The sequence below is a fragment of the Zingiber officinale genome, chromosome 4A (assembly GCF_018446385.1).
Source record: "Zingiber officinale cultivar Zhangliang chromosome 4A, Zo_v1.1, whole genome shotgun sequence".
NCBI lineage: Eukaryota > Viridiplantae > Streptophyta > Magnoliopsida > Zingiberales > Zingiberaceae > Zingiber > Zingiber officinale.
The window spans coordinates 162,305,547-162,433,226 of record NC_055992.1 but is presented as its reverse complement, the minus strand read 5'-3'; the positions used below and the strand labels follow the sequence as shown (position 1 = coordinate 162,433,226).

Below are 127,680 nucleotides of genomic sequence, written 5' to 3'. Positions count from 1 at the left end.
GGCTCTGGACATCTCTTTGTTACTTCAGTTAAAAGTTAATTCTTCTAAAGTTATCTTCCTTTGATACCATTTGTAGGTTTCGTGTAGACCGATTAGAGAAAAGAGGTGAATAACCTACAATTGAAATTATAAGTCTTTTCTTGTTATTGTCTTAGCAAGGACATACTAATTAAATAATAAAAGTAATTAGGATAAAAGAAAAGTTAAAGGCAGAAGTTTTATTTGATTTGCAATCTGAATGGTTGCTAATTCAAGGTAGAATTAAACTGATTAAAGATTTTTTTTTTTTTTTTTGAAGGCGAAGAAGCTCCTCACAGTGTTGAAAGCACAAGCGACTAAATGGAATATTACATACGTTAAAATGAGTATGTTATATATAACTTCGAGAATCAGGGTTTTATTTATAGTCTACCCGTCGAAACTAGTTGCTTACTGATGTGGCGTATTTCGAGCGCCTGGACCCGATCCGAGCACTTAGCCGTGGTTGTTTCGATCCACTCTGCAACAGCTCTTCTTCAACAAAGTTATCGCTTTCCGGGCGCTTGGACCTGGTCCAGGCACTTGGAGTTGGCTAACATGGATTCCATCACTGATTCTTTTCACAATGGGTCGTTGATGTGGCCAGGACATCCCAAATGTCTAGACCTTGTCCGGGCGTCTAGAGTCCGGGCACCTGGAGTCCAAGCGCCTGGACCTGGTCCAGGTGCCTGGACACAGTTAACTCATGTTGACTTGTCTAGTCGCTTAGGTGATCTTCTGACCTTCCAGAATTAAGCTCACCCAAACCCAACTTCGATCGGCCTTCTCCTCGAGCAATCTTCCTCACCAACTTCTCGCCCCTTGGAAGCGTTGCGCATGTCCTTCTTGTCCGCCGGTGTACTCTTCCATAGCTCCTCATCGAGCCCGTCAACTCACTTCACGTGTCATCATTTTCTCTCGCTGCGTCTTCCACTCAACTTCTTGTGTTCCAAAGTCTCTGCACACTTAGATACAAGATATCAAAATCGCAGAGCCTAACTTAACTCGATTGATCATATCGAAACTCACCTGGGGTACTTAAAAGATTTACGATCGAGAATGGAGGGGTGGGAGCAGCAGCGTCGGCTGTGTTTGCAACGACAGTTTGGGGAGCTTTCGACCTGTTCGAGAAGAAGCTCACACAGCTTTGCTTTGCTTGCGGCGGACGAGAAGAAAGAGCGTTGCTAGTAAGAGCAAGAGCGTCTGAGCGAGGAAGCGATTGAGAGAGGGAAATTAGATTTGGAAAAGTGTTTTGAAAGTTTTGAGCGGAAGATGGGCGGAGAGATTAAAAAAAATTAAGCTGGTGACATCATGTCAACACATCATTCACGATCACGCACGAGCAGTCAAGGAGGACATCATTTTTTTAATCTCTCTCCGCCCATCCTCCGCTCAAAACTTTCAATATATATATATATATATATATATATATATATATATATATATATATATATATATATATATATATATATATATATATATATATATATATATATATATATATATATCTTCTAGAAGTTTGGGTCCACGACTTACCTCAAACTAACTGTGAACCCCGAACTAAGGGCATCTTCAACGTAAGCTTTGTGAAAAGGTTTGTAAAATTGAAAAATCTAAAAAAAAAAAAAACTTGTGTAGGTGAGATTTGGGATTTTTAGTTAAAAACACACTTGATTTTTCAAACTTATTTTTTTTATTGGAAGTGGAGCCAATAATTAATAATAAGATAATATTATATATGTAATCTTTTAAAATAATAAAAAATTAAATATTTTATGAAACATTTAATTAAATGTTTTATTTCATAAATTGACGATGCGGTGATGAAGGGGTGGCCCACTAAAGAGTCAAAGTAGAAGAGAACGACTATTGTAGAAGTTAAAATCAAAACAATCAAAAGGTTGGGCCCATGAAGCATACGAAGTAGGTTGGACAACCCAAACGACGTCTGACCAGCCGGTCTTCAGGAGCTTACAACTTAGGCGGAAAGACAAGCAAACTGAACCACCATCCTTGCAGATCGGATGTCATATTTGGTTGGACAAAATGCAACCCTCCGATAACAATAAATCTAAAGGAGAAGTAGGACGACATCTCTGCATCCGAATGAGGACCACTCGGACGAGTCACTACCAGTCGCCTAATTATGGGACCCGTATACTATCTCATCATATCTTTTTGGGAGTTTGTACACTGACAACAGAGCATGTTCCATAGTGAAATTGTACTTTAGAAACTTCTCTGTCACATCAAGGATTTGCGTGCTCTATTAAGGAAAAGTGTCATGGACATTTTTTGATCTGTCTTTTCATATGACACTTGGGAAAATGAGTACATGCTTTGAGATGCGTGCATCAGTTCTACAGTGACACTATAAAAAGGGTTCCCATCTACAGAAGGTATGCGCAACTTCGTTTTCTACAAGCTTTTGTTACGATCCTCTCTTATTTGTTTCTCGACGAAAACTGACTTGAACGTTGAAGGACCAACGATGAGAACCCTTCCTGGCCCTACACTAACGACTCTGTGCAGTGTAGGATCGCGTGGAGTCTTCATTTCGTCAACCTTCCAGCCACATCCCTAACTTACCACCGTCTTCATTTTCGGACAAGATCAATCGTAATAATTAAAGCGATATATATATATATATATTCGGGACAAGTTAAAAAAATATACAATTGACTATAATTAAATTAAAATTTATAAGTTAATTAAATATTAAAAGAAAATTATAAATTTAATTTAAATAAAAATTATATATTAATTAATTTGTTAATTATAAATTATAAATAAATTAAATTAAAGATTATAATTATATAGAAATATTAAATAAAAATTATATAGAAATAATAAATAATAAATAATAAATAAAGATACGTGAGTCACGATAAAAAAAAAAATTATATAGAGAATTTTTAGATTTTTTGATTGGGTACTGGTCGGTAAAGAGTAGGTTGACGCAAACTATAAAAAGCAGCTCATGCCCTAACTGTTAACCCACTAACCAACGATAAAAGAATGGATCTGTAGCCAGGCCATCGCCGTGATTCTTGGCTCGACGAAGTCCGACCCCTTCGAGAATTTGATCGGTCAGTTGAAATATTATTAATAAAGTATGTTACTACTTACTAGATAAGTTTTATATTGTCTCACATACAGTTGCCATGTCACTTGCCATCTATTTTTTAGATAAGGAATATTTTTCTCTAAAACTGATGTGTTAAACCTGATACTCATTGCTCTATAACTTGATACCTATGTATATTGTCCATTAATCACACCCTCATACTCCTATTCAAGACTAGTTGACTAATAAGTAATTTGGGAATCCAACGCACTTTTTCCAACGTCGGTTAGCTATTTATCATGACAGTTTGTTTTACTTTAGAAAATTGTACCTCTAAAGAGGTTTTATGATGTTTCTGCAATATATTTATATTTTATTTTTTGATACATTTCTCAAATTGAAAATTCCGTGGGAATATAAAATTTGCAAAGGTAGAAGATTTTTGATATGAGATTAGGATGAGAAGAACGAGAAGAGAGTGAAAAGGTAGGGAAACATAAAGTTTAAGAATTTGTTCCATTGAAACAGAAAAGGGAGCAAATGTTGTAAGAAAGACAAAAGACCAATGTTTCAGCTTCTATTTCATTAAAAGTAATGCTGACTGATGTAAATTTATAGCCATATAAATTAAACCAAGACAACATAGCAACTGATTGCCTAAGTTTCATGAATCGTTCACTATTCCAAAGGTTAGTAGCCGTCTGTAATTTACCTCCTCTGTGTTGGTCCTGGGACGGATTGACGGGGGCGCTAAGCACGAGCGTATTCGCCTTTTGTAATCATGAATAGTGATTAATGGTTTATCCAGCTACTTGGCTCCTTTCAAATACAATTTAACAAATTTGTAAAAATCTAGTTCATCTCAAATTATTATCTTTTGTATAAGTGACAAGGTATGCCAACTACATTTAATTTGTCATGAGACGTAAAAAAATATTCAAAGGTCATGGGGCTTAAAGCGCAAAGTGAAGAGAGATAAAATTGTAATTAACAAAAGGACTGTTATATCTATTAAAAATATTTGAAAATGTCATACTATTATATTAATTTATATGAATTAATAAGAATTATAGATTTTTTATTTTAAATATATTTTATATATATTTAAATCTCATTTATATGAATTAATAAATTTTATTAGATTTTTTACTTTAAATATTATATATATATATATATATATTCAATTTTTTTATATATTTAAATTTAATTTTAATAAATTAATAAATTTTATTAATTTTTTATTTTAATTGTATTTTTATATATTTTATTAGAATAATTTAATTAGGTTTTCTGAATTAATTAAACCTAAGTGATCGTGATCGATGACTTGCCTCGTGACCGTGATGCCTCAGATGATGTCGAAAACGTTCCACGATGCCTCAAATGATCAAAGAAGAAACAAAGAAATTAATAGGAAAGAGAAGAATAACTTACCTCGAATGATTGAAGAGGTGAAGTAGAATCCGTGGCAGTGAGAGGTAGACGAGAAGAAGATTTAAAAAGGGTTTAATTAGGAATCTAGGACTCTAAACTTAAAAAATAAATAAAAAAGTTTTTGCGCTGCTCACTTCTGAGCTAAGCACGCGCTTCTGAGGTCCGGAAGCATAAAGCTTGTGCCTTGCTACACTTCCCACTTAAGAGAGCCAAGCGAGTGCTTTTGACAACTATGATCAAATGGGTAAAAAATAAGTTCAAAATCAAAATGACAAATTTCATTAATTTTATAAAATCTCTAAGGTTTAGAAAGCTCTTAACTTTACACCCCATCATTCATGTTTCGCCCCCTTAATAATTTAATACAAAAGCTTCAAATTTAATACTTTGGTTAATTCAATTAACTTACTCTCAAATTCATATTTATCTCAATAAAGCCCTATTTTAATTTGATGTACTTGCATGTCCAAGCACCCTCCTTGATCTCTGTTGAATTATACAGTAGTTGGCGCTTTAGAACATTTGCTCAGGCGGTATGCGATGTCACTGCGGTAACAATAACTGTGTCGGATGAATGTCTTTCAGACACGGCTCCTAGATTCGTGTTGGTGGTGAATACAACAGTAAAGAACTTCGTGATTCTGAAGACGCTATCGGAGAGAGTTCCAGCATGGGAGAGTTCATCATCAAGGATTAATGAGCCCTTAGAGCATTTGGAAAGGATCTCGGTGAATATCAAGAGTGAAACAATTCAATCCGCGTTTCTGAAGATGCTATCAGAGACACTTTCAACATGGGATCGAGTAGCAATCACCTACTAAATTTTGATATGTTAATACGGATTAGGTTAACTTTGGGTCAATGCAATAATCCAATGTATATATGTTGAAATTATCACTAATTCATCTAGATTCTAAGTATAGATGAATGATTAAGAAAATCTTATAGACTTGTAATCGATGAAAAACATTCTTAAATGTAAAATAACAATAATAAAATTCTAAGTTCTCAGCCATCAGCTAAAATTCTTATCAATTCTCCAATGGGACTCAGGTTCAGAGCATTTCAGGAATGTGCAAAGGGCTTAACCTGAAGAAGATATGCATTTTTGAAAGGAAGGATGAAGGTTAAAGGTAGTAAAAGATAAAATTGGCAGCCTCACGTCCCACTATTTAGAAGAAAGATAAATCATGAAAAACGAAGAATATCATAATGAATTATTAATCGAAGTTAGAGGAGATTTTATTCTCTCCTTCCATGGACGCACGAGTTCGGCAGCAGCCCGCGCTGCATGCTGTCGGATGAGGAAGATTACCTCAGCGATCTCTCCGACGAGCTTCTCCACCACATTGTCCCCTTGTCCCCTTCCTCCCTCCTTGCTCGCCTGTGGCGCCCAGGGTTGTAGCTGAGTAGCCGTAGGCCTGAGTCGAAGTTTTAAAATTAGGCTACCTCACATTGTGTGATTAATTTTTCTTAATCAAAAGTCTTCTTCATTAATACCTATAAAATACAAAGCAAAATACTAATTGATTGGAAATTATTATGACCTTTTGACGTTCTGTCCTTCGCTGTCCGAGTCCGACGGTCATCCACAATTTGCAAAACATAATCGCATTCATTGATTGTAAATTTGCAATGTTTGGAGACCGAGAGGCGAGAGGTAAGATGGTTGAAAGTTGAAATGTTTAATTTAAGACTAGCTGAAAAGAATTTTATATTTTAATTTGTTAATTACATTGACAGAATATTACATATATGGGCTGACTAAGAAAATATATTGAAGGACTGAATACTTTTTTTCTAGGCCACTTAACAAAAAAGTTCAAGATAAAATATATGTATATATAATAGACTATATTTTTTGGGGCCCCTTGAAATAATGGGCCCTGAGACAGATGTCTCTCGAGACTATGCTCAAGTTTGGCTCTGGTGATGTCGCGTCTGGGCCTCCGTCCCCGTAACTTGCTCGACTACGCCAAATCCCACGGCACTCAAGACACGACCCTCTACTGCTTCTTCTCCGCTCTGCTCCATTGGCAATCACTCACGTCGCCAAATCTGAAAGCTCTCGGATGCAAGAGCTGCACATTAGCGTTCAATTCCATCGCCTTTGCAACAGAAAGATGGACAGTTTGTAAAAGAAGGTGAGCATCAATGAAAATGACTCGTTCCTTTTTGTGAAATGGATGAATTATTATTTTATGGTCAAATATATTACTCATTTTTTTCTTCGTTTATTTAATTTCTATCAAGTATAATATTAACCATTGTCATTTTTAAATGTAAATAAAGGTAATAGGATGGAATGTGTTGAATGAATTGAATGTGCTAATTAGATAGAGAGATTAGGCAGGTTGAACTGATATATAGTGAACTAAATTAATATCAATAAATAAGTTTACGGATTTAAATCGGGGAAATAATCTATTGTAAAATACAAAATAAAATTACGTACAATGTGATCCGATATTTCATCGAGATCCTACGCTAGCTGATGAAAACTTTGTGCATCTAATTATCCTTTTATTATTTGAAAACCAAAAGGTTAGAATATAAGTGTTATAGTAAACTTGTATGCTCTCTAGACTTTGCTTTTAAAAAAATGGCTGAATTTTTTTTCTCCAAATACATTTATATTTTAATTTTTTTAGAGAAAAATAGTTTGAAACCGTTCAGGACATTTGGTAAATTTTTTTGGGTTCAAAAAAGAAAGTATGACGTGTAAAGTGGTAATTTCTTTTACAATATTTATTGAACGAAATCTTATCTCATTGAATTCGAAAAAATAACCAAAAATATCTCTTTCAAGCACTGAGACACAGAATATAAAGTTATAGCAAATACAACTTCAGAAATTATTAGTATTTGGATTATTCTAATAATTCTGTTATAATTATTAGAATTATTCTGATAATTTTTTTAATTTAGAATAATTCTGTTATTTATTAATTGGTAAGTACTTTTTAAACATTATATATTGTATTGTCCTCAGGACAAATATCAATGAACAATAGATTTTATTGCTCTCATATTTTTTTATTACTCTCTTCATATTTTTTTTCTTACAACCACCACCCGGATGCCCTCGCCCTGAAGCTCGTTGCCATCCACCACGCCTCCCCCGCCCTTGACTTCCGCACCATGTCCGCCGTCCTTCTCTGCATTCTCCTCACCCCTCGCGAATCTGATGCTCCATTTTGTCCCCGCCTCCCAGACCTCGCTCAAGTCCTTCCTCCTCACCGTCCTCTAGTAGGAGCCCGACCGCTCCACTACCAAGAAGGTCGCCGACACCATCTCCGCCCTTGCAGTCTACCTCCTCCCACTACAAAAAAATAATCTTTTAGGGATGAATGTTTGCGACGAATTTATTTTTCGTCCCAAAGTTTCCAACAAAATTTACGAGAAAACAATAAATTGTTGCAAATTAACAACGAATTTAGCAACGAAAATAATTTGTTGCAAATTAGCAACGAAAAATATGTTGTCGCTAATTTTATTACAAGTTAGCGACAAGAAATAAAATTTGTTGCAAATTTTGCAACGAATAATATTTTTGTCGCAAATTTTGCAACGAAAATATTATTAGTTGGAATTTCCCAACGAATCCATAATTTGTTGTAATTTTGCAACAAATAATAAATTCGTTCCAGAGAGTTTTTGCATGTAAGAATTTGCAAGGAATCCATAAATTCATTGAAAATTTGCGATTCGTTGGAAAGTATGCAGAGAAGTATGCAATTTCCTAATAAATCCGTGATTCGTTGGAAAGTATGCAATTTCCTAAAAACCCGGTTGATGGACCTAGAGATCTCGGAATCGGATGAAACAAGTTTTTATGTGCTCCTCTTGGTCTACTAGATTCTATAAATGAGATCAAATATTTTTTTTACATAGAATGATTTTTTTCACATCTAGGTCAATAAAATGAATTTTAATGTTCGTTGAAAGTGTTAGATTTTTAAATCAAATTGATCTAGTTGAACTTGTAAGATTTACAAAATAATGTTCGAGTGCTCAGAATGAGACAAAATCAGATTGTATGCATTCATAAAGTTTCGTGATTATATCCATGAATTAAAAATAATTTAAGAGCCAATGTAATTTTATTTGTGAATTTTAAACCCGAATTAAATTTTTCAGACACATTGGTGTTTGAAAAATTACTGAGAAAAATGTATTAGGTAAAAAAAATATTTGATGACATATATGAAATCAGGATAAATAGAGGAGCACATAGTAATTGGTTTCATCCAATTCCGAGGTCTCTAGGTCCATCAACCGTGTTATTACAATGAATTCACAGATTCGTTGATAATTTCCTATGAATTCGAGATTCGTTGGAAAGTTTACAATTTCCTAAAAACACAGTTGATGGACTTAGAGATCTCAGAATTGGATGAAATCAATTACTATATGCTCCTCTTGGTCTCCTGATTCTATAAATGAGCTCAAATATTTTTTTTGTCATAGGATGATTTTTTTCACATCTAGGTTAATTAGATGAATGTTAATGTTCGTTGAAAGTATTAGAGTTTTAAATCAAATTGATCTAGTTGAATTTGTAAGATTTATAAAATAATGTTCGAGTGCTCAGAACCAGACAAAATCAGATTGTATATGTTCGCAAAGTTTTCATGATTATATCCATGAATTAAAAATAATTTTAGAGCCAATGTAATTTTATTTGTGAATTTTTAAAACCGAATTAAAATTTTCGGATACATTGGTATTTGAAAAATTACTGAGAAAAATATATTAGGTAAAAAAATATTTGATGACATATATAAAATCAAGATAAATAGAAGAGCACATAGTAATTGGTTTTATCCAATTCCGAGATCTCTAGGTCGCTCAACCGTGTTTTTAGGAAATTGAAAACTTTCCAACGAATCTCGAATTCGTTGGAAATTACCAACAAATTCTGCTAGAGCTAGAGCTGGAGCTGAAGCGTAGTTGGTTACAAGTTCTACTAGAGGGAACTTGAAATTAATCCCCTCTCCATTTGTGGTGGTGGATGCTATAAAGCATGTAAGTAAAGAAGTGTGAGTATTGGCATATAGCTTGGAGCTTTAAGTTCTTGGAACTAAGGGTGAGCATTCGATTAATTCGGTCCATAAATTAATTGAATTAATCGAAAACAGATTTAATATTGACTAACCGAATCAAATCAAAATTTTACTAAAACTGAATTAACCGAATTAGTTATTTTAGTTAATACCAAATTAACTAAATTTGTTAAAAATAATAATAAAAAGAATTTATACAAAATTAATATCAAATTAATCGAATTAACCGAATGTTCACCCCTACTTGAAATTGAGGATTTTATATGTTACGAGTGTTCAAAATTCAGTATTCATTTATAATTTAGTTTTTAAGAAGGTATAAAACCAATATATTTAAGATTATTTAGAATTTTGAAATGTACAAGATTGTAATTATTTAGGGTTATATAATCTCAAATTCACAGTTAAGGGTTTATCCTTTTAAAAATCTGAGTAACCTTAAACTTTTATAATATCATCAATCATTTTCACCATGCATTATTTTATCTTTAACTCACATAGAAGAAGGATTTGTAATAAGTTACACAATTTCAATTGTAGGTTAAAAAAAACATTCTCAATGGCAAGTGACCGTACACACACGTGTTGCCGAACATGATTATATATTTCTAAATACCAATATGAAAAAAATGTCAAACTTATTGTTGTAGATGATAACACATTCATATGAGAAATTTAAAAACTTGATTTGAATTGTTGTAGGGAACTACCTGTATTAATAATTTAAGATTTAGGAAAGAATAAGAAACATGGTATGCCAAAAGACTGAAGCACTATATTAATCTTAGGATATATTTGGTTCAAATTATTATGTATAATTTTGATTATGTGATTACTTGTTAATCACATAATTAAGATTATGAGAAATAAAACATAACCAAATATTGTTTGATTTAACCTAGTTAATGTAACAAAAACTTATTTGTTTGAAGGTTTTAATGAATAACCTATTTTAATATTTTACTATATTAACCTCAGTTACAAAATCGACTATACATAATAATAATAATAATAATAATAATAATAATAATAATAATAATAATAATAATAATATTATTATTATTATTATTATTATTATTATTATTTAAACTCTATATTTTTTTTATTTTTTATTTTTTATGTTTTTCTTTATTTTTATGTATTTTTTTCATTTTTATTTTTTTAACTTTTTATGTTTTTTTTACGGTTTTTTTGTTTTAAAACTTTTTTATGCTTTTTACAATTTTTTTCTATTTTTTTAAAACTTTTTTTATTGTTTTTTATTTTTTAAACTTTTTTTAGTTTTTATGTTTTTTTATTTTTTCCCAATTTTTATGCTTTTTTCTATTTTTAATGTTTTTACCTTTTTTTTATTTTTTTATTAATTTTTATGATTTTTTATTTTTTCCTTAAGTTTTTTTTAATTTTTTTTAAGAGGAGTCTTGGTGCAACGGTAAAATTATTTCCATGTGATCAAAAGATCACGAGTTCGAATCCTAAAAATAACCTCTTACAAAAAGCAGGGTAAGACTGCGTATAATGGATCCTTCCCTGGGACCCCGCATGACGGGAGCTTCATGCACCGAACTGCGTTTAAGTTTTTTTTGTCACATTTTTCTCTTATCCGACGATATTTTGGGTAAAAAAATGTGTTAACCTCGGAATCAAGAAAAACCTCAATTTTTCGAGGTTTTCCAATTCCTGATTGCATATCCTTTTGCTGACGTGTCGGGCATCGAACATTACTCGGGAATCATCGATTACCTAAATCAAACAAGATTTTCATTGATAACTTTAGATCGATAACTAAGATTATCAAGAATAATTCTCAACCAAACGTATCCTTAAGGGGAGGAGTAAGGAGATAAGAAAGGTTTATGCTTATTCTCTTAGATTTAAATACCAATAATTATATATATATATATATATATATATATATATATATATATATATATATATATATATATAAACTAAGGCCTGAGCATTCTTACTTCCTGTCTTGTGCTTGTCTAGGGACAGGGATTCGAAGTTTCACATTACTTCCTCCTAAACCAGCCTGTATAAAAGATGTATTCTGGCTTTCAGTACTAGATGAGCACAAATATAAGAAATCAGGCTTCCCCTAAAAGCATCAAACCATGAAAAGGGAAACATACAAAAGCAATAGTAATCTGGATAAAAGCTTACTAGAGAGAATATAAAATTAATAATATTCATATCAATTTTCCTATCACTATATTTAAAATTTAAAATAAATAACTCATAATCACTTTTCACTACACACTATATCAACTATCCTATAATTTTTATTATCCTTAATTTTTTATTATTTTCTTCTCTTTCTTCTATTCTTTATTATTATATTTATGGAATGAGTAGAAGGAGAGAAATTGAAAAGGATGAGTGAAAGAAGAGAGATTAAAAAGAAATATTATTTTATTTTTAGGATAGATATTTAATTCTCTAAATTTAGAGGATCATTATTCATCAAATCTAAATTTAGTAAATGGACAGAATAATTGATGCGAAAATTTTTAGCTACTCTATCTAAAATTTAAAATAAAATATTTAGATAAGATAATTGATTTGGATGCTCTAATCACCTCAATTTGTTGAATAAGCTGAACACTTCTAGAAATAACAAAAAAGAGACAAACATATGTTCATTAAAGCATTCATGGCAAATGATGCATGGAGGAAATATCATTTAGTTAGCAAACCCAAAAAACGTCCCTACTGTCATCTAAGAATCATTTCATTGCTCGCATCTAGTAGTTGAAATCTTCTTAATTGTATGATGATAGTTCATGGATGTTTCGTCCTTCTTGATGAAATATTGATATAATTATAAGAGATATAGATAAGAAATAATTTCTAAGACTTTGTCTTAGAATTAGTAGTGTCCACGGGAGAATAAATGTTATTTTTTACTAAAAACAATATATATATTTTCTTCAAAAAAGAAATGAACTACTCTTACGGTAGTTTCACTAATTTAGAACGACTCTGCTCTGATACCACTTATGGGGGGGGGTCGGGTGAATCACGTGCATTTTAAAATCTTTCCTTTTCGATTTTTAGAAATACGAGTGTGTAGTGGAATAAATAAACAAAAATATAAGCAGAAGAACACAAGAGTTTTTACTTGGTTTGGATCCTTCGACAACTCCTACTCCAAGACCCATGCTCTCTTGGACCTTTCTGATGGATAATCACTAAATCTCTCTACCGGTAAACTCTCGTTAGAGTAGTCGAGTACAAAAATAAGAAAAATATAACATCCTACACTTTCCTCTTGCAAGTATAAAAGATATACAATAAATGAAATCATTACCAATACTTAGAAGAATGAAATTTGATTGAGTTCGTGTATTGGTGTTGGTCTACTGGCTGTGGTCAGGCATAGTAGAGTTGCAATAGTTGGAGAACAAAGCATCAGAATGATCAGAATAGTTCTTCTAGTAGTTGTGTTTGATAGCATAGATGAATAACCCTTATAAAGGCTATCAAGGGTGCCTTAGTTCCAAACTAAGGTCCCTCACTTCGCAGCTCTAATCTGATATGCAAATTGCGCAGGTTATCCTCTCAAAGGCGCCCTCAGTCCCATCTAAGACGCCTCAAGTCCGAACTGAGGCGCCTTGGTTCTCAGCTGAGCCGCCTCCAACGTTGAATTATGATCTTCGCTTATCAGTGCGGAGGAGCCCTCAGCCATCTAGGGTGCCTCCAGTGTGAACTAAGACACTTCAGACATTGTTCATTTAAGCTTCAATTTTGCATTTTAATCCTGCAAAAAGCATTAATCCATAATATAAAACCTGCAAAACAGAGTTAGCACAGTTAAAATAAAATAATTATTAATTAGATTATATTTTTCTAATACCGGGATTTAATTATAGTCTCAGTTTAAACATCCGAAATAGCTTTGAGTTAGATTGTGCCTATAGTCCCACCGGGACTTGTCCTCACCGGATTTCTCTCCTCCAGTGACTTACCTTCACTTACAATTGCAGACTTTACTTGACTTCTTTGACCCACCAGGTCATTGTACCAGATGCTCTATTTAGACTTCAGTCAGCTGTCATGTCTCGAGGACCCAGGTAGGCTTCCTGCCAGATATCAATTTACCTAGGCTTCAGCCAGTCGTTAAGCCCCGCGGACCCAACTGGGCTTCCTGCCGGGTATCAATCTACCTAGACTTCAGTCTAGTGTCAGGTCCTAAGCCTTTTAATCCTATACACTTAGTAAAAAGGTTAGATAAACATATCACCTAACTTTAACATTTTGTCATTTATCAAAACCTGAGTTTGATCATTGCTACCTAATTGCACCAATAATTTTCACTCTAAATCATGATTTCATCTCATTCTGAATGTTTATCGGTCTATAATCTTCTAATGCCATAAAATGATTTTCAATCAGATGCTATAAATGAATATGTGAATGCAGGATGATCAACTGTTACTATGCTAACACTGCACTGGTGACACTCTAAGTATTTTATAACCATGAACTCAATATCCCTTTATAATTATTGTTTATGTGTAATTTTCTCCATCGCATATTGCTTGAACTTTGTTTGTCCTAGCGTCTTTTACAATGTATGTGAACACTTTTTCATAGCACACTTAGTAAGTACATTTAAAAAAATACTTTTGCGTTGTGTACACCTATAACAATAATTGATATAAATTTATGGCAGTACTATTGAAATTGAGTTGGTCATTATTTGACCAATACAAAATTCTTCAACGTAGTCATCTAGTTCTTCAATTTGAATTGGAAGAAGTCTGTGTTCATTACATATACATCTTCAGCTAATGGAAACTATTCTTTAAGGTCGCTATATTTGTTAAAGTTAATTGACTCATCTAATAAATATTACATATCATTTGTTAAGAATTTATCTTCAGAGACATCTTTTTCAATTTCCTCTTCCATTCTATTATCATTATATTCTTGTTCAGTCCATGTATTTTTAAAAAGTTCTTCTAATACTATATTCGTATGTACTGGGTCATCCTCAACACTAGGAACTTGTTGATTCAAATTAAAATTATATTTAATAATCTTTCCAATATTAATCACAACGCTAGAAGAAATTGAATGTGTCATATTATCAGTACTCATATTTATATTTGGAGTAGTAACGCTTACGTTTGAATTCTTTGATTGTGATTCCATAGTTGCATCAATATTGAGAGTGCTTCGTCAAAAATTAGATGTCTCTGTATTAATATAATAAAAAATTAATCATATTGTGAAAAAAAATATATTAAGATTATGAATTTTTAAAAAACACAATTATCGGGAGGAAATGGAAATATCATAATATAAGTTTTATTATACTACCTTTACAGATTTTTCCTTTTAGAAATAATTAAATATTAGATAAAAAAAACACTATATTAGTTACATAAGATAAAATGCTAACACGGATAGAAAAAACATCTATAAAATTTACAATGTTAATCTTTGTATAACTTTATAGAAAGATTTGAGCACTTATCGACAAAAGAACATAGTTGAGTTTCAGCCCACTAGTAGACTTGAAACTAACACAGACCGGTAGAAACATAGACATAGCTGTGTTTCCCCGGTTAAGACTTCAATGGTCAGGAGGGGATGACCGTTTATCTTCATTGAGTTGCTGTTGAAAACAGTAGGAAACACACCATACACGGTCGGAAAAAGGTTTAGATTTAGATTTCATTTCCGCTCGGAAAAAGGTTATCGGGAGATGATTTTGGTTCATGGTGGTAAAAGATAAATATGTTCATCTTCAGCGTCTCTGTCAATCCGGTCCAGGATCAGTACGGAAAAGATAAATCACGAATGACTATTAACTTTTAGAATAATAACTAACACATAAAAAAAATATTTATCTTAATTTTATCGAGATTTGAATCTCAGAGTCATAATCACAATACCTCATGCGAGAGATGATTTTTGTTCAGATATGCCATTTGGTTTAGGGGTGATCACGGATCGAGTTGGTTCGGTTATTGGGGTAAAAAATTCTCCAGCCATATTAGATCAGATAATGTAAAATCGAGACCTACATTCGACCCTACATCTGGCGGTTCTTATGTTTCAGATATCCGACGGGTTGTCAGTTATTTGGATATCTGATCCTATATTCAATGAAATATAAAATATAAATATAAATATAAATATAACAAAAATAAATAAATTTTTTAAAAATGATAATAGACATTACTCATTACACGTTATAGCAGCTAATCGGAAATAACTATTACAACGTGTAACAGCTTATCGATAGTAGTTACTACAACGTGTAACAACTTATCAACATTAGTTGCTACAAGTAGGGGTGATCGGATCGAGTTGGTTCGGTTATTGGGATAAAAAACTATCCGACCCTACTAGATCAGATAATGTAATATTAAGACCCTATATCCAGCAGATTATTTTTTTTTCGATTCAATTCGTATTGATATAAATGAGTTGATCGATTTGATGGATGGACTGTTCACTCCTAATTTGGTTCAGTATCCTAAGTGATTTGATAATTGCCATCTTACTGGTTCGATAAAAAGGCGATAAATAAATTTGACATTAGATAATGATAATGATTTTTTTTTAAGTCGATACAAGAAGCATAGCCAAACCCTAAACACAAGGCTACTCCCGGCCGTTTGTATCTCCGCCGTCGAAGTCGATGTTTTGCTCCGGCGACGTCGCCTCGAGCCTTCTTCACTCGTGCATTGCTCTCTGAGGAATCGCGCCACACCGCCTCTCTTCCTCTCCGATTTCTGCATCGATGATGGAGATGGCTGAAGAAGCGGAGGGAAGCGCTTCCAGGGAAGAACCACAGGAGACACGCGAAGAGATGCTCTCGAGGCACCGGTAGTGGCACTCAAAGCTCAGTTTTTTTTTTCTTTCTTTGTCATCTACAAAATGCGTTTTTTATTCGCTGTTTGTTTAACTTTTCCCACCTTTTTGTTGTATTCGGATTTCCTGCATCGCGAGATCAGATATAGAATTTTGAAGGAAGACGATCTTCCTTTATACTGATTATCACTTGGTTGAGTTTGGCTATTTATTGGACGAAACCCCCAAATCTATATTTTATCCTGTTATGAAGGCTTGTGTGTTGTTTACTGTGCAATATTAATTATTCAATCAAATCCATCGAAGTTCCTCGCCAATTCAAAAGGTCTTGGATTGATCTCTACTGTCTTAATCTTGTACAGACTGGACATTGGTCTCAGTCCATTACATTCTCTGTCTTGGCGATTGAACAGTGCTCCTTGATGATACCATGCGATTCACTTAGAAATAGTTGCTAACCATCCATTTCCAATTTTTAAAATCAATTTGCAAGGACAAAATTTGCATCGCCAACTTCTTGGATTTTATTTAGGAGGCATTTGATTGTCACTTGGTCATTTTTTGAAAGATTAGTGGAACTTAACATCTGATAATAGGCATCTTGTTATGTAGTTACAATCATAACAGATGATATATTATCTTGGAAAAGATGCATGCAATGGGGTTAACGTCTCCGCTATGCACTTTCCACCTGTGTACCTGCATTTACCTCCCTCCATATCCGTGGGACCGGCTCTAGGGGGGCCGCTGATGTGGCGGTTCCACAATTTTTTTTTTTTTTTTTACATCTGTTTATTTGGAACGGTAAAAATTGGAAGGAACTGGATGTAAGTCAATAAATAGGTACAAACGATATCCCATCTAACTTGAGGGCAGATGATTAACCTCCCTTTCGATATAAGGATCATCATCATTATCGACTCGTGTTTGTTCCAACCATTTGGGGACTAAGTTCTATGCAAGGATATATCAAAACCCATTCTATATCATAGTTTACATAGGATGTGAGTGGAAAAGGAAACTAATTTAGTTTCTTCCATAACTAGAGGTGAATTGTGAATATCTTTACATGGAAAAAGATTATTAACATCTCATAACTTGCTTTTTTTTGTTGAACCTGGATATGATTTAAGCATTTAGATCTCAAAACTAGTTCTTCTGAGTGGTTACAAACTGTGAAACTGGTAGATCTAGAGTGGAAAATCTAGATGAATATGAAAAATAATGCCGTGGCTTTATAATATCATGATCAGGTTAGGGTGTTTAGGTTTCCAGACAATATTTGCAGTTTCCATGGATTATTTTTTATGGTATCTATCAAACTTGATTATACTCGCACCATTTGAGTGCAAATTCGAATCCATGATTGTTTCTTGAGTTCCATTGTTTCACTGATTCTATTAGTGCATCTTCTTCAGCTTGCTGTCTTTTTGTTACATTTGTTAAATGTATCAGTTTCTATGGCGATGTATGTCTTTCGCACTGAAATTGACAAGGGAGATTTAGTAATCCAACACTTGGTTTTGTTCAATTCTTTTCCTCGGCTCCACTTTTTCCATTTCTTCAACATATCAACATTTTGTGTCTGTATTTACAGGCAAGAGATTGCCAAGCTCCATAACAAGGAAATGAATCTTAAAAAGGCTGCTGCTAAAGGAAGTAAAGCCGAGCAGAAAGCTAAAAGGAAGCAAGTGGAAGAAGAGATATCTCAACTTCAAACTCAATTAAAAGCTAAACATGTGCGAGAACTTACATTGCTGGGCTATACGACAAGTGAAAGCGCTGAGAAATCTAATGTAGATAATTTGGCCAAGGCCATTGCTGGATTTAATGTTGTTCGCCATGGTGACCCGGCAAAACCCAACAAAGGAACAAGGAGAAGAGAAAAAAGAGCGCAAGAAGAAGCTGCAAGAGAGCAGAGGATACAGGAAGAGCAGAGCAACATGCTTAGCGATCGCATGATTGAAAACGAGAAGCTGGAGAGGAAGTTGGAGCCACTGGGTCTGACAATCAATGAGATAAAACCAGATGGCCACTGTCTCTATAGAGCTGTCGAAAACCAGCTCTCACTTTGCTCTAATGGTGTATCACCCTACAGTTTCCAGGAGCTTCGCAAAATGACTGCTAAGTACATGAGAAACCACACGCCAGATTTTCTACCGTTTTTCCTATCAGAGAGTAAGATCGAGGTAGAATCAGACAGCTCACCCTTGGAAAGATTCGACAAGTACTGTGTAGAAGTAGAGTCAACAGCAGCCTGGGGAGGACAACTTGAGCTCAGTGCTCTTGTACATTGCCTCAAGAAACATATCGTCATATACTCAGGTTCTTTTCCAGATGTGGAAATGGGGAAAGAATACAAGTCTGAGATTGGAAGTGAAGTAGGCAACCCTAGCATAATGTTATCATATCATCGACACGCTTATGGCCTCGGCGAGCATTACAATTCGGTAGTTCCCAACACAACAATGTAACTTGGGCTCCTTTGTGCAATGTACCTATAATTAGCGATCTGTCCCTGATGTACAAAGACCTATAAAACCAGAGAATCACTCGCCCCTCTTGTGTTGTTAAACTTGAGAGGGTGATCTTTTGTGAGAGTTGTTTCCTTTAAATAACATGGTAATTTTGAAGAAACATGGTCATATCATATAATGTTTATCTATGTTCAGTTTAAGACTTTAAGTGCATGTTCTTACTTTGATCTTTGGTTTGGTATAAAAATTGTTAAAGCACCCTCAAGCTATGTGTTATACAAACACTATTATGTATTGTAATTTTATTAAACTCATATTTGATTGTAATATGATTTTTTATGGACTATAAACTCAAATAAGTAAATTGAGAGCATAATAATATTCTCTTTATAATGGTAAAATTATTGTAATGTGATTTTGAGGTCATGTATTTCAGTTGGGCCCTTTTTATACTTTTAAAGAGATAATTAGGAAACAAAATTAAATTTAGCAATTAGGGGTGCAAAAGAATAAAATTTAGTTGAATATATTGAAAATATTGATATTTGAGTTTAGGATTTAATAAATATATGTGAAATTCAATTTGAAATTTGAAAATATAAATAATTTTGCTCAACTCGGTTTGAAATGAAATTCGAGTTCAAATTTTGGTACGAGTGGTTTTGAATCTTGATTCAAACAAAAGCAAATTATAATTTAAAATGATTTAAATTTGAATATTTTAAAATTAAAATTGTATATTTGTATAAATATAAATAAAATTCCATTAGAGTTTGACTTGTGAATAATCGAATTAAACGATTAAACAAATATGCACATATAATAATTTTTTTCTTCCTTTTTTCAAATAAAAAAAACAAAATTAACGAGAACAACCGATCTGCTGTTACAAATTCCTCCCCACGAATAATTTTGTTTTTTGATTTCCATTTTTTTATCGCCTTCTACGCCGAAGCACTCCGCGACGGGAACGACGCTTCGTATCGTCTCCCTTCTCTGCCACCTTCGCTTCCTTCTCCGAGCTCCTCTCCAATCCGATCCCATTCTCTCCTCCTTCGTATTGATTTATCCGTTCACTTTAGGTCCTCTGGCAGAGCAGTTTGGCGGCGTTGAGATCGAGGAATTCGGGTTGTGTTTTTTTTTCTTTATAAAAAAAGGCTTGCTTGTGGTTTCTCCGTGATCCGGGAGCGAATTGGTAGAAACGGGGCTGGGTATTGGGAACCCTAGATCTGGAAGTCTGGGCGTCGGATTGCTATCGGGATCTTTCCGTTGGGAGCCGTCAAGATGTTCTGGCGCATGAGCACATTTAGCCATTCATCGCCGGTAGGTTTTGGTCTTCTCATATACGTTTTTTTTTTTGTGCGTGTTATTACCATTTTGTTCTGCCCATTGGGCCAGCTATTTGAAATAAGGGATTTGCATTTTGTTTCTTAGAAATTACGAATCTGAGAATTTGATGAAATGAAGCCAACAACTGATATAATTCGTTATCTACAAGTTAGTTTTGAAGGTTGTTTGAAAGAAATAAAAAAATTGATCACACTAGAGAGTAGAAATTTACTTATTCATTTTTTGAAGTGAATAACTGGATTGCCCTGTTGGCTCTGTAATTATGTGCCTATTTGTTAATATGTTTCCTGAAGTGAATGACTGGATTGCTGAGTTCGCTCCTGTAATAGTGTACTTATTCAAACACTAGAGACATACAAGAACGCCAGAGAGGGTGAACTGGTGAAAGTGGGGAGGATGATTGTATTTCCACGTTTCATGCAAATTTAAATTTCCCCTTTGCAGTGCTAGAGAGTCTAGATTTCTAATCTAATTGATTTAAGCTGGTAATATCCATTCACCTGCTTGAAATAGGAATTACAAGACATTGGTTTTTGTTTTGTTAGAAATTGTTTCTGTCAATTTAAACAACCATTCACCTATTTGAATTAGGAAGTACAAAACATCACTTTCCTTGTTTTGTTTTGGTGGAAACTGCTTCTGTCAATTTAAACAACCATTCACCTGTTCGAATTAGGGAGTACAAGGCATCACTTTTCTTGTTTTGTTTTGGCGGAAACTGTTTCTTTCAATGTAAACATTCATTCACCTGCTCGAATTAGGGAGTACAAGACATTGGTTTTTGCTTTGCTGGAAACTGTTTCTTTCAATGTAAACATTCATTCACCTGCTCGAGTTAGGGAGCACAAGACTTTGGTTTTTGTTTTGGCGGAAATTGTTCCTGTCAATATAACAAAAAACATCATATCACAGGATGAAAAGATGATGAAGGGATAAAAAATGATCTTGTTTCTTAGTGGTTAATAGGGATTTTCCTCCAACATTTTTATCCACATATATCTGACGTAGACCAACTTGTCTTTAAATTTTTGGCTTTGATGTATTTGTTTGTCTCTGATCTAGTCAACTGGATTTATTCTATTTACATATATATGAGATTACCTTGAGAAATTCTTGTTCATTGACTTGCTTGCTCATAACTTTCCCTTGATATTTTTTTTACCAACAGTGGTGGTTTTGTGTCTTTAGTTGCAAGCCATATTCATTCCAAATGAACTAGAATTTCTTGAACAAGCTTGGTAGTTGGTTTGCTAAATGGTCATTTATGTTTGTCTCAAATGATGAACCACCTTAAATCTTTTCCAATTACTAAATTTGACATACATAAACATAATTTGCTTAATTTCTTAGAATCCATGAGTATCTGAGCAATCATGGCACTATTTGTCAACAAAGCTTGGACATAATGTTTAATCTCCAATTAGATATAACTTGACTTCCTCAAGTTTGAGAATAAGCAATCTGAAAATATCAGTTTGACTTTTTTATAACCCTATCATTAACTTCTTATTTACTTGATAATGAACATGCTTTTAAATGTTTAAGTTCAGCTTTTTGCACCATATGCATAACTTTTTGTTTCATTGTATATACTTGTTTTCCCTCTTTTTCTAATGCTTTTTTTTTTTCATGTGTATTCATTAATCAACTAGTGTACAGGTTCAAATTGTTGTTAATTCTAGTTTGATGACAATTTGTTTTTTATTCTTTCCAAGAATATCACACATCTACTTGCAAACATTACATGCCTTCCTTCAGTAATTTCTTAAATTATTTCAGGTGGATTCCATTTTGGAGAAGGAAAATTTTACTCTAGATGAACTTCTTGATGAGGATGAGATAATCCAAGAGTGCAAAGCACTGAATACCCGCCTTATAAATTTGTAATAGTTACACTCTTTAGTTGATTTCTTGATGTATGATCAACTTGGAAGATTTACTCCTGTCTCCTTTGTTCATAATTTGTAATAATTAGATGCAGAGGAACTTCAAAGTTTTTATTATCTTATATCACCAAAGTGAACTCTATGTGATATCTTCTGAGGAAGTAAATGTTCACAAAAATTAACAGAACTTTCATTATGCTTGTGTATTTCAGCCCATTAGATAGTTTCATAGTAGAGTTGACTAGCTGTATATTATTACACTGAAAATTGGCACATGGATAATAATTTGAATGTTAAAAATAAACCTAATAAGAAAAGTTAAAAATTAAAATTTTGCATGTAGGAAAAGTTAAAAAAAATGGACTAGGTATTTTCTTATTTAAGGATTATAAGGATACGCCTTTCAAAGTAAAAAGATATGGAGATTGGTTTGTTGTGCTAAAGTTGATTTTAAGACATGAGATACTAAATATTTTAAATGTTCATGCCCCTTAAGTAGATGAGTGATCAAATCACACGGGTTATTTTAGAAGAACCTAGTTGAAATTTTTTTTGGTATACCTTTTAAGTTTTAACTGAAAAAATATCCTTGGAGTAGATTTAAAAGGCATATGTTTAATTATTCTTCCTATGATGTTGAGCACATAATTATTCTTCCTATGACTCTATTCTCTGTGTAACAATCACTTTGTCCCGACACTTAGTCAATTAGTCCCATACATCGAGCACCAAATTACTCTATTTTATTCATATTTCTTTGTTACTAAATCTGTAATGTGTGATCTCTTTTATTTTTTTGGTTTCCTCATGCTAGTTTTTTTTCTAATATATTTATGTTTTCAGTTTGCGAGAGAAGGCCCAAGTGGAGAAGTTGCTCCTTTATATTGTAGAGGAGCCTTCTATGGATGCTGATAAGAAACACATTCTCAAGTGAGACATTTGTTTGTCTTTAGTGACTGTTAAATGTTTCTACCTCTTACATATTTTGTTGAGTTTTGTCTTTATTGCAGGCTTCCTTTTATTGCAAGTGAGATATTCACTTGTGAGGTTGATATAATTTTGAGATCTTTAGTTGAGGATGTAGAGGTGAAGTACTTCCATTGATTGCTTTTCTTCTTCTCTCTCTTTTTTTTGATAACATTACTATCATTATTTATCTTTATCATCGCATATATTGGCCTTTTCTGTTCTCTTTTGCAGCTGATGGATTTGTTGTTCTCCTTCATCAAGCCAGATCATGTGCACAATACGTTGCTTGCTGGTTATTTCAGTAAGGTAAAATTCAGCTTTCTTTTTGATTGAGTCAGTTGGCATATTATGACATAACTCTTTGCATTATTTTGTTTTCTCTCTCTTTTTTTTCCTCTGTCTACCATCTGTTAAATGCTAATATCTCTGTTGCTTGGCAAGGTCGTAATATGCCTGATGATTAGGAAGACAGCTCCATTCATCAAATATATTCAGGTCTGTGAATCATCATCAATTATAAAAATTCTGTTACACTATTGTTAATTTATTACTCTGTTTTATGGTTATATTGAAATTATATGGAAAAATAGTTATCATCATCAAGTTGCATTAGGTCTGACTATTCTTGGTTCAGTTATGTAGATCTTGTCTTCCTTTGAACTCTAAATGTTATATCGCTTGAACATTCAACTCTTAAATAACTTTTTATTATATTAACTTGTTTCCCTGTGTCTCTCTCTTACATCATTAATCTTATGAATTCAATTTCTCTAACTGTGCAAACACTCCCATGTTCTGATCCACAAAGTTTGATGGCTTGTACCACCACAGTTTTATATTAATTTTCTATTAGCTTAAAGGCCACACTATGATCATACAAGATTGCAAAAATCCCTCTTAATTTCAACAACCTATTCCATTAATAACTGTTTTTCAATATCTAAAGCTCCTATTGGAATTTCATATCCATTCATTTTAACTATTTTCTCATTTCTTTTGTTAGTATTCAAACTATGTCTCTTTTATTTCATTTTTGTTGCAAGTACCTTTGATTTCTCTAATAATTCAAATTTTACCTTTTTGATCTTATTGATTAGTACAATATCATTTGCGAATAATATATATCAAGGACATTTTATACGTCTGTCTCGTGCAAGTGCAAAAGACGCCTTAGAGTTGAGTATGATGTAAGTTGACAACGTAGAAAAATCATTTTTACACTCTTGGTAATTCATCATCATCAATCACAACTATCTAGAGTTATATGTTTAGACAAACTTTATTTGCCTATGCCTAGCACAACCTTCAACCTTTTTTATATAGGCTTGGGATCAACATCTACAGTTGTTTAGTAACTATTGAGAACCATGAAGTGAATGTTGATTGACATGTTGTAGTTCATTCTTTTTCCCAAAACTTTCACCCCATTACTTATGAGTGCGTTCTTTCTGTCAACACTTGCATATGTGGCTGCATATTAATGAATTTTTTTCTATTGTATAGAACCATATAGAGATAATTGGTCAACTTGTTGACCTCATTGGTATCACATCAATAATGGAGGTCAGTGGTTCTTGGTTTTATTAACTCTACAGAAAACTCTTTGCTTTTCTATATTCTTTTAGCTAGTTCTGATGTGGCCATGTGAAGCAGGTACTAGTTCGATTAACTGGAGCTGATGAAAATATGCATTCCAACTATATGGATTCAATGCAATGGTTGGAACATGTCGATGTTCTTGACATGATTTTGGATAAATTTAGCTCATCGGTATGTCTCTATTGTGCCTACTTAGTAGAAGTAACTAAAGGGTTTTGATCATGCCTTTGAAGGCTCTGAAAATAATCAGTGTTAAGGGCTGCAAATGGCCATTTATTGTAGGGCATTACACTAAAAACGAAAAATAATTAACTTGACGACAAGTTTGGATTATGTTTGAATGATTATACTTTAGTGGGCAGTCTCTCCTTAAAATGCCTATATACATATGAAATTTCAAGTTCATAAAAGGATGGTATTATTATTTCTTAGATATTTCACTAATGTAGTAGTGTTGGATATACGCCTCAAACATAGTATCAATAGAAAGAAAATATATACGACTTCAAGAATTAAGTTGTGAAAGTTAAAAGATGGGAAGTAAAATATATTTAAGGAAAAGGTAGGAGTACAAGCATTAGGTGAAATATACGGTGACTTTAATACGACATGGGATAAGATGGTATCAAAGTGTACTCGGTGAGTCAAAGGTACATGCACCACTAAGTAAGGAATCTTGGTAGTGGAATGAGAAAGTACAAGAGAAAGTGAAGGAAAAACAAATAGCTTATAAGGAATTATATATTTGTAAAAATGAGGAAATACAATAGTTAAAAAATAAGCTAAGAAAGTAGTGAATGAAGCAATAAATGAAACTTTTGAATGATTATATCAAAAATTGGATACAAAAGAAGAGGAAAGAGACATTTATAAAATAGCTAAAGTGAGAGAAAGGAAGATAAAAGATCTTATCCAAATAAGATGTATTAAAGATGAATGCAATAGAGAGTACTAGTAAATGATGGAGAAATAAAAGAGGGTTAGAAGAGGTATTTTCATCAATTTTTTAATGAAGGTTTATGTGACTAATTTAACTTAGGTAATTTAACTAGGTCAAAAGAGTATAGAAATTTAAATTTTTATCGTAGAATTCAAATTTCAGAAGTAGAACAAGTTTTAAAGGGATGCAAAATGGAAAAGCCGTTGGACTAGATGATATTCTGATTGAGGTATGGAAGTGTATAAGGAAATAAGGTATTGAATAACTTATAAAATTATTTAATATGATATCGAAAACAAAAAAAATACCTGATCAATGGAGGGTAAGTACTCTAGTTCCCTTATATAAAAACAAGAGAGACGTACAAAATTGTACAAATTATAAGGGTATTAAACTAATGAGTTATACCATGAAACTTTGGGAAAGAGTAATAGAAAAAATATTAAGGAAACCACAGTGATTGAAAATCAATTTGGGTTCATGCTTGGAAGGTCGACAACTGAAGTTATACATCTTCTCATGTAACTAATTGAAAAATGTAGGAAGTAAAAACAAGATCTACACATAGTATTCATTGACTTAGAAAAAGCTTATGATAGAGTTCCAAGAGAAATTATATAGAAAATTTTAGAAAAGAGAGGTGTTAGTGTAGCATATATTGAACTGATTAAGGATATGTATGAGGATGTAACGACCAGGGTGAAAACTTCAGCAAGTTTAACTGAAGTATTTCCAATAAAGATAGAGTTATATCAAGGATCAACTTGTCCCTATCTTTTTTCACTAATCATCGACGAACTTACTAGATACATTCAAAACATAGTACCGTGGTACATGTTGTTTGCAGATGATATTGTTTTGATAGAAGAGACGTGTGAAGAAGTAAATGCTAAACTAGAATCTCGGCGGGAAACACTAGAAGTGAAAGGTTTTGAGCTTAGTAAAGTAAAGACGGAATATATGGAATTAAAGTTTAGTAATATTAAATGTAATGAGACAATTGTTAAAATAAGAGATTACAAATTGTCTAGAAATGAGAGCTTTCAGTATTTAGGATCATTTTTTAAAATGATGAAGGAATTGAGAGAGATGTCTTATATAGAATATAAACAACACATTTGAAATGGAGGAAAGTATCGGGTATTTTATGTGATCGTAAAGTACTTTTAAAACTTAAAGAGAAGTTCTATAAAATGGTCGTTTGACTTGCTATGTTATATGGTGCTGAATGTTGGATTATGACTCGAGCACATAAGCAGAAGATGAGAGTTGCAGAGATAAGGATGTTAAGGTAGATGCGTGGATATACGATGATGGAAAGAATAAGAAATGAGAGCATTAGAGAGAAAGACAGCGTTGCATCTATTGTGGGAAAACTCCGAGAGACACGTTTAAGATGGTACGAACATGTACTTAGACGACTAAAAAATGCTCCAGTTAGATGTGAAATTATGACAAATACACATATCAAATAGGAAAACCAAAAAAGACTTGGTTAGCAATAATAAAACAAGATAAAATTTATTTAAATATATATGATGATATAGTAGGGTATATAGCTCAATGACGTAGAAGGATCCATATAGCCGACCCCACTTAGTGGGATAAGACTTTGTTGTTGTTGTAGTATAGACATAGAGGACTTTTTTTCATACTTATTAGACATGGGTGATGGCGTCTTCATTTTCATTGTATCTGAGATTGAGTTGATTATATCTCTGATATTGCAATATGTTTATATAGGACTCTCCTGAAGTCCATGCCAATGCAACAGAAATTCTTTGTGCCATTATTCGATGTGCCCCCCCTGTTCTTGCAGCCAAAATCTGCAGCCCAAGGTAATCATGACCTATGATTTCTATGCACATGAGCTTCTCATGGCAATGACGTTATATTTGGAGTTATTTTTGTGATATAATTTTGCTGTCAAAATGCAGTTATGTGGGGAGATTGTTTTCTCATGCATTGGAAGCTTCCAGACCTAAATCCGTGTTATTTTATGCCCTGTCTTTCTGCATATGTTTGTTAGATCCTAAACGGATGGTAGCATCTTCCTATCAGGCATTTAGAAGCCAATCAAGTCATGGGACAGTTGTTACTGTAAGTCAAGATACAGTGGAAGGAATGTTGGGGAGACTAGGTATTTGTTACTACTGTTGGTAATTTATGAGTCTGTACTAAATATTCTTTCAATAAAATAAGGTCTACAATTTTCTTTTTCTCAATAACTTATAGCTGGCTTAATGTGCTATGGTTTTACTAGATTTTCTTCTGTTTGCTCTTTTAGTTTATTTTAAGTGCCTAAATCAAGAGCAAAGTGATTATATGGTTACTGAATCTGGATTTGTTTAGGTTCAACTCAGCTGGACTGATTTGTTTGCAATTCATGTTCTATTAAAATTTCTCTTGGTCCCAACGTTTGTCCTTACCTTTGGAGGCAGTGGTGGGACCTTTGTGCAGATTAGTTTGTGTCAGCCAGTTTTCTAACATGTCCCATTCTAGATTCAAGATCACCATGCTGATTGTGGATCAGTGATGGCATGAAGTGGTTTGTTGATTGGCAGAAAATGATTTTGTACAAAAATTATCTTCTGTAAATTAATGTGAACATTTGAAGTTAATCTTCCACTGCAGTTTAGTGATTTTTGATGCTATCTCATTTTTGAGGACCTTGCAAGTTTTTAAGTAGCGAACCATTTAAACTCATTCATAAACTCTTAAGGTTGAGACTTATCTATTTACTTAGTGCAAGCCTCAAAAAACCATTTATAAATTTTTTGCTCTTCTCAAGTTTCTAAGGGCAACCATAAGCATCTGTGACTTTTGGTTTCTCAAATTCATCTGTGTTTTCCTTTTTTTAACATATTAGAACATGAACAGGTGATTTACTGAGATTACTGGAAATTTCTTCATCTGATGTTATCTTGCTTACCACATATGGGAAACTACAACCTCCTCTTGGGAAACAAAGACTGAAGGTATCGTAAAGACCTTATTATGAATTCTATGTTTTTATTTTATAATAAATGTATTGGATGAGCCCAGGAGCAGCAGAAAAGACTTGAGTATATCTCTTTGTATTTGATTGCCATGTACTAGTTCCTATTTATCTAGTTTTGGATATTAGGATATTGCCTACTAGTCATTGCCATCTGTTATTGCAAAAACATATGAACAAATGAAAGGATATAGATCATTCGAAGGTATCACATTACCACAAGTTTTCTAGTTATGTTTCTGAAATTGGTTTTACTTTCATTTTTTGCTGGTGATGTAGATATTTCAATGTCATAATAAGTGGATATCTTTGAATAATTATTTAAAAGATAAGTTTGCATACATTTAACTATCACTATTTGTTATCTTAATCTGTGAAAACAAACTAACTAATTTGTGCCTCTTAATGCTGATGTTCTATTAGTTGTGGTACAAACATTTTCTTTCAAGTTTCTATCTCCTGTCACTGATTATCTTGTGAATTAAAGGACTAGATATTATGTTGAATAATTAAAATTGGTTGTTCCACACTATCTCGATGACAAAAATTTTCAGACATGGTGTACCTTTTCTTCCAGATTGTGGAGTTCATTTCTGTGTTGTTAACAATCGGGAGTGAAGCTGTTGAAAAAGAACTGGTCCAATTGGGTGCAATCAAGCGTGTGACAGATTTGTTTTTTGAGTGAGTATAATAACTCCCATTTTTTATCTGATGACTTTGTCAACTCTAGATCTAATTTTTAGAATTTTATGGAACTTCAGGTACCCTTTCAATAACTTTCTGCATCATCACGCCGAGAATATTATTGGATCATGTCTAGAAAGTAGGAGGATTCCATTAATTGAACATATGTTGCATGACTGTGACATTGTTGGCAAAATTCTTGCCGCTGAAAAGCAGTCTTCCTTGTCAACTGATTCTGGGAAGGTATGTTTTAAAGGAACTTAGCTTATGAATTTTCTTCCTTATGTATTCTATGTCCCATTACACCAAACTGTGTTTGCTTTATGCATTATTGTTAAAAGATACTAATGCAAGCGCAAAAATACTCAGCATAGCCAAGGTGTTACTCAAGTTCCTTGAATCTATTCTCACAAGACAACTCATTTAAAAGCTCTATTGCAAAAACATATGAACAAATGAAAGGATATAGATCATTCGAAGGTATCACATTACCACAAGTTTTCTAGTTATGTTTCTGAAATTGGTTTTACTGTCATTTTTTGCTGGCGATGTAGATATTTCAATGTCATAATAAGTGGATATCTTTGAATAATTATTTAAAAGATAAGTTTGCATACATTTAACTATCACTATTTGTTATCTTAATCTGTGAAAACAAACTAACTAATTTGTGCCTCTTAATGCTGATGTTCTATTAGTTGTGGTACAAACATTTTCTTTCAAGTTTCTATCTCCTGTCACTGATTATCTTGTGAATTAAAGGACTAGATATTATGTTGAATAATTAAAATTGGTTGTCCCACACTATCTCGATGACAATAATTTTCAGACATGGTGTACCTTTTCTTCCAGATTGTGGAGTTCATTTCTGTGTTGTTAACAATCGGGAGTGAAGCTGTTGAAAAAGAACTGGTCCAATTGGGTGCAATCAAGCGCGTGATAGATTTGTTTTTTGAGTGAGTATAATAACTCCCATTTTTATCTGATGACTTTGTCAACTCTAGATCTAGTTTTTAGAATTTTATGGAACTTCAGGTACCCTTTCAATAACTTTCTGCATCATCACGCCGAGAATATTATTGGATCATGTCTAGAAAGTAGGAGGATTCCATTAATTGAACATATGTTGCATGACTGTGACATTGTTGGCAAAATTCTTGCCGCTGAAAAGCAGTCTTCCTTGTCAACTGATTCTGGGAAGGTATGTTTTAAAGGAACTTAGCTTATGAATTTTCTTATGTATTCTATGCCCCATTACACCAAACTGTGCTTGCTTTATGCATTATTGTTAAAAGATACTAATGCAAGCGCAAAAATACTCAGCATAGCCAAGGTGTTACTCAAGTTCCTTGAATCTATTCTCACAAGACAACTCATTTAAAAGCTCTATTCACGTCTTTAAAAAAGGTCACCTAGGTGACTGTCTATCTAAGTCTTTTACTTTTTACTAATTTAGTGTTTTTTTCCTCTCATCTCCTCTTTCAAACCATGTAACATTTATATAAGAGATCTTTTATTTTGTGTTCAAAGAACATATTTTCTCTTCACTTGTTTTTTATAGTTCATTTGTTTCCTATTGTTTATACTGTAAAAATATTAATTTTTCAGCAAACAATATTCATGGGGCTACAGATAGTAATTTAATCCCACTGTTGAGCTTGATGCAACAAAATTGAAGTTCTACAGTGTGAAAGATAATGCATGCAAACCACACCAATATTAAATTTAAGCCATGAGTCCAACTATGTGAGTCTGCTACATAGATAATGAATGTAGGAACCTCAAATGTATAATGTACAAACTTAAATATAAAGCCCTTTTCTCAGGTTGGTTGAGGTGACAGCTTGTAATGACCTTAGTGATTGGGCACTTTGAAACCTTAGAAACACTTCTGCTTTTGACAACATGGTTTTATGTGCCATGTTCCTTTCTTATAGATATCCATGAGGATTATCAATATTCTTATGATATTAAAGCTTTTTTTGCAGGCTACAGTATTTATAGGAAAACGGTTGCCTCCAAAAATAGGGAATTTGGGTCATATTACTCGCATTGGGAACAAACTTAATCAGTTAGCAAACAACAACGGCACAATCAAGGCATACTTGCAGGTTCCTAAGGCTTTTCTTTTTCTTCAAAAGGAATATTACTTTTTTTATTTTGGATGTAATTAGTGACCCTATTATTGTTGAATTTGGATTTCAAATCCTAAATTTGGAAATGAACTTTTTCCGGTAAATTCTTTCAATTGCAGTGTTTTAGTTGAATTAGACGTGAAGTCAGTATTCTTTGATTCAAATACTATGTTTTTTTTAAATAACAAAAATGATACATTTTTTGTTGTCTATGCACTCAAAATCATTTCATGCTTGATGATTTTGTTATCCCGCACTTAGTTTTCCTCCTGCAGGCTGTGCTCTATCCTTGGTAACTGTGTTTGTTACTTAGATTTACAGCAGTTGTCTAATTTATTCTGTTAACTGTGCTTCAGTTATAAAGGAAAAATTATAATTTAACTTGAGTTGCGATTCAGCTTTGTGTAATTTATTTCTCTTTTATTTTGCTTTACTTGCAGGAGAACAATGATTGGGATGAGTGGCACAAATTTGTCTTGTGCAAGAGGAATTGCATCGAAAATGTTTACCAATGGGTTTGTGGGTAGGTTTCTTTGGAAAAAATTTATTGCCCTGTGATTCTTAATCTTTATCACCCTTTTTAGTTCTTTTTTTCATATCCAATTTCAATTGAATACATCCTACACTATTAGATCTTTCTGATTTTTTCTTGATAAGTAAATTTGTATTTTCACATCATTTTCAGGCGTCCTGCAACACTACAGGATCGAGTTAGAGACAGTGATGATGACGATTTCCGAGATAGGGATATTGACGTGACAACACTGGATAATCAGCATTTTCAGCCTAGGATTTATCGTTATGATCATATTGAAGAGGTAACATCAGAATGCTTTGTAATTCATTAATTTTTTTTCAATCCTGGCTTTAAGATTTATCTATGGAACTATTAACTGTTGCAGTATGGTCTGATTGGTTTCTAAAAAAATGGTGTGTTCGAGTTCCAGATTCTTTTTCTGGATGGGCCTGTTGAGAGAAATAACATGTGCAAGAGGAGAGAAATTTCACACAGGAACTATAGGTAAATGAGAAATGAATCCATTGCAGATGTTACTATGTTACAGGGGTTGCTCAAATAAAAGATGGTTTTATCACAGTCCATCCCAATGCCAATCTCATCGGATGCATTTATACTGTTTGTTTGACAAACATTGTACACCTAGGAAAGGGTCTTCTCAATGACATCAGTGGTCCATAGCTGTTAATACATGTTATAGATCTTACCTCCCATATGTTGCCAAATCATTTTTGAAGAGAGGTGGCTAGTACCAGACATTCATAGAAAAACCCTGGCGCGTACTTGGTGTTACAGGATAATCCATATGCATATCTTGCATCACAGAGGCTAATAGATGTGTGCACTGGGAGCACCAGACACTTCAGCTCATTATAAGAGTACATGGCAGTGTGATACAGGAAGATGCCACTATTTGGAGAAACCATTCAACCAATCTGATTAGGCATTTCTCAATGAAGCGTCATTTGTTTAGCCATGGACAGGAGATAGATCTAGGACCTGACAGTGAAGGAGAGTGGTCATGTGGGCATGACTTTTTTAAGTTTTTGCATGACCTCTTTAGTAAGACATCCCTATGCAATGAGATCTCAAATAAAATAGGAATTTTCATCATACCATTTTTTATATGGTTACCGCTAGCAAAAGTGCGGTGCCAAGCTAAATGTATCATTCTGGTTATAGATCAAACATGAAATCAGTTGGAATGGGAAGACTTTACATGTTTCCCCATGCTGCCTTATACTAACCAATGCATCACACTTATCGGGTGATGCAATCTCTCATTTCAGCTTTTTTCATGGCACACTTCCTGAAAAATTTCTGCATGAGCACTGTGGTCATGAATTATTCTCTACCACTACTCTGTATACTATAGATTGACACCATAACCTTGTTTTGTGTCATGACCAGAATTATAGCGCTATCAAACTGCTAAAGAATTTTCTCTTTCCAACATTTTTCCTTATTTAATCCTTCCCCTTGATTCCAGTTCATACCTCTAAAGTAAAATTATTACTAAGAAGTGCTCAACTTCTTTCCTCTTCTACACACTACTGCCTAGACAATCTTGTTAGGATTTTGCATATCTTAGTAACTCATTTGTGCGAATTCTGTTCCAAACTAATTTCCACAAAAAATTACTACTCTAGTACATTTAATGCCCTTGTACCCTTCCAGTTGTTTCCTCAAATGGCAGAGATCCCCATTCTCCTTGATATTATGGTAGGCTGCCTTCGAAGTTAGTGTACAAGTTGGAGAGTCATTTCATACTTGTCCTCATTGGATCTTTCTGAGATATTTAAAATTATTGTGTCGATTAGCCCATCTCCAAAGATGTATACTAGCTTTTAGCAGTCTTATGGTTAGCCTTCTAGTCGCTCACAAACTTCTGAAATATGAAGTGAGTTTTTGATGCTTTGAAATAGGTTGGCCATAGGTTGGCCACTTTGACAAAAATATGCTACTTCCAAGGGTCCTTCTCGAAATCTGTTGTAGTTCCATTTCCTATGCTGACTTCTGGCCATCCCTTAATTGGAGGATAGAGCTTTGAAGGCTCCTGCAAGGATTTGATGTGTTACCCTTCATGCACATGTTTCCAAGGAATGTAGTTTCGTAATCAGGCACCATCAAGTTACTAGACTCCATTTCTCTCCTGTGCATCTCATTCCGCATCTCATTGACACTATTGCTATTAGGTGAGGATCAAATAGCAGTTTCTTTCCTATGAAATTCTCTCATGTCAAGGCAGCATATCACTTGGTCTTTCATGCAAGTTGGCCGGCCACGTGAGCACTGATACTCATGCTTGCTATGGAATGTGAATGCATCAGATTTTATTGTTCTAATGCAATCCATATATGCGGCTAGGTTTTTCTTCTGCCGCATATATGATAATTGCCAGCATATGGTCCTGTAGCAGGCCTGTTTACTGCATGTGTGTGGATTAATTGCATGTGCCTGAAAATTTTCCAGTAGTTGCACAATACAATGATGTAACAATTTGTTTATGGATTGTGTTAGTGGGGTTAATGTGTCTTACTGTTGTATTCATAGTAGCCTATAAAGAGATCAAGTGTGTTGATATTCCAAATACAATTTCTGGATTATTTATTTGAAAACGTTCTCTTTCTATTTTGTTCTTGTGTTGTTGTCTTGGAATATAAGCTATAGGACTAAGCCATATAATGTGTTTACTTTGTTTTGCTTTCTCATGTTATATTTACTAATATCTCTGGTTGCTGTATACAGACAGAAGGATCTTTTGAACAAGACGATGAGGTATGGTCCCATGGCCACACAGTCTCCTAGCATTTTGGTCTTTTTTATGGATTTGTAATGGGCTATCTACTAGTTCTTCCTTGTAATATGCAATCAATATTGTGTCAATTGACAATAATGGAATTTGAATAAACTGGAAGAATTATAGAGAGAGACTTTAGAAAATCAAGTTTTAAGTAAAGCTAAACTAAATATACGAAATGTTGTCCACAATAAGGGAGGACGCCACATACCGGCTTGAGAGGATAGATTGAAAATTTTTCAAGAGCTAAAGATATTTTGGATCTATTATAACAAGGAGATGTGAATGAATATGTAACTGGACAAAGAGTGGCTAATTGAAACGAAGAGAGCTTCGAGAGTCTTGTATGATTGTCATTTGTCTCTTAGGATAAACAATTGTAAATTATAAGATTATGGTACAACCAATTGTATTTTATGGATACGACTGCTAGGTTGTTAGAAAGCCCATGTAAAATGTGTGACATAAATGGGAATATTGAAATAAATGTATTTAGCCCATGCAAAATAAAAAATACATACTATCTGATAGTGAACAGGTTTAGCTCCAAATAGATGTAAAAACAAGAGTAAATAGGTTGTAGGATGGCAGGGTCATATTCAAAGTTGATAGATTCTATAGTTGGACTAGTTGAAACCGTTAGACTTGGATGTGTGAGAGAGTGATGGAGAAAAAAAAAAAAAAACATAAACAAAAAATAAAACCTAATTAAAAGTGATTTAAGATATTCGGATGTTTGACATAGCCTTGCTAAACTTCCAAGGAATAGGATTCTTGTGGTCTACTCCATGTAATCACAACTAACTAGGATGATGATGATCCATCATTTGCATGGAGGTCCTCTAGATAGTGTTGCCATTGTGTGGATATGGAGATTTACCTAGAACATCATACCTTGTTCTCCTTAATTTGTCTTCTCACTTGTTAATTGCATGAATTTTCAACTTGATTTGTTACTATTTCAATTATTGTTCAATTAACTAAATCTAGTGGGATAAAGCGTGATTGTTGTTGTTATTGTAACTAAATCTGCATAGTACAACACAATTTGTCAGTTCCCTTAATTCATATGGCTGAGTTTTTTATTTTTTTTTTCTGTTTTTGTTGAAAATGAGAAATGACTTGTAGGACGCTTATTTTGATGATGAATCTGCAGAAGTAGTTATTTCATCTTTGCGCTTGGGGGATGATCAGGACAGGTAATGGCACAACGATGTACATTTTGGCATGCCTGCTTATTTCTGCTCTTTTAGAATGATTCTAATACGCCGATAAAAATCTGTCACGGGCAGTTCCCTCTTTACAAATGCCAACTGGTTTGCTTTCGATAATGATAAAGAGGTCAGTGATCGTATAACTGACTCACTTGCTTCAACATCACTGAATTCGGATGAGTCTGATGTGGTCGTGCTGGATGAAAAGAAAGACCTGGATGAAGCAGCTACTTGTTCACAAATAAAAGTAGTGACTAATACAGGAGAAACAGACGCTACCATTCTAGGAAACTCTCCTGTAAGCAAATCCACAGTGGAGGCTAGTTACTCAAGCCCGAGCGAGGGTGAGAAGCCACAAGGGTGCGTTGAATGGATAGAAACATCGGAGTCTGAAGTGCTTGGTTTAAAATCTACTGCACATATTCCGAACGGGGAGCTCAAAATGGAGGAAGCATGTGCCATGGAAGAAATTGCACTAGATACAGATGGTCACCAAACTTCATCTGAACATGCAGAAACAGATGGGCAAGTTGAAGATGCCAAATCAACTAAAACTCCTGAACCTGCAAATGGAGGTTTATCCAGGTCTGAAGTCCTCTCAGAGCTACCCGCAAGTGAAACTGCAGCCGAAGACCCAGAACACAAGAAAACAATTGACAACTCAGGGAAGTGAAATCATGCTAGATGACATTTACACTTCATTCATCAGTCGATTCATGGGCCTGCTGGAGGTGGCAACCAGGGTTCACTCTCCTGCATCTCGGAGGCTCATCTTGGAAGAGACCTTATCCTACTAGGGCTGATAGCTTATTTTGCCATTCACAGACCAAGAATTTCAGGAGAGCTCCTACTCACAACACTGGCAATCTGCTCCTCTGCACTCTTGTTTTTTTTTCCCATTCAATTTTTCTAAATTATTTTTTTTCCAAATATTTTTGGCATGGTTAAATTCATCTCTCTTTCTTTTTTTTTTGTCAAAAAAATGCGACATGCATGCACTGATTTCAGTCAGAGCAGTTACTGATTCTGTGCAAATTGTGTTTTTTCCCCATTCCAATTAATTACACAGTGCAACCTTTTGTGTCCTAGGTTTCATTTGTACATTAAACAAAAAAGGTTATTAATTTATGAATATTTATTCTTAATCTCTGATATTATGTTAAAATTCTATCCTAAAGTAGTAGTAACATACTGTATCTATTTAATAATAAATATACAATACAACACATTATTTATAATTTATTCATAATGCTAAGACAATTCTATGTGTCACTAAAAGTATTAAATTATCTTTGTATTATGATTTCAGAAACCTGAGCATGTATTAAGCTACGAAGATGGGAAAAAATAATTTTAGAATGATAGTTTCTTAGATTGACAGTCTCTACAGGTGTGGTACAGTGGAAAAGTATTCAAAGAAATATTTTAAAAAAATAATTTAAATCTCATTAAAAATAAATATTTTGGAAGTTTGATTTTTGCATGTGCTTGGTAGGTTAACAATGGATGGCAAAAAGGTGAATACGTTCGTTCTTAGTGCCATCGCCAACTCGTCCCAGGGTCAACACGGAGGAGGTAAATTACGAGCGGCTACTAGCCTTTGGAATAGTGACTAACACATAAGGGAGACATTTACCTCGACTTTATCGAGATTCGAATCTCAAACCTCATTGATGGTAACATCTCATGTGCTAGCTACTAGATCCATCCAAGGAGACGCTTGGTAGGTTAACAATGAAAAAGTACTTGGTTGTACTTAATTGGCTGCATTTGTTTGTGAACAAAGTTAATTGTTTTTCTTTAATTTTATTTTTAATTAATATTGTTCATGTTTTTTTTTCTTGAATTTGTTGCTCTATATATATATTGTCAGAAAGTTGAAATTCAAAGTTTGACATCAAACCACACTGTCAATTGCAGAATTAAAGCAACAAAAAACATTTTTTTAAAAAAAAAAACATCATAATGTCCGGCAAGAAAACATTAACGTCACCATAAAACAACATTAGTTTTACATGTCCAAGACGAATAATAACGTAACTTTAAGAATCTATCTTGTTCACATTTTATAATTTGCGCAAATTTTAAAAAGAAAAGAGATATTTGACCTTGTGAAATCTCTAATCTAAAAAATCTATAATAATAATAATAATAATAATAATAATTATTATTATTATTATTATTATTATTATTATTATTAGATCCTGTCCGAACGCTGAATCAACGGACGCTGGGCACGTGGCGCTCTCCGTGTTGCTGACGTAGATCCCCGACTGGACGTACGGGCCTCCGGCGAACCTGCAAAGAAATCGGGCCGGAAAGGGGTTCCCGGCGACGATCCTCCGACGCTCAAGTCAGGTAAGCGGACAACAAAGAGGTGACTCTCAATATCGGAGAATGCGTACCTCCGGCGAAGGGTGAGGACCCTTTATATAGAGCTGTGAAGAGGCTCGGGCACACATACCGAGGTGCATACGTGTCCTCTGTCCATACCTCGGTATGGACTTGTCAGAAGAGCTTACCTGACACCATACCGCTACAGTCCGAGCACATCTATGATGGGACAGTGGGATCCTCTGTTGTAAGATCTTGTGTATGGCCTGGTCGTTGAACATACCCGCTGTCAGGAGATGTTCCCCCGATGTTTCCTTTGTCCTTTTGTCTCTTCTGTTCCCGCGCCGAGCGGCCAGCCGTTCGGCAGACATAAGTCCGACCGGGCGTAGGTATCGGTCCGACCGGGTGCTCGGCTGAGAGTGTTCCACAGCAACGATGCTTTATGCTTCGGCCGAGCGGGCTATCCGCTCGGCCAGGTGACCCTTTTCACTATGAGCGTTGGAAACCCGCCCATGGTCGGGTTGTCTTCTGTCCGACCCGGGAAGCTCCTAGCCGAATGTCAGGTCGGCTCGGCATCCTTCCGTTCGGCCCGGCATCCTTCCGTTCGGCCCTGCATCCTTCCGTTCGGCCTTGCATCCTTCCGTTCAGCCCGACATGCTTCCGTTCAGCCCGGCATGCTTCCGTTCGACAGGGCATCCTTCCGTTCGGCCCGGCATCCTTCCGTTCGGCCTGGCATCCTTCCGTTCGACCCGACATCCTTCCGTTCGGCAGGGCATCCTTCCGTTCGGTCAGGCATACTTCCGTTCGGTCCGGCATCCTTCCGTTCGGCCCGGCATCCTTCGTTCGGCAGGGCATCCTTCTGTTCGGCCCGGCATCCTCCGTTCGGCAGGACATCCTTCCGTTCAGCCCGACATCCTTCCGTTCAGCCCGGCATCCTTCCGTTCAGCCCGGCATGCTTCCGTTCGGTCCGGCATCCTTCGTTCGGCGCAAACTTGGGGTTGACCTCCACGTGTCTTTGACCCTCCGCCCATGAGGGTCCCCCGTCCTTACTACCGGATCATTATTATTGAAGAATCGTCAATATTATAATCTTTATCTCAAGGAAGGTTAAATCATCATCCAGCTATATTTACATTGTTATAGATTACATGATCTTATATCTTTATACAAAACTATTCCAATGAAAAATGCTAATTAAAAGCTGAAATGAGAAGGGCATGAAGATTGACTGAAAATAAAGAAGACCAGAGCCGGAAACTTAGACGACAATAATAACACATTATTAAGGATCAACGAAATACAAGTAAAAATTAAGAGCAATCCTCGGTTGAAGTTTGCTTGAACAACAAGAACTTAACTGCTTATTATCTGTAACATAATCTCTGCCTTTGATTCATCTGTATGGCAATTATTTCTTTCAGTGGCGAGAGTCTACTGCCTCAAGATCTGAAGTAAATATTGAGCATAAAGATCCCTACACCAATAACAAACCATGAGTTTCAATTTTTTATCATCAAGGCAGGCCATATGGTCATGAAGAAGCCTGCGTTAAGAAAATTATAGTTGAACAAGAAATTTGTAACTGAATGATAAACAAACTAGTTTGAGTATAAAATCAACCTGTGGTGTAAATGTGTTATAACATCAAGGCTTGAGGTTTGAAGATTCTATGATTGGATCAATCGGAAGTTGGTTTCCATTTAGTTCGTAAAATGAGATTGATGAGGAATGAAATAGTTATTCCTAGAGAATAAAATTGATATAGTCAATTCTTCACTTAGATTCAGGAAATGAAATAGGCTTTTCAAGTAATAGATAAGGAATAATAAACATCCTTGTGTAAAATAATTTGTCTAGCTCCTACAACCCGCTCCCTCCTGCTCTAATTGACTGATTTGACCATCCCACTTTGGAGAGTTAAATAGAGTAACAATAACACTTGATGCGTGATTTCAGTAAGCTTACATCGAGTATTGGATGGCTTCTCGAGCAGTGTTTGCAGACAAGAAATCATTGACTGCTACCTCTTTGTTCTCATTCTTCTTGTCTTAAGAGCATGTCAAGGATCCTAAACAAACTGAAGAAAGGAAGCTGGCAAATGTGTACTACAAGCTTAATACAAATAGAATAAGATGGGTGTTCTGAAAGGATACAGTCTTCAAAGAAGCGCCTAATCTCTGCAAGGCGATGAGTAGATAGCTCACTAAGGTCATTTAAGTGACGGAACTCGGGATCGTCAGCACAAACTGCAATGATTTTATCATCTTTCTCCCCCTGAATTCCAAGCAAACCAGGAAGGCAGTTATTAATATAATAAGCTTTTTGAATTTGTTCTTGAATCAATTTCTTACCTGATCAATCATGGGCATAAGACCAATGGCTTTGGCTTGTAAAAAACTTCCAGGAAGAACTGGTTCCTAATCAAACATGTAGTTTTCCATTAAATAAACAACATTTATAATGATGAAACAGTAACAATAAACTAAGCATGGACGGTAAAGAAACACAGCCTTAGGAAACAGTACCAACTAACTAATGCAACAAATCGGCAGAAAAATAAAATATAAAAGTCGGGAGGTTCAACCTGCATGAGGACCAAAACATCCATTGGGTCACTGTCTTCACAAAGTGTACGAGGAATGAAACCATAGTTATGAGGGTAGACCACTGATGAGTACAAGACACGATCAACCTGAAAGAAGTGTCAACAGGAAAGCAGAATGAAACAATTCTCAATAAAACAGTTCAGATGAGAATATGCAATGGTATATCTATAACTCTTGGCCAGTATCTTGTTAGACTACTTGTACTGAGGATTGTAGAAGAATATAAACAAACCTTAATTAGTCCCGTCTTCTTATCGAGTTCATATTTCACTTTACTTCCTTTTGTTATCTCCACAACCTGATGCCAGAAAGTGAAATTACATGATATCAACTATAACTAGAGCAGTTACAACAATGAGCTAGAAAGCAAAGGTTGAGTGACTCAAAATGTCTAGCACCGAGCTAATCAAAATAGTCATACATTCTACTGCAGCCTCTTGTGGAACTTAGCCTGAATGTTCCATGTCATGGCCTAATATTGGGTACAAGAAAATTTGTTAAAAAGTTAGTAAATGAAATGCATGCACTAGTTATAACACCTGAAGACATCATTTTCCTAAACTAATGCAAGTTAGAGGGAAGAACACAGGTGACACTGAAAAAAAAATAAAGACTTCCTATCCTGTCTGCAACAAAGCAATCATTGGAACCAGTGTGGAAGTAAACATACACCGAATGAACACATTTTCAATGAATGCATAAGCAAAAATTCTTTAATCCATATCCATCTCTGGGAACATGAGAATCAGGCATAGATATAGCAAATTGTTGCATACTTTTTCCATTATGCATTTTTCAAAGATATTTTTTCATATCCAATTCTTTTTTATAAAAGAAGAATTAAAAAATGAGAAAGACTACAAATATTCGCAAAGGTATATAAGTAGATGGAAACCGAGTACTTAGGCTAGCTTATTTAATGAATTGGCCAAAAAGCAAACATTTATTTAATGAATTGTGGGAATGAAAAGTCACGAAAGTAACAAAGTTGGCTACTAGATTGGAACAGAATCCCCCTGTTGTTCTCCTAATATCTCCTACTTGCCTAACTTTCAAAAGATTATATGTGTGAGTACTTTCTTCAAGGGTACGTCAGTTAACTTATTCTATCTGGCCTTGGGTTTTCTAACTTATCCACTCAACTAAGTTATGTTGGTGTGTGACAAAAATTTCTAGCGAAACACGGTCCTTTTTGCTGATTGATCATTTGCTTTGAAAGCCTAGTTAAGTGTCAAAAACTTGAAGTTACTCTAAAGAGTGGCATCATATCAATTTTCATTTGTCAAATAAAACCATATACTTCTTTGTTTAGTTCATCGATCAACATAATAAAGAATACTTACAACATTGAAGACAGCAGGGGCCTCAGAACCTGAGACAAATTTATGTTTAGTAAAAGAAACAAGTCAACCTAAAAGAATGCAGCACTACTTTTCTATTAGGTTCCAACCTATTTCAAGATCATGCCAAGGATGTGCAGCCACTGATCTCTTGGACAATGATGATAAAATCCTTTTGTTCAACTTTGGAGCTGCAAGATTCTCCTGTCCCTCACTCATATTTCTACACAAATAGCAATTAACATGTTAGAACATTATAAAAGCATATGCATACCAAAAGTGCTGAGAAGCTCATGAACATACATATGAAAGGGAATCTAGCAATTCAGGCTCTTTGTGATTTTAGTATTCTCGAAATGAAAATTAACCAAGTTGAAACAATATGATGCATGAAGTAAAAAATGCTTCAAATCAAGTAGAAATAGCCATTTCTATCAAAGAATCTCACTAACGATTGAGTTTATATCAAAATCCAAAGATGATTAAATTTAGCTAACTTGCAAGTAGCAAAGTGATTTCATTTACTTCTGAAATCATAGAGCCACAATATTAACATTGCTAGCTGCAGTTTGCTTGCCATTAGGATACTGCTTTAGAGCCCCAATGTTATGGAATCCACATGTGAATTGAAACTATCTCACAGCAGAATTAATTTCACATGGTAACTTTAATTCTAGTCACTTTGCCTTATTTTCCTTAAGTGGGGTGCAAAATTGATGCATTAATGGACAGAAAGTTAGCATATGTGGTGCTGTGCCTGGAATGTTTTAAAACATGAGCAGAGTCGATGCAGTTAGCAAAGCTTTTCAGCACTAATAAACCTTGTAAAAATTACATGTTACTAATCTAATAACCAACAAGTCCATTTGATGTTCGAGAGCAAGAGATAATTCAAAAACAGAAATGATAAGAAACAAGAATCAAGAACTCAGCATCATCCCAACTCCCAAGACATCACCTTTACTAAATCTTCCAATACTACCACTAGCTCTACTATAAAGTATAACTGCCAAAACTCAGATCAGATCAAACAAGAAAAAAAGTGGAAACCAGAAACAACCAAAACTCAAAGCGAAAGAAAACACAACCATTCCAAAGATCAGTGCAAGCAATCTGCTACCTTTCCTCCCAGCTCCGAAAATTGAAAAGACCAGGATCAAGTAAGAAAAGACAGAATCGGGAGGAAGCCTTCGGCCGATACTTTTACCTCGAACCAACAGGCGTATGCAGGCGGCGAAAGAACTGTGGTTAGCAGATCGAGAGAGATCGTCGCCGGTCGATCGGATTTGAGTGCGGGAGAGTAGGAGGGTTTGTGTGAGTATTTATAGTCGTTCGAGCGAAGAAGAAGGGAAGGTAATGCTACTGGAGGTGACGAAACCATTTGAACATACATATATTCCACTTTACACATCATAATTTCTATTTTTTATAAAAAGAACCAAATGTCCCTAACCGTTTCAAACTACTTTTGTCTAAAAAGAATAAATATAAATGTATTAAGAGAAAAAAAAATGAAATATAAATAAAATTTAAAATGATAATGGATAATATTATATTTGATAGAAAAAAATGAGTAATATATTTTGACCATCCAATAAATATTCATCCATATCACAAAAAGGAATGAGTCATTTTCATTCACCTTCTTTTACAAACTGTCCATCCATCTGTCGCAAAGGCAGTAGGGAATCACATTCCAAATTATAGTTCCAACTATATCAACTCAACATAAAATCTATTCATGTAGATTCAGCCGGTAGAACCGAAATTCTGATCGATTTAGTCGAAGAAAATGCAAAGGAGAGGAACCGAAAGTCGAAACCATTGCGAACAAATTTGGCATATCAACTACTCTGTGTGTGGGGTTAGCACTTGAGCAATAGACAAATGGGTTATCTGTTTGGACATGATTATTTCAGTTGCCTTTTTTACAATATAACTTTGGACAAAGGAAGAAACTACAGATAAATAACGCAAGAAGATCACAGTGATGATGCTTCAAAATGCCCAGATTTTGCTTTCCTACCTATAGTCGAGGCACCGAGAAAGATCTCAGGGAACAAATGGTCGCTCCTCGCTACCACTCCAAGGAGCGTGTTCTTCTGAGAGGTCGATGTGCTCTTTTCTTCTGAGTTACTGGTACTGGATTTTCCAGAAGCTGCAATGGAGTTTACATATCATAAGCTACTTTCTGGCGTAAACTTTATCTTTGAACGTGTTCTACTGATTTAATGAGTTCCCTAAGTAAACAGCTTAACATGAAATTTCAATATGAGACATGAAACTCATGATCTTTTTTTTTGAGCAAAAATGCCTTTTAAGGGACTGAGGATGAACTTTTCTTTCAGATTTATAAATGAAGAGCGCAGAGTCAAGACATACTTTCAAAAATGGGTTTGATCAAATGCGCACCTTGTAGTTGAACTATCAATTGTATAAGTAGATCACCGATACTATTATTTCAAGCACATATATGGTAGTTTGATGTAAACCAGAAATACAAAGTTTTACACCAAAGGGTAGGGGAGTTCAATTAGACCAACGAAACTGTAGTCTGAATAGAAACTTAATCTCTTACATGGACATCAACACACATATGCAGATATCTTCACCGGCAGAGAATGTGATTCAAGAAGATACTGCATAAGCAACCAAATGGTTCTAGCACTAGAAATAAAATAGATAGATCAATATAGGCATAAATAAATACTCAAATCTCTTAAAAAGATCCTTAACTGTGACCAGGAATTTAAGTATGAAGCATGGTGCATATTCATACTTGACTAACCATTTTGTCCGATACACAAAATGTTTCCTCAGACCAGCTAACAATTAATTAGTTCCAGTGGTCTTTCATTTTTTGAGGATGTTATACCTTCTTCAAGTGAGTGTGGATTTTGGATATATCAAGATCAGCAGCTAAAGCGATTTATCTGCTAACAAATGTTTTGTTTCAGCGATCTTTCATTCATACAGGTTATATTCAATACTCTTTTTCGTATGAGTGTTGATTTTGGATACATAGAAGTTAGCAACTAAAGCTATTGGCAATGACAGACAACAATTATCGTGCCATTTTATATGCTGTGAATGTGTTTTTGAAAACAATTTTTTTCCCCACAAACTCTCAGGGTAAGCAATGGAAATTAAATGCACATCTGCATAGAAGTGTCTTAAACAAATTAAATCTTTAACTTGAATGTTGAATATTTATATCAACAGTATTGTTCATATCAAAATAGGCTGCAAATAGAAAAAAAAAAATCTAAAAAATTGTAAGGTTGTGGGCTTATAGATATCAAATCTACCATCCATCAGAATCAACTTATGAAGAAATTTCAACATTTTGCAACAATGATCCCAAAAACTACCTGCTTAATTCTCATTCTTTGCTGCAGCTCCTGCAATTGATAGCTGACTCAGTATTCAATATCTTGATGGATCACAATCACTTAATTGAAACACAATTGAGAAAGAAAGATCTATGAAATGAGTTTCTTGTTTATCCTTGACAAAAATTTCTGGAAAGGTATTACCCGAGATCTTAATAGCTGTGCGTTTTCCTCCTCCAGTTTAGCTGCTAAAGATTCAAGCTCGACAATATATGCCTACAAAACATCAAGTTGCAGGGGGGAAAAAAATTCAAGCTTTAGAATTTATAATGAGTGATTCAGTGATCATTAACTTAGGAAAGTGAGGGGGGCAAACCAAAAACCTGTTTTCTCTCCCTTGATCTTGCAGCAGACTCCCTATTCTTTATCATTCTCTTCTGCCGCTGCATAGCAACCCTGTCCACTGGATCCAACAATGGCCTCTTCCTCCTTCGGTTTCTACTTGCAGCACCCTCTGCTCCGTTGACAAATCCGACAACCAAATCATCCGCAGGCAATTGCGGCGGCGGAAAAATAGTTTCCCCCATCACCGGATTCGTCCCACAGTCCGCTTGGATGGAACCGAACGGGACCCCGACGTCCTCCTCCGCCACGGCCCCGGCCCGCGCCAAGAAGTCCTCCAACGTCATCTCCGCCCTGGATACCCCGCGGCCATCGACCATTCCGCTGGCGGTGATATTCCTCCATACCTCCTCCACCGTCTTTCCGCCGACGCTCTTGAGCGCCGCCAAGCTACCCTGTCGCGACACCGAGGCTCCCACATCCGCCTCCAGGGCGGCGGCGTTCTCGGCGCATAAGCTGCGGAAGAGCTCCTCCATGCCCATGGAGCCGAGGCCCTTGGTGACTTCCCCGCCTCCGATTACGGATCCCTGGAGATCGACGACCGGAAGAGAGCAGACGGAGGTCTGGCGCGTGAGACTGGAGTTGGCGGCGGAAGACGACGCCATGACCCTCGATGCCATCCCCGAGCGGATTGGATCTCCAGGGGCCGCCGGCGATTAGGGGTGAGAGAGAGAGAGTAGAGTAGAGTAGAGTAGAGAGAGAGAGAGAGGGGGTGGGGTGGCGGTTGGAAGGGATGGACCAAACTCCAATTTAATGACTTTCGAAGGCTTTTTCTGTAAAACAAAAAAAATTAATACAGAGAAAATTTCATTTTAACCCCAAATATTCTCTTAATAATATAAAATATTCCTTATCAGTATGTCGTTAACCTTAAGGAGAGATACTTGAATTACAGAAATCCTGTGAGCAAAATGAAATTTCTCATCAACAATTAAAGCATTCCGTCACAGACTTGCACGGCAAACACACCGACAGCCCATCGCCCTCCGTCACGCCGGGCCCCGCATGAAACAACAAACCAGAAGAAGGTATTGTTTCCGTGTCTTAAACTTATAAAAATGTAGTTCCAGCTTGATCGTGCATGGCAGTTAACGTTACCGAACCCGATTCATACTCGCGCGGGCCCCATGTGGTTGTATCAGTGGGCAGGCCTTGGTTTTGCGCGTTTCGTGGGGACGTGTGATTAATAATTGAAAGGTTTCGGTGATAATTCAATGGATGGATTATTTTATAATTATCAAAGTGGCACTTCATTATCTTAACTTATTACATCGTAATGACAATTAAGCCAATCTTAAAGTGCTAATAATGCGAGAGGAAGAATGAGACCAAAAAGCTACTACAATCGTGAAGGAATCCAATCATTCACAGGGCACTTCATCATTCTCCCTCGTCGCCCTTTCAAGCTTACAATTGAGAGCTTTCTCTCCTCCTTTCCGCCTTAATAAACAACTCTTCTTTGCGATTCGCACTGTCTGCGTGATCTCATGCGCAAATTCGTCTAAATCTAATAAAAAGGAATTGTCGTCAAGATTTCTCAGATCCAGCTCACGATCTGTCCTGTTCAATAATTAAGTAGCACTGTGCTTTCACTGTCTCTCTCTCTCTCCCTTTCTTTCTGGCTTTCTGTTTCTTCTTCACTGCGGCACTGCCATGGTGTTTCTCTTCCTTATTTTCTCTCCAAGATCGGTTTTTTAATCGTAAAAGAGCGATCTTTTGCATTTTAAGTTTTTTTGGGTACTGGGCGTGAATGATCTTTCGCCATTGTTGGTTGATTTGAAGCTCGAGAAGGTCAAAAAGTCAAAAAGGAGTGGTTTTTTTTGTAGACGTTGTGTTCGGTGGAGGAGGAGCAATGGCGGACGAGAGGCCGCCTTTCCTCACCGACGAGCTGTCGAAGCGCACCGTCATCTTCGGGCTCCACATGTGGGTCATTATCGGCATTGGCATCGGCGCCGCCTTCGTCTTCCTCCTCTTCTTCCTCTCCCTCTGGCTCGCCTCGCGGCGCAGCAGCGCCGCGGCGGCGCCCGCCCACCGCCGCCTCAAGGCGGCGCACCGCTCCGCCTCTGCCTCCTCCTCCAGCGTCTCCAAGGAAATCCAAGAAATTCGCGTCGACCCCAAACCGCCTCCGCCCCAGGACTCCGACAACCCGGCAGCGCCGCTCGAGCGGCAGTCCCTGCTCCCGCCGGAGGCAGCCGCGCAACAGAAGATCCACATTGAGCTCGGGAAGGACCACCGAATCGCCTACCCGGAGCGCCACCTCGGCGGCGGCGGCGGATCCTCCCACTGCAGCGGCAAGAGCCGGTCGGCGGAGCAGGCAGCCATGCCGGCCCCCGAAGTATCGCACTTGGGCTGGGGGCACTGGTACACTCTCAAGGAGCTCCAGGCGGCCACCGACATGTTCGCCGACGAGAATGTGATCGGAGAAGGCGGTTACGGCATCGTCTACCACGGCATCTTGGAAGATCAAACTCAGGTTGCCGTCAAGAACTTGCTTAACAACAGGTACTAATCTCTTCTTCCTTTTAACTCATCGACTAGATGAATCATTTAACAATTCTCCATTTTATATGGTTTGTCTATGCACAAATTGTTTATAAAAAGCAGCCCTGTGCTCCCGCCAATGCGCGGGATCTTAGGGAAGAGTTTATTGTACGCAATTTTATCTTGTTTTGTAAAATGCTGTTTTCGTGAATCAAACTCAATCTCTAGGTCACACTTGCACCAAGGATTTTATGCATTAACAATTCTCCATTTTGTTTGATTTATTACAACTATTTACAAATTCCAACTATTTGGGATCGACAACACGAATCATTCAAGTGTTAACAATTCTCGGTTTTATACGGTTTGTCCATACGCAACATTGCTTATTTGTATATGCTTTGTGTGCTATGCTAAGAAGAATTGATCTATTTGGTCGATATTTTAAACATGTTGTTCTCAGGGGTCAAGCCGAGAGGGAGTTCAAAGTGGAAGTAGATGCAATTGGGCGTGTTCGACACAAGAATTTGGTGAGACTTTTAGGTTATTGCGCTGAAGGTGCTCATAGGTATCACGGTTTTCCCTTTTCATACTCTTGAGTCCTTGGTTCATTACTAGCCATCACAAGAATTTAGTTTTGTTATGTATGTTTTGTTTTGGATACTTAGAATGCTTGTCTATGAGTATGTCGACAATGGGAACTTGGAGCGGTGGCTTCACGGGAACATTGAACCTTCTAGTCCCCTCACTTGGGCAATACGAATGAACATTGTACTCAAAACCGCGAAAGGGTAATTTGAAAGACCAATGTGTTATTAGTCAAAGTGTTGTTTGATCCTATTAAGAAACTATGTTGAGAATTGATGTTCTTGTAGGATAATGTACTTGCACGAGGGACTCGAACCGAAGGTAGTCCACAGGGACATAAAATCAAGCAACATTTTGCTTGATAAGCAGTGGAATCCTAAAGTTTCAGATTTTGGACTCGCCAAACTCTTGGGGTCAGAGCGGAGTTACGTGACGACACGAGTCATGGGAACATTTGGGTTGGTTTTGTGTTCATAATGAGAGTGTTCGATATTTTGACTGTAGTGTTGATAACCTATCTTTGTTTTGCAGATATGTGGCTCCCGAATACGCTAGCACTGGTATGCTGAATGAAAGAAGTGATGTTTATAGTTTTGGAATTCTTATCATGGAGATTATTTCTGGGCGAAATCCGGTTGACTACAACCGAGCACCGGGAGAGGTTAGTAGTGAGTTTTCAGCATAACCGATACCATCCAATTGCGCATAATCTAAACTCAAAAAACTGTTTCAGGTTAACCTGGTTGAATGGATTAAGACAATGGTCACCAATCGAAAGACTGAAGAGGTATTGGACCCCAAGTTACCGGAGAAACCTTCATCAAGGGCCTTAAAGAAAACTCTTTTAGTAGCACTCCGATGTGTGGATCCTGACGCGCAAAAGAGGCCGAAGATTGGGCATGTGATACACATGCTCGAAGTCGATGATTTCCCCTATAGAGATGTAAGTTTAATACAAATATTTGAAATCAACATCGGCCGTTATGGACTAATACCTAGTCAGAGTTTAGTTTAGACGAAGGGCTTTTTTTGTTATCGTGTGATAGTTAACACATTTGTGTAGTTCAACACCATACATGATGTGTTATACTCTCGAAGGCGTGCAAACTATAGTAGACATGAGTTGCATTAGCATACAGGCAGGAAAGTAATAATGTAACTTACATTGTTCTTTCAGGACCGCCAAGCCGGGAGAACTTACCCGCAAGATAAAGCTCGATTGTTAGACAGGGCAATGGCTGAATCCGGTGATAGCAGCGGCTATGAGAGCAATGCAAGTATCACGAGGAGTAATAGATATCGAGAAAAGGCAAGAAATCTAGCATCTACTCCAAATCTATAGTAGATGGAGATCTTCATTCAGAGCTTGTATCAAAGTCATGTATAATATCTTTTCAATGGATTGCTAGTTATGCTGTGTTCCCCGTATTAAATTTTGTAGTGAATCTTTTCGTCTTATTTTTACGCCCTGCAATTCATCATGTATATAATTCTAGAAAAGTCAGGTTATCCATATTACGATGGTCTAAACTTTTGAAGAGCTCAATCGTAACATCTAAGTCATACAAAGAGATTAAACAAGCCAAATCATTGTTATTGCTTCAAGATCAATATCCAAACAATGTACAATCTATAAACTGTTCGCAATTGGTAAATAAGAGCCTAGACATTCTCAGTTTGCGTCTATGATCAAAGTCTATTTGTAGGCAAAAGTTTTGGGTATATCCATAGAGCCTTAACTTCAGCAGTTCCTGAATGGGAAATTCCGGTCCAGTGAGCTGACGGTTTCTCTGAAACAAAAATGGTGGAAAATAGCAATCAATTGACTAGAAGATGAATGAAATGAAAGGCAACTATAGTATTGAAGTCATTTATTAGCAAGAAGAGAGACAATAAAAGATCCTACTTGGCATGTTGGTTTTAGATAGTGTAGTATGTAAATGAAAAATCCAAGAACCTTAAAAAAATTCTAAAAGAAGAATATGGTTTACCAAATTAGTAGTTCTACTATGTATGCAGATGCATTATAATCTAGGGAGGCTTCAACTTCACCGGGGCAAAGAAGAGGTAGTCAAGAAACCAACAACAGAGCCAACCAAGCAGTTATGTTCTAACAGTGACTAAGATATGTTTATGTTTTATACATGGACATCATGTAGTAGAAGACTAGTGCCATGTTCCCCTATCTCCTCTTCTCTTTTATGATCATTCTCCTTTTTCTACTAATGCGCGCCATAGGCTATCCAATACTGGCTCCTTGGCAACTATAACATTGTGTTTGTAGATTCTTCTTTGATAAAAACACAAAGCAACCCTGCAACTCATACTTCTTCCTTCAATGAAAGTTATACTTAAGTTGATAGACATCATTCAGTAGAAGACAAGCAAAGAACAATCCAAGTTTCTATTGCTACTTCCATGTTTCCCTACCTCCTCCTTTCGTTCATGCTCTTTCTCCTTTTTCTACTATGTATCCAATACCGACCCCGTGACTATAACATCATGTCTTTAAACATAGTGGTTTTGTAGATTCTTCTTCAATGAAAACACAAAGCAACCCTGCAATTCATTCTAACTTCTTCCTTCCATGAAAGTTATACTTGAGTTGATGTTCTACACACACATGTTCTAAAACACTACATGAGATAGCATAGATTGAACATATTTGGTAAAGCAATGATCGATAACAATCTATATTTGGTATAATCTTTTGGAATGAACAATCTATTGCTAAACAAGAAAAAGTTCATAACATACCAGGTGTGCAAGAGGAAATTCTTCAAGATGTATATCTCCTACACTTGCAGCTGCTTCCTCATTCACATCGCAGAACCTCCGGGAAAGCTTTATCCAACCAAAAAAACAGTGCATTTGAATGGAGGTCAAAGAGGGCGCTTCGAGATGCAAGCGTTTCAAACGATTGCGGGTTGTTATCGCTAAAAATCCAAGTTTTGGACAAATAATTCGAAGATCGGTGCCGCGATGAAGAGTCAACCTGCGAAGATTTGGTGCCGCGATTTCAATGGAACAATTCCACGGATAGAATGACTTTAATGTTAGTTCTTCCAAAACAGGACAACAAGAGAGCAGCCTTGCCAGGCTCGTGGCCGAAATTTCTGCAATTCCAAGCATTAGGGAAAGCGTCTTGAGATTGCTGAAGATGATGCGGTTTGGAAGAGTAAATTCCCAAATATCAGTGTAGATCAGTTGCAGATTCAGCGCCACGAGCGATGGCCAATCGAACAGAATGTCGAATAGGGGAAGGTGATCTGATGGAAAGAAGAACTGGCGGAGAGTCACATCTTGGGCGCCGTGAGATTTGGCGTAGATGAGCAAGTCGCGGACGAGGGCTCCTCCGTCTTCGAGTTTTATTTTGAAGAGGCGAAGATGAGAAATAGAGCAAGAGCAGCTGCGGGATGCGAGGAAGCGGTCGACGGAGTTGGCACTTGACTTGTCGACGGAGGAGAAGACAATGGCGGGGACAGATTCCCAGAGACGACGCCATCGGCGGGCGAGGAGGGAGGAGCGGACGGAGTCGCGGGTGGGGAGGAAGGAAAGGATGTGGTGGAGTAGGGAATCGGGGAGACCGCTCAGGTAGTCTTCCCCTTCTGATTGCTGAGCTAGTCTTCGCCTTCTGGCCGGAAGGCGGCGGCCGGAGTCGTCCATGGAGAGAGACGAAGGCTGCGCGGCGTGATACGAAGCCTAGCGATTCATATTTATAGCCAAATAATTTGAAGAAAAATGATATGCTAAAAAAATATATATATATATTTCAATGACAAGTTCAAGGTTATGTTTGGACTTTTCCTTATGAATTTTTTATTTGAATATATTATTATTCTAATTTAATATATATTGTCCAATTTATCCTTATTTGACTATTTAATATATAGTTAATTTTTTTTAAAAAAAAATAAAATTTAAATGTAAATTAAAATGACACTCCTTACTTTTATTTTAGGATGACAATAGATTAACATATTATATTGGATGAAGGCTGAAAAACTTAAAACTTCAAAAAAATTTTTAATTTTTTTTATTTATTTATAATTAAAAATTATGCTTCCAGTATGGGAGCAGATCTCCTGACAAAAAAAAAAACAAAATCACAAGTGGATCATTCATAATTATAATCGATTAGTAGTTGTAATCCGGTCGTAATTGATTACAATTTTAAATTTACTGTCCCTCATGTTATAGTTTGGATCCGGACGGATGACTTGAGATAGCTCGGAGATCGTAGTCGTTCGGCGCCTAGTAGCCTAGCCATTTGCTCACTTATGACGGTTTTCGGTCGTCCATCCAGATCCAAACTATAAATTAAGAGGGATGATGAACCCAGAAAATGATCACAATCAATTATAATTAGATCACGACTACGATCCAACTATAATTATCAATAGTCAATCTCCTAATCTACTTTTTTAATGGATCAGAAGATTTAACCTCCCGATATAAGTCTTCCCTCTTCCGATTGTTGGTATAGTCTTCGTCTTCCCGACGGAAGGCGACGGGCGGAGTGGTCATGGATAGAGATGAAGTGAATGGCTTAAAAGTCCTTATTTTTATTTTTCAAATTTATAAATTTTAAATATTAAAATAATCTTTAAAAATAGTTACCCTTATTAAATGCAATATTTAATGTTATTTTTTTCAGTTAGATGATATTTTTATTTTTATCGCAATTATTTGAAAATTTAAACTTTCTTTAAAAAAAAAAAAAGAAAACAAAAGTTCACAATTGTTGTAAAATAACATATGTCCTTGCAAACTCCAATACTCCATAAACTCTCTCATTACTCCATAATTCATCGTCTCTTCTTATAACCTTCTAATTTATGTAAATACATAAGACTCCATAATTCATGGTCTCTTCTTGTAACCTCCTAATTTATGTAAATACATGAACATGTAATTTCAAGATGATTATACATATATAATTGGCATGAGAGTTCTATTTTTTTCAGCTATAAGTAATATCAAAAACAGGATATGCATATGTTTATATATTTTTCTCTATTAAAAGTATTTACATGTCAAAAAGTTAAATTTAAAATAAATATATATGATACATAATAATAATTATTAATGATTCAGTTTTCTTTGTATTAGATTTTTACTATATTCAATCTTTCAAAGTTGATTTTGGACGAGAAGATTCATTTGGACGGTATGGTCTTGAAGATACCATAAAAGATGGAAATAAAAAATCTTTATAAAGTCATACAAAATCAATGATATTCATGCATCACCATCTTCACGGAGGATTGAAAAATAAATATTTGACTATCAAAATAATTTAAAGGAAAGATATAAGCATTATAAAATTGTGATTCTTCTAAATGCTCGTTATGAATGGATTCATTTATGTTTACAAAATTTAAATCTATAAGTGAATATAACTCAGCTATATTTATAATTAGCTCAAAATTAAAATTATGTTGTGAAAAATTACTAATGAAGATATATTAGAAAAAAACACATTTTACCTTTCATGCATCTAATATGCTCCTGCAGCAATATAGAGAGAAAAATTTTAAGAAATATTCTGAGTTGATTACATATCTTCTTATGGTTGAGCAAAACAATGAGCTTTTAATGTAAAATCATGAGACTCGCCCAACTACTACTAGTCTATTCCCTGAAGTGAATGAGATAACTTGTAAAAATGATAAATAACAACATAGACAAAAATTTTATCATGGTCGTGGCCATAGACACAAAAATAATCGATTCAAGAAAGTGGTCGTGGCCATAGACACAAAAATAATCAATTCAAGAAAATCATGTTGGTTATAATAAAAGAAACACAATAACTCACCAAAAGTGGATTAACAATGATGGTCATCAGAAGTGGACAAATGGCAATAGTAAAAAGGTTCAAATGGACAAGATAATGATGACAGAAAAAAAAAGAAAAATCATGTTATAGATGTGGCATGAAAGGACATTGGTCATTTATTTGTCGTATGCCAAAATACCTTATTGATCTCTACCAAGCCTCTTTACAGGGCAAAGCAAAAGATATAGAGACAAATGTTGTCTTTTGAGATAATAACACAAATCATGGTCCATCTTATTGGTATAATTTGTACTAATAATCAAACTCAGATTTTGATATATAGGACAAAGATTAAAATTAGATTATATGTTATCTAACGTGGTTAAGCAAGTGTGTAGACAAATCGACCTGACGGATCTTGAGGACTAGACACTAGGCTGAAGTCCAATTAGGTTAAAGAGAACCAGACAGCTAGTAGGAAGTCCAGATGAATCAGAGAACACCAGACATCTAGCAGGAAGATCAGTTGGGTCAGGGAGGATCAGACAACTGGCAGAAAGTCAAGCTAAGTCAGGGGAACCAAACAGCTAGCAGGAAGTCCAGATGAATTAGAGAACACCAGACATTTAGCAAGAAGACTAGTTGGGTCAAGGAGGATCAGACAACTGGTAGAAAGTCCAGTTGAGTCAGGGAAACCAAACAGCTAGCAGGAAGTCCCAGTGGGTCAAGAGATCATGTAACGCCCCGGTCCAAGCAGGCCCCACCCAGATCGAGCCGGGAATGCCACCAGAATTGCCCATCAGATTGACGACTAGCTCCACAGACCACCGAAGATCCTTTCAGTGTGCTTTGTACTCACTCGCACGTACCCTAGAAAACTTCCCAGGAAATCATCCATCGTCAGATTTCTCCAAGCCAAGCACGCTCAACTTTAAAATTCTTAAGTTTGGACTTCCGAAAAGGAAGGTGCACCTTGGTGATATAGATAGTACCATCTAACCTTTTAAGCCACACTTAACCATAATCCAAGAACTGGGGTATTACAATCACCCCCACTTAAAGACACAACGTCCTCGTTGTGTAACCACGAATCACACCATAGACAAACCAAATCCCAGAATCTCCCTCGCTAGGTGGTGCCCTGGGTGCTCCTGCCACAGGCGCACTCACGGTCGCAAGGTCGCTCTGATACCATCTGTAACGCCCCGGCCCGGGCCGACCCCACCCAGACCAAGCCGGGAATGCCACCAAAATTGTCCATCGGGTTGACAACTAGCTCCACAGACCACCGAAGATCCTTTCAGCATGCTTTGTCCTCACTTGCACGCACACTGGAAAACTTCCTAGGAGGGTCACCCATCCTCATATTTCTCCAAGTCAAGCATGCTTAACTTTAGAGTTCTTAAGTTTGGACTTCCAAAAAAAAAAGATGTACTTTGGTGATATGGATAGTATCATCTAACCTTTTAAGTCATACTTAAGCATAATCTCAGAACTGGGGTATTACAGATCAAATATCAGGGAGACAAGTCTATGAATGGTAAGTGGAGGTAAGCAACTGGAGGAGAGAGATCTAGTGAAGTCGAATCCCAATGGGACTATAGGCATTGGTCACACTTAGATCAAACCTAGAAAATCTAAGTTGAGATATGATCTAAGTCACAAATATAAAATTGTTCATTCAAATATCTTTCTAACTCTGTGTTGCAGGGATATATGTAGATATTCAAATTCTACATGCGTAACCAGTGATAGAGCATAATTCCGAATCTCGAGTTAAAAGTTATAACTTTCGAAAGATTGTCGCGCATCTAAGATGATTGAGGGCATCCTAGAGTGCCCAGGGGGCACCCCAAGACAGTTGGAGGGGCCTCAGGACAGTTGGAAGCACCTCAGATAAGATATTTTAGCTTGAAGAAGAGATAACATAGTGCATCAGATAAGACCTCCTCAAGACGCCCTAGGCCATTAGAGGTGCCCCACATGCCTTATAAAAGTAGTCTACGGCTAGAAACTCAAATATTGTTCATTCTAAGCTCAAACAACCTTTGCGATGCTCTAAAATTCGACTATGACGCTGCAACGCTACTCCAACATCAAGCTCCAACCTTCGAATTCAATTAGTGTTGGTATAACATTGTTGTTTTCTTTTGAATACTTGATTAAGGAAGTATAGAGCATTACACTTCCTTTATATTTGTATTCAACCTCTTTGTCCGAAGGTTTTTCAAGAGAGATTTTAATAGATTAACCAATCGATACGATCCAAGAGAGCGTTAGCCTTGAATTAGTAGTCCGCTGAAGCAACGAACCAAGTAAACAGCTGTGATGTTTCTTTTCTACTATTCTCACTTTATTTTTCGGTTGCATATTGATGTTTTCTCGACAAGTTTTTAAAACCCAAAAAAAAATAACATATTCCTTAATTATGGACATCTATAAACTCCCTCATTGCTCCATAACTCATCATCTTTCATAACCTCCTAATTTATGTAATTGCATGAGCATGAGAGTTTCAGGATGATTATGTATCTATAAATACCTATGTATATATTCTTTTCGAAAATGAGAAAAAAAAGGTTAATAATATTTCTTTCTCGTATGCAATTGCTTATGTTATTTCACAACGATAATAAGATATTGGCTACACAATAAAAGTAGGGAAAATTTACATGCAATCTCCATTGACAAACAAAACTTTGCATGTAGTCTCTAGTGGTAAAAATCTTTATTTCCACTCCCTAGTTAAAAATATTTACCTAATTACCCCTGATATTTTTAAGTATAAAAAAAAAATATAATTCCTCTTAAATTTAGTACATTAAACTAAAATCTAGTATATTTTCTATCAAATTGAGTCCGATTCTTTTTCCATCTCAATTAGATAGAAAATATACTACATTTTCTTTAAATGGTACTCAATTAGATGGAAAATATACTAGACTTTCTTTAAATGATGCTGAATTTAGGAGGAATTATATTAAGTAGGAAAAAAATCATGCTCAGTTTAATAGAAAATATACTAATTCTAATTTAAAGTACCAAATTTAACAGGAATTATACTCGTTTTAAAACTATTTGTACCTAAAAATACGAGAGACAATTTTGATAGAAAATATACTCGATTATTGTATAAAGTGTTGATTGCAAGAGGAATTATACTCCTTTTAGTACATTTTTTATAAAATTGAACACGATTCTTTTTCCACCTCAATTAGATAGAAAATATATTAGATTTTCTTTAAATGATACTCGATTGAATGAAAAATATACTAATTTTTTTTTAAAATAATGTTGAATTTAGGAGAAATTATACTAAAACAGGGAAAAATTGTACGCAATTTAATAGAAAATATACTCAATTATAGTGTAAAGTGCTAACTTTAAGAGCATTTATACTCATTTTTAGATCTTTTGTACCTAAAAAATTTGAGAGGAAATTAGATAACAATATTAGCATGAGAAAGTTGAAACAAATAAAACTTTACATGTAGAGAATGAAATAAAATTTTTTGTGATTAGGGATTACATGCAAAGTTAAAGTTGTCATCGGAGATTTTTTCTCTAATTTACCGATAAATATAATATTTATAAAAGAAAATAAAAAAGTAAAACAAATTATTTTATAAAATCTTAGATCCAACACAGATAGATAGATTCGAAACACCATACTACTCTATAAAAGAAATTAGAATAATACATTTGAATAAATATCCCTTCATTAATTAATTAATTAATTATTGAATCCAATATACTTTTTCAATAAACATCCCTATAATCAATCTTTTCCTTAATTACTAACTCTATAAGATTAGAGAATTTAGATTAATTAGTGATAACTTTTTATTAACCATCCTATATTTGAACTTGTGACTATAAGATCATATGACAAAAAGTTCACCATTGCATCTAACTTCCCCTTCAAATTCCCCTTCAAACATAATATTTACAGCTACTTGAACGGTCTTTGATAGCTTCTTTAGCAACGCCGACCGGATTCTTTCTAGATTCTCCAAGGAAGATGAACTCTCCCCCTCGCTGAAATCCTCGTCACGCAGTCGCTGAAATTGACAAATGGTACGAAAAGAAATGATCAATGAAGCCAAAGAAATTGCATCGCCATTAATGTTTCTTCAAAATTAGTAACCCAAACTCAAACCTTTTTGTACTCAATTAAAATTAAAACGAGCGACTGCAGTTTCGGTGTACATTGAAGAAGATCAAACACGACGTCCAGGCTGAACTTCTTTGTGACATACATTTTGATCTCCAACTGGAGCAGTTTGTGAAAGATGGGAAACCCTTCCCGTTGTTTCTGAAACAATAATGATCAGTAACATTGAGTTCGTTCTAAAATAATCAGGAAAATTAAAGATCAAAAACATACCAGGAATTTAGGAAAGCCTGAACGACATGTATCTAAGACAATTACAACTACAGCAGTCACAATCACATTGAATAGAGTCTGAGCAAATTTTCCAAAGAGCCAAATTTGGTATAATCGAACAGAGGCCAAGGAGTTTGAAGCTTCTTTGGAGTAGGAATCACAGTCAATCAGAGAAGATTTGGAGCTTCTATTTGAATGGTTTCGTGTTGGGGATATTCTGCACTTAGTTTTAGTTCTTCTAAAAGAGGGCAGCCCGAGAGCAGCTTTGTCAAGGTCTCGTTGGGAATTGCAGCTTCACCGAGTCTGAGGAAAAGGGTCCTGAGGTTGCTGAGGGCGATGGAATTGAACGCTAATGTGCAGTTCTGGCATCCTAGAGCTTTCAGATTCAGCGACGCGAGTGATGGCCAATGGAGCAGATCGTCGAGTAGGGAAGGGTCTAAGGAGTGGCAGTGGAGGGTCGCGTCTTGAGTGCCGTGGGATTTGGCGTAGTCGAGCAAGTTGCAGATGGGAGATTGGATGCGCTGGAGGCCGAGTCCGGGGAGGCGAAGGCGAGAGACGGAGTGAGAGTCGCTGCGGGCGGAGAGGAAGCGGCCGACGGTGTCGGGATTAATTATCTCGTTAGTGTAGGAGAAGTCGATGGCGGGGACGGAGGCCCAGACGCGGCGCCACCGGCGGGCGAGGAGGGAGGTGCGGATCGAGTCTCGGGTTGGGAGGAAGGAGAGGATGTGGTGGAGAAGCTCGTCGGGGAGACCGCTGAGGTAGTCTTCCTCATCCGACAGCACGCGCCGACGAACGCGGCGGGGGCTGCTGGCGAACTCGTCCATGGAAGGAGAGAGAGGAAGAAGACCGCGGCGGCGTGGGAGGCAGCGGCCGCGATCTCTAGGGCTCCGTTGATAGAGCGATTATTTAATCCAGAAAATTAACGGAAAGTCACGATAATAACGGAGCTAAATTGTTTTATAAAATAAAATAAAATCTTTTCTATCTTCAAATATATCTGTAAAAAAACTTGTAAAAAGTATCTAAAAAAGAAATTAAAACAATTTTTTTCCATAAAAAAATAAATTAATATTTTTCCAAAAAAATTATTATATGTAGTAAACACAAGAAACTAATTAATTCAAATAGATAGTAAAAAAAATTGAAAGTAATTTTTTTTTTTTTGGTATAAAAGGAATCAAAGTAAGGGCACCATAAATTCTTCCGTTGCCACATATGTATAACGTCAAAAGTAAAATATCTCCCACATTTTTCACTATAAAAAATCTATCAACAATTCTTTCATAAATTCATATTTTTCATTATATATATTTCTGTCATCTTTCTATTTTACCATTATATGTAATTAAATTTTAATAAAATTTAAATTAATAAATTATTAATCAAGATGGACGGTCGGCTAAGATGATAATTTGACCTTTTACTATTGATATGATATATAAAGGTGAGACACGATAAAGTGAGATAGTCAGAAGTCAAAAGGATATGACAGTCCAAAGTCAAGGAGATGTGACAGTCATAAGTCAAAGGGACGTAACAATCAGCAGTTAGGAGGGAAAATGAGTTAGACCGTCTGACGTCATCAGCCGCATAATTCTTGGTCGGGTACAGACATATCAGGTTCTCAAATCTAAGATATAAGATGTCCTTAACTCGATTCACATAGTCAGGTTTGGTATTTTCAATAAGACAACTCTCGATCGACCTTTCAGTGAATCAAAAGTGAGAGATGGGACCCTCGTCATAACTCATCTCCCTCACCAAGACTCGAGCTAGAGTCACACTCGAATGATCACCCCGAACTGTTCATAATTGAACACGGTTAGAACAAAAACCACTAGACAACAACAATATCAAGGAATCAACTATCATAGCCTTCATTCTTCCTCTGTCCCATAGGAGAAATGATAATAAATTTTTTTTGGTCTATACGATTTTTTTAATCGTTCATCTGAACGAACGAATTTGGATGAATTAGTGATAAATTTTTTATTAAACATCCAATTTTTATAACAAGAATCTACCAGATTAATTTAATTTGTTAAAATATAGCATTGGATGAATGTCACAAAGTTAACAAAATCAATATTAACATATCAAAATTTAATAGGAGACTGCTACTCTATCCCATGTTGGAACTCTTTCTAATAGAGTCTTCAGAAACGCCGATCTGATTCTTTTGCTCTTCATATTCACCGAAACCCTTTCCAGATGCTCCAATGGCTCATTAATACTCGATGATAAACTCTTCTCCCACTTGTCGAAATCCTCATCACACCACCGTGCCTGAAATTGATGATCAACACTCAAGTAGGCAAAGAAATTGCATCGCCAATAATGTAATATAATGCTTCTTCAAAATCAGTATCCAAGCTCAAAAACCTTTTTGTACGCAGTTACAACGAGCGACTGCAGATTCGGTGCGCATCGAAGAAGATCTAACACGATGTCCAAGCTCAAGTTCTATGCGACATGTATTTTGATCTTCAACTCGAGCAGGTTGTGAAAGATGGGAAACCCTTGGATGACGGCCTTATATTTTCTCTGCAACAAATTGAACAAACAAAAATATATATGATCAGTACTATTATAATTAACATCTGCATAATTCGATTTGGAAGGCCAAAAACATACCAAGAATTTAGGAGTAAAGCTTGAAAGACATTCATCTGATAAAATTATAGCTACCGCAGTCACATCGCATACCGAATGAGCAAATGTCCTAAAGCGCCAAATATTGTATAATCGAACAGAGGTCAAGGAGGGCGCTTCGACATGCAAGTACATGAAACTGAAGTCGGGATTTAGCCTTAGATATTCGAGCTTTTGACAATTGATTTGAAGGTTCGTTGGAGTAGGAATCAGAGTCAATCGGAGAAGATTTGGGGCTTCGATTTGAATGAGTTCGTCGTCCCAGAGATAGTCTGCATTCAATTTTAGTTCTTCCAAAACAGGGCAGCCGGAGAGCAGCTTCGCTAAGCTCTCGTTTCGAATTGTGTTTTCGGGGAGTGCGAGGGAAAGAGTCTTGAGATTGCTCAATCTGAAGATGCATTTGGATAATGTGCGACTCTTACAGCCGACGACTCGGAGATCCAGCGACACGAGCGATGGCCAATCGAACAGGAGGTCGAAAAGAGAAAGGCGGCATTGCTCGAAGAAGAAATCGAGGAGAGTCACGTGCCGGGCATCGTGGGATTTGGCATATTCGACCAACTTATAGACGACATTTTCGCGATCAACGCGGCGGAGTCCGGTGACGTGAAGACGAGAGACAGAGTCGCCGCCGCGGGAAGCGAAGAAGCGGTCGATGATGCTGGATTTTAGCGGGAGGTAGGAGAAGTCGATGACCGGGACGGAAGTCCAGACGTGCCGCCATCTGCGGGCCAGAATGGAGATGCGGATGGAGTCGAGGGTGGGGAGGAAGGAGAGGATGTGGTGGAGAAGCTCGTCCGGCAGATTACTCAGGTAGTCTTCTTCCCCCTAATTCCGACTGCAAGTGCCGGCGAAAGCGGCGGCGGCTGATACTCAAATTGTCCATGAAGGTAGGAAGGCGGCGGCGGCGGCGGCGTTAAGGGTGTGGCTTTCTCTAGATCTTTATATGATGTGTAACAGCGCCTTATAAACCCTAAAAAACAAATATGTATGTATGTATAGAGTTTTATCATCCTGCACAACGTCGCCGTGAATATCTAAACCCTGAATTTTACATTTTAAACCCTAAAAAATAAATTAAACAATATATACTATTCGATAACAAATCATTATATGATTTTTGTTACATGCATGAGCACCTATAGTTTTTTTTAATTTTCACTTTATTTAACCTAAATCATACCTAAACTCTACATATATTTATTTTCAGAATACATGTACTTATGCATCTAAACGTGAAAAATATGTCAAAATACATTTATTCATGTATTTATGCCTATAAATACATGTGTACTTAAAAATTATTATTCCCAAATGCATTTATGAAAAATACTTAGTGATTATATATATATATATATATATATATAATGCTTTCAGTCGGCAATTCATAAATAATTTGTAAATCTTTACAAAGACGAATACAATAGATTTATAATTTAAGTGCAGTAAATAAAAGTATACCAACAACTTCTAGAAATCTGGAAGGCTGTGCTTTCAGTTGCTGGAGTTGCGTCACTTTGTCGTCGGAGTTGTGTTGCTCGGTCATCGAAGCAGCGTCACTCGGTCGTTGGAGTCACGTCGTGGAGTCACAGGAATGTCTTTGGAGTAGAGTGCAAGAAGGCAATCACAAATACAAGTTGTGTCTTTGGCTCTTGGAGGAAGGCTTCTTATAAAGGCAGTTCCGGGCGCCTAGATTCCTTCCGAGCGCCTGGACCGTGACGTCTGCCATCCAATCAGCGTGTTCCAAGTTGGCGATGAGATAAAATTTAGGCATTCTGGGCGCTCGGACTAGCTCCAGGCGCCCGGACCAGCTTCGGGCACCCAGACCCCATTTTCCAGCAACACTTTTTCCTACAAGAAAAGGTTAGTTTCAGAATATAAAAATTATACTACTCTGCAAAACAAAGTTAGCACAATATAACAAATAGAGTAGTAATTAGATTCTGTCTCTCTGAGGCCAGAATCTAGTCGAAATCTCAACTTAGACTTCCCAAATAGATCTAAGTTGGATCGATATTTACTACTCCCTCAAACGGGGAACACGTCCTTACTAAGTCACTCTCCTCTAGTGACTTACCTTAACTTATTGTCTTGCCAAATATCCGATCAGTCCGTCGACCTGTCTGGACTTCATGTCAGCTATCCGGTCTGCCCGTTGACCTAGCTGGACTTTTCTGCAACACTGAGTTAGCACAATAGATGAAATAGTAAAGTAAAACAGTGGTAGCATTATTAATAATTCGCTTGTCCGGTCGACCGTGCGCGGTCGATCGGAAACCAGTCGGTCACACATTACCTAGGATTACCTCCCTAGGGTTGCTCATCTTCACTCACTAGGACTACCATTGCCTGGCTTCATTCACAAGGACTTCCACCACCTAACTTCACTTACTAGGGCCCAACTTCACTCACCATGACTTCCACCACCTAGCTTCACTCACTAGGGCTCGACTTCACTCACCAGGACTTCCACACTACCTAGCTTCACTCACTATGGCCCGACTTCACTCACCAGGACTTCCACACTGCCTAGCTTCACTCACTATGGCCCGACTTCACTCATCAGGACCCGACTTCACTCACCAGGACTTCCACTTGCCTAACCTCTAGTTAGGACTTCTTACTTGCATATCCTTCGGTTAGGACTTACCCTTACTAGTCATCTAGTTGAGTAGACTACTCTCTTCCAAACATCAAGTCCTGTTTGGATTAACATTTGGTCAAACTGATCAGACTTAGGTGAATTGTCAAACATCAAAACCCTAGAGATCAATTGCACCAACAATAGACACTTAGACTACGCCTTGAACCAAGTGAGTATAAGACGAGTGAAATGAATGAAACACGACTCACTGTAGTTTCTGAAATGATTCAGAAGATGTTCTGTGATCAACCATTGATTTCTCAGTTAATTGAGATCATGATGTACTACTAGGTGTCACTCATTATTGATCCATAATTAATAGTTATTATGAATGATCAAGATAAACTGGAAACCTATTGGGTCACACACACTACAAGTTTATTTGAAATATTTAAAATGAGTTTGAGAATTAGATTCTGAGATTAAGAGAGACTAAGTCTATTTAGACCAGATGAAAGACAAGAATGGAAATAAGAGTGGTGCAATGGAAGTGTGGATGAGTTACGTCTTTTGAAGACGAGTTAAACCATCTTTGGTTTAATTATAAACTAAAATTGATTTAGTTTTAAATTAAGAGAGTTTGGCCTTGAACCAAACCAAAAGTTTAATGGGTTAAGTTTTGGTTAAGGAAATTGGGTCGAGTTTGGTCGTTTTGATCCAACTCATCTAAGGGATCTATATATTGATATATAAGAGAAAATTTATAAGAACAATTCATTATTTTCTACGATCTTCCAAATATTATAGGTTGATCCCCAGTAAGTTGTAAATGACTGTGGACCATTCACTCTACCTTTGTAGTCGGCCCTTAGGAAAATAGGTTTGATGCCAAAATAGGGGGTTATCAACTACAAAAGATTTACCCAGCCATCTAAAGATGTCATTGCAAGAAGCTCCAGTCAATTTGGAGTCCAAAGGAAGAATCTATTATATACAGTTTTACCTTATTTTGCAAGAGGTTGTTTTCGATATCGAAACTTGTAATCTTTAGGTCACATGATAATAACTTTATCGTTGCACTAAGACTCTCATTCTGATTATCTCATGTAAAATACATTACAATATTCCTCTTTTCCTAAATATAACATATATAATTTGAATATAATTAATAGAGGCACAAGATTTAAATAGTTAATTCCTAATAGTTGGTGCTAAGATGCCTTACTGATGTGAGAATGCTGAATCAACGAGATATTCTAAATTGAAGTGTTAAAAGGAAATATAGTTTTGTGAATGATATTCTAGAATTCTGTAAATTACTCATTCTTCATACAAGATTATCCATAGTTTTTATCAAGGTGTCGGTAAAGTTAATGGAGGGATAAAATCTGCATAGTTGATCCCAATTATTTGGTACTAAAATGACATGTTTATGTTGATTTTGGAGAATGTGTGACTTTAAATAGAAGGAAATGGTAAATGTTAGTCTAGGTTTGCGAATGATATTCTAGTTATGAAATGAAACATTTTTCATGGAAAAGTATGATGATTGTGTAGGGAAACATCCCCATTAAGATTTAGTATGCCTTCAATGTACATGAATTTTCAATTACCATCATCTGGAATTGCTTAGAAATTAACGTGACAGTTGACATATCTCGCATGACAACTAAAGAGCTTATAAATGCTAATGATTGTCAACTATCTAATTAATTTTGACATGACCAAAACATCAAAACTTAACTTGAACTTCGTCAACCGAACTTAGTCAACTTTGACCTAACACCTAAATCAATATGGTATCATGCAATCAAAGAAGTAAGTTGCCCATTCCTAGACAAGTAATCTGAAGTGAATACTATTGCCATCTCGATGGTATTTAATTTGCTTTTTAATTCAATGTTTGTGTCATGTAAGGATTTGCAACTGTATCAAAATATAGCAAAATGAATTTTAGCAATGTAATTAAATGATTATCTCATTGTATTTGTCCCTTGTCATCTTTTGTTGCTAGAATTTGATGGCGAGGAATATAAAGCTGCAAAAGTCGATCCAATAGCTCAATTTACAAAACCTATCGCGGTACGCTCATGATTTTCTCATCATTTTTGGGTGTTATGTTTATTGACATGTTCTTCCTTTACTAGGATCACATATGAACTGGAATCATGCTGAAGACACCCAAGCAATCGTACAACATTCAACCTCAGTAAAGATATTTAAATGAACATTACAGCTTGCCAGCTGCTTAAATTCTTCATAACGAGCATCACTTTACAATTGTTGATCATAATTAATGTATTATTCACTATGAAAGACACATTTTCATTGTGAGTTATACTTTATCTGATCATAACAAGATGATCAGAATATTCTTTCTCAGTTCCAAGAACTTAAAGCTCCAGACTATGCCAATATTCACACTTATTTAGCAGCATGTTTTATATCATCCATCACCACAAATTGAGATAAATATGAATCATGAGAGGAAGCCAATTAAATTAACCAAAGTATTAAATTTGAAGCTTTTGTATTAAATTATTATGGGGCGGAACATAAAATAATGGGGCTTAAAGTCAAGAACACTAGCTTTCTCAGCCTTACAGATTTTATAAAACTATTGAAATTTGTCATTTTGATTTTGAATTTATATTTATGTTCATTTGACCATAGTTGTCAAAGTAAGGGTGAATATTGGGTTAATTTGGTCCATAAATTAATCGAATTAATCGAAAATTAATTTAGTGTTAGCTAATTAAATCAAATCAAAATTTTATTAAAACTGAATTAACCGAATTAGTTATTTCAATTAACACCGAATTAACTAAATTTATTTAAAATAATAATAAAAAAATTTATACAAAATTAATATAAATTAACCGAATTAATCGAATATCCATCTCTCTCAAAAGTACTCATTTCATTAACTTAAAAGTGAAGTGCAGCAAGGCCCAAGCTTTAATATATCGGTTAATTTGTAAGGGTAAATAAAAATTTAGTTAAATGGAACAAATGGATCGAATTTAAAATTTTAATTTGATTTATTTAAAATGTCATTAAAAAAAAATGTTTGAGATAGGTTTTAAAATTTTTTATACTGTTAAACTAAACCGAATTTTAAAATTGAATTAAATTTTTAAATCCTAAATTTTAGACTCGACCAATTTCTTATTAGGTCAAATTATTTTTTAAAAAAAATAATTTGTTCGACTCAGTTTATTCGATTTTATCAAAATTTAATTTGATTTATTCAATTTTTATCAAAAACTATTTCAATTTAGTTTATTTGAAAAAAAATAATTTAATTAATTTGATTTCATTCGATTCAATTTTAATCGAATACTCATCTTAAAAATATTCCTCATCCAAAATGAGATAACAAATGATTTGACAATTGTATATGAGACAATATAAAACTTATCTAGCAATCTACTTTATTAATACTATTTTACTATTACGAATATAAATAATACTAATTTTATGACAGTACAACACTTAGATGCATTAACAAATCACTCCAAAACTTGTTAATCATTCAAAACATATACAATGTAAAGTTTCATTAAGGATACATTTGATAGTAAATACAATCATCATCTGAAGCATCTTTTAAATAAATCAAATAGCCCTGGAATTATGATGCAGTGATAAAATATTCAAATTATCATTCAAGTACCCATGGTTTGAATTTCAGTTATGACAAATTTATAAAAAAAATTTCTTCCAAATAGGAGCTCCTGGGCTACCCGCTGTGAGTACTTTCTGATTTACCCTGATGATCGGTGGGAAACTTCTATAGGATCGGAACGGTCACCTCAGACTCGACGTTACCCAACTGATTAATCATTTTTTAAAATAAATTAAATAGCAGACTTTTCTAGAATTAGGATGTTAAAAGCATAATGTATTCACCGTTGCATTAAGTTTGTTTCATAAGTACCCATGGGAGGATGCTAGTAAAAGTTTCTATCACCGACTTTGAATGTAAAAGTTGTTAGTAAGCAGATTGATCAATTTCTTCCCTTTCATCTCAACAAGTATTGAAGGTCAAAGTACGTCTTATAAATATGTTTCAGGCACTATAAGTATTTTAGACTCCATGTTCAAGCTTAAGTTCGCCTAACTCGCATCAAGGTTCTCAACAAAATGTGCATTCCAGTATTAATTTTAGAAATGGACAATGCAAACTAATATAATGACAATCATAGCTTTGTAGAATGATGAGCTAATTAAACAAAAACTCAATTGAACCACTACCATGTCACAGGGAAATTAACTCATCAACACAACAATGTGCATCATGATTAATAGACATGAACAATAATGCAAAGCATTCGTTGCACCATCCCCTAACAAATCTGAAGGAAATAGAGACTATCACAATTCTACACATTAAGATCCTAATCCTATCCAAACATCACAATCTGCAAAGACAAAAAAAAAACTAGAGAAAACAGAAGGAGTGTACCAGTGCAACTAAAATGAACTTGTTAAAAATAAATAAATAAATATGTTACCTTAACGACCCCTCTAGTGTCGGTTCTATTGATATGAAGAGAGGTACATGTAGATATACAGGCGTTAGGTATAGGATGAGATAAACTTCAAGTCATCAGTTCCTGAAAATCGATGCCTGACCATTATGCCAAAGATATTATGCACCCACCGTCTACGCTATACCGTAGGGGCGAAATGAAAACTGTTAAAGCTCCTTCACCCATCCACTCCCCATCTTGAATAAACCAAATGCATTCACATTCATATACAAATACCAACCAAAAACTAAGCAGAGTGTACAAGATCAATGAAAAAATTGGTATGATACCTCTACTAGAACATGCAACTTTGATACCATTCCAAAACATCAAGAGAAGTAGACAGGAAAGTTTGATAAACTTAAACTGCATGAGCCTGCAAATCAATAAATACTAATTGAGAATTAAGAATTAAAATATTTTTTTATAAAAAAAACATGTGATCCAAAAAGTAATTGACGATGAATCTCAGATATTTGGTAGAAGAGTGTAAAATTTTAGAAACTGATCTACCTATTACATGAAAGAAAAAAATGTCAATAAACTTAATTATCAGTGAGAAACAAAAGTAAATTATAATCATAACATTAAAATATAAATTGCTAATTAATAATACACAATTAAGCAGTAAATAATAAAAAATTAATGAGTAAGCACAAGGTGTGACGAATTTTTGATCTTTGACGGGAACGATAATGTTTTGATATCGTGCCAATATTTTGATGTATAATATAGGTAATATATTGGAGTAGTAGAAGAAAAGAAATAAAAACATAGGAAGAAGAGCATGATTTTAATCGTGTACCATGCTAGGATAAAAGATTCGGAACATATTATTATGATAAATTCGTGAAACTTTATATCACTCAATATAGACAATGTCTTATTCCTTTGCTTCATCTCCTTCCACCTTCAACATTCAATATATCATCGACATCATGCATTAGAGCATCAAAACGATACATGATATTGAAATATCTTTCAGTCAAAGACCAAATTATTGCGCGACTCAAGTTTATGAACTTTGGTGTCGAATGGTATCAAGTATAAGTGGTATCAAGTATAAGGTGATTTAGAGAACAATATATTTTAATAGTTTTGATCGGTATGATATTCGGTTTCAAAACATGGTAAGCATAATTCATACCTAAATATGGTAGCAAATTAAGATTAGGAATACATTAAAAATTGATTCCTAAATAATATCATTTGTTTGTTATATGTTAAATTGCAATTGATAGTACTATTACACATTTATTAAACATTGAATAAACGCATGATGATATTACTTGTACCAATATTCTAAATTCATTGATCACATTAATAATTTGATAACTTAGACAACATTATGATTCATAATTAAACTTTATAATATCATAGGTATATATTATAATATTAATTAATAGTTAAATAATTAAGTGTATTATAACTAGTAATTATATCTGAATTTACTATTTCTTTTTTTATTCTCATTTTTAGAATTTTCCATTGTAAAAATTCTTATCTTTATTTTCTTCATTTCCAATTATAACACTTTTGGGGCAACATTATTGATCCCAATATCATATCCTATTTCTAAAAAATTCAAAAAAAAACATAGGGGAAAAGGACAAGATGAAAAATAGGAAATCCTTAGCTAGAATTAACTTTATGTTTCAAAGTTTAGGATAATAAGAATGTACCGGCTTTAAACTTGTAAAAAAAGATAAAACTATATGATAAATTGACATGTTAGGCTAATTCCAGCATGCCAGATGGTTATTGAATGCTACTTTAAGAACCATGTGTTTATGTATTTTTGGATAATTTTAACTTAACTAATTATAAAAGTGTTTTTTCATAGAAAATAAATTAGATATCAGAAAAACCTACTTCATTTCCTTCCACATTCAACATTCAATTTATTATCGACATAATACATTGGACCGTCAGCATGATATAGAAAGATCTTTTCAATTAAAGACCAACTCAAGTTTTTGAATCTTGATGTCGAATGATATTGAATATCGATAATTTATCAAAATGATACGTTTAGACCATTTCGATCGACACGATACAAGATTTTAAACCATGGGTAAACATAACTCATAGCTAAATATGATAGCAAATTAAGATGAATAATATATGAAATATTTGTTCCTAAATAATATCATTTGTTTGTTAAATATTAAATTAAAATTGATAGTCTGTTACATATTTATTAAACATAAATAAACCGTAGTTATTGGTTGTAGTAATATTCTAAATTAATTAATCATATTAATAATCTGATAATTTAAAAAAATATTAAGATTCATAATTAAACTTATAATATCATAGGTATATATTATAATATTAAATCTGAAATTTCCATTTTTTTTCTCATTTTTAGAATTTTCTATTGAATTCTTATCTTCATTTCCAATTATAACTGATCCCAATATGGATTATGTTGGCCTTAAGAAAGGAAGTTCATAGCTTTTGCCATGCTTCAAAGTTTAGGACAACGAACCGACTTTAACATTGGTCATGACTTGTAAAAAAAATAAATAAAACTACATGATAAATTGACATGCTAAGCTAATAACATCATGTCAGATGATGGTTAAACAATACTACAAGAATCCTATGTTTCTGTAATTTTTTTGGATAATTTTAACTTAACTAATTATACAAAGTGTTTTTTCATAGAAAATAAATTAAATAAGAGAAGAAGCTTACTCTTATCTAGCATCACCTTAAAATCATTGTGAATGGTCAAATAGAAAAATCAAAGAAAAAAAGAAGAAGAGTCGCATCTTGTTGAAATCAGATAAGTTATACGAGCTATATACACATATAATTATGTTAAATATTTCCCAAAGCCAACTTAAGTTTGTCCGGCTGTTGTAGCCTATGCTTGAAAATTAAATGAGAGATGAAAAATGAAAAATGCTATTCATTATTCTACCCAGAGTGACAAAGTTCATCAAAGCACTGAAAAAGTTGTCATTCACATGCAATATTATTCACGATAATACTGTGTTGATTGATGAAATGTAAGAGGATTAAATTTGGAGCTTGAATTCGGGAGAAAAACTTTAAAAACTAGATATAAGCTTCATAGTTTGAGTGATGTGAGAAGAATAAGGGAGCAATTAATAAGTATGCGCATACAATTCTTGAAACTAAATTTAACTCCATCATTCAAGGGGATACGAAGCTGCTGTATCCGACAACTACTCCGAAGACTTCCAATCGTGACCAGCAAACCGACTCTAACACACGAGCGCCTTCACATAAATTTTTAAAGTATCAGTAACGAGATTTCTATTTGTACTTAATTTCTGCAAACGGAAAGTGTAGTCTGTTACACTTTTCTGAACTCTCTCTATACTGATTCCCTCTTCCGGAGGTACCGGAAGAGACTTTTAGTGGATTATTCATCGATAGGTCCGCGGGACCTGGGTCTTGAAGTAGAAGTCACTGAAGGCTCCAAACTAAGTAAAACCGTCTGTGTTTTCTGGTGATTGGATTTTCGCTTTTAAGTTTTCCGCTGCGTACTTTACTTTGATTTCAAAACACGAAAAAATGAGTTTTTAAAAAATCATGTGATTCCCTCTCACGTGCGTAATCGATCTAATAAGTGGTATCAGAGTAGATTATGCAAGCCCGGGGAATCGTTTTTTGATTATTTTTTTTGCTTTTCGCATTCCATTTGAATCATTTTAAATATATCTCAAACATTACTAATCCAAGACCAAGTGTTGGTATCCTGTTTTAGTTTTTCTTCTACAACTGTCAAATGACACAACCTGAAGGGTACAACATCGTCCATCCTCCTCTATTCAACAATGGCGACTTCCCGTACTGGAAGAAGCGGATGGAAGTATATCTAAAGATCGATTTCGACCAATGGTTTAACATCACCAGAGGTTACAAGGCTCCAGTCGATAATGTCAGAATCCCAATAGACCCGGTGTTGGTTGCTACTCGGAATATCGTACCGACTCCCCTGTACAAAAATTTTGTACAAATCCTGAACCTTTCCTAACAACCTATTGTGTTCTTTAGAAATTAAATTCAGAATCACAAACAGAATTTAACATTATTGATTCCAAATTTAACTTATTTGTTCTTAGAGGTTTAGACTTGGATCGCAAACGATTAAATATTTATTTCTGAGATCAGCTCCCAGGTCAAACATGACGACCAATATTAAACTTCTCAACTATGGTAGTAATAAATGAGTCTAACACAAAATATAGATTAAACTTGTCTTTCAGAAAAATGCAAACAAAAGTAGCAAGAAATTCAAAAGTCAGTCACATGCATGTCTGATCATATTTACAATTCTAGTCAGTATTATGGAAGTCAAAGTTTAATATTTTCCAAAATACTTACCTGCACACGCGGATTTTGAAAATCATTTATTACTAATTCCAATGCCGGAAGCACCATCTGATAATACTTGGCTTGCATATCTGGTTGCAAATAAATGGAGAACTAACTCATAGCCTCAATTGCTGCCCAACGAACACGGGCATGGGGATCTTGAAAGGACGGTAGGAGCATGTTCACCACTTGCTCCAGACTTTGTGACATCATCTCCACAGTGTAGGAATAGACTTTTGTAGAGCTGTGCAAAAAAATCGGAAAATCGAAAATCGGACCGGAACTGGTAGCTTACCGGTTCCGATTTAACAGTTAACTGGTTTTAACCGGTTCCAGTTAACCGGTTGTTACCGGTTGGTTCCCGGTTTAGAATTTTTTTACCGATTTAACCGGTAAATCGGTAAAATCAGAACCAATGTGTTTTTTTTGGAGAGCCCAATAACCCACTCCAATGCTTCGGCCTACTTTCATGTAAAGATGAACAAAACAAAAACATTTGGAATAAACCTTAAGCTCCCAGTTGAAGATGAGTTCTATTATATTGCTCTGATCGTGTCTCCACATGCTTGCATTTTCCACTTACCAGGTTAGCTTTTTTAATGAAAAAATGTTAAACTTTGTAGATTAATACTCTAACCTCTTTCGAGGAAGAAAATTGTTAAATTTAATTAATACATGTACTCTGCCGAACGCAACAAATTAGCGGTAGATGGCTAACTTTCCTGTGCCACCATTAACATAACAGCGCTATTGAAAAGTAAATCTAGGGAGCGGCGATATCTTTATATGATCTTCCGTTTGTCTATGGCATATAATACGAGTGTTTGTGGCAAATTCATGAAAGATTTCTATAATGACAGGAAGGAGAAATTAAGTTAACAAAACAAAGATATGAAGAAGTTAACTCTTATCTTCTCCCCTGAAGGCTATTGATGCGTGATACACAAAGTTCATGAGAAGAATTTCTAACTTCTGGATCTAAATTCTGTGCTAGTGCAACAAAATAATCAATTAGCACAATTAGTACAACAGTTGGAACTGGTTCTCAGTTGCAACTGGTTAACCGGCCGGAACCGATTCAACCGGAACCGGTAGAACCGGTAAAGTACCGGTTGGTTAACCGGTTCTACATAAAATGTGATAAACCGGAATTAACCGGAACCAATAAATCGGTTAACCGACCGGTTGAACAGGCCTAGACTTTTGAAATAAAATAATATGTCTCAACAAAAGTAAATAAAGTCATGGAACAACCTTTGAATAAACCTCAGCTATCTCTGCAAAGGTGATGAGGGCCGCATAGCGTTTCTTCCACTCGGACGCATCCAGGAAAGTTTATATCAGCTCAGAGGTTACTAGAACTATTGGCCTTGGAAAATATGAGGAGGGCATACACCTCGTCGAGGATCGGTGTAGGAGGCAACAAAAGTGCTAAAAAGGAATGGGAGAACATCGGGCCAAGTGGAGTCAGGGAGGAGGAGGGAGACTGCGAGGGCAGAGATAGTGTCGGCGACCTTCTTGGCAGTGGAGTGGTCGGGCTCCTGGCGGAGGGCGGAGATGAGGTGGGACTTGAGAAGGTTCTGGTAGGCGGGGCCAGAATGCAGCGTCAAAGTGCCTATCAGCGCAGTGGGTGAGGAGCTCATGGAGAAGGATGACAGACACGACGTGTAAGTCGATGACGGTGGAGGCGTGGAGGACGACATTGAGCTTCAGGACGAGGGCGTCTGGGTGATGCTCGTGGAAGTGGTTGAAGAGCGACGCAGTGTGGGAGTGCTGCTCGTTCGCCGCGGACATTAACTGACCGATAAATGACTCGAAGGGGCGGATGGCCGAGCCAAGAATCACGGCGTCGATTTGCTGCTGATCCATTCTTTTCTTCTTCTGCCTTATCCACGGTGCCAAAGGGACGAAGAAGGAAATTTGCGATGGTGATAGAGAGAGGGGAATCGATACTGTTTTCTTTCTCAAAGCTTCGAATGGCGAGCTCGTCGACCCGTTTATCTCTAGGGTTTTCGAGAACGTGGGTTCACAACAATCGGGTTCGAGGTAAGTGGCCAAAGACGATGCTTTCTTCCACGAACCAGTAAAATTAGTGGGTTCGCAATAATCGCGTTCACAGTTAGTTCGAGGTAAATCGACAGAGTCGATGCTTTCTTCCACGAACCAGTAAAATTAGTGGGTTCGCAACAATCGAGTTCACAGTTAGTTCGAGATAGTCACCAGAGCCGATGATTTCTTCCACAAACCTATAAAATTAGTGGGTTCATGACAATCGGGTTCACAGTTAGTTCGAGGTAAGTTGCCATAGCTGATGCTCTCTTCAATGAACCAGTAAAATTTGTGGGTTCACGACAATCGAGTTCACAGTTAGTTCGAGGTAAGTCGCCAGAGCGCTTTCATCCACGAACCAGTAAAAATATCCATTCCCCTTCCTCTGACTTCACACATACATATAACCACATATATTTAGGTAACTAATTATAAAACATGCTAACATAATTATTGACTCTAAAACATAATTATCTACTATATAACTTCCTATGTATTAATTTTGTCTAGGACCCAGCCATGTTTTGGGCTTGTTTCCATATAATGCAAAGTGTCCACATCTGGACTTAGTTCCCATATAATGAAATGTGAAGGATGTATGTTTATTTTGAAAATAATGATCCTTCCGTCACCAATAAGAGAAGCAAATATCCCATCGCTTATTAGTAATTGTCAATTGTTACAACAAAACTAAAAGAATTTAACTACCTATTATTAGAGATTGATATATAGATATCTCTTTAAAACATAATTGTCTACTTTTGCACACATATTTATATACAAGTAATTAGGGTTTCACAGTCATGTCATGTAAGTTGCAACTCTCCTTCTTGTTGGATATAAGTGAATGAAGATGAGGCGGAAGAGGAAAGAAGCTCCATTGTGAATAGGACTTTAGTCCAATATTAGGAGCTTCAAAACATATTGGTTAGTTTATATTGATTCACATGCATTGATGATTTGAACAAATATATAGAGAGACTCTCTCTCATGCATAGGTGCAAATCCAAGGTTCGGATTGCATTGAACCAAGTTGACTCGTGTGTGAGCACGACATGCACGCGTCGAATGCCGGACCGGTCGGAGAATAAAAAGCTGAAGCTCCACCAATGTTCCCCCTTCTCCTCTATCATGTATCTCTTGTTCGGTGGAATACCCGTGATAGCAATCGGATGCCTCTCAGTTCGTCATGACCACCAGTGTTCGGTGAGAGTGGTCAGGTTCCTAGCGGAGGGCAGAGATGAGGTGGGACTTGAGAAAGTTCTAGGAGGCGGAACAGAGGAGGGGCTAGAACGCAGCGTCAGAGTGGCTATCAGCGCAATGGGTGAGGAGCTCAAGGAGAAGGATGGCAGACAGGGTGCGTAAGTCAATGGCGGTGGAGGCGTGGAGGATGATAGTGAGCTTCAAGACGAAGGCGTCCAGGTGATGGTCACGGAAGTGGTTGAATAGCGACGCTACTCGTTCACCGAGGACATTAACTGACCAATAAATGACTCGAAGGGGCGGATGGCCGAGCCAAGAATCACGGCGTTGATTTACTGCTGATCCATTCTTTTCTTCTTCTGCCTTCTCCACGATGCCGAAGGGACGAAGAAGGAAATTTGTGGTGGTGATAGCGAGAGGGGAATCAATATTGTTTTCTTTCTCGAAGTTTCAAATGGCGAGCTCGTCGACCCGTTTATTTCTAGGGTTTTCGACAATGTGGGTTCACAACAATCGGGTTCGAGGTAAGTGGCCAAAGACGATGCTTTCTTCGTTGAACTAGTAAAATTAGTAGGTTCGCAGCAATCAGGTTCACAGTTAGTTTAACATAAGTCGCCAGAGCTGATGCTTTCTTCCACGAACCAGTAAAATTAGTGGGTTCACGACAATCAGGTTCACGGTTAATTCTTCGCCAGAGCGCTTTCTTCCACGAACCAGTAAAAATATCCATTCCCCTTCCTCTGACTTCACACGTACATATAACCACGTATATTTAGGTAACTAATTATAAAACATGCTAACATAAATATTAACTCTAAAACATAATTATCTACTATATAACTTCCTATGTATTAATTTTGTCCAGGACCCAGCCATGTTTTGGGCTTGTTTCCATATAATGCAAAGTGTCCACATCTGGAACTTAGTTCTCATATAATGAAATGTGAAGGATGTATGTTTATTTTGAAAATAATGATCCTTCAGTCACCAATAAGAGAAGCAAATATCCCATAGCTATTAGTAATTGCCAATTGTTACAACAAAACTAAAAGGGATTTAAGTACCTATTATTAGAGATTGATATACGAATATCTCTCTAAAACATAATTATATTGTCTACTTTTGCACACATATTTATATACAAGTACTTAGGGTTTCACAGTCATGTCATGTAAGTTGCAACTCTCCTTCTTATTGGATATAAGTGAATGAAGAAGAGACGGAAGAGAAAAGAAGCTCCATTGTGAATAGTACTTTATTCTCATATTAGGAGCTTTAAGACATATTGGTTAATTTATATTGATTCACATGCATTGATGATTTGAACAAATATATAGAGAGACTCTCTCTCACGCGTGGGTGCAAATCCAAGGTCCCGATTGCACCGAACTAAGTTGACTCGTGTGCGAGCATAACATGCACGCGTCGAATGTCGGACCGATCAGAGCATGAAAAGCTGAAGCTCCACCTACATTCCCCCTTATCCTCTATCATGCATCTCTTGCTTGGTGGAGTACCCATGATAGCAGTCGGATACCTCTCTGTTCTCCATGACCACCAATGCTCGGTGGAAGTGGTCGGGCTCCCGGCGGAGGGCGGAGATGAGGCAGGACTTGAGAAAGTTCTGGGAGGCGGGACAAAGGAGCGGCTAGAACGCAGCGTCGGAGTGGCTATCAGCGCAGTGGGTGAGGAGCTCACGGAGAAGGATGGCAGGCATGGTGCGTAAGTCAATGGCGGTGGAGGTGTGGAGGACGACAGTGAGCTTCAAGACGTGGGCGTCCGGGTGATGGTCACGGAAGTGGTTGAAGAGCGATGCTGCTCATTCACCGCAGACATTAACTGACCGATAAATGACTCGAAGGGGTGGATGGTCGAGCCAAGAATCACGGCATCGATTTGTTGCTGATCCATCCTTTTCTTCTTCTGCCTTATCCACGGAAGGGACGAAGAAGGAAATTTGCGGTGGTGATAGCGAGAGGGGAATCGATACTGTTTTCTTTCTCGAAGCTTCGAATGGCGAGCTCGTCGACCCGTTTATCTCTAGGGTTTTCGAGAAGGTGGGTTCACAACAATCAGGTTCGAGGTAAGTGGCCATAGATGATGCTTTCTTCCATGAACCAGTAAAATTAGTGGGTTCGCAGTAATCGGGTTCACAGTTAGTTCGAGGTGAATCAACAGAGCCGATGCTTTCTTCCACGAACCAGTAAAATTAGTGGGTTCACAACAATTGGGTTCATAGTTAGTTGGAGATAAGTCGCTAGAGCCGATGCTTTCTTCCACGAACCAGTAAAATTAGTGGGTTCACGACAATTGGGTTCACAGTTAGTTCGAGGTAAATCGCTAGAGTGCTTTCTTCCATGAACCAGTAACATTCCCCTTCCTTTGACTTCACATGTACATATAACCACGTATATTTAGGTAACTAATTATAAAACATGCTAATATAACTATTGACTCTAAAACATAATTATCTACTATATAACTTCCTATGTATTAATTTTGTCCAGGATCCAGCCATGTTTTGGGCTTGTTTACATATAATGCAAAGTGTGTTGAACCCCGTGGTTGTTTTGATGTGATCAACTAAGTTGGTTGGGTCCTGTTTTGTATTTGATCCTTGTGTCTGAGTGTGCAGGAGCTTAGGAGCGCAGGAAGTCGAGCGAAAGACGCAGCTAGCGAGAAAGACGGCACGGGAAGGGAGCCGACGGGCTCGGTGCGTCTGAAGGACGAGAGAGTTGCGGAAGAGTACACCGGTGGGCAAAAAGAACGTGCGCAGCGTTCGAGAGATGTTAAGCCGGGGAGGAAGGCTGTTCGAGGAGAAAGGTCGGAAATTGGGTTCGGGTGAGCCCTATTTCGGTTGGCCGCAATCACCCAAGTTTATCAGAGCTTTGGAAACTGAAACAAAGTCAAAAGGAGCTAAAGAGCTAGCTGCAGGCGCTTCCAACACTTCCTTTAAGGCGCCTACAGCTAGCTCTTTAGCGCTTCCAAAGCTCCGATAAACTTGGGTGATTGCGGTCAACCGAAATAGGGCTCACCCGAATCCAATTTTCAGCCTTTCTCCTTGAGCATCCTTAATCCCCAGCTTAACGTCCCTCGAACATCGTGCACGTTCTTCTCGCCCACCGGTGTACTCTTCCGCAGCTCTCTCGTCCTTCGGACGCACTGAGCCCGTTGACTCCTTTCCCGTGCCATCCTTCTCGCTAGTTGCATCTTCCACTCGACTTCCTGCGCTTCTAAACTCCTGCACACTCAGACATTAGGATCAAACACAAAGCAGGACCTAACCAACTTGGTTGATCACATCAAAACAATCACGGGGTTCAACAATCTCCCCCTTTTTGATGTGCATCAACCCAAGTTCAAGTTAGGGTAAAAATAGACAAACAGTAATTTTAAAGAAAATTACCAAACTAACATGTTAAGCATAAATTTGCAATAAATAGAATTGTAATTAATTAATTAAGAGTTTAAGCAGAATTTTTCAAAAATATTTTTAAATTTTAAAAAAATTCTCGCCCCCTGAACTTGTACTTTTCTCCCCCTCTTTGATCACAGCAAAAACGGAATAATAATAAGAGAATATGATATTTTAAAAATATTTAGCAAATTTTTAAGTTAAGCTACAATGAGTAAAAATATCTAAGTAAACTAAATTTTTAGAATTTTTCAAAATAATTTCTAAGTCAAAATTAATTTTTAGATTTTCCAAAAAATATCTAAGTAACAATGATTTTTTTTTTTTTTGAGTTATCCAGTAAAAACAATTTCTAAGTAAACTGAATTTTTAGAATTCAACTAAATAATTTCTAAGTCAAAATTATTTTTTTTTTAGAATTTTTCAAAAATGTTTGAAAACTTTCAATGCATTATTTAATTCTAATTTAATGCTTTTTCAGAATGTTAATTAAATATTTTATTTCAATATTTCAGCTTCCAGGTCGTGGCGAGGTACTAGACTTTCTTAGTTATTGGAGCATCAACCACTTCCTTAGTCAAAGCTTTATAAAGAAATTTTAACGCTTAATTTTTCTTCTGAAAGCTCTAAAAATTTTTTTTAATCTAGCAAGGATTTTGGAATCCAGTATAGATTCCTTCCTACTGGGTTATTCAAAAATTTAGGGGGTACATAATTTCTGGGGACTTCCCTAAGTTGTCCCTGATATTTTCTAATATACCAATTCAATTTTCCATAAATTCTTAATTTTGATTTTGGAAATTTATTTAAGCATGCATCATTATTCTTCAATTTCTCAATTTCAACTTTTAATTTTTAATTTTCTAATTTTAGATTATCATACATTTCTAGTGGACATGCTTTTGCTAGGTTCAATTTAGCATTTTCTTTTTCTAATTTGAATAAGTCTTTAGAAAGAGACTTAATAAATTGAAACGATTGAGTAGGGGTTAGATTGCGTACCTGACTTACCTGACTCGGTGATGCTCCCCCTTCATCATCGCTTTCTTCGTCTAAAGTTCCTCCCCCTTCATCTATGCTCATTTATGAGCTTGACTCTTCTTCCAGCTGATGGTTAGCCATTAGTGCTAACCCAGAGAAGGCTTCTATGTCTGATTCAAAAGTAGACGAATCTGACCAAGTGACCTTTAGGTTCTTGTGTTTGGAGGATTCTGGTTTCTTGTGCTTTATCTTTACCTTCCCTTTCTCCTTTTTCTTTAATTTTGGGCAGTCATCTTTGATATGCCCTTCTTCGTTGTAGTTGTAACAACGAACCGTTCTTTTTCTGTGCTGATGTTTACTCGACTGCGATCTAAATTTTAGATTTAAAAAACTTATTAAATCGCGTTACCATTAATGCAGCTTTGGATTCGTCGATCGAGGCTTCGGAGTTAGAATCGTTTGTTCTTGCCTTCAAAGCAATGTTCTGACTTGCTTTCTCCACTTTATTGGGCTTTGCAATCCGAGATTCATGAAGTTCAAATGTAGAAAACAAATTTTCTAAAGTACTTACCTTGAAGTCCTTAGAGATGTAGTACACATCTACTAAGGAGGCCCCCTCTGGAGTTCTGGGGAAGGAATTGAGCGCGTACTGGATCGAGTCCCGATTTGATACTTCTTCTCCAAGATTGTTTAGTTGAGTTATTAGCTCCTCAATTCTTGCTTGAAGTTGCGCTACCTTCTTGCTGCTGTTAATCTAAAGGTTCGTTAACTGGGTCCGGAGGATGTCGCGCCTCACTAGCTTAGCTTCTGAGATACCTTCGTGAAACTCTAGGAATTTATCCCAGAGGTCTTTAGCGGAATCGTAGCTCCCGATCCGACTTACCTCCTGGGGCGGCAACACGCTGAGTAGGTGGAATTTTGCCTTTCCGTTGGCCACGAATTCTGCCTGCTCCTTTTTTGTTCAGTTGAATTCTTCTTTGTCTTTTGGAACTACATAGCCATATTTCATGTTTAAGCAAATATCAAATTCTGTCTTGAAAAATGCCTCCATCCGACGTTTTCACGTCGCGAAGTCTCCGTCAAACTTCGGGGGATGAATATTCGCTCCGGCCATCGTCTTGATCGTTGTGCTTCAGTCGACGGTTAGTCCTTCTAAGACGGTCTGGCTCTGATACCAATTGTTGGTGCAGCGGAGGCCGGCAAGAGGGGGATAAATTACCTAAAAAATAAAAAGTATACCCTCCTCGTCTTTCAACTAAGTGTCCACATTTGGAACTTAGTTCCCATATAATGAAATGTGAAGGATGTATGTTTATTTTGAAAATAATGATCCTTCCGTCACCAATAAGAGAAACAAATATCCCATCGCTTATTAGTAATTGCCAATTGTTACAACAAAACTAAAAGGGATTTAAGTATCTATTATTAGAGATTGATATACAGATATCTCTCTAAAACATAATTGTCTACTTTTGCACACATATTTATATACAAGTAATTAGGGTTTCATAGTCATGTCATGTAAGTTGCAACTCTCCTTCTTGATGGATATAAGTGAATGAAGAAGAGACGGAAGAGAAAAGAAGCTCCATGAATAGTACTTTATTCTCATATTAGGAGCTTCAAGACATATTAGTTAATTTATATTGATTCACATACATCGATAATTTGAACAAATATATAGAGAGACTCTCTCTCACACGTGGGTGCAAATCCAGGGTCCCGATTGCACCGAATTAAGTTGACTCGTGTGCGAGCACAACATGCACGCGTCGAATGTCGGATCGGTCGGAGCATAAAAAGCTGAAGCTCCACCTACATTCCCCTTATCCTCTATCATGCATCTCTTGCTCGGTGGAGTACCCATGATAGCAGTCGGGTACCTCTCTGTTCTCCATGACCACCAATGCTCGGTGGAAGTGGTCGGGCTCCCGATGGAGGGCGGAGATGAGGCAGGACTTGAGAAAGTTCTGGGAGGAGGGACAAAGGATGGGCCAGAACGCAGCGTCGGAGTGGCTATCAGCGCAGTGGGTGAGGAGCTCATGGAGAAGGATGACGGACATGGCGCATAAGTCAATGGCGGTGGAGGCGTGGAGGATGGCAGTGAGCTTCAAGACGAGGGCGTCCGGGTGATGGTCGTGGAAGTGGTTGAAGAGCGACGCTGCTCGTTCGCCACGGACATTAACTGACAAATAAATGACTTGAAGGGGCGGATGGCCGAGCCAAGACTCACAGCGTCGATTTGTTGATGATCCATTCTTTTCTTCTTCTGCCTTCTCCATGGCGCCAAAGGGACGAAGAAGGAAATTTTCGGTGGTGATAACGAGAGGGGAATCGATACTATTTTATTTCTCAAAGCTTCGAATGGAGAGCTCATGAGCTCATCGACCCGTTTATCTCTAGGGTTTTTGAGAACGTGGGTTCACAATAATCGTGTTCGAGGTAAGTGGCGAGAGACGATGCTTTCTTTCACAAACCAGTAAAATTAGTGGGTTCGCAGCAATCGGGTTTACAGTTAGTTCGAGGTAAGTCCACAGAGCCGATGCTTTCTTCCACGAACCAGTAAAATTAATGGGTTCGCAACAGTCGGATTCATAGTTAGTTGGAGATAAGTCGCCAGAGCCGATGCTTTCTTCCACGAACCAGTAAAATTAGTGGATTCATGACAATCAGGTTCACGGTTAATTCGAGGTAAGTTGCTAGAGCGCTTTCTTCCACGAACCAGTAAAAATATCTATTCCCCTTCCTCTGACTTCACACGTACATATAACCACGTATATTTAGGTAACTAATTATAAAACATGCTAACATAACTATTGACTCTAAAACATAATTATCTACTATATAACTTCCTATGTATTAATTTTGTCCAGGACCCAACCATGTTTTGGACTTTTTTCCATATAATGCAAAGTGTCCACATCTAGAACTTAGTTCCCATATAATGAAATGTGAAGGATGTATGTTTATTTTGAAAATAATGATCCTTCCGTCACCAATAAGAGAAGCAAATATCCCATCGCTTATTAGTAATTGTCAATTGTTACAACAAAACTAAAAGGGATTTAAGTACCTATTATTAGAGATTGATATACGGATATCTCTCTAAAACATAATTGTCTACTTTTGCACACATATTTATATACAAGTAATTAGGGTTTCGCAGTCATGTCATGTAAGTTGCAACTCTCCTTCTTATTGGATATAAGTGAATGAAGAAGAGGCGGAAAAGGAAAGAAACTTCATTGTGAATAGGACTTGAGTCTCATATTAGGAGCTTCAAAGTATATTGGTTAATTTATATTAATCCACATACATTGATGATTTGAACAAATATATAGAGAGAGACTCTCTTTCACCCGTGGGTGCAAATCTAGGATCCGAATTATAGCGAACCAAGTTGACTCGTGTGCGAGCACGACATGCACGTGTCGATTGTCGAACCACCCATAGCATAAAAAGCTGATGCTCCACCTACGCTCCCCCTTCTCCTCTATCATGCATCTCTTGCTCGGTGGAGTACTCGTGATAACAGTCGAGTACCTCTCAGTTCGTCATGACCACCAGTGCTCGGTGGGAATCCTGGTTAGCTATTGTATTCTTGGAAATAGACGACTCATAAAATTCTCGAAGCATAGCCAGAAGTGGGGTGAATCTATTTCAAGAAAATTGCGATCATCAGATGCCTCGGTGGCTGACTCGCTTGGTTCTCGTACCATCCAACCCAGCAGCCTGAGTGTCAGGCCTTCCCAGCTTCATTGGCGATAAAAAAAAAAAAATCTAATGTTTCAGACCAAGCATCGTTAGCAGCACCAATTTGACCCGTCTTCAAACTTTACAACATCTGCTTTCCACCAAAATAAATGAATTTGACTAATCTACTAATGTCATAAACTAGAAATTTTCAACAGAAAAATAATACTATGGATTAAGGTAGGTAAAAAAGACATTTTGAGTATGTTTCTTTCATTATTTTAGGGGTAATAATAAAATTGACTTCCTTGCATAGTTCTCTGCAAGGAGAAAAGGGGGGGGGGGGGGGAAGGTCCAGCCGCTTGAATTCACGACGACAATGCAATTGGGGGGAAAGAGTGGCATTCTTAAAAGAAAAAGAAAAGAAATGAAAAAAAAAGAATGAATTTTGTAATAAAAGAACGGTAAGAGGAGTAAATCCCTAACCAGCGTCCTAACCCAAGCCAATTATACACTAAAATTTAACCAGGAAGGCAAAAGCTGCTCATCGTTATTTCTCATATCCGAAATCTAGTTGTCCAGCGAACATCGTGCGGCGGCTGGCGAAACCGCGACGGGTCTCAACTTGGACAGAAGCGCTCCCTGGCGTGGGCCATGGAACGATGTAGAGGGCAGGACAAGACCGGCCCAAGTATTTGAGATCCTAAGCGGAAAAAAAATTTAGATTTTTTACATTGTTTAAAAAAAATAAATTTCCTCGTCTTTTTTTCATTTAGACTTGGGATAAAAAATATGGGTTAAATTTTTTTAACAAATTAAATTATTTTTTTTATAAAATTAATTTTTTTTCATTTTTTAATACAAAATTATTAATTAAATTTTTGTATTCATATTTTAATAACCTAATTAAGAGAAGTATAAATTTTACTGTATTAAATAGAATATTATTATTAGATATAATAATATATCTCAAGTCGATAATAAGTTTACTATTTATTTAGCTAAAAAAATAAATATATTCAAAATTATTTTTAAACATAAAGAAAAATAAAAGTATGTTTAATTACTTAAATGAAAAGATGGAGAGAACAACTCTTATAAAAGGAATAAAATTAAGGAAATAAGAATAATCAAATAGGATAATAATAGAAAAAATAGAAAAAAAAATTATGTTCACATTCTCAACTCATCATTATTGGCAAAGCACAAAAAATAAATAAATAAAAAATATATGTACAAAATGACAAAACTCAATACAACCCTGAGAAAATAAAAATCGCAATAAGACCAAGTCAGTCATTATCATTTATTAAGAACTAAATGGGAGTCTTTTTAGGCATAAAGCAAAAAAAATAAATAAATCATATTTTTCATCACATAAACCAGAATAGTTATAAATGATAGAATGGAGATAAAGAGAAAATCAAACAATTTATGACTATAAATATATCTAAATAAAAGTTAAATTTAATATCTATAAAGGAAGTGAAATGGTAGTGTAACACTCTGGCCCGCCCCCACTCGGACCGAACCGAGAACGCCACCAGAATTGTCCATCGGGTTGACGACTAGCTCCACAGACCACCGTAGGTCCTTTCAGCATGCTTTGTCCTCACTTGCACGCAACCTAGAAAACTTCCCAAGTCACCCATTCTCAGATTTCTCCAAGCCAATCACGCTTAACTTTGGAGTTATTAAGTTTGGGCTTTCAAAAAGAAATGTGCACCTTGGTAATATAGATAGTACCATCTAACCTTTAAGTCATACTTAACCAGAATCTCAGAACCAGAGTATTACAATAACCTCCACTTAAAGACACAACATTCTCGTTGTGTACCCACGAATCACACAACAGACAAATCCCAAAATCTCCCTCGCTAGGTGGTGCCCTGGGTAATCATACTTAAACAGAATCTCAGAACCGGGGTATTACAAGTAGAGCTACCTAACTCGTTATTGCTAAAAAATAATAATGAAATCTTCCATTTCAATACAATATGGATGAATGCATCACATATGAATTTAATCAAGCAAGTAACATAGTAGCACCAACCAGATCAACGTGTTAATGTTAGATGCAGTTTCTCTTCTCCAATCTCAATGAACAAGAGAAGCATAGAGAGGGGAGTCAGAAAAGAGAAAAAAATTGTATAGATAAGATAAAAAAAATTTAATTTATGTTCTTATTGATCAAAAGAGAAAACATCATCAACGAATGAGAAACGTAACGAAAGTAGGCTAGGATTAAGAGATATTGAAGAGGAATAGATTAGATTTTATAAAATAGCATCTATAATTAAAAATAAATTTAATTTGTTAAAAAAGAACCCCTTTATAATTCTGTCCATTAGAACATAATAAGCTTTTTACAAAATCTGAAGTTTTGATCAAGATTGAGATCATATAAATATTTATTCATGTGGGCCCCTATTCGTATCTATTCTCTTAAAAAAATATACATAAAAATATATTTAATTTATTAAAAATAATGGCTCTAATTTTTAGAGAATGAGATTGTGTAATTTTTTATCACGTTGACCTATTCTTTACCATTCTCTTTTAAAAAAAATACACATAAAAATATATTTAATATACTAAAAATAATGGGCCCATTAAAAATTGAGACCCTAGGCATAGACCTTAATGTCCTATTCCTAAAGTCGGCATTGGGGCAGGAAGCCCAAGTCGACATAGTTGTATTATAAATGCACAAGCTAAATTACAAAAACTCAGGTTGGATGGAAGTTTTGTACCAGAGGTCATGCCATGGGATAAGGAGGTGTTAAAACGGAGTTTACAAGGTAAGAAGCTAATGCGGTGAGGATGATGAAACCACAGTCGAACTTCAAAGTTTCTGAGAACAAGGTAGCCGGTGAAGGATACTAAAAAATCTAAATAAAACTATTTATTTATCAAACTTATTTATTAAAAAATATTAAATTAGAGCCGGTGTTTAATTTTTTTATACAGCTCAATTATCTTAATAAAATACTTAAACATTTATTTAATTCATGATTTTTTTAATGTTAATATATAATAAATATTTTAGATCATAAAACTTTATAAAAATTATAATTATATTTTATTTAAATTAATAAAAAGTTTATTCCTAACCTATTTTTGAAATTTGTTTATACTTAACAAACTAAATTTATTAATATTAAGTTTATTTATTTTTGTATTTTTATTAATGAATTAGTATATCTCGGGTTTTTTTTTTACAAAAAAAAAATCAGGAGGATTTTACGGCTTTCCCCTTTAATTTTATGCTAATTTTGAAAACTTGATGTTTTCTAGGTATATTCGCCCTGACGCCGGAAGCTTGCGACCAGTGTGAGGGAGGAAGTGCGAAATCATGGGCCAGCAGAGAAAAAGAATGGGACTTCCACCTCCGATCGCTCTCCTCCAACGACAGGGATTCCTCCGCCGCCAGTGACCCTGCTACCCACCCCTACATCCTCCAAACCGTCCGCCTCCGCCTCCTTTCTCTTGTACCGTCTACCGGAGTCCACTCGATCAATTTAACTGGATTATTTTGCCCAGATCAGGAAGATCCACGAGATATCCAAAGAAGGAGGATCTGAGGAGCTGGTGGCGCGGGCGTACCCGCAGATCAACAAGCTATTCCAGCGATGCATCTCGGCGCTGCCGCAGTCGCAGACATCCCATGGAGTTCTCTTGCTAGTGCGCGCGCGCTAATCTGTCTTTTTTTTTTTTTTTTGGATTGCAATGTACATCCATAAGGTCCTAGGTCTGTATGTCATGTTGATTTCTGGAGCTGAATTATTCTTACCTGAAGAAAAAAGATTTGTTTTTACATTTGTTCGGATCGGATAGAGTGATGTAGTAGTATAATACTGAAAAATTTATCTCAGGTTTAGGAGCGTTATTAAATGAATTTGCATTTGCGGGGTAATATACAAAAAATAAAACTTAAGACATAAGCGAATTCATTGACAGGAGAAGCAAACTTGATGTGTTCACGAGCATTTTTGAGTGAACTAGTTGTTATTACAGGAAAGAAAAAAAATATGTTTGTATGAGAATAACACTAAATATTGATCACTCTGTCATCACTTGGAAGTAATAGTCACACTGTAATTTCTTTTTTTATCATTTTGTTTGGGAAGATGATATATCATATTTATTCTGTTTTGAAAAAGGCAGACTATTCTTCAATTTTTTCTTGATTTTGGAGAAGTGGTTCTACATGATGCTGATCCTAGTTTAAAGACCTTCTTCTGTTCATGCTTAAGTAGGTAATTCTTTCTTCTTTATGCCTGGGTACCTTCAACATTCCTGATTTCTTCTGTGTTTCATTTATATTTCGTTTGTGGTCATAAGCAAGTAGCCAACAAGTAAATGCCAATTTATACGCTGTCCCAAGTGGACAATAGTGTAAGAGTTTTATTTATGATTGTTGATTCTCATTTTACTTTGTAATTGGCTCTTGGCTTTAATTTACTGCTAAAACGTCATCAGGCCCTTCTCATTTATACTGTTTTTGAGATACTGAACTTAGAAAAATGCCCAGAGTTTAAATTGAAGCAAATTTTACACTAGGCATTTTAATTACTCCTAAGACGTACTCTTAATAGTATTCTGGTAAATTATAATATGCGGAGATTATGTTTACAGCCATTTTAACCATGTTACTGATTACATGCCTCCTTTATTATTCAAGAGAAAATAGCTCTTTGGCATGAAATTAAGGTTTATTTCTTTGCAAATAGCTGCTGCATCTAGATACTTATTTGTTACTTTTTAATTTGTGTTTGCAGTTCTTTCCTTTACTTCTAAAGCTGATTGTGTGGAATGGGAAGAGGTCAGTATTGTCACTCATTTGATGTTTTGATATGTAATGCTTTCTCTTTGTATGTGATGTTTTTTGAACTTTTTTTTATATGATGTTAAAGTTACTGTAATGTTACAAGCGCAAAGAATGCAACAATTTTTTTTTCCACTTACTACCTTGTTTTCTAGTTGTAGGATGCCAAGTTCTTACAAAATTCACTACTTGTAATAAGTAGCTAATTTTTTTGTAATTAACTTTCCAGATTGGTGAATGCATTTATGATGCTTTTGCCAGCAATGATGTCAACTGGATCGTTCCTTCCACTTTTCCATACACTTATGGATTTACCAAGTGAGCTTACATTTATAGTTTTCTTGTAGTGCTCGCACAATTTAAATTTTTCTTAATATCTTAGAATCTTTTAAAACAATATATTGCAACCTAGCAGCTAGAAGTGTATATTTTAATGTGCTCATAAAAGTGGATGCATTTGTCATTATTAATTTTGGACTATATTCTTAGAAGGATAACTCATCTTTTGCTCCAACTTTTAATATTTGATGGCAATTCCCGTTGGGAGTTGTGTTTTGTTTATCCTTTAAGGCAGTTCTTTGGGTTATCTATCCATGGTTGAAGAACAACATTCCAAAACTTTTTTTTTAACCTGGACAGATTGTTCTTGTGGGATTGGTTCACTGCTTCAGGTACTGGCTAAAGTATAATGTATTCGGAAAAACCAAAAGGTGAAATAGAACCAGGTTACCCTGCATGTCTCATCACTGTTTTTTTTTTTTTTTGTTCTTGAAATGCTTGGTCTCGGGCTTAATAGGTTTGTAGCCATCATTCTGATTGAATCAGTCTACCAGTCAGTCCTAATCATTTTTGTTTTAAAAAGAAGTGAACTTTCTTTGAGACCTACAAATTTGAAAATTAATGTATCAATTTTCCTTCATTTGTCTTGTAAAGTTGCTAAGTACATAGCATATGTGAAAGGAGTTTGGAACTCTGAATGTACTTTTACTCTCCCTTAATCAGTACTAGTTGTGGCTTTGGAAAAAGTGGAAAAAAGTTCTGGGTCTCTGGTTGGCAGCAGCATTGCTTCGATCCAGAAGAGTGCAGCACCTGAGCAGACTAAAGGTCCGGGTGGACAAGTAGTAGATTGGCCGACCAAGGAGAGTGTAGAGCGACTGTGCGGGCAGTTAGGCCGACCGGATAGACAGGTCGTGCGAGCAGTTAGGTCGACTGAGTAGTATAGTCTTACAGTGAAAGACAGGGCAGCCTAAAGACAGAGAAGCTGAGCGAGCCGAGCGAGTGAGCGGCCGAGCAAACTGACCAAGTTGCGGCCGAACGGGCGTGCGACCATGCGAAGAAGAGGTCGAACGAGCTGGCTATCGAGCGAGTCAGCCTCCGAGGCCTGTGATGATCGTAATTTCCTTAAAATATATTCGCCCCACCTCTGGCTATGCTTCGAGGCTTTTACGAGTCGTCTGTTTCAAAGATACAATTGCTAACCGTGATTCCCACCGGGCACTGATAGTCATGGCGAACTGAGAGCATTCGACACGTGCATGTCGTGCTCGCACATGAGTCAACTTGGTTCGGTGCAATCCGGGCTCTGGATTTGCACCCACACGTGAGAGAGAGTGTCTCTCTATATATTTGTTCAAATCATCAATGCATGTGAATCAATATAAACTAACCAATATGTCTTGAAGCTCCTAATATGGGAGTAAAGTCCTATTCACAATGGAACTTCTTTCCTCTTTCGCCTCTTCTTCATTCACTTATATCCAACAAGGAGAGTTGCAACTTACATGACATGAATATGAAACCCTAATTACTTGTATAAATATGTGTGCAAAAGTAGACAATTATGTTTTAGAGAGATATCCGTATATCAATCTCTAATAATAGGTACTTAAATCTCTTTTAGTTTTGTTGTAACAATTGGCAATTACTAATAAGCGATGGGATATTTGCTTCTCTTATTGGTGGCTTCTCTTATTGGTGCTGGAAGAATCATTATTTTCAAAATAAACATACATCCTTCACATTTCATTATATGGGAACTAAGTTCCAGATGTGGACACTTTGCATTATATGGAAACAAGCTCAAAACATGGTTGGGTCCTGGACAAAATTAATATATAGGAAGTTATATAGTAAATAATTATGTTTTAGAGTCAATAGTTATGTTAGCATGTTTTATAATTAGTTACCTAAATATACGTGGTTATATGTACGTGTGAAGTCAGCGGAAGGGGAATGGGTATTTTTACTGATTCGTGGAAGAAAGCGCTTTGGCGACTTACCTCAAACGGGGAATGGATATTTTTACTGGTTCGTGGAAGAAAGTGCTCTGGCGACTTACCTCGAACTAACTGTGAACCTGATTGTCGTGAACCCACTAATTTACTAGTTCGTGGATGAAAGCATCGGCTCTGGTGACTTATCTCGAACTAACTCTGAACCCGATTGTTGCGAATCCACTAATTTTACTGGTTCGTGAAAGAAAGCATCAGCTCTGTCGACTTACCTCGAATTAACTGTGAACCTGATTGCTGCAAACCCACTAATTTTACTGGTTCATGGAAGAAAGCATCGTCTCTGGCCACCTACCTCGAACCCGATTGTTGTGAATCCGCGTTCTCGAAAACCCTAGAGATAAACGGGTCGACGAGCTCGCCATCCGAAGCTTCGAGAAAGAAAATAGTATCGATTCCCCTCTCGCTATCACCACCGCAAATTTCCTTCTTCGTCCCTTCGGCACCGTGGAGAAGGCAGAAGAAGAAAAGAATGGATCTGCAGCAAATCGACATCGTGATTCTTGCTCGACCATCCACCCCTTCGAGTCATTTATTGGTCAGTTAATGTCTGCAGCGAACGAGCAGCGCTCCTACGCTGCGTCGCTCTTCAACCACTTTCGCGAGCATCACCCGGACGCCCTCGTCCTGAAGCTCACTGTCGTCCTCCACGCCTCCACCGCTATTGACTTACGCGCCATGTCCGCCATCCTTCGCCGTGAGTTCCTCACCCACAGCGCTGATAGCCACTCTGGCACTGCGTTCTGGCCCCGCCTCCTAGAACCTTCTCAAGTCCCGCCTCATCTCTGCCCTCCGCCTGGAGCCCGACGACTCCACTGCCAAGAAGGTCGCCGACATCATCTTTGCCCTTGCAGTCTCCCTCCTCCCTGACTCCACCTGACCTGATCTTCTCCCGTTCCTTTTTAGCACTTTTGATGCCTCCCACACCCATCCTCACCTACAGGAGTATGCCCTCCTCATATTTTCCAAGATCGCTTATGTCTCCTCCGTCGTCGGCTCTCACCTCGCCACCCTTAAAACTCTCCTCCTCGCCGGCCTCTCCCTCCCTTCCTCTACAAATGTCCGCTTGGCTGCACTGTCTGTGGTGGTCAACCTTCTTGTCACTTCCTTGGATTTTGTTGATAGTGAACTCTTCTTTGCCATGATGATATTCTTAACCGACTATCAATTCTGGTAACGAAATTACCACTCAGGAGTCCCTCAAACTCCTCGTCGAACTTACAGGTGCAAAGGCAGGGTTCGTTGCTTATCAGAAGTTTGGTGGGGTTATTATTTTCATGCTACAGATTGCTGAGTCAGATAGACACGAGGAGGGTACACGACATTTGGCTATTGAGTTTATAATCACCCTTGTTGAAGAGTTGGCGCCTAAGTTTGACTATATTATCTATGACCTATTGCCTTATTTTCTTGGAAGACTCTTTGATGTGCTCATGAAGATGTTGCTTGATTTAGAAGATAATCTTGTTTGGTACACTACTGAGGTTCAGGATGAGAATGCTAAGGAAACTAGCAACTAGTGTGTTACGCAGGAGTATCTTTACCGATTTGCAATAGCAGTTGTTGGAAGGCCAATAGTTCTGGTAACCTCTGAGCTGATACAAACTTTCCTGCATGCGTCCGAGTGGAAGAAACGCTATGCGGCCCTCATCACCTTTGCCCAGACAGGATTTTGAAAATCATTCATTACTAATTCCAATGCCGGAAGCACCATCTGATAATACTTGGCTTGCATATCTGGCCGCAAATAAGTGGAGAACTGGCTCATTGCCTCAATTGCTGCCCAACGAACACGGGCATGGGGAACTTGAAAGGACGGTAGGAGCATGTTCACCACTTGCTTCAGACTTTGTGACATCATCTGCATAGTGCAGGAATAAACTACTGAAATAAAATAATGTGTCAACAAAAGTAAATAAAGTCATGGAACAACCTTTGAATAAACCTCAGCTGTCTGGGCAAAGGTGATGAGGGCCGCATAGCGTTTCTTCCACTCGGACGCATGCAGGAAAGTTTGTATCAGCTCAGAGGTTACCAGAACTATTGGCCTTCCAACAACTGCTATTGCAAATCGGTAAAGATACTCCTGCGCAATACACTAGTTGCTAGTTTCCTCAGCATTCTCATCCTGAACCTGTGTACCAAGCAGGATCATCTTCTAAATCAAGCAATATCTTCATGAGCACATCAAAGAGTCTTCCAAGAAAATAGGCAGTAGGTCATAGATAATATAGTCAAACTTAGGCGCCAACTCTTCAACGAGGGTGATTATAAACTCAATAGCCAAATGTCGTGTACCCTCCTCGTGTCTATCTGCAACATGAAAATAATAGCCCCACCAAACTTCTGATAAGCAACGAACCCTGCCTTTGCACCTGCAAGTTCGACGAGGAGTTTGAGGGCCTCCTGAGTGGTAGCTTCGTTACCAGAATTGATAGAGTTGGTTAAGAATATCATCATGGCAAAGAAGAGTTCACTATCAGCAAAATCCAAGGAAGTGACAAGAAGGTTGATCGCCGTAGATAGTGCAGCCAAGCGAACATTTGTAGAGGGAGAGGCCGACGAGGAGGAGAGTTTTAAGGGTGGTGAGGTGAGAGCCGACGACGGAGGGGACATTAGCGATGTTGGAAAATATGAGGAGGGCATACTCCTGTAGGTGAGGATGGGTGTGGGAGGCATCAAAAGTGCTAAAAAGGAACGGGAGAAGATCAGGCAGGGTGGAGTCAAGGAGGAGGAGGGAGACTGCGAGGGCAGAGATGGTGTCGGCGACCTTCTTGGCAGTGGAGTCGTCGGGCTCCAGGCGGGGCCAGAACGCAGCGTCAGAGTGGCTATCAGTGCCGTGGGTGAGGAGCTCACGGAGAAGGATGGCGGACATGGCGCGTAAGTCAATGGCGGTGGAGGATGATAGTGAGCTTCAGGACGAGGGCGTCCGGGTGATGCTCACGGAAGTGGTTGAAGAGTGACGCACCGTGGGACCGTTGCTCGTTCGCCGCGGACATTAACTGACCGATAAATGACTCGAAGGGGCGGATGGCTGAGCCAAGAATCACGGTGTCGATTTGCTGCTGATCCATTCTTTTCTTCTTCTGCCTTCTCCACGGTGCCGAAGGGACGAAGAAGGAAATTTGTAGTGGTGATAGCGAGAGGGGAATCGATACTGTTTTCTTCTCGAAGCTTCGAATGGTGAGCTCGTCGACCCGTTTATCTCTAGGGTTTTCGAGAACGTGGGTTCACAACAATCGGGTTCGAGGTACTGGCTAAAGTATAATGTATTGGAAAAACCAAAAGGTGAAATAGAACCAGGTCACCCTGCATGTCTAAATCACTGTTTTTTTTTTTGTTCTTGAAATGCTTGGTCTCGGGCTTAATAAGTTTGTAGCCATCATTCTGATTGAATCAGTCTACCAGTCAGTCCTAATCATTTTTGTTTTAAAAAGAAGTGAACTTTCTTTGAGACCTACAAATTTGAAAATTAATGTATCAATTTTCCTTCATTTGTCTTGTAAAGTTGCTAAGTACATAGCATATGTGAAAGGAGTTTGGAACTCTGAATGTACTTTTACTCTCCCTTAATCAGTACTAGTTGTGGCTTTGGAAAAAAGTTCTGGGTCTCTGGTTGGCAGCAGCATTGGTTTGATCCAGAAGAGTGCAGCACCTTAGGTTACATATTTTAACTTTTCAATTTACGTCTTTTCTGCTAAGAGAATAAAATGTTTGTTCGTTTCATGAAAAATTAAGGATACTCACCATTTATGTTTCTCTACTTGTATGGCAGATGCTACTTGCTCTAATGGATGAAGCTTATACAGGGTCAGCAATAGAAGATCGAGGAGGTGACTCTGGATCTGATGATAATAATGGCATAGATGTTTCAGACCCTGTGTTTCTTGACTTTCTTAAAGATGAAAATGATGGGATTACTGTAAATTATTATCCATCTACCAGTAGCATGAGGACAGCGGCAGTCAAAATTGGCATATCATCATCATCCCATATTGAGATCAGCTATATAAATCTCATCCTTTTTTGTCCCAGCTACATGTCCCACCTTGTCATATTAACCTATCACATTTCAAATTATATTTTAATTTATCAAAAAAAAGTGGCCTATTTTTTGTTGTCAATTGCCAAGATTCTCAATCATTGTTTTTAGTCCATCCGGGCAGGCACATGGAACTTTCATATTGTTAAATTCTAACCAACAGAGTAACAACAGAAAATCTATGATATCAAATGCAGAAGCATAATGGTTTTATACATTCTGACATTCTAGGCTTCTAGCTAGTGGTTTTACACTCACTACAAGGTGGTCTAGCATTTACACTTGCTGCTGCTAGAACTAAACCTATTCACACATCTCATTTCAGGAACACCACTGGACATCTCCTGCTACGGCTGCAATATTACAGGCAGCTATAAATAATTTACACTTGCCTTACTGATGTGAGAATGCTGAATCAATGAGAGATTCTAAATTGAAGTGTTAAATGGTAATATAGTTTTGTGAATGATATTCTAGTTCTGTAAATTACTCATTCTTCATACAACATTATCCATAGTTTTTTATCAAGGTGTCGGTAAAGTTAATGGAGGAATAAATCTGCATAGTTGATTCCAATTATTTGGTACTAAAATGACTTATTTATGTTGATATTGGAGAATGTGTGACTTTAAATAGAAGGAAATGGTAAATGTTAGTCTAGGTTTGCGAATGATATTCTAGTTATGACATGAAACATTTTTCATGGAAAAGTATGATGATTGTGTAGGGAAACATTCACTTTTCCTAGTGTTTTGTTCTTTAGCCATTTGTTCTTCTGGATTCCTGAGATTTAGTATGCCTTTAATGTACATGAATTTTCAACTACCATAATCTGGAATTGCTTAGAAACTAATGTGACAGTTGACACGTCTCGCATGACAACTAAAGAACTTATAAATGTTAATGACTGTCAAGTATCTGGTCAATCAACCGAACTTGGTCAACTTTAACCTAACACCTAAATCAACATGGTATCATGCAATCAAAGAAGTAAGTTGCCCATTCCTAGACGAGTAATCTGAAGTGAATACTATTGTCATCTTGATGGTATTTTCTTTTTAATTCAATGTTTGTGTTATGCAAGGATTTGTAACTGCATCAAAATATAGCAAAATGAATTTTAGCAATGTAATTAAATGATTATCTTATTGTATTTGTCCCTTGTGATCTTTTGTTGCTAGAATTTGATGGCGAGGTATATAAAGCTGCAAAAGTCGATCCGATAGCTCAATTTACAAAACCTATCGCGGTAAGCTCATGATTTTTGGGTGTTATGTTTATTGACATGTTCTTCCTTTGCTAGTCACATATGTACTGGGATCATGCTGAAGACACTCCCAAGCAATCGTACAATATTCAACCTCAGTAAAGGTATTTAAATGAACATTACATGCATTTTCATAACGAGCACCACTTTACAATTGTTGATCATAACTAATGCATTATTCAGTATGAAAGGCACATTTTCATTGTGAGTTATACTTTATGTGATCATAACAAGGTGAATCCCAAGATAAATAATTTGAACAAAACTTTGGCCATGTCTTGTTACTCATTTGTCAAGCCCCAGAGACTCTAAATCAACACCTCTTTGTGATTGTACTAACATATGAATGATACCTTCAGGTAGACTTTGCTCAGATGCTTGATGTGGACAGTCTAGGCTTCAACGCAAAGGTGGGAGCTTGGTGGAATACACAAGTCTTGTTTCTGTTTTATATAAGTGTATTGATGTATGTTTATTTTGAATATTACTTGGATCACCTTAAGCTATCCTCCTCTGCGTTTGAGTTTTCAGTTTACCTCATAGTTATGTATTTGTTATAGAGAATTTGAAGTGCATAGGATCTCAAATTTATATGTTACCATACAAATCTTACAAGGCCTTTCATCTTGGTGTCAGATATTTCTATTTTGAAAATGTAATACAAGTATGATTTTCTTATAGATATCTCTAGTTTAATTTCAAGGTTTTCAGATATATATTATATCATACAACTATAGCTGCCTATAATTTGCATCCTTCATTCCAGTCATGGTTTTTGTTAATAGGGACGTTTTCTGGGTTTGTTAACTAAATGATATGTCCTCCATGCATCATTTGCCATGAAATGCTTTACTGAACAGTGTGATATGTTTGTCTCTGTTTTGTTATTTCTAAAAGTGTTCAGCTTATTCAACAATTTGAGGTGATGCATTTGTCTTTCAGATTAAATACTAGTTATAACAAATGCATATATTTAGATATAGAACTAAGAAATAGAATTCGAAATACTATTGTCAGGATGTAAATGCACTTAAAAACTACGTGAGTTCAAGACAAAATATATAATAATACAAGGTGAAAATGATTGATGATATTATAAAAGTTTAAGGTTATTCAGATTTCTAAAAGGATAAACCCTTAACTATGAATTTGAGATTATTTAACCCTAAACAATTACAATCTTGTACATTTCAAAGTTCTAAATAATCTTAAATGCATTAGTTTTGTACCTTCTAAAAAACTAAATCATAAATGAATACTGAATTTTGGACACTCGTAACATATGAAATCATGTTTTGGTAAAATGTAATTTTATGCTAAGAAAAATATAAAAACATTGTGCACCATGTTCAAATGGTTCTTTCTCAGTTCCAAGAACTTAAAGCTCCAAGCTATATGCCAACACTTCTTTACTAATGTGTTTTATAGCATCCAACACCTCAAATCGGGAGGGGATTACTAACACTTCTTAACTAACTACGCTCCAACGGACTATGTTGCATACCTTTATCGAGTTTATCAATTCTGATAACGAATACTACGTTCAAGAGACTTTCAAGCTCTTTATCGATCTTGCAGATACATGACCACAGTTCTTTCATTTTCAAATTTATGATGATGTTGTTGAAGTCATGAAGCTGATTGTCGAGGAAATTGAACTCGAAGGTACACGAGATCTTGCTAGTGACTTTCAACAAGGGTGTTGAGAAACTCACTAGCAAGAGCTTCAACGAGGGTGTTGAGAAACTCACTAGCAAGGTCTCGTGTACCTTCGAGTTTAACTTCCTCGGCAATCAGCTTCATGACTTTAACAACACCATCATAAATCTGAAAACAAAATAACTATGACCATGCATCTGCAAGATCGATAAAGAGCTTGAAGGCCTCCTGAATGTAGTATTCGTTACCAGAATCGATAAACTTGATAAAAGTATACAGCATAGTCCGTTGGAGGTTAACAACTAGGATGTTTTGCACAAAAGTAAATTTCAAGGAAGTGACAAGGTTGACCGCCGCAGAAAGTGCAGACATTTGGAGAGGAAGGGTAGGAGAGGGCGATGAGGAGGCAAGAGGGTGTGGAGGTGAGAGCCGGCGAAGGAGGCGTCGCCAGCGAGGACATAAGCGATCTGGGTGAAAAAGGAACGGGAGAAGATCAGGCCACGTGGAGTTCGAGAGGAGGTAGATTGCAAGGGCGGAGATGGTGTCGGCGACCTTTGCAGTGGAGCGGTCGGGCTCCTGCTGGAGGACGGCGAGGAGGAGGGACTTGAGAGAGGTCTGGGAGGCGGGGCCAGAACGGAGCGTCAGGTTCGCGGGGGTGAGGAGACTGCGGAGAAGGACGACAGACATGGTGCAGAAGTCTAAGAGGCTTGGAGGACGGCAGCGAGCTTTAGGGCGAGGGCGTCCGGGTGGCGTTCGCGGTAGAGCTCAAAGAGCCTCTCAGTGTAGGAGCGTTGCTCGTTCGCCGTGGACATCAATTGACCGATAAAAGACTCGAAGGGGCCGGACTCCATGCTGCTGCTGCCGCTGATCCATTCTTCTGCTTCTGACGCTGCCGAAGGACGAAAGGAAGAAGAACTGAAGAAGGAAATGTGGGGTGTTAACTTGAGGTCCAAGTAGGGCTATAAATGAACCAAGCGTTCGTGAGCAAGTTTGGTGTTCGGCTTGGTAAGAGCTTGTTTATGTTCGTTCAATATACATAAGATTAATTAAACAAACAAGCTTGAACAGCTCGTTAAGCGAAACAAACAAGCTTGAACACATATGTGTTCAGCTCATGAACAATGCTCGTGAACAACATTCGTGAACAATGTTCACGAACCATATTTATTAATAAAACTCTTTCAATATGCTAAATAAATAATAAAATAAAATAAATAAATTTAAATTATCAATCTTAATAACTAATCAAATAATTAAAAGTTTTAAACAATCAAACAAACTTGAATTGAGAGCTTGATAACATTTAAATGAACCAAGCTCAAGCCAAACTCGAACCAAGCCTAAGTCAAGCTTAAGCCAAGCTTGAATTGAGAGTTTGATAACATCTAAACGAACCAAGCTCAAGCCAAACTTCAAACAAGCTCAAACTCATAAAAAATAAACCAAGTAAAGCTTGAACACTCATTTCAAAAGCTTGGTTCATTTTAAGTTCGACTCGATTATCTTATCAAACAAGTTTGAACACCCCAAAGCTCGGCTCGGTTTGACTCGTTTACAACCCTAGGTCCAAGTCGGCTCAGAACCGTTAGAGTGGTGGGCTCGGAACCATTGATCGACACGCGTCTCCGCGAAGCTTCCAGAAGTACAATGAGGGCACCACCGAGGCTCACACGGGATGGATACAATAAAATCTTCTCTAACTTTAAATATATCTGGAAAAAAACTTGTAAAAAAGTATATAAAAAGGATAGAAATTAAAATAATATTTTTTTCCATAAAAAAATACGACGTGGTAGTAAACACACGAAACTAATTAATACAAATAGATCGTAAACGCAATGTAAACAAAAACAATTATATTTTTTTTATAAAAACAATCAAAGTAATACTTTTTCTAATATAATAATAATAATAATAATAATAATAATAAAAGTTGTAGGCCAAGCAACAGAACCGTTACGATATTATAAATCTTTTCCATTCGACCACCAAATCTTATGATATTAAGACTACACTGATTAATTATTCGTCAGGAAAAAGACTATCAGATATATCTTGAGAGTTGTCATGATGAGTTGTTTTTCATCGATTAAGTCAATAAGATTTTCTTAATCATTCATTTATACTTAGAATCAAGATGAATTAGTGATAACTTCAGCATACATTGGATTATTGCATCGTCCCAAAGTTAACCTAATCAGTACTATTAACATATCAAAATTTAGTAGGTGATTGCCACTCGATCCCATGCTGAAACTCTCTCTGATAGCATCTTCAGAAACGAGGATCGAATTGTTTCACTCTTGATATTCACCGAGATCCTTTCCAAATGCTCTAAGGGCTCATTAACCCTTGATAATGAACTCTCCCATGCTGAAACTCCCTCTGATAACATCTTCATAAATGCAGATCTAAGTTCACTCTTGATATTCACGGAGATCCTTTCCAAATCCTCAAAGGGCTCATTAATCACCCATGCTGGCACTGTCTCTGATAGCGTCTTCAGAATCACGGATCGAAGTTCTTCACTGTTGGTATTTCTCAACAGTCTTTCCAAATCCTCAAAGGGCCCACCATTAAACCTTGATGATGAACACCCCCACTCTTCCAAATCCTCACAACACGGTAGCTGAAATTGAAAAATGGTAAAAAGAGATGATCGGTCAATTGGCTAAAGAAATTGCATCGCCAATGCTTCTTCAAAATCAGTATCCCAAACTCAAACCTTTTCGCACTCGGTTAAAACGAGCGACTGCAGATTCGGTGTGCATCGAAGAAGATCAGATACGGTGTCCAGGCTGAATTGATCCGCGACATCCATCTTGATCTTCAACTTGAGCAGTCTGTGAAAGATGGGAAATCCTTGGACGACGGCCTTAACGTACCAGGAATCTAGGAGTCGTGTCTGACACAAACAAAAATACTCAGTATAACATCTGCATAATTCGTTCTAAAATATACCAAAAACGTACCTGGAATTTAGGAGTCGTGCCTGGAAGACATTCAGCCGACACAGTTAGTGTTACCGCAGTGACATCGCATACCGCCTGAGCAAATGTTCTAAAGCGCCAAATACTGTATAATGCAACAGAGATCAAGGAGGGTGCTTGGACATGCAAGTACATCAAATTGAAATAGGGCTTTAGCCTTAGATATTCGAGTTTCTGACAATTGATTTGAAGCTTCCATGGAGTAGGAATCAGAGTCAATCGGAGAAGATTTGGAGCTTCTATTTGAATGAGTTCGCCCCAGTGATATTTTACAGTTAATAATAGTTCTTCCAAAACAGGGCAGCCGGAGAGTAGCTTCGCCAAGCCCTCGTTTCGAATTGTGATTTCAGGGAGTGAGAGGGAAAGCGTCTTGAGATTGCTCAATCTGAAGATGCATTTGGATAATGTGATACTCGTAAAGTAGATGACTTGCAGATTCAGCGACTCGAGCGATGGCCAATCGAACAGAAGGTCGAAAAGAGGATGGCGGCAATGCTCGAAGAGGAACCGGAGGAGAGACACGTGCCGGGCATCGTGAGATTTGGCATATTTGACTGAGTCATAGACGGGAGTTTCATCATCAATGCTGTCTCCGGTGAGGTGAAGACGAGAAACAGATTCACCTGCGCCGAGGGAAGCCATGAAGCGCTTCATGATGCTGGGTTCTAGTTCGAAGTCGGAGAAGTCGATGACGGGAACGCAAGTCCAGACGTGACGCCATCTGCGGGAGAGAACGGAGGTGCGGATGGAGTCGAGGGTGGGGAGGAAGGAGAGGATGTGGCGGAGAAGCTCGTCCGGGAGATTACTCAGGTAGTCGTCTTCTTCCCCTAATTCCGATTGCAGGTGGCGGCGGTGGCTGTTACTCAATTCGTCCATGAAGATAGGGAGGCTGCGGCGGCGGCGGCGTTAAAGGTATGAGAGGCCGCCATCTCTAGACATATATATTTATAGCAAAATAATTTGACCCAGAAAATTAAGGAAACCCCCGACAATATCAAACCGAACAGATATTTCTATAAAAGAATTTGAGTAATGATTTTTAATAAAAGAAAAAAATAGAATAATATTTTTCCTAATGTAATAGAAGGATGAAAGAAAGAAAGAATAATTACTCTTTTATTTAAGAGTCCTTTTAATTTAAATAGTAAATATTTTTTAATGATATTTAACCAAATAAAATATTAAATATCCTTTTAAAGCCGCGAGATCATATTACAATTAAAAATAATAATAATAATAATAATAATAAACTATTTAGATCCAATGGCCATAAAAAAAGGTAAAATAACTCCTGATTCCTGAACTAGTCAATTAAGACCTATTAGATACATCTTGACAGTATACTAAAGCAAAAAAAAGTTGATTTATTATATCAACAATGCTATGTACCTTTATAGAATTTCTGTGACACAATCTTTTCTAGACGGACATGAAAATTCTGGTTGCCCAGCTAAGGATGTCGACAGCTTTAGGTTGCCGGTCTGTTCGGTATTGGGTAGAGATGCACTAAATTCTCCATTGGGGGACTCTGGCTTGTCTGTTTCAAGCATGAACTCATCAAAATTTGACAGCAATTTTAACTGATGGTTGAGGGACGCTATTGTTTTTTGGCACTCAGCGAGCTTTTCGACGTCCGGCACAATCCCTTTATCCTGTTGACATAGTAAGAATGCTGAAGAAATTCTCTAGCTAGGAAGAGCAGAGAACATAATTGGTGCAATCATGCAGTTTTTAGAATAAGATATAAGCAATCCTAATGAACTGAACAAATTATGATGATGCAACTGCACTACCTGTGTAACTATTGGCTTCTCATTAGAGGTTGCAGATGAATAGAATTTAGTGGCTTGCTGCTTGATCTGGAGTTGGTTCTCCAATATGTGGTATTTTGATGCATGATCTCTGGATTCTGCCGCATTCTCATCTTCCATTTGCTTTTCTAAGGTGCCCAGCTTCTCATGGAGGTTCCCGACTTCTTTATGGGCTAACTCAAGTTGCAAAACCAACTCGCTTCTCTTTGCCCTCTCCTTCTCAACATTATCTTCCAGAATATTCACCTTCTCCTGTAACATGACTAGTTCTAGATCTTTGGAAGAAAGTTGATGCTCCAGTTCTTTGTTCCTTACATTTGTCAATTCTGTAGTTTCATACTTGATCAAAAGTCCGGACGAAAATGCCTTCTCCTCCTTGAGTTTCCTTTCAATTAGATCAACCTTCTCATGTAGCTTACAAAGCTCCAAATTTGTTGATTCAAGCTCCCATTCCAATTCCTCTTTCTTTTGTTTCAATACATCTATTTTCGAACACCTAGATGCTAGTTCTGTAGACAATTTTTTCTCTTCTTCGACAACTTGTTCCAACAATCTAACCTTTCCCCTCAGTTCTATAATTTCAGCAAATGCTGACTCAAGTTGAAGTTGCATTTTGTTCCTCTTTGCTTCTGTTGCTTCCATTTTTTGGCACCGCACTCTCAATTTGGAAGATAATTTCTTCTCTTCATCAAAGTTTTTATCTAATGAGGTTATTCTTTCACATAAGTTGTGGTTTTCTGTATGTGCTAATTCAAGCTGAAGTTCCAGTTCATTATTCTTACCTTCGGCCGCCTCTAATTCTAATTCAAACACATGTTTCTCCCCATTAATCAAATTGAGCTGCCTTTGCAACACAACTATCTTACCTTCAGCTGCCATCAGTTGCATACATGTATCCTTCAGCTGATCGTTTGTTACAGCTAAAGACCTTTCCATTTCAACTTTCTCAGATTTCATCTTCTCAATCGTCTCCTCCAACTCAGTTGTATGTAAATGAACAGCTTCAAGTTCGTTTCGTGAAGAGTGCTTTCCAGCAACAGTACGATCTGAATCAGCATCATTATCAGGGCTGTAACTTCCATGGTCAACCTCTGGCAACGCAACAAGTCGTTCCATCTCAAGGAAGTCATCCATTAGGCCAATTTCTACAGCTGTATTAAGACTTCTTGGACTATCCTTTTCCTTGTTGAACTGATCAAGCTCTGATATTAGAGCTGATGCACATGAATCTGAACCACTTTGCTCATGATCTAAACTTAACTGCCTCTCTCCTGCATCTGATTGGCTATCAGTGACAGACTCAACACACTGCGAGGTAGAAATGAATTTGTGCTTGTTAGCTGATGACAATTTATGTGCTGCAGCTCGTAACTTATGACACTCAGCTTCAAGTCTTGCCAGTTTCTTTATGCTATCCAAATGCTGTTTACTACTTGTTTCCGCTGTTCTGGTGCTTAATTCCAATTCTAGTGTTCTCATGTGAAGATTCTCAGTAAGGGTAGCAAGATCAGCCTTGAGGGCAGAATTTTCCTTCTTGAGGTCTTCGATTTCTGAGCAAAGATCATATTCAAAGGAGGTTGAAGTTTCAATTTTAGCTTCCATCTGAGCTTGCAACTCGATAAGCTGAAGCTCAAGTTCTGATTTTTCAAATTTCCATTCATGAGTTTTCCCGAGGATGGCATCTTGGACTTTCTGCTCTTGCTCTTCCCTTGTTAGCCGAAGCTGCCTGACACATTCTTTCAGGGCAGCATTGAGATGAGTAGCTTTATCTTCAAGGGATGAACACTTCTTTAATGCATCTTCAAGCTGCTGCCTCAAAATTGAAACTTCCTTTTCAGCATTTTCCCAACCTGGCAAGCAAGAAATAGAAGCAAGCTTGCCATCAATCAATCCACAAATTTGTCTAACATACAGAAGACATCGGCGAGCAGGCTTCAAACATATCTAATTATTTGCATTCAGATACTAGTGTAATGAGACGTTTAGACGGGTAAGATACCTAAAACAGCTTCTTCTGCAACTTCAGCATGCTGCTTGACCAATTCTTCTTTGGCACAAATGTTCAAAAGGGCAGAAGATAGCTTGTCATTCAAAATTTTTGTAGTCTCATCAACTTCGTGATCAACATCCTTCGAAGAAATCTCTGGCAATTGAGCATGTTTCGGGGAGCCAATCGAGGAAGTCCTTGTCGCCTCCTATTAAACAAATAAAGAAAATCAGTTATTGGTTAAAGCATTAATAGTCATCACATTAATTCGGTTATCTTGATAAAAGACTCATGATCTAGCTAATGGACCACTGAATTATGGCTACCAAGAGATTTATGGAAAAGTTATACTCTTGAGTGTGACACCTCAATCAAGATATCCATGTGGATTGTGGAGAATCATTTTCATGGTGCATTTTATGTACAGGAACAACCTTGAAATTCATGGTAGACTTTTTTTTCATGCATAAAAAGAACATAAATCCTTATCTATTAACTTGTTAGGTTTTAAGAGCCAGAGTTATTGATGTCCTTGTAACTCAATCTTCTTGACTGGATAAATTGAGCTTGGTCTCTTTCTTTTTTCCCCTCAAAAAGATCGTTTCTTTGATGCATGCTTGATCTGTGTTCTTCCAATCTATTAACTTTGAACACTCACAGATAGCAACAGGTAAAAGGGCAAGGCATGGAACTAACCTGTTCACCGGAGTACCTCTCTGAAGATACAGAACCCGAGCTCTCGGTCTCACAGCCGCCCTCCTTTTCCGATGACTTCCGTCTCCAGATCCAACTGCGGCGGTCCATCTCGCAACCTCAACCTTCCAATTTGCTTCGCTGATCACCGCCACCAAGCTCCCAAGTGGTTAGCCGCCCCTTCAGATAAAACAAAAGGTACTCCAAAATCCATGAACTGAAATCTAATAAGCGACAACATCAACATGTGCTAGGGCATTCGACAATCAAACCGATAGCGAGTGCCAAGTAGACCAAACAAACGAAGGAAAGACCAAAAAGGGGGGAAAAAAAATCAAAATCCTATCGAAAATCACAGCTTCGGATTCAGGATCCGCCGTAGAGTACTTTGATTGATCGCTAACATTTCGAACTTAAGATCGCCCCCCTTTGGGGGAAAATCGAAGTTTTTGATGATCCGGCCCTCACAATACACACAAAAACAAGATATTTGATTTCAGGAACTGAATGCTTCTCTACCTGATCGATCGACGAGAAGATGGTTGAAGAGAAGAGGCAGATCGAATCGAAGCCGATCATCTGCATCAAACGCGTCGGATTTCCTCTCTCCAGGAAAAGAGCGATTCCCGCCCAAGAACGAGGAGGTAGGCGCTATATGTTGGTAATAAATAGGGTAATTTTGAAAATGACCCGTTTTAATATTTTATTTTTACTATCGTAATTCTAACTCTTTAAATTTTAAATGTTTTATTTTATTTAATAAAATAATATATATATATATATATATATATATGTATAATTAAAATACAAGTGTACAAAATATATCTGATGTTCAAATGATATTTGAATAATGAATAGTAGGAGATGATATAGAAGAAATATAATTAGTTGATATATTGATAACAAAAGTTATTTTAAAGAGTATGGATTTATAATAATTTCTATAAAATTCATGGAATATGCATATGCAAATTTGATCAATGAATTTATATATTTACTAATAAAAGAAAAGGAAATTCATATGCTTCTTTACACAAATAATAGTTGATGTAAACCTCATTACAACCAAATTATAGATTATGCATAAGTTATTATTTGAATGTGACATATGCCTAATTTTGTCCCAAAATCTTTAATTTACTTGTTGATAATAAATTTTTAATTTCAATCCATTCAATCATTGATTCATCTATTACAATTATTTTATTTTGGTGTGTCTTTTCAAACTCTTGGGCCTTTGTGTCCTAAATTACGAACGCACAAAGTTTTTTTAAAATATTTCAAATTTTATTTTTTTCTTAATATTATTTATCAATCATGCACTTTTAATATTACATCTTTTTGTAGACTCTACATAGATTCATTCTACACTAATTTTAAAGCATAATATTTATTTGATGAATCTTTTAAAATATCAAATTATTCATGTTTCTCTATTATACTTGTAAATTGTAAGTTTATAAATAAAAAAACTTGTATACTCCCTACATTTTCTTTTTATTTTGAATATGAAATGCATACATTATTACTATATTTTATTAATTATTATATTTATACATTTTATGTGTTTATTAAAAAATGATTTTATGATGTGATTGCCTTCTCTTGGATCTAAATTGTCACCATAAGAAGGCAATATAATTATACATCTAAAGCCATAGGACCACCCTTTTAATTTTACACTTCAATCACCATCTTGCAAACCATTTATTTGGTGCCATCTTCTCATATTTTGTTTTCTTCTTATGGAATTTTTCTCAAACTATTTTATCTAAAATTCAAAGATTTTTTTTCATAATGTAGAACACAAGCAAGAGAAGCAAAGGGGTATGTGAGGGTCCTACAACTCCATGAAAGGTCATTTCCTCCATTATCTTTGATGTGTAGTGGATGTGTAAGCCACAAAGAGCACAAACATGCAATGAATTGAGTGCCCTAAGACATGAAGGTCATTCAAATGAAATTCAAACCCTAAATTATTTCACAATTTATGCTACAGCTAAGTACTTCACAGCAACAGAACACTGACTGGTCGCGAACAATCATTGCTTCATGCACTGAACAACTATCGACAGATGCGAAAATCCATCAAGTTGATTCAGATGTGTAAGCCACAAAGAGCTAAACATGTGATGAGTTGAGTGCCCTAAGGCATGAAGGCCATTCAAATGAAATTCAAACCCTAAATTATATCACAATTTATGCTACAGCTAAGCACTTCACAGCTACAAAAACACTGACCGGTCGCGAGCAATTGTTTCAGGCACTGAACAGGAAGTGAAAATCCAACAAGTTGATTCAGATTGCTGAACAGAACAGCAAGCAAAGTTAGGATACGATATCAACTGAGACATTTGATACTGATCAGCTCATATTACTTAATCACATGACGAGAAAAGTATATTGACTACCGGTATATTGAGCATCAATAGCCTAAAGTTGTCGACCCTTCAGCATACTGCTTTTCATATCAACTCCATGAATTCCAACAAGGTGAGCCTTCTATCAACTGGGCATGCCATGAAGATCTTCACTCTGTCCCTGTTTTGTACTAAGTAGCAAACATTTGAAGTATCTTCATTTCAGGGACACCAATCTTTGTGAACTCATCAAAGAACTTCACTAACTTGTTTTCTTTTTCAGAAATACCGTTTGATCTTTGCCAAACATACTTGATGTCTCATTAACTGGCGTTTCTTCAGACAGCTTCGACAACATGTTCAAACTCATTGGAACTCGATGGCTTCATATTTCTGCAACATATAAGTAATAAATATACAGGTATCATAGCTCTGCTGCAATTAGCATGTTACAATCTAATGGCTTTGCTGATGGCACATTGTTTTTCAAACATTACTTCTCCACACTATCAATGATTACTTCATTCTCACCATCAGAAAATGTATCCCTCCATCATATGGTTAAAAACTTGTCTCAGTTCTATCATATCTTGGAACAAAAAAATTGAATCAATATGAAGATATACAACATGAGATATATTTGAAAATGAGTGGTACATTTAACCATTATGAAACAAAAATGCTAAACCAAACAACTTATAGGAAATCAGATATTAACATGTGCACTGATGTTCATATTGATATGCATGGGATTACATATAAGATGTGTAGCATGTGGTTATCTTGTATGTGGGTGATTCCTTAGTTAAATAATAAGCCTTCTAGCATGTGCTACCGAAATCATTTGGCAGCGGCAAACACAACAACAATATGTTGAAAATGATATGTTCACGATTATATCAGCTTATCTAGATGTTTTACATTACCACATCAGTTCATCACAAATAAAATTTCTGCTAGGCTTGTTTCACTTTTTTGGCTGGGCAAACAAAGAGGAAGACAAAGAACAAACTGAAAAGTGCAACAAAAAAGCACAAGTAGATCAACCACTGGTTACAGCAAAGTTAAACAATTTTTGACAGTATACAGGTGAAATCAAAGATGACAAATCATGGTGAAACGAAGCATAAAATAGGTGAGCAAATTTGGATTCTATCTAATTACTTACCTGAGTGGTCGACAAATCTTGGGCAGTGAATCAAGTCTTGAGAAGGAGAAGGTTTACTTCAATTAACCTATTTCACTTCCCTTTCATTTCCTTCACAAAAAAGCAGTCAGAGCAAAGGTCGCCCAAGAGGTATATAGAGAACTCCTCGGCTTCAGACAGGAAGCCATCCAGAAATAGAAAGCAGAAAAGAAAGAGACTGAAAGAAGAGAAGGTATCTGTAGTATTCCATGTCTTTTTACAATGGTATATGTAGTCTCATGGGAATCTAGAAACAAACTTGTTTTTTTTTCTAAATGTAATTTTGTTGTTTATAATTGTGCTGTGATCAATATGTTGTCAAGCTACTCAACTAGTTTCCCCTATACTCTTCATGGTAATTTATTAGCATAAGAAGTCACATAAAAAAGGGGAAAAAAAATCATGATTATATCGAATGGTTTATGTTTCCTTTTGTCTGTTTTATTGTTGCAGAATTTTAGATTTCCCATCACTCTGTAAATAAAGAAATTTTCCATGTTCATTGTAGCTTTTGTGATGTTAAGAACAAGTTTATTTGTTTCCTAAGTTGGCTCCTCTGGATGCATTGTTTCGCTCTTGATCTTTTCTATACACTTCTACAGATAAAACAAGCAAACAATGACCAAACATTTCTACAACTACATGAACCATTCAAGTTATATGAATAGAGATATGGAAGAAAATGAGTGGTATCAAACACTCTAAAAATGATAAAGTTAGCATAGTACAAGCACCATTTGATATTATAGAAATAGGTTTGCTAAAATTGCATTGTCGGATGTTTCAATAAATGAGAATCTGTTCAAGTTTCAAGCTGAAGAAATGAGTTGGTATTGCTTATAAGAACATAACATCTCAATAGAAAATTTCCATAATTTGGTTTTTGACTCTTAAGAAATTTACCACAAATGCCATCTTCAATCAAGTCACTTTCATATGTGATGCTAGGTGGGACATTTTAAGCACCTCCATGGCGATTCAAAAGTAAACTACGGTACAGAGTAGCAAGGTGGATGAACACCATCACCAGTACTAAGAAACCATCGAGAAAACCAACAAAACCAAAAATCCCTGCACAAAGAGCACACATTTTGTTGTTTGAAATGACACGTACCATTGTCGGATTACTAACACTTCTTAACCAACTATGCTTCAGCATCAGCTCCAGGTCCAGCTCCAGCTCTAGCTTCAGCAAGGGTGTTGATAAATTCACCAGACAAGTCTTGTGTATCCTCCTCGTGTTGAGCTGCCTCAACAATGTGCATCATAACTCTAGCAACACCATCATAAGACCGAAAACTAAAGAACTGTGGCCATGCAACTGCAATATCGATAAAGAGCTTAAGGACCTCCTGAAGGTAGTCTTCGTCACCAGAATCGACAAAATCAACAAAGGTTCGCATCATGGTATATCCGAGTTCAACAAATAGGATGTTTTCAACAAAAGCGGACTTCAAGGAAGTGACAAGGTTGATCGCCACAGACAGTGCAGCGACACGGACATTTGAAGAGGAAGGGTGGGAGAGGGCGGCGAGGAGGAGAGTGCTAAGGGTGGGGAGGTGAGAGACGACGAAGGAGGCGTCGCCAACGAGGACATAAGCGATCTGGGCAATGATGAGGAGGGCATACTCCTGTAGGCAAGGACGGACATTGGAGGCAGCAACAGCGTGAAAGAGGAACGGGAGAAGATCAGGCCAGGTGGAGTCCGGGAGGAGGTCGAAGGCAGAGATGGTGTCAGCGACCTTCTTGGCAGTGGAGCGGTCGGGCTCCTGCTGGAGGACGACGAGGAGGAGGGACTTGAGCGAGGTCTGGGAGGCGGGAGAGAGGCGGAGCCAGAACGAACCGCGAGAGTCGCGGTGGGTGAGGAGAATGCGCAGATGGACGACGGACATGGCGCGGAAGTCAAGGGCAGGGGAGGCGTCGAGGACGGCAACGAGCTTTAGGGCTAGGGCGTCTGGGTGGAGATCGCAACCGAGGATAAAGAGCGACTCAGCATGGGAGCGCTGCTCGTTCGCCGCGGACGTCAACTGACCGATCAAAGACTCGAAGGGGCCGAGCTCTGCCGATTCAAGAATCAAGGCAATCTTCTCCCGTTCCGACACCATCTCCGCCCTCTACCTCCTCCCGGACTCCACCTGGCCTGATCTTCTCCCGTTCCTCTTTCACGCTGTCGCTGCCTTCGACGCACGTCCTCGCCTGCAGGAGTATGCCCTCCTCATCATTGCCCAGATCGCTTATGTCCTCACTGGCGGCGCCTCCTTCGTCGTCTCTCACCTCCCCACCCTTAGCACTCTCCTCCTCGCCGCCCTCTCCCACCCTTCCTCTTCAAATGTCCGTGTCGCTGCACTATCTGTGGCGGTCAACCTTGTCACTTCCTTGAAGTTCGTTTTTGTTGAAAACATCCTATTTGTTGAACTCGAATATACCATGATGAGAACCTTTGTCGATTTTATCGATTCTGGTGACGAAGACTACCTTCAGGAGGTCCTTAAGCTCTTTATCGATATTGCAGTTGCATGGCCACGATTCTTTAGTCTTTGATCTTATGATGGTGTTGTTAGAGTTATGATGCACATTGTTGAGGCAGCTCAACACGAGACTTGGCTGGTGAATTTATCAACACCCTTGCTGAAGTTAGAGCTAGAGCTGGAGCTGGACCTGAAACTGATGCTGAAGCGTAGTTGGTTAAGAAGTGTTAGTAATCCGACAATGGTACGTGTCATTTCAAACAACAAAATGTGTGCTCTTTGTGCAGGAATTTTTGGTTTTGTTGGTTTTCTCGATGATTTCTTAGTACTGGTGATGGTGTTCATCCACCTTGCTACTCTGTACCGCAGTTTACTTCTGAATCGCCATGGAGGTGCTTAAAATGCTCCACCTAGCATCACATATGAAAGTGACTTGATTGAAGATGACATTAGTGGTAAATTTCTCAAGTCAAAAACCAAATTATGGAAATTTTCTATTGAGATGTTATGTTCTTATAAGCAGTACCAGCTCATTTCTTCAGCTTGAAACTTGAACAGATTCTCATTTATTGAAACATCTGACAATGCAATTTTAGCAAACCTATTTCCATAATATCAAATGGTGCTTGCACTATGCTATCTTTATCATTTTTAGAGTGTTGGATACCACTCATTTTCTTCCATATCTCTATTCATATGACTTGAATGGTTCATGTAGTTGTAGAAATGCTTGGTCATTGTTTGCTTGTTTTATCTAGAAGTGTATAGAAAAAATCAAGAGCGAAACAATGCATCCAGAGGAGCCAACTTAGGAAACAAATAGACTTGTTCTTAACATCACAAAAACTACAATGAACATGGAAAATTTCTTTATTTACAGATTTGATGGGAAATCTAAAATTCTACAACAATAAAATAGACAAAAGAAAACATAAACCATTCGATATAATCATGATTTTTTTTTCCTTTTTTTATGTGACTTTTTATGCTAATAAATTACCATGAAGAGTATAGTGGAAACTAGTTGAGTAGCTTGGCAACATATTGATCACAACACAATTATAAACAACAAAATTACAATTAGAAAAAAAAAAAACAAGTTCGTTTTCAGATTTCCATGAGACTACATATACCATTGTAAAAAGACCTCTCTGAAGATACAGAACCTGAGCTCTCGGTCTCACAGCCGCCCTCCTTTTCTGATGATTTCCGTCTCCAGATCCAACTGCGGCGGTCCATCTCGCAACCTCAACCTACCAATTTGCTTTGCTGATCACCGCCACCAAGCTCCCAAGTGGTTAGCCGCCCCTTCAGACAAAACAAAAGTTACTCCAAAATCCTAAGCGACAACATCAACATGTGCTGGGGCATTCGACAATCAAACCGATAGGAGTGCAAAGTAGACCAAACAAACGAAGGAAAGGCCAAAAAGGTGGGGGGAATCAAAATCCTATCGAAAATCACAGCTTCAGACTCAGGATCAGCCGTAGAGTAATTTGACTGATCGCTAACATTTCGAACTTAAGATCGCCCCCCTTTGGGGGGAAATCGAAGTTTTTGATGATCCGGCCTTCACAATACACACAAAAATAGGATATTTGATTTCAGAAACTGAATGCTTCTCTACCTGATCGATCGACGAGAAGACGGTTGAAGAGAAAGGCAGATCGAATCAAGGCAGATCATCTGCATCAAACGCGTCGACTTTCCTCTCCAGGAAAAGAGTGATTCCCGCCCAAGAACGAAGGAGGTAGGCGCTATATGCGGGTAATAAAGAGCGAAAAGCTAAACAATATACACATAAAGTCATAATCAATCATTTTCATTTTTTTAGTCCATCATTTTATATGTCTATCTTTAAATTTTTCCTTGAATTTTTTTACTTGAGCATATCATTTTCTGGTAATAAATAGGGTAATTTTGAAAATGACCTCTTTTAATATTTTATTTTTACTATCATAATACTAACTCTTTAAATTTTGAACATTTATTTTATTTAATAAAATAATATGATAATTTTGTAAGCTCCCGGGAATATTTTTGGATGCCCGGACAAGTAAAGATCATTTAAGAGTGTGCACTTAACGGATGTACAGGTATCATACTCACAAAAGTTGTTTTAGAGAGTATGGATTTATAATAATTCTCATAAAATTCATAGAATATGCATAAGTAAATTTGATCAATGAATTTATATATTTACTAATAAAAGAAAAGGAAATTCATATGCTTCTTTACACAAATTATAGTTGATGTAAACCTCATTACTAACAAATTATAGATTATGCATAAGTTGTTATTATTTGAATGTGACATATGCCTAATTTTGTCCCAAAATCTTTAATTTACTTGTTCATAATAAATTTTTAATTTCAATCCATTCAATCATTGATTGATCTATTACAATTATTTTATTTTGGTGTGTCTTTTCAAATTCTTGGGCTTTTGTGTCCTGAATTACGAACACACAAAGTTTTTTTAAAAAATATTTTCAAATTTTGTTTTTTTCCTTAATATTATTTATCAACATGCACTTTTAATATTACATCTTTTTGTAGACTCTACATAGATTCATTCTACACTAATTTAAAAGCATAATATTGATTTGATGAATCTTTTAAAATATCAAATTATTCATGTTTCTTTATTATACTTGTAAATTGTAAGTTTATAAATAAAATAAAACTTATCTACTCCCTACATTTTCTTTTATTTTGAATATGAAATGTCTACATTATTACTATATTTTATTAATTATTATATTTATAGATTTTATGTGTTTATTAAAAAATGATTTTATGATGTGATTGCCTTCTCTTGGATCTAAATTGTCACCATAAGAAGGCAATATAATTATACATCTAAAGTCATAGGACCACCCTTTTGATTTTCAACCTCAATCATCATCGTCTTGCAAACCATTTATTTGGTGCCATCTTCTCATATTTTGTTTTCTTCTTATGGAATTTTTCTCAAACTATTTTATCTAAAATTCAAAGATTTTTTTTCATAATGTAGAACACAAGCAAGAGAAGCAAAGGGGTATGTGAGGGTCCTACAACTCCATTGATGTGTAGTGGATGTGTAAGACACAAAGAGCTACTCCACTACTGGACTAAAAAGAAAATGTTGTGCTGAAAAGCCCTAAAAACTGAGCTGAAGCCTAAAAAGAAACAAATTTGGTTTAGATTGCAGTAGAACTTGGGCTGAAAACTCCAAATGTGCATTTCAAATGGTTGAAATTACAATTAATACTATGATTTTTTTTTCTTTTGCTATCGCAACTCATATGTTGAATCAATGTATTTGCTTGAATCCCAAATCGAAGGAAAAGCCAAAACAAGGAACCCTAATCCAAAGAGAATAAATCGTCCACAGAGAGAGAGAGAGAGAGAGTACCTGGACTTGAAGTCGGAGCCGAGGCAGCGCCAGCGATCGCTGAGAGCTCCGAAGCCGAGGGAATGCAAGTGAAGACGGGGATCGTAACTCAGTAAAAGAGGGCCATGTGGGACCGAGCAGGAGCCACCAGCAGAAACTAATAACTAAGCAGGTAAGCAGTTGGTAAATGAAGCGAGGGTCACTTTCGTTCTAGACGCGCAAGTCTTGGGCAACCCGGTCTAGAACCGACCGAGTTTGTCAGATCCGAAGCTTCGCTCAAGCCGGCTTTTGTTAATGGACGGGAGACAGCAAGTTGTATATGACGTCAAGAGCCATCCATGATGTCACCTGAGACATAATACTCTTATTAGTTTGATAGATATCCTGTTTCCTGATTGTTAAAATACAGGAAATACCATGCCTCAAATGGTCCATACTTTGTAGAGGATCCTGCCTGAAATTAGAAGCCCTCATCGGATGCTCCTCTCTCTGTCTCTCTCTGCTTCTCGTCCATGGCGATCCGGTGGCCGCGCAACCTCACGGCCGTCGTGGCTCCCCGTGGTGACACCTTTCTCCTCCTCGTTGCCGTCCTCTCCATCGTATCTCTTCTCACTCACGAACTCTCTCGCCACTCCGCCCTCGCCGCCGACTTTGAGGGATTCGATTCCGACGAACTCGACGACGCAGAAGAGGTAACTTACCACGATGACCTCCCCCTATCCGGTCCCGTCCCGCCTCCGGCCACCTTGCTATCAAAATCCGCCTCACCGGAGACCCACCACGGGCCCCCGCCCACTCCCAACCCCTCTCCGACCTCTGATGCTTGGGACGAGGATGAGTTCGAGGGCATACCCGTTTCCGTCCCGCCTCCTGATCTGACCGCTGCCCCCGAAGGGGAGCTCCCTTCCCCCTCTGTTCCCTCGCCTTCTCCGCCGCCACCATCCATCAGATCGTACACCACCGAGATCGTCTGCGTTAGCTTCCTGATTTGTTTCTTAATCAATTACTTCACTGGGAAGCGCGAGAACGAGACCATCGCTCTCGCCTGGGCCACCAAGTTTGCCACCAAAGACTCCATCTTTGAGAAGAACTTCAGCCTCTTGGGCACCGGAGACGGCAAGGACACTGCTCTCCTGTTGAAGGAGGGGCAGGACGTGTTCAAGTTCTATGCCAGCGGCCGGAGATACTGCCAGAGTTTGCTAGCCACGATGGAAATGCGGAACCGGCATGACCTGATCTCGAGGGCGATTGATTTGGTACTTTCCAATAAGGATGTCATCACTTTTGAGGTGGCGATGAATGAGGAATCGATGGATCACGTCGTCCTGGCAGTAGCAAGGAGGAAGCTGGCTAAAAATATGCACAAGGAAGAGAGGGACCTGCAAAGGTATGCAAATCCAGGGATGAACCCACCATCTGGAAGGAAGTGGATAGCAGATGAGCTGCTTGTGGTCACTGAATCAAAAGAAGTCGCTGGAGATCTGATAACTGATGCCGTTCTGGATCAGGTTTGTTTTTCCTATACAATCTTTGGTGCCTTATGTATAATTTGCCTGTGGCCTTCACCTTTTGCAGGAAATTATTCAATCCAAATGCAAATAATTTCTGTTTGCAACTTTGAAATATTCTCGAATTTAGCTAACTAATGGAGCTTAAAACCACTTCATTAGATTGAAATAGTTGTAGTAGTAGTAGTAATAATAATAATAAAGAAAATATAAGTGTTGATCATGCACATAACTAGCTAACTAAAAAATTCATCATAATTATTGTGATCAATCATTTTAACTTACTTTTTTACAACTTTAGCTGATATGAATGTGATGGATTTGCTAGAAGTTCTTAATGTTTGTAATTTCCTTTGAATTTTCATTTGTGATTTGTTTCTTTACAAACGTGTGAATAAAGGTAGATAATGAAGATATGTCCCATCTCTAATCATATACATTTTCTAATAGTTTAGGCTTTGGGGCTTTCAGAATGTTGTGGTGTTTTTACAGCATATTACAGTTAATCTTTTAACTGTTATAGAACTAGCTTCTGACCTTAGTAGCGAACATGACCAGAGGAAGTCTAGTTGGCTGGAATTTATGTGAGTTCGAATTAGGTCAAATGGGTTCATCTGAATTGAAACTAGTTCAGCTAAATTCAACATGTAAGTGAGATGATTGCCGATGTACTAAAGTTGTTCGGTTGAATGCCTGAATGGTTTTGATAGCCAATGGAGCTTGGTTGCAATTGTTTTATCTTGCGGGTTGAAGTGAAGTCAGAGTGTTCGAATTGGAGAAAGCTCTGTCGCCTTGCATTCGATCAAGATAGCCTCAAATGGTTAAGAGTGTTTTGCCTTTACAGGCGCTAGAAGTGAGTGTTTGTCCAATGGCCTTCTAACTGCTCTTTTAGAGAAACATGATCATTTGCACAGAAAATTCAGGATGATTAACCGTGACGATAATCTAAATTATGATGTCGTTTCCTTAAATAAATGAAGTATAACTGGTAGACCTTTACTTGATGATGTTTGATCTTTTGTTTTCAAAAACAACAGCATCACTTTCTGCACTTCAGGTCTTCGGTGAGAAGGCATTTGAGAAGTTCGGGAAATGGTTCATCTCTATGCATTTCTCAGATCAACGTCCAGGGTCTCACAAGAAGACACTCACGTTCAAATTTGCACTTCCAGATGCCAATAGCATGTCCGACATGACGCGATTAGTTGCTCTTGTACCATATTACATCGACTTAATTGGTCGGTACAAGCTAAGTTCTCATGTAAGTCAAGTTAGTTCTTTTTGATCACTTTCTCGATGGCTAAATCAACGATGATTGCAAATTTGAGTGTTTCTTGTGTTCCACAGGCCCGTTCCAAAACTGAAGCAGTCAGAGCAAAGGTCGCCCAAGAGGTATACAGAGAACTCCTCGGCTTGAGACAGGAAGCCATCCAGAAAAAGAAAGCAGAAAAGAAAGAGACTGAAACCAAACTCGGCGCTGAGGCACTTCGCAAGAAAGAAGAGAAGGACCGTGCTCGGCAACTGAAGAAGTCAATGCCCAAAGTCAAGATGCTTCGATCTCACTAGAACCTCTAGTCTCTTCTACCTTCGTCTTATAGTTTCATCGATATTGGAGATGCTCGACCAAACTATCCTCTTACCGTTTCTAGTGGTACTCGTCAAAGAAGACCAGCTACTGGATCTTCAAGTTCCTGCTTAACAGATTAATTATTACTGACTGAAGGTGAGTATGGGTACACCTTTTTTGTTTTTGGAACTGATACATTAATATTTAGACTAAAACCCATAGCATGCCATGTCTTTTTACAATGGTATATGTTGTCTCTTGGAAATCTGGAAGCAAACTTGTTTTTTTTTTTTTCTAAATATAATTTTGTTGTTTATAATTGTGTTGTGATCAAAAACATTAAAAATGAAAGATGATGAAATACGTTTATCACAAAATAAGGCATAGTACAAACACCATTTGATATTATGGAAATAGGTTTGCTAAAATCGCATTGTCGGATGTTTCGATAAATGAGAATCTGTTCAAGTTTCAAGCTGAAGAAAAGAGTTGGTACTGCTTATACATACACACATTAAGAACAAGACATCTCAATAGAAAATTTTCATAATCTGGTTTTTGACTCTTAGGAAATTTACCACAAATACCATCTTCAATCAAGTCACTTTCATATGCGATGCTAGGTGGGGCTTTTTAAGCACCTCCATGGCGGTTCAGAAGTAAACTGCGATACAGAGTAGCAAGGTGGATGAACACAATCACCAGTACTAAAAAATCATCGAGAAAACCAACAAAACCATAAATCCCTGCACAAATAGCACGCATTGTATTGTTTGAAATGGCACATACCATTGTGAATTATATTTGGCGGAGTTAAGTCAACGGCAACTTACTTTCCGATAAAATGTCAATGGGGCTCGCAACATAACCAATGCTCAGTAATATCTACAAATACAAGTCACATTAGATGCACTGACTAAATCAAACTTTATATACTTATATCCCATGACTGAGTTCACTCTTTCATAAATAGAAGGTTTTACAAAGCTTAAATAGCACAGCACGAGGTTAGTTAGTTTTTATATCTCGAAATATGCCACATTCATTTGTGAGTCGATATTTTAAATCAAGCTGCAAAAGTTTCTAGATTAGTTGCAGTTACGAAGAGAATGTAAATGATCAAAGTAAATGATGGGATGAAGTGAGCAAGTCAACTCATACTGAATGCTGCTAAATTTAGGACAGGACCAGCAACTTCTATACCTCCTGCAACATAAAGCTGAGACTACTAGCATTCTGTGACTCGACATGTTTCAAAAATGTTGGATGCATCAAGAAACTTGTAATGTCAATTAGACATTCAGATAATATTGCATACCTTTGGAATCTTCATGGATGCATACTACTGACATTGCTAAAATACAAAAGTAGGATCTCAAAAAATATGTTATTTGCTCTTAGTATCTAGATAGCACAATTATAAAACATTGAGATAATAGCTAGTTTATGTAGTGATCTGCACACCATCCATTTGATCATTGATGAACTTACAGACAAGGCTGTTCGTGCTCTGAAGACGAAGGGAAGTGCTCTCTGAGGATCCACAAATTCTCTCAATAACCTTCTTATGAAGAATGGAACATCCTGAAACCTCTTCAAAATTGAACCTTTTTAGATTCTTAACACTCGTGAATGACCAAATAGATATGTCTAATATACATCTATACACACACAAATTAAAAGGAATCTTTAAGACAATGCCATGTGCTGATGTTTCAAGCTGTCATCTCTTTTTATGCAACTTATTCTTTAAAATTCAAAATTATAAGAGTGCCCTTTAGTTATCTAATTCTAAGATATTTGTTAAAGTTATTTAGGCATAGTTTATATATAATTATTTGATTCCTTATCTTAAATATATGGCAATTTCAATTATTTGAAATTAATATTGTTTAAAAATCTTTTATTTAAAGAGATAAGAATTGGAAGGATAGCAGATGACTATAAATTTTCTGAAAAATGACTCTACGCAAACAATTGTCAGAATAGTTACTACTACTACAACAACAACAATCAATCTTTATCCCATTAAATGAAGTTGACTATATGATCCTTCTACGCCAACTTATCAGAATAACTGATTTACATAAAACGATAACAAGACTGATTAATTGCTTAACAAGATGATGTTAAAGCCAGAAACATAAGATGAGATTCATGGGGATGATCACCACTTCTTTTTTCTTTCTATTTTTAGATGAGGTGTTCCATTTGAATAGTGTTTCATTATGTTACTGGACCTTGATGAATATTTAGCAGGCATCTAGGTTGGCGATGTTATCTAAAGCTCAACAAACCTGAATAAGGCTGGGGTTTCTGCCAAACTGGCGATTGTAATTCTCAATACTCTGAAGTACTTGATAAGCTTCCCGGTCATGGTCCTCATTTATCGTTGATGCAGGTATAAGCAGAGTTATAGCACGACGGCATAGGGGGCACTTGCATGGCTGGAGCACAAATCCAGAATTCCAGACCCTCAGAATACAATTCCCTAAGAAGATCAAAATTCTTTAGCTACAAAATTCCAGACCCTAAGAATACAATTTTGAAACCCCGTTATTAGGCAAGTAATCTCATTTCTTTTCTGTTTAAAAGTATGACAAATCACTTTGTGATCCTTTCTCACAATCTAAAGTTGGTAAATTAACTCAGTAGGTTTGAACATTTAATGACAGTATATAGAACTAGGCATTATAAATCAATAGAACTAGCCCAAAACCTCCAATATCAGCTGCTAAATTTGGGTGTCACAAATTGTGGCATTATCTAGAACATGAGTCTTCCATCGATACGGAGGTGAGTAGTTGCTTTTGCAACCTAAACACTATTTCAGAATTGGCTAACTTTGTTGCTAAACCAAGGTTTACTTGGTTCAGGAATCTGAAAGAAGAGTTAGATTAAACAAAATCTGATGAAATCAAATCAAAAGGGATTCTCAAACGAATCGACACCCGGTCTATCAATCAACGTCGTCAAAGGCAATGAAATCGACTCTACGGGCCGAAATCGAAGAGCTGAAAACCTAAATGCACGAATCCGACCTCCCCCCGATCTATCGAAGCAACAAGGAACTCACCGCAGAACCAGTGCGAACAGTTGGCTTGGCAGGGGAGCCGAAACCGCTCGTGGCAGACGCAGCACACATCGCCGGACGGCGGCATAACCATGGCTTCCCCCGGCGTTCCCTCGTTCCCTGGTCAATCCCTCGGTTGCAAGCGCCGGGATTGGTATGAAGAGGATCTCCCGAAGCCCCTCCCCTCGATCGAAGCGCTCACCGGCAACAGATCAACGCCTGCTCCCGTTTACTTCGCGAAGACTTCGGCTTATCGCTCGCCATTCTCGTTTGATATAATCATAAAATAAGGAGACTTGAGAAGACCCAGTGGAATTTATAGGCAGCAACTTGCCTGAAAATCCCCTGAATTTTCAATATTGGCAAAAAAAAAAATATTATTAATGAAGTAAATTACTAGATTTATTGAGCTCATAAGGATCTCAACTGCCCATGGCCGATACTGAATAATGACGATTCCCATAAGTGACTAAAATAATATTATAGTGTCACAGTTTGATTGTTTAAGAGTTAAAGAAAGTGTCACAGTTTGATTGTTTGATTCTTTACTGCCATAGGATATCTAGATTATAAAAAAATAATATTATTTTTATTTCGCCTTCAATCATTTAACTAATTAATGATTCGAATTAATCCATTTCACACCTACAAAATTAATTAAATAAATAAACTTACACACGTTAAATTAACAAATAATTTTTTTTTAGGAAGTATGTTCTTTAATAAAATTATTATCAACTTGTTAAATAAATAAATAAACTTTTAAACTACAAACAAATTTTAATTATCAAACTCATTAATCTTAAATTTTAAACAATCAAACAAATTCAAGTTTAAGTCAAGCTTCAACGAAACGCAAATTTATAAAAAAAAATAAATCAAGTCAAGTTTGAATAATTATTTCAATGGCTTAGTTTATTTTAGGCTTGACTCAGTTCGACTTGACTTGATTATTTTATCAAATAAGCTTAAATACTTTAAAGTTTAGTTTAGTTTGTCTTTATTCTGATAGTTCGGAGCTAGAGGGGGTGAATAGCTTGTCATGTTTATTTGCTTGCTTTGTGATGATAATTTGCAGCGGAATATACTCGAAGCAAACTCTTCAATGTTAATACGTAGATTTACTTAGTATCCACCTCAAGAAGAGGTGACTAATCCAAGGATCCACATACGACACACTCTCCACTTAGAAAACAACTCCTTTTCGGAACAACTGGAGGTGGAGAAATCTCGTACTACACTCAACAACAAGATACAACTCGAAGCAAGAAATAAATACAAGAATACAAATGAAAAACCTCTTCTTGCTTGATCTCTTGTTCATGAAGACGCCTCTGGACCTGTTGGAAACTGCAACAACACTTCTCTTCCAAGCTCGAAGTCCAGCGGTAAGTATGGGAGAAAAATCATGTAAGCGTTGCGGAGAATTGTTGCGTTTGAACTCGTCGTCACCATTATATCTATGCTTCTAGGGCTCCCAATCGATTAGGTCTGCTGCCAAACAATTGTCATATTAAATTTTAGCGATCCCAATCGTCCAAACCTCGTAACCTACGCAACGGTCATATCTCAATCGATTGGGGAGTCTTGAATCTATCTACCGATCGATTCAGAGTGCCTCTGTGCTCTCATTAGAAAACCCGGAATCAATTGACCAGTCGATTCCGACCTCCTCGCATCCTTGCGAGAAATTCAGCCTCAATCGATCGGCTAATCAATATGAAACTTCTTTGTGCTCGTGACACTCTCCCAATCGATCGACTGATCGATTGGGCTTTGGCTCAATTAATCACTTAACCGATTGACCAACCCTAACTTATTTAACTCAAGTCTAGGGTTCTCAAACCCCATATCCGATCAATCGTGACCTATTGGAACTCCTTATACCTAGCATATAGTCAACCTTAACTTACTGGGACTTCGTCACCAAGTATCCAGTCAATCCCTTGACCCACTTGGATTTTTTTCCTTGTGTCAAGTATCCGTTCAATCCTTTGACCTACTTAGACTTCCAATCACCAGATGCCCGATCATCTTTGATCCACCTGGATTTCCACTACCTGGCTTCACTCACCACTCAACGGGTCTTTTTCACTACCTAGCTTCACTTAGTAGGACTTTCACATGACTTCACTCACTAGTATTTCCTTACTGTCTAGTTTTACTTGCTAGGACTTTCACCTCGCTTTACTCACCAGGATTTTTTTTCTGTCTAGCTTCACTCACTAGGATTTTTACTTGATTTCATTCACGAGGATTTTCTTTCAACTACCTGACTTTACTATCAGAACTTTCCAACTGCTTGGCTTCATGCACCAGAACTTCTCTTTCAACTGTCTGCTTCACTCACCAGGACTTTCTATACCAAGTGTCTGGTCAACACTGGCCCACTTGGATTTTCTTCTTCTGACAATCTTCCTGTTGGACTTGCCCTTACCTGACCTTCAGTTAGGACTTTCCAGTCAAGTATCTGGTCAACCTTGACCTACTTTACTCTTCTCCACATAAAATTGGTCAAACCTTTACTAGAGAGGAATTGTTTGAATAATCTCCTCAAATGAACGATTGCACCAGCAATCTCCATACATTGTCAAAGATTGAAACTCAAACATTAAGACTCAAATTAAACTTGAGCAAATTCAAACCTCGTCAACCTGGTCACCCATGACCCAGGGGAAATTGTACCAACAATCTCTCCCTTTTTGATGTTTGACAATACATTTAAATTAGGCTAATCTCATAGTCTCAACTTCTTCTAATGTCAAAGTATGAATGAGGGTTTCCTTCATTCTTTCTCTTTCCTAGAGGGCAAACTACTAGCGGTCGGTTAGAGGGGGATGAATAGCCCGAAATAAGAAAACGAACACCTTTCTCGGCTTATAGCTTTATCAACGTAAAGACTTGTATAAAAGAAATAACAAGCAAATAAATAGAAAAAAGAAGCACAAAGATTTTACTTGGTTACAATAGGAGAGGTTGTTAATCTAAGGAAGATGAAAGCCAGTAAAGTCTCCTTCAGGCGGAGAAGTCTCTTACAGCAATTAAACACTCAATTATAAAGCTAAACTTAGAAAAGAAAATATACAAGTGGCGTTCTTTGTAATTTTCAGTTGTGTTTAGCTTTTAGGAGCAACACTTCATTTATAGCCCTACTCGGGACGCCTGGAAGGGTTCTAGACGTCTGGAGGGGGATAGAATTTTATCCCCATCGTAATAGAATGCATCATATTGTGTTTGGCTGAATTTTCGGGTCTGGGCTCCCGGAGGGGTTCCGGCTCCCAGACCAAGTCAATTTCCTAGTTGACTTTTCAGTCTGATCCTTCCACTCTAGTTATACTCGCTTGGATGATTTCGACTATCAAGAATATGTCTCACTCGAACTTAACTTCCGGCCTTCTCGAGCAAACTTCTGCTCTGGATTCTCGTCCCTCGGAAATACCGCACGCCTCCTTATTCATCTGTGTACTCTTCTGTGGCACCTTGTCCCTCAGACGCACCGAGCCCGTTGGTTTTCCCCTATGCCGTCCTTCTCGCTAGCTGCGTCTTTCGCTCGACTTCTTATGCTCCTAAGTTCCTGCATACTTAGACACGGGGTATCAAAACATAACAGGATTTAACCTGACTTGGTTGATCACATTAAAACTACCACGGGGTACTTACAATCTCTCCCTTTTTGATATAAATAATCCCAAGTTAAGTTAGAGTAAAATAAGTCAATAAATTAAAGATAAGACAATAACTCAAACAATAATATGCAAGTCAAGTTTTAAAACTTTAGATAATGCAATAATATACTCTCCTTTAAACTTAACTTCTAATTCTCCCCCTTTGATCATATTAAAAATAGGGGTTTTACTAAGTTGAAATTAAAGTCTAAAGAATTTATACTTGAAATTTTGATTGTTGTGATTAACATGCAAATTTTAAAAATAATTTTAGACTAACAAAAATTTTAAAAACTTTATAATAGTTGAATAGTCATATATAAAGCAGATGTAATTTAAAAAAAAAAAATTAAACATAAATAAATTAATTTATATAAAAAGACTTATTTCCAAAAAAATAAAATACTTAAAAATAGTTTTATAACAGTTAACCATTTAACAGTTAGTCCATTGAATATTTATTTCAATAATTGATTTTCAGACTATGACGAGGTAGGTCTTCTTGAATATTGGAACAACAACCATTTCTAAACAAAGCCTTTTAAAGAAATTAAATATTCATTTTTTTCTGTAAAATTTTGTAGGTTTAATTTAATCTAAGCAGAATTTGGGAGCCCAATATAGGTTCTTTCCTACTGGATTAATCAGGTATTTTCTAGAGATGTATATTTTGTTATTTTTCTAATTTGCCCCTTGTGAAATCTATAATACCAATTTAATCCTTGATAATTTCTAAAATTTGAAACATAAAAATTTAAGTATGCAGAATTTTTTAAGTTTCTAATTATTCTTTCAAATTAGTATTTTCAAATTTCAATTTATCAAAATCTTCTATGACATGATTTTACTAAAATTATTTTTATTTCTTAGTTATTCTTTTTCAAATTATCATTTTTACTTTTTAATTTACATATTTATTTAGTCATCGATTTTATGCCAAAATAGAGTTGATTAGGAGGCAAAAGACATACGTCACTTACCATGTCGGATCTGAAGCTTCAGTCTCCCCCTGCTTCATTGCATTCATCTGATGTTGCTCCCCCTTCATCATTGTTGGCTTCTGAGGAGCTTTATCCTTCGTGACTAGCCATCAGTGCTAGTCCGGCGTATGATTTTATTTCTGACTCGAATGAGTTTTTGTCCCAAGTGGTATTGAGATTCTTGTGTTTGTTTTGCTTAGGTACCTTGTCTTTTTCCTTTTCGAGTTCCAGGCAATACTTCTTTATGTGTTATTCTTTTTTACACTAGTAGAATTGAACCTTTCTTCTATTCCTTGGGTTTTTTCTATTCTGCATCTCTTTAAATTTATTAGATCTAAAAATTTTTCTAAACTTCCTTACCATGTAAACTTTTTGATCTCCTTCTAGATCTGAGTTTGACTCAGGTTCGTCCTTCTTTATAGCTCTCAGTGCCAGATTCTGGCTTGACTCTTGACCTGTCCCTGCACATCTGGATTCATGTAATTCTAAGGTCGAAAATAGTTCTTCTAAAGTACTTGCCCTCAAGTCTTTTGAGATGTAATAAACGTCGATTATTGAAGTTCATTCTGGAGTTCTAGGAAAGACATTGAGTGTGTAGTGTACCGAGTCTCGATTGGTTACTGTTTCGCCGAGGTTGACCAGTCCGGTGATCAGTTCCTTGATTATCGCATGTAGTTCCACTACCTTCTCTCCTCTTTCAAGTCGGATGTTTGTCAGCTTGTTTCAAAGAATATCCCGTCATGTGAGCTTCGCTTCAGACGTGCTTTCGTGGAGTTCCAGGAATTTCTCCTAGAGATCTTTCGTCGAGGTGTAGCTTTCGATGTAATTGACTTCTTAAGGCGGTAATACACTCAGTAGGTGATATTCTACTCTGTTGTTTGCGACGAAGTCACTTTTCTCTTTCTTTGTCTTGACATATTCCTCCTTCTCTTCACCTTGCTGATCTTTAGGAACTACAAAACCATATTTAATTATTAAAAGTATTTTGAAATTAGTTCATAGGAATATCTCCATTCGGCATTTCCAGTGTGTGAATTTTTCCTTAAACTTTAATGGGATGAGGCTTGGTTTGGCTATTGGTTTCTTTGCTTTGGTCGGCGGTTAGTCCTTCTAAAGCACAGCCTTGCTCTGATACAACTTGTTGGCCCCCTAGTGGCCGGTTAGAGGGGATGAATATATTGAAATAAGAAAAAGAATACATTTCTCGACTTATAACTTTATCAAC

At 36.8% G+C, this 127,680-nt stretch overlaps 13 protein-coding genes and 1 long non-coding RNA gene across 31 annotated transcripts; 6 read left to right on the top strand and 8 right to left on the bottom strand.

The window, feature by feature from the left end:
• Positions 1 to 16,148: 16,148 nt before the first annotated feature.
• LOC121972122 (OVARIAN TUMOR DOMAIN-containing deubiquitinating enzyme 5-like) lies at positions 16,149 to 19,102 on the top strand. Its single transcript, XM_042523775.1, has 2 exons — positions 16,149 to 16,431; positions 18,014 to 19,102. Exons 1-2 carry the CDS (start codon positions 16,346 to 16,348, stop codon positions 18,888 to 18,890), a joined length of 963 nt encoding a protein of 320 aa, XP_042379709.1. The 5' UTR covers positions 16,149 to 16,345; the 3' UTR covers positions 18,891 to 19,102.
• Positions 19,103 to 19,795: 693 nt separating this feature from the next.
• On the top strand, positions 19,796 to 37,071 carry LOC121972121 (serine/threonine-protein phosphatase 6 regulatory subunit 3-like). Of its 2 annotated transcripts, none has more exons than XM_042523774.1 (19): positions 19,796 to 20,216; positions 22,023 to 22,126; positions 22,973 to 23,059; positions 23,140 to 23,215; positions 23,330 to 23,404; positions 23,540 to 23,593; positions 24,602 to 24,661; positions 24,752 to 24,868; positions 27,381 to 27,475; positions 27,575 to 27,777; positions 28,518 to 28,615; positions 30,172 to 30,275; positions 30,355 to 30,520; positions 31,308 to 31,430; positions 31,895 to 31,977; positions 32,140 to 32,272; positions 34,720 to 34,749; positions 35,900 to 35,970; positions 36,064 to 37,071. In XM_042523774.1, exons 1-19 carry the CDS (start codon positions 20,178 to 20,180, stop codon positions 36,656 to 36,658), a joined length of 2,313 nt encoding a protein of 770 aa, XP_042379708.1. In that variant the 5' UTR covers positions 19,796 to 20,177; the 3' UTR covers positions 36,659 to 37,071. The 2 variants fall into 2 exon arrangements, with proteins under 2 accessions (XP_042379708.1, XP_042379707.1); XM_042523773.1 differs by lacking the exons at positions 30,172 to 30,275; positions 30,355 to 30,520 and adding exons at positions 29,213 to 29,316; positions 29,397 to 29,562.
• A 2,345-nt stretch (positions 37,072 to 39,416) lies between these two features.
• Positions 39,417 to 46,746, bottom strand: LOC121972120 (soluble inorganic pyrophosphatase-like). 5 transcript variants are annotated; one of them, XM_042523770.1, is made up of 12 exons: positions 45,981 to 46,725; positions 45,802 to 45,873; positions 45,637 to 45,666; positions 44,292 to 44,423; positions 42,376 to 42,488; positions 42,269 to 42,297; positions 41,158 to 41,223; positions 40,904 to 41,011; positions 40,671 to 40,736; positions 40,473 to 40,593; positions 40,285 to 40,366; positions 39,417 to 39,793 (listed from the first exon to the last, which is right to left on the bottom strand). In XM_042523770.1, exons 5-12 carry the CDS (start codon positions 42,482 to 42,484, stop codon positions 39,751 to 39,753), a joined length of 624 nt encoding a protein of 207 aa, XP_042379704.1. In that variant the 5' UTR covers positions 42,485 to 42,488; positions 44,292 to 44,423; positions 45,637 to 45,666; positions 45,802 to 45,873; positions 45,981 to 46,725; the 3' UTR covers positions 39,417 to 39,750. The 5 variants fall into 5 exon arrangements, 4 of the variants coding, with proteins under 4 accessions (XP_042379704.1, XP_042379705.1, XP_042379706.1 ...); XM_042523771.1 differs by having other exon boundaries at positions 45,637 to 45,873; XM_042523772.1 differs by lacking the exons at positions 44,292 to 44,423; positions 45,637 to 45,666; positions 45,802 to 45,873; positions 45,981 to 46,725 and adding an exon at positions 43,473 to 43,607.
• Positions 46,747 to 47,516: 770 nt separating this feature from the next.
• On the top strand, positions 47,517 to 50,532 carry LOC121972119 (probable serine/threonine-protein kinase At1g01540). The gene is made up of 7 exons (XM_042523767.1): positions 47,517 to 48,501; positions 48,944 to 49,048; positions 49,149 to 49,271; positions 49,356 to 49,526; positions 49,600 to 49,729; positions 49,802 to 50,011; positions 50,246 to 50,532. The coding sequence occupies exons 1-7, from the start codon at positions 47,852 to 47,854 to the stop codon at positions 50,408 to 50,410; spliced, it is 1,554 nt and encodes a 517-aa protein (XP_042379701.1). The 5' UTR covers positions 47,517 to 47,851; the 3' UTR covers positions 50,411 to 50,532.
• Positions 50,533 to 51,798: 1,266 nt separating this feature from the next.
• On the bottom strand, positions 51,799 to 52,734 carry LOC121973018 (F-box/LRR-repeat protein At5g02910-like). Its single transcript, XM_042524617.1, has one exon. The coding sequence runs from the start codon at positions 52,732 to 52,734 to the stop codon at positions 51,799 to 51,801; it is 936 nt and encodes a 311-aa protein (XP_042380551.1).
• A 6,282-nt stretch (positions 52,735 to 59,016) lies between these two features.
• Positions 59,017 to 60,172, bottom strand: LOC121973864 (F-box/FBD/LRR-repeat protein At1g51370-like). The gene is made up of 2 exons (XM_042525213.1): positions 59,238 to 60,172; positions 59,017 to 59,165 (listed from the first exon to the last, which is right to left on the bottom strand). Exon 1 carries the CDS (start codon positions 60,059 to 60,061, stop codon positions 59,405 to 59,407), a length of 657 nt encoding a protein of 218 aa, XP_042381147.1. The 5' UTR covers positions 60,062 to 60,172; the 3' UTR covers positions 59,017 to 59,165; positions 59,238 to 59,404.
• A 1,069-nt stretch (positions 60,173 to 61,241) lies between these two features.
• On the bottom strand, positions 61,242 to 75,230 carry LOC121973017 (putative F-box/LRR-repeat protein At3g28410). Its single transcript, XM_042524616.1, has 7 exons — positions 75,018 to 75,230; positions 74,758 to 74,941; positions 74,389 to 74,487; positions 73,371 to 73,450; positions 61,872 to 62,717; positions 61,620 to 61,781; positions 61,242 to 61,523 (listed from the first exon to the last, which is right to left on the bottom strand). Exons 1-6 carry the CDS (start codon positions 75,228 to 75,230, stop codon positions 61,701 to 61,703), a joined length of 1,503 nt encoding a protein of 500 aa, XP_042380550.1. The 3' UTR covers positions 61,242 to 61,523; positions 61,620 to 61,700.
• Positions 75,231 to 87,995: 12,765 nt separating this feature from the next.
• On the top strand, positions 87,996 to 97,754 carry LOC121973016 (the record flags this gene model as incomplete). Its single annotated transcript, XM_042524615.1, has 9 exons — positions 87,996 to 88,169; positions 88,246 to 88,386; positions 88,870 to 88,957; positions 89,484 to 89,527; positions 89,760 to 89,848; positions 95,399 to 95,481; positions 95,597 to 96,311; positions 97,045 to 97,234; positions 97,490 to 97,754. Coding segments are annotated over 7 exons (642 nt in total), but the record flags the coding sequence as incomplete, so codon positions are not given.
• Positions 97,755 to 99,487: 1,733 nt separating this feature from the next.
• Positions 99,488 to 102,655, bottom strand: LOC121973015 (putative FBD-associated F-box protein At3g50710). Its single transcript, XM_042524614.1, has 4 exons — positions 101,762 to 102,655; positions 101,515 to 101,694; positions 101,091 to 101,418; positions 99,488 to 99,678 (listed from the first exon to the last, which is right to left on the bottom strand). Exons 1-4 carry the CDS (start codon positions 102,653 to 102,655, stop codon positions 99,488 to 99,490), a joined length of 1,593 nt encoding a protein of 530 aa, XP_042380548.1.
• On the bottom strand, positions 102,532 to 106,411 carry LOC121972114 (filament-like plant protein 3). Of its 2 annotated transcripts, none has more exons than XM_042523756.1 (5): positions 106,274 to 106,411; positions 105,590 to 105,785; positions 103,573 to 105,440; positions 103,169 to 103,431; positions 102,532 to 102,668 (listed from the first exon to the last, which is right to left on the bottom strand). In XM_042523756.1, exons 1-4 carry the CDS (start codon positions 106,379 to 106,381, stop codon positions 103,171 to 103,173), a joined length of 2,433 nt encoding a protein of 810 aa, XP_042379690.1. In that variant the 5' UTR covers positions 106,382 to 106,411; the 3' UTR covers positions 102,532 to 102,668; positions 103,169 to 103,170. The 2 variants fall into 2 exon arrangements, with proteins under 2 accessions (XP_042379690.1, XP_042379691.1); XM_042523757.1 differs by having other exon boundaries at positions 102,574 to 102,710.
• Positions 106,078 to 109,804, top strand: LOC121972118. Its single transcript, XR_006109318.1, has 5 exons — positions 106,078 to 106,147; positions 106,238 to 106,468; positions 106,771 to 106,914; positions 108,074 to 109,051; positions 109,591 to 109,804. It is a non-coding gene; the product is annotated as an uncharacterized LOC121972118 (long non-coding RNA).
• On the bottom strand, positions 108,538 to 115,923 carry LOC121972116. Of its 5 annotated transcripts, none has more exons than XR_006109313.1 (5): positions 115,684 to 115,752; positions 113,912 to 114,069; positions 113,451 to 113,592; positions 109,799 to 109,888; positions 108,538 to 109,023 (listed from the first exon to the last, which is right to left on the bottom strand). XR_006109313.1 is itself a non-coding variant. In XM_042523760.1 (3 exons), the coding sequence occupies exon 1, from the start codon at positions 111,919 to 111,921 to the stop codon at positions 110,962 to 110,964; it is 960 nt and encodes a 319-aa protein (XP_042379694.1). In that variant the 5' UTR covers positions 111,922 to 111,995; the 3' UTR covers positions 108,538 to 108,576; positions 108,682 to 109,023; positions 109,799 to 110,961. The 5 variants fall into 5 exon arrangements, 2 of the variants coding, with proteins under 2 accessions (XP_042379694.1, XP_042379693.1); XR_006109314.1 differs by having other exon boundaries at positions 113,912 to 114,041; positions 115,684 to 115,702; XR_006109315.1 differs by lacking the exon at positions 113,912 to 114,069 and having other exon boundaries at positions 115,684 to 115,923.
• A 179-nt stretch (positions 115,924 to 116,102) lies between these two features.
• LOC121972115 (uncharacterized protein At5g49945-like) lies at positions 116,103 to 119,009 on the top strand. 2 transcript variants are annotated; one of them, XR_006109312.1, is made up of 3 exons: positions 116,103 to 117,170; positions 118,208 to 118,431; positions 118,518 to 118,609. XR_006109312.1 is itself a non-coding variant. In XM_042523758.1 (3 exons), exons 1-3 carry the CDS (start codon positions 116,175 to 116,177, stop codon positions 118,734 to 118,736), a joined length of 1,419 nt encoding a protein of 472 aa, XP_042379692.1. In that variant the 5' UTR covers positions 116,108 to 116,174; the 3' UTR covers positions 118,737 to 119,009. The 2 variants fall into 2 exon arrangements, 1 of the variants encoding a protein (XP_042379692.1); XM_042523758.1 differs by having other exon boundaries at positions 116,108 to 117,170; positions 118,228 to 118,431; positions 118,518 to 119,009.
• A 146-nt stretch (positions 119,010 to 119,155) lies between these two features.
• On the bottom strand, positions 119,156 to 122,113 carry LOC121972117 (E3 ubiquitin-protein ligase RNF170-like). Of its 7 annotated transcripts, none has more exons than XM_042523763.1 (5): positions 121,814 to 122,113; positions 121,035 to 121,228; positions 120,229 to 120,321; positions 119,571 to 119,622; positions 119,156 to 119,483 (listed from the first exon to the last, which is right to left on the bottom strand). In XM_042523763.1, the coding sequence occupies exons 1-5, from the start codon at positions 121,902 to 121,904 to the stop codon at positions 119,371 to 119,373; spliced, it is 543 nt and encodes a 180-aa protein (XP_042379697.1). In that variant the 5' UTR covers positions 121,905 to 122,113; the 3' UTR covers positions 119,156 to 119,370. The 7 variants fall into 7 exon arrangements, 5 of the variants coding, with proteins under 5 accessions (XP_042379697.1, XP_042379696.1, XP_042379699.1 ...); XM_042523762.1 differs by having other exon boundaries at positions 120,229 to 120,330; positions 121,814 to 122,112; XM_042523765.1 differs by having other exon boundaries at positions 119,156 to 119,401; positions 119,527 to 119,622; positions 120,229 to 120,330; positions 121,814 to 122,111.
• Positions 122,114 to 127,680: the final 5,567 nt, after the last annotated feature.

Coding starts and splice junctions, on each gene's coding strand:
- LOC121972121 (XM_042523774.1), top strand. CDS start 20,178: ATGTTCTGGCGCATGAGCACATTTAGCCATTCATCGCCG. Junction 23,060..23,139: donor GATAAGAAACACATTCTCAA/GTGAGACATTTG, acceptor TCTTTATTGCAG/GCTTCCTTTTATTGCAAGTG. Junction 31,431..31,894: donor CAATCAAGGCATACTTGCAG/GTTCCTAAGGCT, acceptor CTTTACTTGCAG/GAGAACAATGATTGGGATGA.
- LOC121972117 (XM_042523762.1), bottom strand. CDS start 121,904: ATGGTTATGCCGCCGTCCGGCGATGTGTGCTGCGTCTGCCACGAGCGG. Junction 121,229..121,813: donor CTGTTCGCACTGGTTCTGCG/GTGAGTTCCTTG, acceptor TGATCTTCTTAG/GGAATTGTATTCTGAGGGTC. Junction 119,484..119,570: donor CATTGACATTTTATCGGAAA/GTAAGTTGCCGT, acceptor CTATTTGTGCAG/GGATTTATGGTTTTGTTGGT.
- LOC121972120 (XM_042523769.1), bottom strand. CDS start 46,619: ATGGCATCGAGGGTCATGGCGTCGTCTTCCGCCGCCAACTCCAGTCTC. Junction 45,874..45,980: donor GATCAAGGGAGAGAAAACAG/GTTTTTGGTTTG, acceptor GATGTTTTGTAG/GCATATATTGTCGAGCTTGA. Junction 44,424..45,636: donor AAAGAATGAGAATTAAGCAG/GTAGTTTTTGGG, acceptor ACTCCATTGCAG/CTTCTGGAAAATCCAGTACC.
- LOC121973017 (XM_042524616.1), bottom strand. CDS start 75,230: ATGGATCAGCAGCAAATCGACGCCGTGATTCTTGGCTCGGCCATCCGC. Junction 74,488..74,757: donor CTACACCGATCCTCGACGAG/GTGTATGCCCTC, acceptor CATTTTATGTAG/AACCGGTTAACCAACCGGTA. Junction 62,718..73,370: donor TTCAAAATCCGCGTGTGCAG/GTAAGTATTTTG, acceptor AGTCGGAATTAG/GGGGAAGAAGACTACCTGAG.
- LOC121972122 (XM_042523775.1), top strand. CDS start 16,346: ATGATGGAGATGGCTGAAGAAGCGGAGGGAAGCGCTTCCAGGGAAGAA. Junction 16,432..18,013: donor GAGATGCTCTCGAGGCACCG/GTAGTGGCACTC, acceptor CTGTATTTACAG/GCAAGAGATTGCCAAGCTCC.
- LOC121972116 (XM_042523759.1), bottom strand. CDS start 111,921: ATGGTGTCGGAACGGGAGAAGATTGCCTTGATTCTTGAATCGGCAGAG.
- LOC121972115 (XM_042523758.1), top strand. CDS start 116,175: ATGGCGATCCGGTGGCCGCGCAACCTCACGGCCGTCGTGGCTCCCCGT. Junction 117,171..118,227: donor CTGATGCCGTTCTGGATCAG/GTTTGTTTTTCC, acceptor TCTGCACTTCAG/GTCTTCGGTGAGAAGGCATT. Junction 118,432..118,517: donor GGTACAAGCTAAGTTCTCAT/GTAAGTCAAGTT, acceptor TGTGTTCCACAG/GCCCGTTCCAAAACTGAAGC.
- LOC121973015 (XM_042524614.1), bottom strand. CDS start 102,655: ATGGACGAATTGAGTAACAGCCACCGCCGCCACCTGCAATCGGAATTA. Junction 101,695..101,761: donor GCACGACTCCTAAATTCCAG/GTACGTTTTTGG, acceptor TGTTTGTGTCAG/ACACGACTCCTAGATTCCTG. Junction 101,419..101,514: donor TTTTAACCGAGTGCGAAAAG/GTTTGAGTTTGG, acceptor TTTCAATTTCAG/CTACCGTGTTGTGAGGATTT.
- LOC121973864 (XM_042525213.1), bottom strand. CDS start 60,061: ATGGACGAGTTCGCCAGCAGCCCCCGCCGCGTTCGTCGGCGCGTGCTG.
- LOC121973018 (XM_042524617.1), bottom strand. CDS start 52,734: ATGGACGACTCCGGCCGCCGCCTTCCGGCCAGAAGGCGAAGACTAGCT.
- LOC121972114 (XM_042523756.1), bottom strand. CDS start 106,381: ATGGACCGCCGCAGTTGGATCTGGAGACGGAAGTCATCGGAAAAGGAG. Junction 105,441..105,589: donor TGCAGAAGAAGCTGTTTTAG/GTATCTTACCCG, acceptor CTTGCTTGCCAG/GTTGGGAAAATGCTGAAAAG. Junction 103,432..103,572: donor AGAAGCCAATAGTTACACAG/GTAGTGCAGTTG, acceptor CTATGTCAACAG/GATAAAGGGATTGTGCCGGA.
- LOC121972119 (XM_042523767.1), top strand. CDS start 47,852: ATGGCGGACGAGAGGCCGCCTTTCCTCACCGACGAGCTGTCGAAGCGC. Junction 48,502..48,943: donor AAGAACTTGCTTAACAACAG/GTACTAATCTCT, acceptor TGTTGTTCTCAG/GGGTCAAGCCGAGAGGGAGT. Junction 49,730..49,801: donor ACAACCGAGCACCGGGAGAG/GTTAGTAGTGAG, acceptor AAACTGTTTCAG/GTTAACCTGGTTGAATGGAT.